The sequence below is a fragment of the Erythrolamprus reginae genome, chromosome 9, assembly GCF_031021105.1.
Source record: "Erythrolamprus reginae isolate rEryReg1 chromosome 9, rEryReg1.hap1, whole genome shotgun sequence".
In the NCBI taxonomy this organism is placed as follows: Eukaryota; Metazoa; Chordata; class Lepidosauria; order Squamata; family Dipsadidae; genus Erythrolamprus; species Erythrolamprus reginae.
Genome location: NC_091958.1, coordinates 55,638,991 through 55,777,433, shown reverse-complemented (window position 1 = coordinate 55,777,433; position 138,443 = coordinate 55,638,991). Strand labels below are relative to the sequence as shown.

General features: G+C 44.9%; 5 protein-coding genes across 22 annotated transcripts in view; 1 reads left to right on the top strand and 4 right to left on the bottom strand.

The window, feature by feature from the left end:
- Window positions 1-13,027, bottom strand: part of INTS1 (integrator complex subunit 1) — a 55,139-nt gene extending 42,112 nt beyond the window's left edge. For 2 of the 3 annotated variants that reach the window (XM_070761366.1, XM_070761367.1), the window contains exons 1-13: window positions 12,845-12,984; window positions 11,493-11,777; window positions 10,497-10,693; window positions 9,812-9,949; window positions 9,560-9,719; window positions 8,398-8,503; window positions 6,692-6,878; window positions 5,564-5,709; window positions 3,847-3,988; window positions 2,816-2,992; window positions 2,598-2,706; window positions 909-1,029; window positions 712-789 (exon numbers count right to left, since the gene is read on the bottom strand). In XM_070761366.1, coding sequence (XP_070617467.1) covers window positions 712-789; window positions 909-1,029; window positions 2,598-2,706; window positions 2,816-2,992; window positions 3,847-3,988; window positions 5,564-5,709; window positions 6,692-6,878; window positions 8,398-8,503; window positions 9,560-9,719; window positions 9,812-9,949; window positions 10,497-10,693; window positions 11,493-11,777; window positions 12,845-12,902 — 1,904 coding nt within the window. In that variant the 5' untranslated portion in view covers window positions 12,903-12,984. Of the gene's footprint in view, window positions 1-711; window positions 790-908; window positions 1,030-2,597; window positions 2,707-2,815; window positions 2,993-3,846; window positions 3,989-5,563; window positions 5,710-6,691; window positions 6,879-8,397; window positions 8,504-9,559; window positions 9,720-9,811; window positions 9,950-10,496; window positions 10,694-11,492; window positions 11,778-12,844 lie in introns of all 3 variants that reach the window. The other variant, XM_070761370.1, reaches the window with a different exon arrangement.
- A 4,156-nt stretch (window positions 13,028-17,183) lies between these two features.
- Window positions 17,184-51,472, bottom strand: LOC139172350 (lysosomal alpha-glucosidase-like). Of its 4 annotated transcripts, none has more exons than XM_070761375.1 (20): window positions 51,361-51,472; window positions 41,378-41,910; window positions 39,886-40,031; window positions 39,188-39,353; window positions 37,322-37,418; window positions 36,287-36,406; window positions 35,976-36,094; window positions 33,733-33,864; window positions 32,955-33,065; window positions 31,622-31,735; window positions 30,557-30,641; window positions 29,965-30,082; window positions 29,207-29,340; window positions 28,644-28,795; window positions 26,401-26,549; window positions 24,780-24,921; window positions 23,969-24,067; window positions 22,125-22,289; window positions 20,905-21,051; window positions 17,184-17,937 (listed from the first exon to the last, which is right to left on the bottom strand). In XM_070761375.1, the coding sequence occupies exons 2-20, from the start codon at window positions 41,897-41,899 to the stop codon at window positions 17,875-17,877; spliced, it is 2,781 nt and encodes a 926-aa protein (XP_070617476.1). In that variant the 5' UTR covers window positions 41,900-41,910; window positions 51,361-51,472; the 3' UTR covers window positions 17,184-17,874. The 4 variants fall into 4 exon arrangements, with proteins under 4 accessions (XP_070617476.1, XP_070617474.1, XP_070617477.1 ...); XM_070761373.1 differs by lacking the exon at window positions 51,361-51,472 and adding an exon at window positions 43,605-43,944; XM_070761376.1 differs by lacking the exon at window positions 51,361-51,472 and adding an exon at window positions 43,857-43,934.
- On the top strand, window positions 43,655-71,157 carry MAFK (MAF bZIP transcription factor K). Of its 2 annotated transcripts, XM_070761394.1 has the most exons (3): window positions 43,655-43,963; window positions 62,385-62,464; window positions 66,862-71,157. In XM_070761394.1, exons 2-3 carry the CDS (start codon window positions 62,429-62,431, stop codon window positions 67,294-67,296), a joined length of 471 nt encoding a protein of 156 aa, XP_070617495.1. In that variant the 5' UTR covers window positions 43,655-43,963; window positions 62,385-62,428; the 3' UTR covers window positions 67,297-71,157. The 2 variants fall into 2 exon arrangements, with proteins under 2 accessions (XP_070617495.1, XP_070617496.1); XM_070761395.1 differs by lacking the exon at window positions 43,655-43,963 and having other exon boundaries at window positions 62,383-62,464.
- A 4,889-nt stretch (window positions 71,158-76,046) lies between these two features.
- TMEM184A (transmembrane protein 184A) lies at window positions 76,047-102,729 on the bottom strand. Of its 11 annotated transcripts, none has more exons than XM_070761387.1 (9): window positions 101,969-102,729; window positions 88,076-88,336; window positions 84,903-85,068; window positions 81,821-81,911; window positions 81,451-81,526; window positions 79,700-79,791; window positions 79,420-79,589; window positions 78,282-78,479; window positions 76,047-77,116 (listed from the first exon to the last, which is right to left on the bottom strand). In XM_070761387.1, the coding sequence occupies exons 2-9, from the start codon at window positions 88,322-88,324 to the stop codon at window positions 76,863-76,865; spliced, it is 1,296 nt and encodes a 431-aa protein (XP_070617488.1). In that variant the 5' UTR covers window positions 88,325-88,336; window positions 101,969-102,729; the 3' UTR covers window positions 76,047-76,862. The 11 variants fall into 11 exon arrangements, with proteins under 11 accessions (XP_070617488.1, XP_070617485.1, XP_070617486.1 ...); XM_070761384.1 differs by having other exon boundaries at window positions 76,047-77,119; window positions 102,194-102,474; XM_070761385.1 differs by having other exon boundaries at window positions 76,047-77,119; window positions 88,076-88,333; window positions 102,194-102,428.
- A 216-nt stretch (window positions 102,730-102,945) lies between these two features.
- PSMG3 (proteasome assembly chaperone 3) lies at window positions 102,946-107,304 on the bottom strand. Of its 2 annotated transcripts, none has more exons than XM_070761364.1 (3): window positions 107,168-107,304; window positions 106,118-106,353; window positions 102,946-104,407 (listed from the first exon to the last, which is right to left on the bottom strand). In XM_070761364.1, the coding sequence occupies exons 2-3, from the start codon at window positions 106,331-106,333 to the stop codon at window positions 104,255-104,257; spliced, it is 369 nt and encodes a 122-aa protein (XP_070617465.1). In that variant the 5' UTR covers window positions 106,334-106,353; window positions 107,168-107,304; the 3' UTR covers window positions 102,946-104,254. The 2 variants fall into 2 exon arrangements, with proteins under 2 accessions (XP_070617465.1, XP_070617466.1); XM_070761365.1 differs by having other exon boundaries at window positions 106,692-107,197.
- Window positions 107,305-138,443: the final 31,139 nt, after the last annotated feature.

The following is a 138,443-nucleotide window of genomic DNA, read 5'->3' as shown; positions in this document are numbered from 1 at the left end:
GTCTGCTGGAAGTTTGTTCCAAGCATCTACTCCTCTTTCAGTAAATTAATATTTTAGAAACATAGAAGATTGACAGCAGAAAAAGACCTCATGGTCCATCTAATCTGCCCTTATACTATTTCCTGTATTTTTATCTTAGGATGGATCTATGTTTATCCCAGGCATGTTTAAATTCAGTTCCCGTGGATTAACCACGTCTGCTGGAAGTTTGTTCCAAGCACCTACTACTCTTTCAGTCAAATAATATTTTCTCACGTAGCTTCTGGTCTTTCCCCCAACTAACTTCAGATTGTGCCCCCTTGTTCTCATGTTCACTTTCCTATTGAAAACACTTCCCTCCTGGACCTTATTTAACCCTTTCACATATTTAAGTGTTTCGATCGTGTCCCCCCTTTCCCTCCTGTCCTCCAGACTATACAGATTGAGTCCATGAAATCTTTCCTGCTAAGTTTTATGCTTGAGACCTCCCACCATTTTCGTAGCCCGTCTTTGGACCCGTTCAATTTTATCAATATCATAGAAATAGCATAGAAATCAAATCAAATCAACCAATCAATAGTGTACCCACATAAAGGTAAAAGTTCCCTGCACACATGCGTGCCAGATTGTTCCCGACTCTAGGGGGCGGTGCTTATCTCTGTTTCTAAGCCGAAACAGAGCGCCCCTCCCACCATTTCAGTGTTCTGGGTTCAAGTCAGGCTCCAGACTTACTTGCGGTCGCTCTCCGGGGGCCAATTGTCCCATTTGTAGTAGGTCTCGGGTTGCTCCGTGAACAGGACTTTGTGGAGGCTGTTTTAAAGACAGAGAAAGGGGGCCAATGTGGATGAGGTACGTTCTCTGGGATGCCCTTTGCGAAGAGGGTTTTCCTGACACCCCCCCCCCCCATCCCCATCGGTCTCTTCTCTTACCAGTGTATGTATTCCTTGGGAGCCAGCTTGGTGATGGAGGGCACCACCGTATGTAGCCACCAGACGGCGTCGCGCTGGATGGCGGCGATCTGGTTCTGGAAAGCCCGCAGCCCTTCCAGGTCTGGGGAGAAGCAAGAGGGTCCAGCTTCTCTTAGGACTGGATCTGGGTTGGGTTAAACCCCCGAGACCCTTCGATTCCCAAGATCCGGGAGGGATTGAGAAAACCCCAGTGATGGTGGAGTGCTTAGAACGCGACATGGCAGGAAGGCTCTGCCCTCCCACAGCCATCAGTTCGATCCTGACAATGGGGCTCCAGGTTGAGTCAGCCTTCCGCCCTTCCGAGGTGGGTCAAATGAGGACCCAGACTGTTGGGGGCAACAGGCTGACTCTGTAAACCACTTAGAGGGCTGGAAAATACTGTGAAGCGGTGTATAAATTTAAGTACTATTGCTTCCTTCCTTCCCCCTTCCTTCCTTTTTAATGCATTATGAAGCAGTATATGTCTAAGTGATATTGCTATTCTCCTTCTTCCTTCCTTCCTTCCCTCCTTGCTCCCTTCCTTCCTTCCTTCCTTTTTAATGCATTATGCAGCAGTATATGTCTAAGTGATATTGCTATTCTCCTTCTTCCTTCCTTCCTTCCCTCCTTGCTCCCTTCCTTCCTTCCTTCCTTTTTAATGCATTATGAAGCAGTATATGTCTAAGTGATATTGCTATTCTCCTTCTTCCTTCCTTCCTTCCCTCCTTGCTCCCTTCCTTCCTTCCTTTTTAATGCATTATGAAGCAGTATATGTCTAAGTGATATTGCTATTCTCCTTCTTCCTTCCTTCCTTCCCTCCTTGCTCCCTTCCTTCCTTCCTTCCTTTTTAATGCACTATGAAGCGGGATATAAGTCTAAATGCTATTGCTCTTCCTTCCTTCCTCCCTTCCTTCTTCCTTCCTTGCTCCCTTCCTTCCTTCCTTTTTAATACACTATGAAGCAGTATATGTCTAAGTGATATTGCTATTCTCCTCCTTCCTTCCTTGCTCCCATCCTTTTTAACACACTATGAAGCGGGATATAAGTCTAAATGCTATTGCTCTTCCTTCCTTCCTTCCCTCCTTGCTCCCTTCCTTCCTTCCTTCCTTCTTTCTTCCTTGCTCCCTTCCTTCCTTCCTTCCTTTTTAATACACTATGAAGCGGGATATAAGTCTAAATGCTATTGCTCTTCCTTCCTTCCTTCCCTCCTTGCTCCCTTCCTTCCCTCTTTCTTCCTTGCTCCCTTCCTTCCTTCCTTTTTAACACACTATGAAGCAGGATATAAGTCTAAATGCTATTGCTCTTCCTTCCTTCCTTCCCTCCTTGCTCCCTTCCTTCCTTCCTTCTTCCTTCCTTCCTTTTTAATACACTATGAAGCAGGATATGTCTAAATGCTATTGCTCTTCCTTCCTTCCTTCCTTCCCTCCTTGCTCCCTTCCTTGCTCCCTTCCTTCTTCCTTGCTCCCTTCCTTCCTTCCTTCCTTTTTAATACACTATGAAGCAGGATATGTCTAAACGCTATTGCTCTTCCTTCCTTTCTTCTTTTCTTCCCTCCTTCCTTCCTCCCTCTTTCCTTGCTCCCTTCCAAGTGCCGTTGCTGTCCCCCCATTGGTGAGGGGTGGGGACTCCCAACCTCCCCCCCCCCCCCCGAGCCATAAAGCCAAGCCTCACTTTTCTTCTCGCCCTTGTCCCAGGCCACGCCGGCTTCCTTCACCTGGGCGGTGATGCTGAGCATCATGGAGACGGCCAGCAGGTCTGTGATGTGGATGACGAAACGGTCCTGAGAGAGGGGGGGGGGAGGGTGAAGACCCCGGCGGAGAGCCCTGGCGGAAGGGCAAGGGGGAGGAGCGAGGCGGGGCCTCCTTTGGGGACCCCCTCGCGGCCCTCACCTTGAACTCCATGTCAGCGTACTGAGGCTCCTTCCGCTCCTGCATGAGTCCCAGGCAGAAGGCCTGGAAGTTGATCTCGTGCTTGGTCTGCTTGATGATCTCCCGCAGGAGAGCCCGGGATGCCCTCAGGTAGTCGTCTTTGTTGGTCAGCAAGTCTTGGAAGACCATGGCCAGGAGCTGAGGGGAGGGGAGAAGGAAGGGAGGGGAATGAGAGAGGAGAGGAGGAGAGGAGAAGAGAGGAGGGGAGAAGAGAGGGAGGGGGAATGAGAGGTGGGGAGGAGAGAGGGAGGGGGAAGAAAGAAGAGAGGAGGAATAAGAGGAGAGAGGAGGAGAGGAGAAAAGGAGGAGGGGAGAAGACAGGGAGGAGAGGAGAATGACAGGTGGGGAGGAGAGAGGGAGGAGGAAAGGAGGAGAGAAAGGGAATAAGAGAGGAGAGGAGAAAAGGAGGAAGGGAGAAGAGAGGGAGGGGAGGGGAATGAGAGGTGGGGAGGAGAATGATGGGTGGGGACGAGAGAGGGAGGAGAAAGAAAAAAGAAAAGAGGAATAAGAGGAGAGAGGAGGAGAGGAGAGAAGGAGGGGAGAAGAGAGGGAGGGGAGAATGATGGGAGGAGGAGGAAAGGAGGAGAGAAGGGGAATAAGAGAGGAGGGGAGGAGAAAAGGAGGAGGGGAGAAGAGAGGGAGGGAGGGGAATGAGAGAGGGAGGGGAGGAGAAAGGGAAGAGATGGGAGAGGGAGGAAAGAGAAATGAGAGGGGAGGAGAGTGGAGAAGGAGAAGAGAAAGCACAGGAAGGAAGAAGGGAGAGAGAGGAAGAAAGAAGAGGAAGAGGAAAGGGATGAAGGTGAGAGGACAGAAGAGGAGAGGGCAAAAATGCCAGACCACAATGAGGACTCGTGCAACGGAAATCACCCAGAAGGGCTTTCAAAAAACCCCATTTTCTTGCAAAAAACCGACAGCTCTCTTTTGACGACAAAGGTTGACCAGCCCTCCAGAGGGGCTGCTGGGACCCCGTGGGATAAATCTTCCCCGCCTACCTTTGGCGCCAGTTCCGGGCTGTGTTGGAGGACCGTATACAGGATCTGCATATTGTTGGGGTTTCTGGCGTTGGACAGTTCGTTGAAAACCACCGACTTGACCACAGTGCCCAAGTTGTCCCGGTGAACGTTCAGCAGCTCCCTGGAAGATGCTCGGGCTCAGAAGCAGCACCTGCACCTAAGAGGTGGGACTTCTCCCCAACCCCTGTCAGATGGGCCCCCCAAAGATTGTCCAGCCTTGGCAACATTTAAGACGGTAGAACAGAGGTCTTCAAACTGGGCCACTTTAAGACAGGTGGACTTCAATTCCCAGCATATCTGGCTGGAGAATTCTGGGAGTTGAAGTCCACAGGTCTTAAAGTTTATTATTTATTCATTCATTCATTCATTCATTCATTCATTCATTTATTAGATTTGTATGCCGCCCCTCTCCACAGACTCGGGGTGGCTAACAGCAGTAAAAAAACACAATATAACAAATCTAATATTAAAAGTAATTTTAAAAACCCCAATTTAAGAAACCAATCATACATACAGACACACCATGCATACATTTTATAAGCCTAGGGGGGAAGGGAATATCTCAATTCCCCCATACCTGACGACAAAGTTGCCAAGTTTGGGGACCCCAGCTATATAATATAGAACAGCAGAGTTGGAAGGGACCTTGGAGGTCCTCTAGTCCAACCCCCTGCTTAGGCAGGAAACCCTACACTACCTCAGACAGATGGTTGTCCAACATCTCCTTAAAAACTTCCAGTGTTGGAGCATTTTACACTTTCTGGAGGCAAATCATTCCACAGATTAATTGTTCTAACTGTCAGGAAATTTCTCCTTAGTGCTAAGTTACTTTCCTTGTTTGTTTGTTTGTTTGTTTGTTTGTTTGTTTGTTTGTTTGTTTATTAGATTTGTATGCCGCCCCTCTCCGTAGACTCGGGGTGGCTAACAACAATAATGAAAAAAATATGTAACAAATCTAATATTTAAATTAATTAAAAAGACCCTTATTTAAGAAACCAAACATACACACAGACATACAATGCATAAATTTTATAGGCCTAGGGGGAAGGGAATATCTCAATTTAGTTTAGTTTCCACCCATTGCTTCTCGTTCTACCCTCAGGTGCTTTGGAGAATAGCTTGACTCCCTCTTCTTTGTGGCAACCCCTGAGATACTGGAAGGCTGCTCTCATGTCTCCCCTGGTCCTTCTTCTCATTCAACCAGCCATGTCCAGTTCCTGCAACCGTTCTTCCTATGTTTTAGCCTCCAGTCTCTTCATCATCTTTGTCGCTCTTCTCTGCACTGTTTCTAGAGTCCTAACATTTTTGTTGTTGTGGACTTCAACTCCCAGAATCCTCCAACCAGCATGGTTGACTGGGGAATTCTACAGACTGAAATCCACAGGCCTTCAAAAATCTCAAGACTGGACAGTCCTGGAGTAGAGAACCCCGATGTGATTCTCCTCCACCACCCGTTCGGCTTTCTCCACCACGTAGGCAAAGTTGGCTCTTCTATGACATGTGGACTTCAACTCCCAGAATCCCTGAGCTAGCAGGACTGGCTCAGGAATTCTGGGAGTTGAAGTCCACAAGTCATAGAAGAGGCAACGTTGCCTACCCTTGACATGGGGGGTTCCCTGCTTTAGTCTTGCCTGGAGCATTCGTTCCATGATCCCCCTGCACCCCCACCCACCCCGCCCCACTTCCGTCGGCCTACCTGACACAGAGCATGTAGTGATTGAGGAGGACTTTGGGTTTCAGGCGGATCTTGATGAGGTTGGAGACCACCTCCACGTCCTCGGAGCTATGGGTGCCGCAGTTCATGCAGACAGACATGAGCAAATCCTGAGCGGGTCGAGTGAGCTGCAACAGAAGAAGAAGGAGAAGGAGAAGAAGAAACGGAGGAGAAGGACAAGAAGGAGAAGGAGAAGAAGGAGGAGGAGGAGGAGAAGGAGAAGAAGAAGAAGAAATGGAGGAGGACAAGAAGGAGAAGGAGAAGAAGAAGAAATGGAGGAGGACAAGAAGGAAAAGGAGAAGGAGAAGAAGAAATGGAGGAGGACAAGAAGGAGAAGGAGAAGAAGAAGAAAAAGAAGAAATGGCGGAGGACAAGAAGGAGAAGGAGAAGAAGAAGAAGAAATGGAGGAGGACAAGAAGAAGGAGGAGGAGGAGGAGGAGAAGGACAAGAAGAAGAAGAAATGGAGGAGAAGGACAAGAAGAAGAAGAAATGGAGAAGGACAAGAAGGAGAAGGAGGAGAAGGAGAAGAAGAAGAAGAAATGGAGGAGGACAAGAAGGAGAAGGAGAAGGAGAAGAAATGGAGGAGGACAAGAAGGAGAAGGAGGAGAAGAAGAAAAAGAAGAAATGGAGGAGGACAAGAAGGAGAAGAAGAAGAAATGGAGGAGGACAAGAAGGAGAAGGAGGAGGAGGAGGAGGAGGAGGAGAAGGAGAAGAAGGAGAAGAAGAAGAAGAAGAAAAAGAAGAAATGGAGGAGGACAAGAAGGAGAAGGAGAAGAAGAAATGGAGGAGGACAAGGAGGAGGAGGAGGAGGAGGAGAAGAAGAAGAAGAAGAAGAAGAAGAAGAAGAAGAAGAAGAAGAAGAAGAAGAAGAAGAAGAAGAAGAAGAAGAAGAAGAAGAAGAATTATTTGAGCGGGATGCACAGGCCCTGCGACAAATCCCACCCAGGTAGGATGGGGAAAGCCACATGAGATCCTTCATGAGAAACACTTCAATGATTGAGTCATTCAGCCCAGCATCAGGGCTCTTCTTAGGTTCTTACTGCCAATCTGGTCAGGAACCACTCTCATCCCACCTGGGCCAGATCCTCCCGCAGAGAAGGCCCGTCCTACCTTGGGGTTCTGCAGCCACATTTCCAGTCTCTGCACGGCCATCTGCCGGATCTCTTTGTAGCCACAGGTAGCGGTCAGAAGGCGCAACAGATTCCGGGAGACGTTGTCCATCGGCTGGCGCCTGTTGAGCTGGTCCCGCAACATGTCCAGGACGTATTCCTCCACGCTATCGGCGAGGTCGTCATACCTGGGCCGAAAGACGGGCGCTTTTACAAATTTACCTGGTGCTTCTAGGAGACACCGCCCCCCCACCTTAGTCCGGGATTCAGAGGGGGCAAAAAAAGGCGTCCAAATGAAGAGAAATAAGTCTTGAAGGACAGCTCAGAGGCATATTCAACTATGTTTCACTAAAGGAAAAAGGGACTTGGTTTTCACGAGAATTATCCTAAAAATATTGACATACTATATTTTTCGGAGTATAAGACGCCCCTTTCTCCTCCCCACAATAGCTCAAAATTTGGGTGTGAATAATCTGAATATAGCTTTTCCCCCCCTGCCCCGAAGCTTATTTTTTCAGCCCCAACTATGTGCTAACGATCTTCCCAGCTCTTCCCTTGCAGGCTCTTTCATTGTTTCTCCCTGCAAAGAATGTTTTCCAAGCCCTAAGTCTTTGCAGGGTTTTTTCATTGCTCTACTTGCTCCGAATAAGTTTCTTTCCAGCCCTAACCAGGTGCTAACAATGTTCTCAGTTCTTATTGGCTTGCAAGCTCTTTCATTGTTACTCTCTCTAAATAAGGGTTTTTTGAAAGCCCTTAACCAGGGGATAAAATAATATGCTGAAGGCGACCAGACTAAGGACCCTAGCCAGATGGATACCTGGTAGGCAGATTTTTTCATCCTATTTTCCTTCCCCAAAACTAAATAACAACAACAACAACAATAATAATATATTAGATTTGTATGCCGCCCCTCTCCGAAGACTCTTAGACTCCGAAAAATACAATAATTGGTTTATTTTACTTCTTCCAAAACCCATAGCACCCTCTCCACCAATTCTTCTCTACAACAATCTAGACTGAGCTGAGATGAAGGGACTGGACCTTGGTCTTCCATGGCTGAGGACAGATTAGAATCTAGGACTCTTTTCTGCTTCAATGACAGCAGGGGAAGAGCCTTCTCTGTAGCGGCCCCTGACCCTCTGGAACCAGCTCCCCCCGGAGATCCTTGCCTTTCGTAAGCGCCTTAAAACCCACCTCTGTCTCAGGCATGGGGGAACCGAGATATTCCTTTCCCCCCAGGCCTATACAAGTTATGCATGGTATGTTTGTGTGTATGTTTTGCTTTTTAATAAGGGTTTTTTAGTGACTTTAATTATTAGATTTGTTATACATTGTTTTTATTATTGCTGTGAGCCGCCCCGAGTCTGTGGAGAGGGGTGGCTTACAAATCTAATTAATAATAATAATAATAATAATAATAATAATAATAATCTCTGATCTGACTGCGTTGAGACTATGGTGAAAAAAGCAGAATTCCCCCATGGTCTTCCTGGGTGAAGGATGCAGCACAGGGGGGGGAGTTGGGGGGGCGGGAATCCATTTCAATAACAAAGTTCTCTAAAAGTTTGCAGAAAGATAAGACTGAAATGTCCCGGGAATGCCGCATAGGAAGGGCTCAAGGTTGGAACGTTGCAACCTAGAAACGTTTCTTAACACCTGTACGGAACTTTCCCGGGAAAACCTGAACGCAAGCAGCAGAGAGGCTACCTGGGCATCAGGTGGGCCTCTTGCTCTGGGCTCATTTTGTCCTCGGCTATCAACAACTCGCTCTGGCTGTCTTCTTCCTCTGGAACGGACGGGTGAGGGCTGTTTCCTAGAACGTTACAAACGAGATGGACAGTCAGCACAGAGAACCACAGCCTGCCCTCGAAGGCCACAAGGACCGGTAGCTTACAGGGAAAACAACGATCTTTGAATGTGGCTTTGAACCCCTGCCCACCCACTCTCTGCGGGGGTAGCCGTGGGCTCCTGGAGGGTTTGGTCCCCGCTTCGGATTAATCAGAGTTTAATTTTGCATCTATTGATCAGACATAGCAAAGGGTTAAGCACCATGGTTTCACCCTACTAAAGCAGGTGAATCCTCTAATCCACTTTCCTTCCTTCCCTCCCTCCTTCCTTCCTCCATTCTCCCTCCTTCCTTCCCTCTCCCCAATTTTTCTCCCTTTGTACCTACCTGCTTTCCTCCTTCCTTCCTCCCTTGAATTCCTTCTGCTTTCACACTCCTTATTTCTTTTTTACTTTCTCCTTCCTCCCTTCTTCCCTCCCTCTCCTCTTTCCCTCCTTCTCTCCCTTCATTCCTCTTTCACTCTCCTTCATCTCTCTCATTTTTACTTTGTCCTTCCTTCCTCCCTCCCTCCCATTCCTTCTCCTTTCACACTCCTTATTTCTTTTTTACTTTCTCCTTCCTCCCTTCTTCCCTCCCTCTCCTCTTTCCCTCCTTCTCTCCCTTCATTCATCTTTCACTCTCCTTCATCTCTCTCATTTTTACTTTTTCCTTCCTTCCTCCCTCTCTCCCTTCCATTTCTTCTCCTTTCACACTCCTTATTTCTTTTTTACTTTCTCCTTCCTCCCTTCTTCCCTCCCTCTCCTCTTTCCCTCCTTCTCTCCCTTCATTCATCTTTCACTCTCCTTCATCTCTCTCATTTTTACTTTGTCCTTCCTTCCTCCCTCTCTCCCTTCCATTTCTTCTCCTTTCACACTCCTTATTTCTTTTTTACTTTCTCCTTCCTCCCTCCCTCTCCTCTTTCCCACCTTCTCTCCATTCCTCTTTCACTCTCCTTCCCTTATCTCTCATTTTTGCTTTTTCCTTCCTTCCTTCCTTCCTTCCTTCCTAAAACCTGCTTCATCTGCTCCCAAGAAGTCCTCTTACCAGCACTGAGGTCTCCTCCACCGCGTCCGACCTCTCCATGTGACAAAATACTTTTAGGGGGCATCTTTGTGCCAAAGGCCGTCTGAATGTTTTCGACAAAGGTCTTGCAGTGGGGGCTGTCCACCCAGATCCGTTCCCCCAGCGAATCCTCCATGTAAACCTAGAGAAGAAGGAGGCACCATCCATGTTTTCCCCCTGAAGTGTCCAGCCTTCCTGTCCATTCTACGAAAGCACCACCGCCAGGTCACCCACCTTGACAAATATCTCGGGCCAGTTTTCGTCCTCCTCATAAGCCGCCATGAGGAGGTTGCAGGCCAAGACCGACACCAGGCTGTTCCCTTTGGCCTTGAAATTGATGGAGGCATCTCGACGGAGGAGGCTGCACAGCGCCTGCAGAAGCAACAGGTGAGAGAAAGGAGTCAGGATGGAGAGACTTTAAAACAGACCTGGGCAGTGAAGCAGAGTTGGGCCACATTTAACAGGAATGGGTAGATTGCATTTCCATTTCCAAAAAAAGTTTGGACAAAAAAATTCTCTCTCTCTTTCTTCCTCCCCTTCGCTCTATTTCTTTCTCCCTCCCTCTTTCTCTCCCTCCCTCCCTTCCTCTTTCTTTCTCTCCATCCCTTTCTTTCTCTTCCTTCCTTCCTCTCTTTTTTGCCCTCTTTCTCTCTCCCTCCCTACCTCCCTCTGTCTTTCTCTCTCTCTCCTTCCTTCCCTCCCTCTCTTTCTCTCTCTCTCTCTTGCTTTCTTTCTCTCTCTTGCTCTCTCTCTTTCTTTCTCTTGTTCTCTTTCTCTCTGAGCTTCGCGGCACACCTGACCATGTCTCCTGGCACACTAGTGTGCCACGGCACACTGGTTGAAAAACACTGGTCTAGAAGACCTCCAAGATCCCTTCCAATGAGCTCATTCTGTTAGTCTGATTCTGTCTGCCGCTCACCTCAATCACCCCTTCCGTGGCGAAGATATTTGGCTTGATTTTCGCCAGGTACATCAAGGTCAGGTAGAGGGTGATGTCAGGCTTGGCCCGGTTCATTTTCAGCTGCTTCACGGCTCCGCACAACACCCCTTCAATGCGGTCATCATTGCCTTCCACTTCGGCCGCCTCGACCTCATCCAGCAAAGCATTGGGGGACACTGTTAGGAAAAGGGGAATCACAGCAGCTGTTTGGCAGTTCAATCTCCCACTAAAACAATCACTAATGCACAGTTGGGTATTTTAAATAACTACAACATATATTGAGCCCAGAGAAATAAACATCTGTCTCTACCTAAGACTTAACTCCCATCCTCCTGATTTTGAGGGGAAAAAAATCATTCAATACCTACTTGGTAAAATACATTAATAAATACAGTGGTACCTCTACTTACGAACTTAATTTGTTCCGTGACCAGGCTCTTAAGTAGAAAAGTTTGTAAGAAGAAGCAATTTTTCCCATAGGAATCAATGTAAAAGCAAATAAGGCGTGCGATTGGGGAAACCACAGGGAGGGTGGAGGCCCTGTTTCCTCCCAGGAGGTTCCTAGAGAGGCCCCACGGAGGCTTCCCCCTGCCTTTTCCAGCCCTGTTTCCTCCCAGATTCCTAGAGAGACCCCATGGAGGCTTCTCCCCGCCTTTTCCGGCCTTGTTTCCTCCCAGGAGATTCCTAGAGGCCCCACAGAGGCTTCTCCCCGCCTTTTCAGACCCTGTTTCCTCCCAGGAGATTCCTAGAGAGGCCCCACGGAGGCTTCTCCCTGCCTTTTCCGGTTGCAGTTTCGGACGCTTGGGTTTGTAAGTGGAAAGTGGTTCTTGAGAAGAGGCAAAAAAATCTTGAACACCCGGTTTTATCTAGAAAAGTTCATCAGTAGAGGCGTTTATAGGTAGAGGTACCACTGTACCCTCCCCACAATTTGGGAAGCGGAAATGCTCCCCCCCCTCCCCATTTAACAGACTTTACCTTCAATAGGGATGACCGAGGGTTCTTTGATGGAAGGCGATATGGCTCGCTTCTCAGCCACGGCAGCCTCGGCCAAACGTCCCAGAGCGCTGAGAGGGGGTGTGGAGGAAAGTTTGGGGCGCTTGGTCAGCCCAGACGTGCCGGACAAAGCGGATGTTGACGCCTCTCGCTTCCGTTCGGAGGGCAACCCGGACGATGAGGGCTTGAGCAAGGTGGCCGCTGTCTTGGACTCTCCCACCTGCCCTTTGGAGCCCAAAGCGATGAAGTCCCCCGGAGGAGGGTGCCCTAAGACAGGAGAATAAAAGGAGGAGAGTGAGATCACAATGTGATGGATTTTCGAATGATGCACGCAGATCCAAGTACAGTGGCCTTGAATAATACATAGCAAACAAGATTGATATGCTGGATTTTGTATCACAATATCACAAGTCAAACACTTCCCAAGCGCCTAGGACTGTGTGATGTATTTTCGTATGATATGCGTAGATCCAGAGTCGTCAGAGTTCGATTTTAAGATCCTGATATCGGCTACGTTTTTCTTGTTGTTTCTCATCAATTTGATTCTCACGTGGTATGTAGGTATTATTATTATTATTATTTCAATAATAATACAACACAGCAAATGAGATCACTCTGCTGGATTTCGTACTTCATCACGTCGGGAGTTTCATTATTATTATTATTACTATCATTATTATTATTATTCACTAAAAACAGTAATTACAGCAAACAAGATTGATATGCTGGATTTCATATCATAATATCACAAGATGAACACTTTCCAAGTGTCTAATTATTATTATTGTTATTCATGTTGTTGTTGTTGTTGTAATAATAATAATGATAATAATAATAATAATAATGATAGTAATAGTAATAGTAATGTGTAGTGCTGGTGATGGTATAGGGTCTCCTGCAGGTGCAGGAGGTTGGACTAGATGACCTGCATGGTCCCTTCCACTCCTAATAATAAATAATCAATAAATAAATAAATTATCACCATCATCATCATTAATTTAATTTATATGCCACCCAAGTCCCGAAGGCCACTGGCTGGCTGGGCGGATACTGTAGGACCAGGTTTATTATTTTTTCTTGAAAGGGAAACGTTCAAGGGCTCCCTTTTTATCTGAGGGGAAATGGGGGGGTGTCTTGGTGGAAGAAACCCCCCCATTTATGCCCTCCCACCATCCACACGTGCCCCTGCCTGACACGCGTCTTCGGGGGAGAGGGCGGGCAAAACCCCTCCTTTCCAGGACCTTCCTGGCGAGGAGACCCCCCACACACACACATGTAGACCGGGGGGGTCGTGGGGGAGACCCCTCCCCACTTTCGCTCCCCAGCCCCCTTACCGGAGGGCTTGGCGGCGGAGCTGGGGCGGCGCGTGGCCGCGGGCTTCGGCCTGTTCATCTTGCGGCGGGGGAGAGGGCGGCAGTACTCCCCCCAAGAGGGGGGTTTGTGGGGGGGGGTCCCTGGGAGGGAGGGGGCGCGGAGGCGCCGGTTCCTCCGCTTCAAACAGCGGAGATAGGGGAAAGAAACCGGAAGTATCTCATGTTGACCCGGAAGCGACTCTTTCTAGGAAAGAAGGGTGTTGTTGGGGTTTTTTCGGCTGCCGCTGGCGGCCAGGAGGTGGTACTGCAGCCTCTTCTCTTGAAACCGAGCCGAGTCAGACAAATAATCCGGTGCCTGGCAAGGGAACGATCAACAGCGACCCCGCGCGGTCGAAAGGGATAGTCGCACCTCTGACGATAGCGACAGCCTTTAGATTTGCCTTGCAGACCTCTCGAAGCGGTTGATAGAGTTGGCATCTTACACACACACACACACACACACGCACCCGACAATCTAGATTCTCATTTGACGGAAGGATGCAAGGTCTCAGTCAACCTTGAGCCGATCAGGATTGAATTCCTGGCAGTGGGCAGAGTCAGCCTGCAACATTGCATTCTAACAATTGTGCCACCAAAGAAGGAAGGGAGGGAGGGAGGGAGATAGGAGGGAAGGGAGGGAGGGATGGAATAGGAAGAAGGAAATAAAAGGGGGAAAGGAAGGAAGGAAAGGAGGGAGGGAGAGAAGGAAAGGAGAGATAGGAGGGAAGGGAGGGAGGGATGGAATAAGAAGAAGGAAATAAAAGGGGGAAAGGAAGGAAGGAAACGAGAGGGGGAAGGAAGGAAGGAATAGAGAGAGGAGGGAAGGGAGGGATGGAATAGGAAGAAGGAAATAAAAGGGGGAAAGGAAGGAAGGGAACGAGAGGGGGAAGGAAGGGAGGACAAACCTATACAAGTAGTCCTTGAATTGCAACCACAATTGAGCCCAAAATGTGTGTTGCTAAGTGAGAAATGTGCTAAGGATCAAACTCCAAGCATTAGGCAGAATTAGCTTGCAATCTTGCATTCTAACCACTGTACCACCATAGGGGTTAAAGATCCTGCAAACGTCAGGATGCGCATTCGGTTGATGGCATTTCGCAGCCCTACGAGTGGAGGGAAGGCAGTGCTGGGAACCCCCTGCCCCTAGAGAGAAGCCCATCTCCACCTTCCCTGAGTAGAGGGCTTGGTTTGGGGTGGAGGGAGGTAAAACAGCCAGTCCACTGACCATCACACTGTATTTTGTTTCTTTTTTGGTACAGAAACTCGGGGGAAAGAATCAAGCAGAGTTTAAAAATATATAGATGTATATTCCAAAAATAATAATAATAGTAATAAACAGCAACCAGCCCAAAGGGATAAAGCTCATTTTTCCTTCTCCTCAGTCTTTCCAAAGCATCACAAAATTGCACAGCAGATGTTGATGTATAGCAGCGGGGATGAAACGTGACAACTTGGAGATGTGCGGACTTCGACTTCCAGAATTCCCCAGCAAGCCAAGTTGGCGGCAGAATTCTGACAGTTGAAGTCCATGTCAGGATTAGGTCTAGGCTGATGTAATATTCCAATTGCAGAAAGAAAGAGAGAAAAAGGAAGGAAGGCAGGAAGGAAAGGGAGGGAAGAAAGGAAGGAAGGAAGGAAAGGGAGGGAGGGAGGGAAGAAAGAAAGAAAGAAGGCAGGAAGGAAGGAAAGGGAGGGAAGAAAGAAAGAAGGCAGGAAGGAAGGAAGGCAGGAAGGAAGGAAGGAAAGGGAGGGAAGAAAGAAAGAAGAAAGAAAGAAAAGAAAAAAAGAAAACAGAAAGAAGGAAGGAAGGAAAGGGAGGGAAGAAAGAAAGAAAAGAAAAAAAGAAAAAAGAAAGAAGGAAGGAAGGAAAGGGAGGGAAGGATGGAAGGAAAGGGAGGGAAGAAAGAAGGAAGGAAAGATAGAAATTAAGAAAGAAAGAAGGCAGGAAGGAAGGAAGGAAAGGGAGGGAAGAAAGAAAGAAAGAAGAAAGAAAAGAAAGGAAGGAAGGAAAGGGAGGGAAGAAAGAAAAGAAAGAAAGAAAGAAATTACCATAATGAATGTAACACGGAAAGAATGCTTGGTGGTCACAGTGATTCTACAGAATGAGCTGTGACCTGATTGGTTGACTAATGTATATAACATGATACACCTTTGCATAGGTGTGGCATGGAGATATTGTGGCTTGAAGGTTAGTTTGGCTTGAAGTAGTTATTGTGTGGCTTGTGACTGTAGTTGTATAGTAGAGTCCTCTAGTGAGATAGTGATCGTGTAGTGATATAGTTACAGAGTGTGTGTGTGTGTGTGTGTGTGTGTGTGTGTGTGTGTGTGTGTATAGTACTGCTCAAAAAAATAAAGGGAACACTTCAACAACACAATATAACTCCCAAGAAAATCAAAACTTCTGTGAAATCAAACTGTCTTCTTAGGAAGCAACACTGATGGACAATCAATTTCATTTTGTTGTCAACACATCCAACTTTGTACAGAACAAATGATTCAATTAGTATATTTCATTCATTCAGATCTAGGGTGGGTTCTTTGAGGGTTCCCTTTATTTTTTTTTTAGCAGTATACATAGAATAGTTTTGCTAAGAAGAAGTAAATATTTTCTTAAAGAACTTTCTGCTGGGCTTGTCTTCACTTATCTGCAAAGACTTTAGTTCTCGGTATCCTTGGTCAGTGGCTGGGTTGTTTGGGTTGGGCAGCAACTCTGACAATGCAACTCTAAGAGTCCACACGTCTTCAAGTTGTCACATTTAATCCGCGCTGCTATACATTATATTTGTTGATTTTTCTGGCAAAAAAACACCCCAAAGAAAGTCAAAGGCCGCTAAATGAGAAATTGTCCTGGACATCTTGATGGTGATGACCCATCAACCCTTTGCTCATGCCTGGGTTAATTTCGCAGAAGGTGGTTTACTGGCAGTAGTACTTGCAAAGCTGCTCTGGCTCTTGAAGAGCGCGAGGAATTTTGGGCAGGTTAAGCAAAAAGGAAAAGCTCCCTACTAGAGGGGAAACAACAGTCCCCCCAAACCCCCCAGAATTTGGGGAAACTGTGGGTGGGAAACCAGTGCAAATGGGATTTTTCTGAAGTAGAAACCTGTGCCTTTGAGCACAGGGTAGACATTCATCCTGAGGGTGAGTACAGGGCGAAGCAAAGGGCCCTCCCTATTTCGGGGGTGGGTGGGTTTAATGCAGAGAAAGACCCCCCCCCAAGTCCTCACACTAGTGTGCAAAAGAATTAAATCTGCCCCATTGGCAAAGATTCTGCGGCAAACTCTCCCTTCCTCCTTCTTCTCTTCCCCTTTGTCTTTCTTTCTTTTTCTTTCTTTCCTTCCTTCCTTCCTTTTTTCTTGCTCTTTCTTTCCTCTTTCCCCCCTTTCCTCCTTCTCTCTCCTTCCTCTTTCTTTCTTTCTCGCTCTCTTTCCTCTTTCCCTCCCTTCCTGCTTCCCCTTCCTCTTTCTTTCTTTCGTTCGTTCTTTCTTTCTTTCTCACTCTTTCTTTAGCCTTTCCCTCCCTCCCTCCTTCTCGTCCCCTTCCTCTTTCTTTCTTTCTTTCTATCTATCTCGCTCTTTCTTTCCTCTTTCCCTTCCTCTTTCTTTCTTTTTGTTTTCTTTCTTTCTTTTTTTCTTTCTCGCTCTTTCTTTAGCCTTTCCCTCCCTTCCTCCTTCTCATCCCCTTCCTCTTTCTTTCTTTCTTTCTATCTCGCTCTTTCTTTCCTCTTTCCCTTCCTCTTTCTTTCTTTCTGTTTTCTTCCTTTCTTTTTTCTTTCTCGCTCTTTCTTTAGCCTTTCCCTCCCTCCCTCCTTCTCGTCCCCTTCCTCTTTCTTTCTTTCTTTCTTTCTTTCTTTCTTTCTATCTATCTCGCTCTTTCTTTCCTCTTTCCCTTCCTCTTTCTTTTTCTCTCTCTCTCTCGTTCATTCTTCCTTTCTTTTGCTTTCCCTTCTTTCCTTTAGTTCTTTCCCCAAAGTGTTTTGTTCCAAGAGGCAAAATAGACTTTCTACTTTTTCTTCGAAGTCCTTTCGTTTCTCATCCAAGAATCTTCTTCTTGGATAAGAAGGTGGTGGAGGGTGGAGGGATGGACCCAGGCAGAGTCGAAGATGCCTTCTGGGATGAGAAGTGAAAAGTCTTCAAAGGAAAAACCAGAAAGTCTAGTTTGCCTCTTGGAAAAAAAGCACCTTTGGGGCAACCGTGACCTGGGGGACTGAGAATCCCCCTACACATCCCCTCTAGGATACAACTGGGAGAGAGAGAGATGAGTGACGCTTCTCACTCAGAACCATCTGGCAGTAGTAACAGTAGTAGTAGCAGCAGTACAGTGGTACCTCGACATACGAGTTTAATTCGTGCCACAGCCGACCTCGTATCTCGATCAATTTGTATCTCGAACCAATGCATTTAAATTTGGCTTTTTGCCCGGAGATAACTGGAAAAAATGGAATTCTTGCGCCACCTAGTGGACGCTCTGCTCATATCCTGAATTTAAGCTTGTATGTAGAACAGAAATTTTGCTTGCCTCTCTGCTCGTAACTTGGAATACTCGCATGTGGAGCAGCTCGTATCTAGAGGTACTACTGTAGTAGTAAATCCCAGGCTGCCCAGCCAAATTCCAGTGACTCATCGGGAACTCCACTCCAGTGTTCTTTGACTCAAAATTCTCCTTCCCCAGGAAAGCTGCAAAGCGCCACTCGCGGCGTGGGAGACGTTTGGCCACATGCAGCGGATGGGAGAAAAACACGGAAGACGGCGAGAGGTTCTGTGCCGGAAAGCCTGGAGCGGGAGCTGCGGGAGAGGAGGCCTTCTCCAAGAAGCGGGAGGCGGCCGTTGGCCAAGCAGGAGGAGGGCCTTTTCCCCCGAGGAGACGCAAGAAGACCACGGCACGGCTCAGCAGGGGAGGCACAGCCACGGAGGTACGTGGGGGATCCCATGCCGAGGGTCCCCACAGGCAGCAGCTCGTTCCCCTCGCGGCGGCGGGCTCGTCATGCAACTGGTGCAGAGGAAATCCTCCTGCTCTCACATCCACCGGACGGAGAAACCCTGGTTGAGGGGCAGCTGCAGGCCGCTCACGTGGAGGACCTGTGGGGGGGAAGGCAAAAGGTGGACCAGTGAGTGGGTGGCACCATTGCTTTAGGGCTGTTCTGTCCGGACGGGTCAACGATCAGGAATAAAAAAACAACACACGCTTGCAAAAGTTAATCGTAGCAAAAGTTGGTCATAGGAAAAGTTGATCATTGTTGTTGTTCACTATTTATTGATTGATTGATTGATTGATTGATTGATTGATTGGTTTGGTTTGGTTTGGTTTGGTTTGGTTTGGTTTGGTTTGGTTTGATTTGGTTTGATTTGATTTGATTTGATTTGTATGCCGCCCCTCTCCGTAGACTCGGGGCGGCTAACAACAATAATAAAAACAGCATATAACTAATCTAATATTTAAAATAACTAAAAAACCCTTATTAAAAACCAAACAAGCACACACACAAACATACCATGTATAAATTGTATAGGCCTAGAGGGAAGAGAATATAGTGATCCCTCGATTAGCGCGGGGGTTACGTTCCAAGACCTCCCGCGCTAATCGATTTTCCGTGTTATAGTGGTGCGGAAGTAAAAACACCATCTGCGCATGCGCGCCCTTTTTTTCCCATGGCCGCACATGCGCAGATGGTGGAGTTTGCGTGTGGGCAGCGGGGAAGACCCAGGGAAGGTTCCTTTGGCCGCCCAACAGCTGATCTGCTCCGCAGCGCGGAAGCAGCGAGGAGCCGAAGATGGAGTTTCCCCGTTGCCCAGGCAAAGGGGAAACCCCAAGAGAGCCAAAAGAGCACCGGGCCGGTTGGTTCCCAACCAAAAGTTTACCCCGATTGTCCTCGGTGGGGGAAAACAGCGCGTCGCCAGGCTCCCCATCTTCAAGAGAGGCGCGACGGCTAGCCAGGATCCACGCAGAAAAGGCGCGCGCTCCCAGCCGCTGCGCCCCGCTTGGAGAGCAGCGGCGAGCAGAGCACAGAAGACGACGAGGCTTTCGAGGGCTCCAAGGCGAGCGGCGGCGCATCCTTCGAGCACGCCGGCGGCGACCCCAAGCTGAAGGCGGCCACCACACACACACACGACGACGACGCCATCCACCCCGCCGGGTTCCCCGCTTGCTACCTCTTTGCCTTCTCCCGCCTCCGAGACCGACCAGCCCAAGCCGCAACAGACACACCCACACATACATGCACTCCCTCTCTCGCGCTCACACAGACGCACTCAGACAGAAAAGAAAAAAAAATCCCCAAAAGAGAGGGACAAGAGGCAGGCACAAAGCGGGGGCACAAGGGGAGCTGCCCGGCAGAGGTTGATTTTTTTCTTCTCGTGGGCAAGTGGAGGGGGGGAGAGAGAAGGAAAGAGAGAGAAGGAAAGAAAGAGATGAGAGAGGGAGGAAGAGAGTGTGAGAGAGGAAGAAAGAGAGAGAGAAATGATAGAAAAAAGGGGAGAAAAAAAGAGAAACGAGAAAATGATTGAAGCAGAGAATGACAGGAAAGAAAGAGAAAGAGACAGAGAAGTGACTCTTGGTGATGACGTATGACGTCATCGGGTGGGAAAAACCGTGGTATAGCAAAAAAACCGTGGAGTATTTTTTAATTAATATTTTTTTGAAAAACCATGTTGTAGCGTTTCGCACTAATCGAGACCGTGCTAATCGAGGGATCACTGTATCTCAATTCCCCCATGTCTGACGACAGAGGTGGGTTTTAAGGAGCTTACGAAAGGCAAGGAGGGTGGGGACAATTCTGATCTCTGGGGGGAGCTGGTTCCAGAGGGCCGGGGCCACCATAGAGAAGGCTCTCCCCTGGGTCCTGCCAATCGACATTGTTTGGTCGATGGGACCCGGAGAAGGCCCACTCTGTGGGACCTAACTGGTCGCTGGGATTCGTGCAGCAGAAGGCGGTCCCATAGATATTCTGGTCCGGTGCCATGAAGGGCTTTATAGGTCATAACCAACACTTTGAATTGTGAGCGGAAATTGATCGGCAACCAATGCAGACTGCGGAGTGTTGGTGTAACATGGGCATATTTGGGAAAGCCCATAATTGCTCCCGCAGCTGCATTCTGCACGATCTGAAGTTTCCGAACACTTTTCAAAGGTAGCCCCATGTAGAGAGCGTTACAGTAGTCGAGCCTCGAGGTGATGAGGGCATGAGTGACTGTGAGCAGTGAGTCCCGGTCCAGATAGGGCCGCAACTGGTGCACCAGGCAAACCTGGGCAAACGTCCCCCTAGCCACAGCTGAAAGATGTTTCTCTAATGTGAGCTGTGGATCGAGGAGGACGCCCAAGTTGCGGACCCTCTCTGAGGGGGGGTCAGTGATTTCCCCCCCCAGGGTAATGGATGGACAGATGGAATTGTCCTTGGGAGGCAAGACCCACAGCCACTCCGTCTTATCAGGGTTTGAGTTGGAGTCTGTTGACACCCATCCAGGCCCCAACAGCCTCCAGGCACCGGCACATCACTTCCACCGCTTCGTTGACTGCCCACTTATCCTCAGACTGTCCCTTATATACTGACAAGGCATGGCCAATTGACCCATTGAGCTACTAAAGCCAAGAACCCCTTCTTTTCAGATATTCATGTCTAGACACTGTCCTCCTAACTCTGGCATCTGACATATCAATACCATAACTGGAGGTGCTACAGTCTCTGGTGGGTCCCCAGTCCCTAACTCCCCCTCACTCTCACTCTCAGACTGCCAAGAACACAGGCTTAGAATACCAATATGCATCCATTTCCTGGTCCTCAAAATCCGTGACCAGCTGAGCCGGACGTGGACCAATCACAACAGTGTCGTTGTTCTCATTCCTGGCATTCATACTCTACTTTTTCTACTGACAAGAGCAAAGAGCGATTCTGGGAGTTGAAGCAGTTCAGTCCAACAGTTCTGGAGAACCGGTAGTGGACGTTTTGAGTAGTTCAGAGGACCACTTGGGATCTCACCAACTGAGTTGAAGCCCACAAAAGTCGCTCAATTTGTAGAGTCCCTGGTCTGAACAAGCAATGGGTTAATTACCTGGTTGGCCAAATAAGTGAAAGGCCAGTTTTTTCCACCGACAGTGACCGCTTTTGGCTCTTCTTGGACTCCGTAGACAGTGAGTTTGTCCACTGTGATGTAGGTGGCTTCAGTGCTGGAATGCAGGACGGTGGAGACGAAGGTGTTCTGGAAGACGAAGGAGAATTACACTGGGGAGCAGCAATTTCGTTGTCTTGAATCTGTGACTTGTTTTCAACTAACTTTTGAACATAGAACACAAAATTCTTTAATGGCCAAGTGTGATTTCACTATTTATAGAAACATAGAAGACTGACGGCAGAAAAAGACCTCCTGGTCCATCTAGTCTGCCCTTACACTATTTTTTGTATTTTATCTTAGGATGGATCTATGTTTATCCCAGGCGTGTTTAAATTCAATTACTGTGGATTTATCTACCACGTCTGCTGGAAGTTTGTTCCAAGGATCTACTACTCTTTCAGTCAAATAATATTTTCTCATGTTGCTTTTGATCTTTCCCCCAACTAACTTCAGATTGTGTCCCCTTGTTCTTGTGTTCACTTTCCTATTAAAAACACTTCCCTCCTGAACCTTATTTAACCCTTTAACATATTTAAATGTTTCGATCATGTCCCCCCTTTTCCTTCTGTCCTCCAGACTCTACAGATTGAGTTCATGAAGTCTTTCCTGATACGTTTTATGCTTCAGACCTTCCACCATTCTTGTAGCCTGTCTTTGGACCCCTTCAATTTTGTCAATATCTTTTTGTAGGTGAGGTCTCCAGAACTGAACACAGTATTATTCCAAATGTGGTCTCACCAGCGCTCTATATAAGAGGATCACAATCTCCCTCTTCCTGCTTGTTATACCTCTAGCTATGCAGCCAAGCATCCTACTTGCTTTTCCTACTGCCGGACCACACTGCTCACCCATTTTGAGACTGTCAGAAATCACAACCCCTAAATCCTTCTCTTCTGAAGTTTTTGCTAACACAGAACTGCCAATGCTCAGATTGAGGATTCCTTTTCCCCGATCTATTCCTATAACTTCTCTTCTTTCTTAGATATATATTTTCTATGAGTATCTCCTCTGTAACCTTCATCATGTATTTGACTATGTGTATACCCACTAAAAACCCCATTGTGTATTGGACAAAATCAATCAATCAATAAAATCAGTAAATAAACCAAGTAGAAGAACCTGAGCTTTCTCCTCACGGCTCCCAGGTGAGACCTCCTTACCTGCGTGGCGTTGAACACCAGGTAGGAATAGTCCCCCTTTTCAAAGGTGTCCAGGCTGTCACCGTCGTCCCAAAACAGGTCTCCCCAGGCGTTGGAGGTCGGGGATAAAGCTGCAATCAGGGTCAGAGGGTTCCGGCGTCTCAGCCCAGTGCTGCCTCCGGGTTTCTAACACAGCGTTAGCAAAGAGAAGGAAGGAGGGAGAGAATGTCACTTCAGACAGGCTGAATTTAAAAGATTTTCATCTATGCGACCCTGTCTTTCCCTCTTGCGGAAGGCAAGGAGGGTACGGCCGGATTCCAGAAGGCTGGGGCCCCCACCGAGAAGGCTCTTCCCCTTGGCCCCACCATGCGACATTGTCTAATTGATGTGGGACCTGACCGGTCGCTGGGATTCATGCGGCAGAAGGCGGTCCCGCAAGTAATCTGGTCCGATGCCATGTAGGGCTTTGTAGGTCATCACCAACGCTTTGAATTGTGTCTGGAAACCAATCGGCAGCCAGTGTTGGGGAGACATGGGCCTGCCATTGTGTCATTTCTACACAGATCTACATCCAAATCTCCTACATTGTTATTTACGTATCTATTTACAATACTTTGTATGTTGTGAGTGTCCTGTTTTTTGGTCTTTTTTTCCACATTGTCTCACAGTTGGTTTTTTTTAAAAATTCAATTATAATCCAAACCTTATAATAATCATTTTTATCCTTTTTATTCTATTGTCGATTTGTCCATTTCTGCACACCTGTACAATTTTATCAATCAATACATTTTCCAACGGGGTTTAGTCATGGGCAGACCTGTTACTCCTATCTCCCGACTATCTAGTAAATATCTGCTAGAATCCCACAATCCCACGTTTTCCTTCACCCAATGTGCATCCTTGATAACTCAGGGGTCACTCTGCAAACTGCTAAACACCCACCATCTTAATGTGGCCAAAGTTGAGAAACACTGTTTGTAAGCTGTTGTGGGACATATCTCTGGGCTGAAAAGTCATTGTCATTAACAAATGGCATTAAAAACCTGAAATAAGACAGAAGTCAGACCTCTTCTAGATCCAAGTTTTGGGAATCCCACGGAGGGAGAGAGGATCAGCGTTACTCGCGTACAGCCTTGCCCTGGGAACTCTGGGCTCTCCGAGCCTGACCCAAAAATCATTGGCATTGGACGAGTATATCTCCGTGATCGCCTTCTGCCACACGAATCCCAGTGACCAGTTAGGTCCCACAGAGTTGGCCTTCTCTGGGTTCCGTCGACTAAACAATGCCGCTTGGCGGGACCCAGGGGAAGAGCCTTCTCTGTGGCGGCCCCGACCCTCTGGAACCCACTCCCCCCAAAGATCAGAGTTGCCCCCACCCTCCTCACCTTTCGTAAGCTCCTTAAAACCCACCTCTGTCGTCAGGCATGGGGGAACTGAGATTATTATTATTATTATTAGTTATTAGATTTGTATGCCGCCCCTCTCCGTAGACTCTCCTCCCCCTAGGCTTACACAAAAATTATGCATGGTATGTCTGTATGTATGATTGGTTTATTAAATTGGGGTTTTTTAATTAACTTAAATATTAGATTTGTTTATATTGTCTTATTATTGTTGTTAGCCGCCCCGAGTCTACGGAGAGGGGCAGCATACAAATCTAATAAATAGATAGATAGATAGATAGATAGATAGATAGATAGATAGATAGATAGATAGATAGATAGAAGAAAGGTAGATAGGAGAGAGAGAAAAAAGATAGATAGATAGATAGATAGATAGATAGATAGATAGATAGATAGATAGATAGATAGATAGATAAAATTGGGAGCAGCGGAGGGAGCAGCGAGAGCACCTTCTTGTCTCACCTGAGTTGGCAGGATGGTCCCCTCTCGCAGGTGGACGTTGATGTGATCCAGGGGGGCCACCATTTCCAAGCTCTCCCCGCTGCTGTTCACCGAAGACCCCTGAAGAGGACGAGGAGAAGACCTCAGGTGGGTGGGAAGCTTTTGGAGGAGGCTCAGAAATGGGCTTCTCCTGGGCTCCAGAGAGGTGGGGAGAGGGGTGGGTTGCTATCGGTACGGCAGAGGATGGCGCACCGGTAGTGAACGGTGTGCTGTGCGCGAAGGTTGTTCCGTACACCCAAGCGGGTCAAAGCATATTTTGGCTTCGTGTGGATGCACAGAGCAAAATTCCAGGAGCAAATTTCCTTCCGTTGCAGGAGCAACGGATGGAAATAAGGAGGAACTTCCTGACGGTGAGAGCGATCAGCCAGTGGAACGGCCTGCCAGCAGAGGTTGACTCAGCCTGCCTTCCTTCCTTCTTTCCCTTCTTTCTTTCTTTCCTTCCTCCCTACTGCTTGTCTTTCTTTCTTTCTTTCTTTTTTCTTTCTTTCCTTCTTTCTTTCTTTCCACCCTCCCTCCCTCCCTTCCTCAGTGATGCAGTGGTTAGAGTGCAGTACTGCAGGCTACTTCTGCTGATCACCAGCTGCCACCAGTTTGGCAGATCGAATCTCACCAGGCTCAAGGTTGACTCAGCCTTCCATCCTTCCGAGGTGGGTAAAATGAGGACCCAGATTGTTGGGGGAAAGAGGCTGACTTTGTAAACCACTTAGGGCTGGAAAGCATAAATGCTAAATCTAAATGCTAAATGTCAGGAGCTCAAGGGCCGGGATCTTACCGTGTAGTAATCGTACCAAACACCTTTGGGGAAGTAACCGATCACCGAATCTGTGCCAGGTTCCAAAACAGGCGTCACCAGCAGGACTCTGCCCCAAAGGAACTGCTTCTCCACTGCGTAGGTGGCCTCATCCTTTGGGAACCTGCCAGAAGGGAAAATCTTTTTTTCTTTCTTTCTTTCTTTCTTTCTTTCTTTCTTTCTTTCATTCATTCATTCATTCATTCATTCATTCATTCATTCATTCATTCATTCATTCATTTATTGGATTTGTATGCCACCCCTCTCCGTAGACTCGTGTGGTCATGTTAAGAAGACTGCAAAACGTCCCAGACAATACACTGTTTACTAAATACTCATGTACGTTAAGAAAAATGTATACCGTATTTTTCGGAGTATAAGACGCACCTTAGTTTTTGGGGAGGACAATAGGGAAAAGAATCTGCTTACCAGGTATTCATCTGGTCAGTGTCCTTAGTCTGGTCAGTTTCAGCACATTATTTTATCCCCTGGTTAAGGGCTTTAAAAAAACTTTACTCAGAGAGAGTAACAATGAAAGAGCTTGCAAGCCAGTAAGAGCTGGGAACATTGTTAGCACCTGGTTAGGGCTGGGAAGAAACATTGAGAGCAAGTTAGACCAATGGGGGGAAAACCCTGCAAAGACTTAGGGCTGGAAAAACATTTTTGGCAGAGAGAGACATTGGGAACATTGTTAGTGCCTGGTTAGAGCTGGAAAGAAACATTAGGAGCAAGCACAGCAATGAAAGAAACCCTACAAAGATAGGGTTGGGAAAACATTCTTGGCAGAGAGTAACAATGAAAGAGCTTGCAAGCTGGAAAGAAACTTATTTGGAGCAAGTTAGAGCAATGAAAAACCCCCGCAAAGACTTAGGGCTTGGAAAACATTCTTTGCAGAGAGTAACAATGAAAGAGCCTGCAAGGTAAGACCTAGGACAATCATTAGCACCTAGTTAGGGCTGAAAAAAGGCTACATTCGGAGTATAAGATGCACCCAAATTATCAGCCTCTTTTAGGGTGGAAAAGGGTGCGTCTTATACTCAGAAAAATATGGTAAACAAGGCTATTTTTTAAAAAAGAAAAAAAAAGATGGACCGGGTTCCTTACAAGGGGAAGAGCCTTCTCTGTGGTGGCCCCGGCCCTCTGGAACCAACTCCCCCCAGAGATTAGAATTGCCCCCACTCTCCTTGCCTTTCGTAAGCTACTTAAAACCCACCTCTGCCATCAGGCATGGGGGAATTGAGATCCTCTTTTCTCCTAGGCTTCTACAATTTATGCATGGTATGTTTGTATGTACGTATGTTTGGTTTTTTTATATTAATGGGTTTTTAATCATTTTTAGTATTAGATTACTATTGTACACTGTTTTATCGTTGCTGTTAGCCGCTCTGAATCTCCAGAGAGGGGCGGCATACCAATCAATCAACCAACCAACCAACCAACCAACCAACAAACAAACAAACAAACAAACAAACAAACAAACAAATAAATTCTTCCTTAAAGCCCTTCCCAAATTCCCTCCGAAGTCCCGTTTCTCAAAGGTTTTACAGCAACGCCGTGCGGAGCTAACCCAAGAATCCTCTCTTGGACGTAGTCAAGGACTTACTCAAAAAACAGCGGGCGGGCGACCGTCTCCCCTTGCAGGTGAGCCCGGTGGAAGAGAGAATAGAGCAGGGGCAGCAGGGTGTAACGGAGTTCTAGCGCTGCCTTCATGGCCGTCCGGGCTGCCGGGCTAAAGGCCGTGGGATCTTGAGCCTGTGGAGAGGGGAAGGGAGAGAGGGAGAGAAGGTTTCAAGTGATGTCTGGGTAGGGTGGAAGGACCAACAGTCCAGAAAGACAGCAAATCGCTATTCTTTTTTTTAATTTTAATTTTTTTTAATTAAAACATACACACATAACCACCACCACCCCCAAAAAAAATGGATATTTGGGATACTTACATCCCCATTACTATCAGAAGTTCAATCGGAAATATATAAATTTTTACTTTATTTTGTTAACACTTATGCTTGCACATTTTTATTTAAACTTCAAATAATTTTTTTTAGATTTATCTTTTTAGGCTATGCTTCCATTTAATTTCACTTCCTTTGTCAATTAAATCACTTTTCAACGCTCTCAAAAATACTATTATATTTTTTGGAGTATAAGGTGCACTGAATGTTGCTTTTTTTCGAAGTTTTTCCCCCAGCCCTAACTAGATGCTAACGATTTTCCCAGCTCTTACCTTGCAAGCTCTTTCATTGTTACTCTCTGCCAAGAATGTTTTCCAAGGCCTACATCTGCAGGGTTTTTCTTCATTGCTTTAATTACTTAGAATGTTTCTTTCCAACCCTAACCAGGTGCTAGTGATGTTCCCAACTCTTACTGGCTTGCAAGCTTTTTCATTGTTACTCTCTGCAAAGAATGTTTTCCAAGCCCTAAGTCTTTGCAGGGTTTTTCTTTCCATTGGTCTAACTTGCTCCAAATGTTTCTTTCCAGGTGCCAACAATGTTCCCAGCTCTTACTGGCTTGCAAGCTCTTTCATTGTTACTTTCAACGAAGAATGTTTTCCAAGCCCTAAGTTTTTGCAGGGTTTTTTCCATTTATTTATTTATTTATTTATTTATTTATTTATTTATTTTATTTATTAGATTTGTATGCCGCCCCTCTCCGCACTGCTCTACTTGCTCCGAATGTTTCTTTCTAGTGGCTAACAATGTTCCCAGCTCTTACTGGCTTGCAAGCTCTTTCATTGTTACTCTCTCAGAATAAAGTTTTTTTAAAGCCCAAAACCAGGGGATAAAATAATGGGCTGAAGCTGACCAGACTGAGGACGCTGGCCAGATGAATACCTGGTGTTGTGATTCTGTCTGAGGCCCCTCAGGGAACGGCTGATCCTCTGCCGGCTTCCTGCTCAGAGGGGGAGGATGAGGAACAGGAGGTTCAGGCAGACGGGGAGGAGGAATCTCAGGCTGAGGGAGAGGGAGGACAGCCAGAGTCCCCCGAGAGGGAGCTCTCCCCAGCAAGCAGCCTGGATTCCTTAGATGAAAAGGCACAAGCAATAATCGATCTCCGGCAGAGAAGAGCAACACAACGAAGGGGACAATTAGCCAGGTACTTTCAGCACTAAAGAGGCAACAGCTGGGTTTGGGTGTGGTGCTCTCTGGAAAGGCTGAAAAGGCAGACCCACCCTTCCTGGCTTGTGGAGTATTATCTTTGGGAGTCCTGGGACCTGGCTGTGATCTTTGGCGTCTTGGAATTCTGGTTTGTGACTTTGAATACTGAAACCTTGGGGGGAAAAGGTGTGGGTCTTATTCTCTACAGTGGTGGGTGTGCAGCAAGAAGTCTGCTGTATTGTCTGGCCATCAGGACTCTGCTGTGAAGTCTCATAGCCTGCCTGTTGGGAAGAACAGGTTTTTCTCTGTGTTTATTTTTCAAACTATAAAGTGCTTTTGCTTTTACCAGCGTGTCTGGCTGCTTTTTCCAGTTGGTGTAGAAGTCTGGGGGCACCCAGACAGAACACCTGGTAAACAGATTCTTTTCCCTATTTTCCTCCCAAAAACTAAGGTGTGTCTTATACTCTGGTGTGTCTTATAATCCAAAAAATTAGGTACTTACAGACAGGGGTACATTCTAACTTACCTCGCCACTGGTTCGCTTCTTCCTGCACTGAGTGGCTGCGCATGCTTTGTGCGCCATGCAGCCACGTCACATGTGTGTACAGTGCCAAAAATTTGCAAAAATATTTTTTAAAGCCAAAACAAGATGGTGGCTGAAAAATTTGCACATGCACATGTGGAAAACAACAGCAACCCCCCAATAAAAAATTAAAAATGAGCCCCCCCGTCCAGCCCTCCCCTCACTCACCTTCTCAGACTTAGTGTTGTGATTGCGCGAGAAGGGGTAGAAGGCTCCCAGCTGCATCCAGCGAACGCAGAGCTCCTCCGAGGTGGAGCTGGAGAAGCCACAGATGTCGGCCCCCACCAGCGGGACTCCGAAGAGGCTGAAGCTCAGCAGGCCTGGGGAAATTGGACAGAGGCCAAAGGAGGTCAACCTCTGGCCACAGAGGTCAGAACATAAGAACCTAAGAAGAGCCAAATCCCATCGAGTCCAGCATTCTGTGTCCCACAGTGGCCCACCAATTGTCCATGGGGACCTTGAGCAGAAAGAGAAGGGAAGACCCTCCCTTTCCTTTGACCCCCAACCAATGGGACCCAAGGGACTCCTGCCTGCCTCAAGCAACATAGAGGTGGCACATGGACATCTGTTTTAATAACCACCGATACAGTTGGCATCCATGAATCTGTCTAATCCTGCCTTGAAGCATCCATCCAAACACACACCAGATAAGAGAGGGGTGTCTAACAGTCTGTGTGTGAGACAGGAGCAGCAGATATTCAAAATTACACCTGGGAGCAGGTGAGGGGTACCTGGAATGGACCAAAACATATCCTTCCATTCGCTCCGGTTGTCCCCCAGCCAGTGGCCAGAATACCTGCCCTGGCTGGGGAAAGTGGAACGTGAAATAACGAAGGGCCTCTTCCCTCGGAGTTCAACCAGAGCCCTGCAAGGAAAACAAACACACAAACCTAGTCAGGAGGAGAAGAAGAGGAGGAGGAGGAGAGGAAAAGGAGGAGGAAGAGAAGAGGAAGAGTATAAAAAGAGGAGGTGATGGAGAGGAAGAGGAGGAGAGGAGGAAGAGGAGGAGGAGGAGAGGAAAAGGAAGAGGAGGAGGAGAGGAAAGGGAGGAGGAAGAGAAGAAGAACAAGAGTATAAAAAGAGGAGGAGGAGGTGGAGAGGAAAAGGAGGAGAGGAGGAGGAGGAGAGGGGGAAGAGGAGGAGGAGGAGAGAAAAAGGAAGAGGAGGAGGAGGAGGAGGAGGAGGAGAGGAGGAAGAGGAGGAGGAGAAGAAGAGTATAAAAAGAGGAGGAGGAGGTGGAGAGGAAAAGGAAGAGGAAGAGAAGAAGAAGAGGAAGAGAAGGAGAAGAAGAGGAAGAGGAAGAAGAGCAGGAACAGGAGGGGAGGAGAAGGTGGAGGGAGGAGGACAAAGAGAAGGAGAAAAAGGAGAAGGATAGCAAGGGGAGGAGGAAGAGGAAGAAGAGGAAGATGATGTTGTTGCACCTGCAAACATCCTATTGCTGTCACCTCCCAAAAAACGCAATTCCCGAAGGCCGAGGAGCATGGTCTACCTTGCGGTGGCCTTGGCTTCCATCAGCCCATAGAGGTTGTGGAGATTGTAATGGACGGAGCCGCTCTGCTGGGCCGAAGCGCAAATGGTCTTGGCCGACAGAGACCCTCCCAGGATCCCTGGCGGAGGCAGAGAAGGGGAGGTGAGACAGGCACGGGTGTCAATAGAGTCAATACAGAGGGAAATTGTCTCTCTTGGAGGCGAGGGGAGGCCGGGCACCCAAACCCTTGGCATGAGTGACATCAAGTTGGCCACCTTTAAGCCAATCACATGACCTTTAAGCCACCCCCAGTCAAATGATCGTCAAGCCACTCCCACCTGCTCACATGGCGGGCAAGCCCCACCCACAAAATAAGCCCCACCCACAGTGCGGTAATTAAAAAAATTGTGCCCTTCACTGACCACAATGATTTTGCCAGGAACGTCTGCACTATATTTGTCACAACGGCTGGTTAACTTCGGACTCCCACCTGGGCAGACCTAAAACTCAGAAAACGATCCCCTTAACCAGCAGAAGCTTACGTAGTGCGGAAGTTCATGAGAGGATCATTGGTGCCAGCTTTGCTGTTGCGGATTTGACAGTGTTTTCTTACCAGGCATGTAAGGTGGGTTGTCTAGATCTCCTTTGGAGCACCCTTCTGTGGAGCCATCGATAAAGTTGGATGGTTCGTTCATGTCCTAAAGCAAAGAGATCTGGATGGAGTTAGGTAGACCTGTTCAACGTCTGAATGATGAACTCAAATCTACACTTCTACACTCAGGAGCAATCTGTCAGGGATATTCTGTAGAGAATATCTTCCAGGTCACCGTTGTCCCAGTTAACTTAACAGTTATCCAGCCTACCGAAAACTTACTTCAAGGTCAAACCTGGGTGGAATTAAAATGCAATTCAATGTCTCACTAGAGCCATGTTAGTCTATGCTGGCAAAAGCAAAAGCGAAAACAAAAGCACAAGCAAAAGCAACCCAACCCAACTCAACCCAACCCAACCCAACCCACCCTAACCCAACTCAACTCAACCCAACCCAACTCAACACAAGTCAACTCAACCCAACTCAACACAAGTCAACCTAACCCAACTCAACCCAACTCAACCCCACCCAACTCAACCCAATTCAACCCAACTCAACTCAACCCAACTCAACTCAACTCAACCCACCCTAACCCAACCCAACCCAACCCAACTCAACCCACCCTAACCCAACTCAACCCAACTCAACCCAACTCAACCCAACCCAACTCAACCCACCCTAACCCAACCCAACCCAACTCAACCCAACCCAAGAGTTTGGCAACACCTTTACTAACATATATTTTACAATATATCAGTTTTTCCAAGCTCCATGGAGCTGTGAATACACAATAGTATCAGATGAAGTGAGCTGTAACTCACAAAAGCAGATGCTGATAATAAAATATGTGTTCATCAGCTCAAGAAGATTTATCTCTTTTAATAAAATGTGTTAATCGGAAAATGTGCTGCTAGACACACACACAGACACAAACGCAAACCCGGTTTCCCTTTCAAAAGGAGTTCCTGACTTGGCACTCGGAAGCCGTCAGCGTTATATCCATTTCCTATTTTTACTGACTGTCTAGTTCGGGGCCTTCCATCTCTCGCCACCCAGAGCCCAAGAGGAGATAAGAAGGAGACGTACGATCCAAAGTCCATCGAAAGGAACTTGAGCGTGAAGGTGTCTCAGGTTTTCTAGCCACCATTCATGAGTGGTTGGGTTGGAAAAGTCAGGATAAGCAGTGAAGCCGGGCCAGACCTGGGGGGTGGGTGGGAAATATTTAATTATTTGTTGTCTGTTTGTTTGTTTAGTGGACATCTAGGCCACCCTTCTCCAAGGACACAGGGCAGCTCACAACATATAAAGACAATACAACATCATAATCCAATTAATTAAAAAATAATAATCTAAAACCCCAATAATATTAAAATCAGTCACTACCAGGCATAAGTGAGACTCTTGCGGAAGGGGCAGTGTGGATCTCCGGGGGCAGTTGATTTTAGAGGGCCGGGGCCCCCACAGAGAAGGCTCTTCCCCTTGGCCCTGCCGAGCGACATTGACTAGTCAACGGGACCTGGAGAAGGCCGACTCTGGGGGACCTGACCAGACACATGCGGCAGAAAGTGGTTCCTGCCTTGATGTTCCTTATTCAATGATAACCCTGCTTGTTGACTGACAGGTGGGCGATGGGCTTTAAAGAGACCCCCTTTGAGCAGAGTATCCATTCCAACAGGAGGAGAATATATTTTACCAAAGATAATTGGAGAAGATCAATATGGATTCGTTAGAGAAAGAAAGATTCATGAACCAATTAGAAATGTTGTCAATGTGTTACACCATGCTACCACTACCAAAAGGAAATTAGGTGCAGTGATACCTCGTCTTACAAACTTTTCGAGATACAAATCCAGGGTTTAAGATGATTTGGCCTCTTCTTACAAACTATTTTCACCTTACAAACCCACCGCCACCACTGGGATGCCCCACCTCCGGACTTCCGTTGCCAGTGAAGCACCCGTTTTTGCACTGCTGGGATTCCCCTGAGGCTCCCCTCAATGGGAAACCCCACTTCCAGACTTCCGTGTTTTTGTGATGCTGCAGGGGAATCCCAGCAGTGCAAAAACGGGCGCTTCGGCTGGCAAAAGGGGTGAATTTTGGGCTTGCACGCATTAATCGCTTTTCCATTGATTCCTATGGGAAACTGTTTCATCTTACAAACTTTTCACCTTAAGAACCTCGTCCCGGAACCAATTAAGTTTCTAAGACAAGGTATCACTGTATTTTAAAATTAGATGTGTATAAAGCTTTTGACAAAGTTAACCATAATTATTTATTTCAGTTGTGTAAGGATCTAAATATGCGGTTCCTGCATTGATGCTCCTTATTCAATGATAACCCTGCTTGTTGACTGACAGGGTGGTCAATGGGCTTTAAAGAGACCCCCTTTGAGCAGAGGAGGAGATAGAGAGATACTCACCTTTCCGATTAGAGGTTTCCCTTCGGTGTTGTTGATGAAGACGCCGCGCTTCAGGCCTTCGTCGTATGGCCAGTAAGAGCCCGGAGGCTGGACGCTACTGATTCCGGGATCCTGAGAGAAAAATAACATGAGAACCAGCTGTTTTAGACAGCGGTTTCCCCAAGCTGGCCAACTTCCAGATGTTGCGGCTAGAATTCTCAGAACCGGCCCCGGCAGCTGCCAAAGCCTTCTAGTGAAAGTCTACACATCTGGTGAAGTGCAGTCAGACGGTAGGGAAAGCAAGTAGGATGCTTGGCTGCATAGCTAGAGGTATAACAAGCAGGAACAGGGAGATTGTGATCCCGCTGTATAGAGCGCTGGTGACACCCCAAATAAGGTCTGTTTTGTGGAGTTTGATGTGCTGATTCCAAAAACATGCTTCGTTTTGCTCTATCACATAAAGTGAGTGATATAGAAGCATTTTTGTTATTGCGTTATTTCTGCTATGTAGCTTACTGTTTTCTTAATGTCGCCAGTATATTTCTTATACAGTACTTTATATTAATGATGATGCTCCTTGGAAACTATGCCTGCTATAGAAAAACTATATACATTTTTGAAATCAGAACAAAAAAAGTGATTCAAAAAAATACAAGGCCAACTGTGATGATTACAAAAAATAATAATATTTATTATTAATAACAACACCTTGGCAGGAAAGAGAAATCTATCTCATATACAAATATAAACACACATACGCGCACACCACAAAAAGCATTAAGAGAAGAAAGGGTCCTACCAGAATGAGCAAGTAGTATTGTCCGTGCTTGTGAAGATCCTCCACCATCTGGGGCAGACTGGCAAACCTCTCAGGGTCCACAGCGAAGTCTCGAGAGCTGTCCATGTAATCGATGTCGTTCCATTGGGCGTCCTGCAAGCGGAACCAAAGAGAGAAGTAAAGAGAATCCAGCTGGGACAACGGGACCCAAATCTGGTACAGGACCAATCAATAATGTTCCAATATCTCAGGGGTTGCCACAAAGAAGAGGGAGTCAACCTATTCTCCAAAGCACCTGAGGGCAGAACAAGAAGCAATGGGTGGAAACTAAACAAGGAGAGAAGCAACTTAGAACTAAGGAGAAATTTCCTGACAGTCAGAACAATTAATCCATGGAACAGCTTGCCTCCAGAGGTTGTGAATGCCCCAACACTAGAGGTTTGTAAGCAGATGTTGGATAACCATCTGTCTGAAGTAGTGTAGGGTGTCCTGCCCAAGCAGGGGGCTGGACTAGAAGACCCCCAAGGTCCCTTCCAACACTGTTGTTGTTATTACTACTATTAATTTGGAGATGGCTCCTCTGAAGGACCGTTCTGTGGGCCTTGTTTGTTACGTGGTAAGTTTGAGGTCCCATCACGAGACAGAGTAGACGCAGTCACCCAGTTTTATGGGTCTACAATTGCCGTCATTGTTAAGGAATGTGTAGAGTGATCTCTGAGTTGTAAGAGATACACATATACAGAGGAAACATGGAGTTCTAGCAGATATCCACCTGGTAGCCCAGAGATAATGGTTCAAGTAATACAATCCAGATATATTAAGTGTATAAAACATTATTTAAATTGGCAAATATCATAGTCAAGAACAATCCTATTCATACACAGTTAAATCAGTCAATACATATAAAAAACTATAAGTCTTACTTGTTCAGTTTACAAATACATAAACCAGCATTTAACACATAGTTCTTACTAACAGAGTAGAAATAGAGAGTCAGAGAGATAGAGAATCACGCTTCTGGCTCCCTCTTATGGCCATATGCAGCATTACTCTTAAAGCTATAGTGTTTCAATACATTTAAGAATGCATTGTTAGTTTGTTTTATATATTGCCAAACCCAACCAGTTGTCTTGCACACCAAGACAACTAGACACAAGAACAGTTTTTTTCCGAACGCCATCACTCTGCTAAACAATTCCCTCAACACTGTCAGACTTTCTACTAAATCTGCACTTCTATTCTACTAGTTTTTCTCATCATTCCTATCACCCATTTCCTCCCAGGTTGACTGTATGACTGTAACTTGTGGCTTATATCCTAAGATTTTTATTAATATTGCTTCTTCATTGTTTATTTGACCCCTGTGACAATCATTAAGTGTCGTACCACATGATTCTTGACAAAGAATCTCTTTTTCTTTTATGTACGCTGAGAGCATCTGCACCAAGACAAATTCCTTGGGTGTCCAATCACACTTGGCCAATAAAAATTCTATTCTATTCTATTCTATTCTATTCTTATGTACATAGTACCAACAGTCACCCTAAGCAGCATCAAGGCAAGCCAAGGAGAGGGTGTTCCTCTTCCCTTCCTTTTTTTAGTAGGCTCCTGTTGATTATTATTATTGTTGTTGTTGTTATTGTTGTTTTGTTGTTATTGATGTTGTTATTGTTGTTTTGTTGTTATTGTTATTATTATATGAACGGGTCCAAAGACGGGCTACAAGAATGGTGGAAGGTCTTAAGCATAAAACGTATCAGGAAAGACTTAATGAACTCAACCTGTATAGTCTGGAGGACAGAAGGAAAAGGGGGGACATGATTGAAACATTTAAATATGTTAAAGGGTTAAATAAGGTCCAGGAGGGAAGTGTTTTTAATAGGAAAGTGAACCCAAGAACAAGGGGACACCATCTGAAGTTAGTTGGGGGAAAGATCAAAAGCAACATGAGAAAATATTATTTTACTGAAAGAGGAGTAGATGCTTGGAAGAAACTTCCAGCAGACGTGGTTGATAAATCCACAGTAACTGAATTTAAACATGCCTGGGATAAACATATATCCATCCTAAGATAAAATACAGAAAATAGTATAAGGGCAGACTAGATGGACCATGAGGTCTTTTTCTGCCGTCAGACTTCTATGTTTCTATGTTTCTATGTTTCTATGTTTCTATTATCATCATCATCATCATCATTATTATTATCGTTATTATTTGTATTTGTATGCTGCTCACAAATCTGAGGGCTCTGGAAATCCTTTTACCTGGGGCATCTGGAAATTCCGCATCGCTTTGACTGTCTCCCAAGTCTTGTTGCTTGTCTCATACCCCCAACGGCAGAGGTGGAACCCCAGTCCCCAAAAGGGGGGCATGGCTGGGAAACCTGAAATAAAAGGGGTGGATATTCAATACATCAGCGCAAGTGATTCTTGCCACTGTTCCGATAGGTAACATTAAATACACAAGACTTGTTAAGCTATTGTTTCTTAGAGATTCCTAGCAGGAAAAAATTCAAGGCGTGTATTCTATTATTGTACCTATTATCTCCTGTGTTTCTGGTTCTTGAGATACTCACCGATCACTTGCTGGTATTGCTGGACCACCAAGTTGGGATCCGGTCCTAAAAAGATGTAGAAATCTAAAATTCCCCCGGTGGTCCTCCAGGTGAGAGCAGGAGCCGGCTGAAGGGCCACCTCTGGACCACGAAGGAAGACAGAAGAAAAGAAGGGAAGGTCACATTAAACCAGCCCTTAGACTTATATACCACTTCATAGTTTATTTATTTATTTATTGGATTTGTATGCCGCCCCTCTCCACAGACTCTACAGACCTCTCTGCACAGTTTACAGAGTCAGAGGTGGATTCAGACCTGCGCCACCATGGCCCTCCCTCCCTCCCTCCCCTTCCTTCCTTCCTTCCTCCCTCCCTCCTCCCTCCCTCCCCCTCCCTCCTTCCTTCCTCCCTCCCTCCTTCCTTCCTTCCTTCCTCCCTCCCCCCTCCCTCCTTCCTTCCTTCCTTCCTTCCTTCCTCCCCCCTCCCTCCCTCCCTCCTTCCTCCCTCCCTCCCTCCCCCCTCCCTCCCTCCCTCCCTCCTTCCTTCCTTCGTTGACTCTGTAAACCGCTGAGAGAGGGCTGCAAAAGCGCTAGGATGCTGTATATAAGTCTAAATGCTATCACTATTCCTTCCCTCTCCCCTTCCTTCCTTCCTTCCTTCCTTCCATCCATCCTTCCGGGGCAAGTAAAATGAGGACCCAGATTGTTGAGGGCAAGAGTCTGATTTTGTAAACCACTTAGAGAAGGCTGTAAAAGCACTATGAAGTGGTATATAAGTCTAAACGCTATTGCTATTATATACCGCTTCCTACTGCTTTTGCAGCCCTCTCTAAGCAGTTTACAGAATCAGCCTCTTGCCCCCAACAATCTGGACCCTCATTTGACCCACCTCGGAAGGACGGAAGGCTGAGCCAACCTAGAGCTTGTGGGACTTGAACTGTACATGAAAATAAAGGAATGGCCCAACCTAGGCTCACAACAGTAGCTACATTTGTCCACCCCAAGGTATTCGGGCTCCGTATTAAACACCTCCCAAAAGGATTAAAGGAAAGACACACCCATCAAGTTGCTGTTCAGGAGAAAGACCCCGTGGGCATCTCCGCCTTTCTCCATGAGAAGATAGAACGGGTGAACGCCGTAGAGATTGTAGGACTCCTGAAAACGAGAATAGACAGGTAGAGATGTCATCTTCAATTCCACGTATTTCTTTCCACAACCGATCATCAGGGAGATTTGAAACCGAGACAGACCCGCAAAAGAACCCAGGCGAACTTTCTTGAATCGTGACGAAGTTGCACCCAGCCAAGCCCCTTGTGTTTTACAGCTGGGGATCAGAGGCCTCCAGGAAAGCTATTGACCAAGCGTGGAAGAACTCCAATTTCTTACTGCGGTTTCCTTATTTCGTTTGTTTGTTTGTTCAATTTGTACGCTGCCCAACTCCCTAAGGCAGTGATGGCAAACCTTTTTCTTCCTCGGGTGCCGAAAGAGCACGTGAGCAAGTGCCCACACCTTGGCGGGACCCAGGGGAAGAGCCTTCTATGTGGTGGCCCCGGCCCTCTGGAACCAACTCCCCCCAGAGATTAGAATAGCCCCCTATCCTCCTTGCCTTTCGTAAGCTACTTAAAACCCACCTCTGCCGTCAGGCATGGGGGGACTGAGATCCTCTTTCCCTCTAGGCCTTTACAATTCTATGCATGGGATGTCTGTATGTATGTTTGGTTTTTATATTAATGGGTTTTTAATCGTTTTTAGTATTGGATTATTATTATATGCTGTCTTATTATTGCTGTTAGCTGCCCTGAGTCTCTGGAGAGGGGCGGCATACAAATCAAATCAAATCAAATCAAATAAAAAAATAAAAAAGTAAATTCTGTCGTCAGACATGGGGGAACTGAAACATCTCCCCCTGCCTATGTAGTTCTTTGTGTATGATATGACTGTATGTATGTTTATATATATATATATATATATATATATATATATATATATATATATATATATACATATATATATATATATATATATATATGTCACATGTTTAAGCTGAATTTGAAAATATATATATTGGGGATTCTTGTTTTTTAGACTTTTTAAATGTATTATTGTTATTTTAGATTCTAAATATTAGATTTGTCTTTACATATTGTTTTTATCATTGCTGTAAGCCGCCCCGAGTCTACGGAGAGGGGTGGCATACAAATCTAATTAATAATAATAATAATAATAATAATAATAATAATAATAATAATAATAATAATACAATGCCCAGGGAGGGCGAAAACAGCTTCCTTCGCCCCACCAAGGCCCTTGGGAAGCCGGAAACGGCCTGTTTTGCAACTTCTGGTGGGCCCAGTAGGCTTGTGTTTCCCCTTCCCCAGGCTCCAAAGGCTTCCCTGGAGCCAGGGGAGGGTAAAAATGCCCTCCCCCATCCCCCTGGAGGCTCTCTGGAAGCCCAAAACGCCCTCCCAGAGCCTCTGTGCCAGCCAAAAATCAGCTGGCTGGCACACACATGCACCTTGGAGCTAAGCTAAGGCAACGGCTCATGTGCCAACAGATATGGCGCCATGTGCCACCTGTGGCACCCATGCCATAGGTTCACCATCACTGCCCTAAGGACTCTGGGCAGCTGACCACCAAAAAGAACAAACATATTATTTTTAGATACTTTTAGATACTATTAAAATATCTAAAAGAAAGAGGAACAATTTGGTTTCTTGATTGTAATGTATGTATAGCGAGTCTGCGGAGAGGGGCGGCATACAAATCCAATAAATAATAATAATAGCTGTAAGTCAATTTATTTTCTAGTAAAAAGTAAATAAATAAAAATATGAAAAGAAAAAAAATCAAGCTTTTACACTAAAAATATAAAATAAAATAAACTCAACTCAAAACTGGCTCATAAAGCCAGCCTGAACACCTACCGTCGGAGGGACGTCTCGGGCCCAGAGAGGCAGCGTGTTCCATTCCAGGTGGTGGAGGAAGTTGCTCCGATGTTCTCCCAACCCGTAAAGAAATGTAGAAGGCAGGACAGTGGAGATCTGGAGAAACTGGTCCGCGAAAAACAAGGGAGCCACTGTGGTGTTCAACCTACGAGAGGGAAATGTCCCGGTTAAGGGAAAGAGAATGTATTTTCTTTTCCTTTTTAAATTTATTTTTGTGACTTAAGAAGGGCTTTTCAGAGCAACATCAAAGGTCCTGTCAACTAAATAATGTCGTTTGACGGGACCCAGAGGAAGAGCCTTCTCTGTGGCAGCCCCGACCCTCTGGAATCAGCTCCCTCCAGAGATCAGAACTGCCCCCACCCTTCTTGCCTTTCGTAAGCTCCTTAAAACCCACCTCTGTCATCAGGCATGGAGGAACTGAGACATCTCCCCCTGCCTATGTAGTTTTCTGTGTATGATATGACTGTATGTATGTTTTTTATATATTGGGGTTTCTTGTTTTTTAGACTTTTTAAATTTATTATTGTTATTTTAGAATCTAACTATTAGATTTGGAATTATATATTGTTTTTATCATTGCTGTAAGCCGCCCCGAGTCTACGGAGAGGGGCGGCATACAAATCAAATAAATAAATAAAGGAATGAATGAATGAATGAATAAATAAATAAATTCTTACAGAACTGTCCCCGAGAGCCTTCGCTTCACGATCAGACCAAAAGGCTCCTTGCAGAACTCAACAGAGTAGAGAGGATTCTCCGCCTTCTTCATGACTTTGGGAACGTCAATTGGCACCTCGTACCGGGGATTGGTGGCATCGGTGATCTACCAAGAGCAACAGAAGTACAAATTACGCATCGCATGGAAAGGTAGCATTCCTTGTGTAGGTCAAAGATCATCATTATTATTATTATTATTATTATTATTATTATTATTATTATTATTATTATTATTTATTAGATTTGTATGCTGCCCCTCTCCGCAGAAGCGGGGCGGCTCACAACAGTGATAACAACAATACATAATGTCAAATCTAATAATTAGAATCTAAAATAACAATAATACATTTAAAAAATCTAAAAACAAGGAACCCCAATATAAAAAACATACATACAGTCATATCATGCATAAAAACTACATAGGCAGGGGGAGATGTCTCAGTTCCCCCATGCTTGACGACAGAGGTGGGTTTTAAGGAGTTGACGAAAGGCCAGGAGGGTGGGGGAAGTCCTAATCTCTGGAGGGAGTTGATTCCAGAGGGTCGGAGTCACCACAGAGAAGGCTCTTCCCCTGGGTCCCGCCAGACGACATTGTTTAGTCGACGGCACCCGGAGAAGACCAACTCTGTGGGACCTAAGCAGCCACTGGGATTTGTGCGGCAGAAGGCGGTCTCGCAGATATCCTGGTATCATCTGGTTGGGCAAGCCCAGATGTGACACAAAGCCACAAATGGATGCTCAGTTCACATCTTCTATGTTTCTATACTGTTCATTGTAACTGTACATGTAAAACTGTGCATGTACATAGCTGAAGTAGTGTAAGAGATAACATTCATTGTAAGAGAGCTGGGTGAAAAATAAAGTTGATTTCATTCGCTCCTACGTGGACTTAATTTCATGATTTACCTAGAAACATAGAAGATTGACAGCAGGAAAAGACCTCCTGGTCCACCTACTCTGCCCTTATACTATTTCAAGCATTTTATCTTAGGGAGGATCTATGTTTATCCCAGGCATGTTTAAATTCAGTTCCTGTGGATTCACCAACCACGTCTGCTGGAAGTTTGTTCCAAGCATCTACTGCTCTTTCAGTAAAATAATATTTTCTCACGTTGCTTCTGATCTTTCCCCCAACTAACTTCAGATTGTGTCCCCTTGTTCTTGGGTTCACTTTCCTATTAAAAACACTTCCCCCCTGGACTTTATTGAACCCTTTAACATATTTAAATGTTTCAATCATGTCCCCCCTTTCCCTTCTGTCCTCCAGACTCTACAGATTGAGTCCATGAAGTCTTTCCTGGTAAGTTTTATGCAGAAGACCTTCCACCATTTTTGTAGCCCGTCTTTGGACCTGTTCAATTTGATCCATATCTTTTTGTAGGAAGATGCTCTTTGTGGAAACAAAAACAACATCGCCAAAGGGGCAGCGAGAACGTTTAACAAATATCTCACCTTGATGTGCAGCCGAGAATCTGTTTCAAACTCCACCCTGAGCTGCAGCTTCTCGATGTCTTTTGGGTAATAAGTCTTTGTTTCTCTGGTTAGAAAACCCACCAGGCCCAGGTCGGTCTCATTCGTGCTCCCCAAGGTGTAGCTGGGGAAACCAGGGGGATAAAAGCACCAGGGGACCCCGTTTGTTCGGTCGAGGGGCCCCTCGCTCTCCACAAAACAGCACCCCCGACTCTCGCAGAGTTCTTGCGTCACCACCACACTTTTCTCCGGGTAGCAGTCAAAGCGACGAGTCTGTGGCACGGAGGTGCATTTGGACCAGGAGGGAACCCCGTGCTGGTCCCACCAAATCTGGCCAAGGACCCAAACGGTCACTCCGCTAAGGAAGGCAGCCATCATCAAGAGGCCCCCACCTAGCCACCAAGCCGACAACTTCTGGTGGCACAAGGGTTTCCCGTCGGCGTCTTCCTCCTCCGCCTCGCTGAGCCAAGAGACGTCCGTGCTCAGCTTCTGGTAGGACTTCATGGCGGCTTCGGCTGAGGAAGGGAAAGAAAGACAATTCAGTTTTTATCCACGGTCCCCTGGGGATCGTAATGAGAGAGAGTGAGAAGGAGTGGAGGTATTTGCACTGCGATCGTACGCGTGCTTCCTCCGATACCGGGGGCTCCAACTGAGTGAACTCCACTGATTGTAGCCATGCAATTCAGTTCAGCCATTCAGTTACTGTGGTTGGTAAATCCAGAGAGGAGAGCAAAGGAAAAGAAAGGAGAGGAGAGGAGAAGAGAGGAGGGCAGGGCCAAGCAGAGCCAAGCAAACCTCTTTCCGTCTCTCTCTCAATCAACTTGGTAGAGCAACAGCTGGGAAGGGAACGAGAGCTGCCCAGTGCAGCACTTGTAAAACACAACAGTCAACCTTCTTTAAGCCCGCTTCAAAGGAATCCTTCCTGCCCTCCAAAACAGGGCATTGCGTTCTACTCCAAACCCTTGTCAATCTTCCCTTCTGTACCTGGCCTTATCCAGCATGGACCGATTAATCTTTTTTTTCATTAAAAAAGTTTTTTATTTATGAAACATTTATTTATTTATTTATTTGTTTGTTTATTTGTTTAGATTTGTATGCTGCCCCTCTCCGTAGACTCGGGGCGGCTCACAACAGCAATAGAACAATTCATAACAAATCTAATAGATTTAAAAACATTTTTAAAAAACCATTATTAATCAAACATACTGTACATACAAACATACCATACATAAATTGTATAGGCCGGGGGGAGATATCTCAATTCCCCCATGCCTGGCGGCAAAGGTTGATTTTAAGGAGTTTATGAAAGGGAAGGAAGGTGGGGGCAGTTCTAATCTCCGGGGGGAGCTGGTTCCAGAGGGTCGGGGCTGCCACAGAGAAGGCTCTTCCCCTGGGACCCGCCAAACAACATTGTTTAGTCCACGGACCCGGAGGTTAATCTTAAATTATTGTTTTTTTCTTCTCAAAATTAGCAGAGGGTCTCCTCCCTTTCTCATGCAGGAAAACAGCATAGAGATCCCACATGAAAAAAAAAAGTATAGTATATGTAAAGGTCATTTTTAAGCTGGCCCCTGAAGATTTCAGGGTCTGCATTTAGAATGTCAGAAATATAAGGGAAGCTTGCGGTTCAAAATATTTTGCCACTGGTTTTTGTTTTCCCTTTGTATGTGCTGTATTTGTTTCCCAAAATTTTAATACTGTAACAGTTCAGCCATATGGTAAGAGTTTAAAATAAAGCAAAGAGGAAATGATACATGGAAGTAATAACACACCACTACTATGTAGCAACCAGAAATACTAGGCTGCTTGTTATTTGTATTGAATTGGAAACTGGTACAATCTTATTTATTTATTTGATTTATTCGATTTTTCAAAAATATATTATTTTATATATCATTCGATATATAATTATTTTTTAAAACAACGGCAAAAGACACTTGCCACTCATCAAAATTTATTTATTTTTGTCAGTCAGTCAAATACGTATGGGTAGTATCCACAGATTTTATAACTCTGTTTATATTACACGAGAAGGGCACTAATGGCGTTCCCGCGCTTTCTCTTTCCCCAAGAATGAAATGTTATGGGCGTGGCCAGATCGTGGGCGGGGCTAACAGAAAAGGACTCTGGCGATGAAGGGGGCGTGGCGTCCTCTCTCCCTCTCTCTTCCCCCTCCCACCTCCGACGTGAGGAAGCTTCATAGTCATACCATCCCGGAAACCCAGACGGAGAACTCCGATTGGCTGGAAGCGTTCAAAAATCAAAGGCTGGGCGGGAAAAAAAAAGAGGGGAGGAAGAGCTGGGCGCACGCGAATGGTTCTTTTGCCCCCTCCCTTTTCTTCCCTGTTGTGGTCTCCTCCTCTGCTCATTCGCCGCATGCGCACCAGAGAGGAGGCAGGTGCCCGAAAGGGAGGGGGGAAAGAGGAGGAGGCGCGCGCAGCTCCCCCCTCATCCTCCTCACCCCTCCCCCGCTGACTCGTCAGCTGGCGGGGCTTTCCCGCCTCCGTCGCTTCAGAAGCCCCGCCGGGCAACGGCTGGTCGCCGGCTGAGCGAGCCCGAGCGCTCCAGGTGAGGCGACGGCGGGAACGGGGTGGAGGGGGAAAGAGAAAGCCACAGTGGCGGAAAGAGGAGAGGAAACGGGGGCGGCGGGAAAGGAAGGAAAACTGACGCTCTCCGCTCTGAGGGGAAGCGAAGCGGCCTGGGCGGTGCCGTCGCCGCCTCTTTGGACGCGCGCTTGCGCAGCCATGCGAAGGCGGGGCCTAAGGGTGGGCGGGATGGAGAGGGCGGAGTTTGCTCGTCCCGCACGTGGCGGAAGTAAAGTGTTCGCAAGTAATTTTTCGAATTAAGCTTCCCGCTTCGGAAGCGGGAGGCGGCCGGCTTCCCCCCTCCTTTTTTATTTTATTTTATTTTATTTTATTGTTTTTTTATTTTATTTTATTTTATTATACTTTTATTTTATTTCTATGCCGCTCATTCCAAACGGATTCCCAGATTTCATCTGAGCGCCTGGTCAGCCTCCCCGTCCCCTGGAAAGCTCCCCCCCCCCGGCCTTTAAACGGGCTTGGCGTCTCCGACCTGTTGGAGGAAGAAGGGTGGGGTGAATGCGGCTCTCGCGTGTCAAAAGCAGGCGCCGGGGGGCAGCTGCGATGGGTGGGTGTGTTGTGTTAGTATAGGACTCGTTAGCAAGTGTGTAGAGCCGAGATCACCAACTGGTGGCCCGTGAGAAAATGTTGGTGGATATTGCCACTAAATGCTATTGATCTTTTAAAATAAATTCATATTAGGGGTCAGCGGGATTTAAAATTATGAATTTCGCCTACAGGATTCTCAACCTTTCTAATGCCAGTTCCTCCTATCTATCTATCTATCTATCTATCTATCTATCTATCTATCTATCTATCTATCTATCTAATTTATGTATTTATCGAACAAGTATAGGATAGTAGTTTGTATAAGCATAACTTAAGTAGAAAGTAATGATGGACAGGGACAGTAGGCACAATGGTTCTTCACTTAAAATTTAGTGACATTCGAAGTTACAGCGGCCCTGATCAAAGTGACTTATAACTGTTTTCACACTTGAAATGCAGCTGGCTTGCAAACTTGATTGGGTTCAGAGAAGGATTTCCCCTCTAGTAAAAAGCACGGCTGACTTGAGTTTTTGTTGTAACAGTCTGTGTTTATCTACAATGATATACACTAATCTACTTTGTGTCAGGATACTACATGCATCCATAAACAAACAAACACTTCATTGTTACTCCCTTTGTAGCACATGAATCTAGAGCAGGGGTCTCCGACCTTGGCAAAACTGGCTGAGGAATTCTGGGAGTTGAAGTCCACAAGTTGCGAAGGTTGGAGAACTCGGGTCTAGACAGCGGGGGGGGGGGGGTATTATTTTCCAGAGCAAGCCTAGACCTGAATTTGAGAGCCATCAACTTAATTTATGCTTCTTTCTTTTTTTGCCCTTATCTGTGGTTGTTGGAATTTCCCCCTCCTTGGGACAAAATCAGTTAAAACCTGGAAAGCCCCTGGCTTCAAACCTCACCTCCAAAAACCCAGCACTCAATGAAACCACCTTAAGGAACTGTTGTTATATGAGTCTTATTTTTTAACTTTCCCAAAAGTGGGGGAATAACTACCTCCCCACAAAGAAGGGGTCCATGTGGCTGGGGTTGTAATGGGATTTTTCAACTTTTCCAGTTGTGTGTACAGATAGTCCTTATAACATAGAGACTTATGACCATAATTGAGGCTAACATTTCTGTTGATAAAGGGCTTTTTCCTCCATTTTTTATTTTATTTATATATTGATTAGATTTGTATGCCGCCCCTCTCCACGGACTCTTTCTTGCCACCTTTGTTAAGGGATCCCTGCAGTTCTTAAATTAAGGAAGCCATTGTTTAATGAAGTTGGCTTCCCTATTGACTTCTTGCCAGGAGAATAATAATAGTAATAATAATAATAATAATAATAATAATAATTTATTAGATTTGTATGCCGCCCCTCTCCGAAGACTCAGGGCGGCTCACAACAATGATAAAAAACAATATTATAATGGCACAAATCTAATATTAAAAAAACTAAAACCCCTATCATAATTAAAAACCAAACAGCACATACATACCAAACATAAATTATAATAAGCCTGGGGGAAAGATGTCTCAAATCCCCCATGCCTGGCGGTATAGGTGGGTCTTAAGTAGTTTACGGAAGACAAAGAGGGTGGGAGCAGTTCTAATCTCCCAGGGGAGTTGATTCCAGAGGGCCAGGGCCACCACAGAGAAGGCTCTTCCCCTGGGGCCCGCCAAACGACATTGTTTAGTCGACGGGACCCGGAGAAGGCCAACTCTATGGGACCTTATTGGCCGCTGGGATTCGTGCGGTAGCAGGTGGTTCCGGAGGTACTCTGGTCCAATGCCATGTAGGGCTTTAAAGGTCATGACCAACACTTTGAATTATGACCGGAAACTGATCGGTAGCCAATGCAGGCCACGGAGTGTTGCAGAAACGTAGGCGAATCTGGGAAGCCCCACGATGGCTCTCGCGGCTGCGTTCTGCACGATCTGGAGTTTCCGAACACTTTTCAAAGGTAGAGAGCGTTGCAGTAATCGAACCTCGAGGTGATAAGGGCATGAGTGACTGTGAGCAATGGCGATCATGTGACCCTGGGACGCTGCAAGCTTCATAAATACGAACCACTTGCCAAGCATCTGGATTTTGATTATGTGGCCATAGAGAGGCTGCAAAGCATAAGTCACTTTTTTTTTTAATGCTGTTGTAACTTTGAACGGCCATTAAACGGACTGTGGTAAAGCCAGGGCTAACTATACTAGTTCCCAGAATCCCACCATTCCTGAGACTTCTGGGAAGTTGATCTCCCCCCCTCCCAGATTGTAGGGGGAGTCCAGATTGCATAAGACTCTGATGGTTGCAACCCTGCAAAGGCTGTATGACCAATGGCCTGCTGAGCTAAGAAAGGTCTACCTCCAGACAGACCCGTGGTTCTCATCCTGGGGGTCAGGACCCCTTTGGGGGTCGAACGGCCATTTCACAAGAGTCGCCTAAGATCACGGGAAAAGACAAAATTCCCACAGTGTTGGGAACTAAGGATTCTATTCTGGCACCTTGGAACTTATTTTTACAATCTGACCAATCAGGTGTTTACAGTGGGAGTGTCCTTCTGACCTTCCTGCCAATCGGCTTCGAGCTCTGTTGGGAGAATTGGTGCTAGACTTATGGTTGGGTGCCACCACAACATGAGGAACTGTATTAAGGGGTTTCAGCATTAGAAAGCTTGAGAACTGACAATATTTAGTAGATGACTTATATATACTAAGTTGACCTAGATGAGGTTGGGGCATGGGTTTTTTGGTGGGGAGAAAAATAACTTTCTGCTGCACGAATCCCAGCGACCAGTTAGGTCCCACAGAGTGGGTCTTCTCCGGGTCCCGTCAACTAAACAATGTCGCTTGGCGGGACCCAGGGGAAGAGCCTTCTCTGTTGTGGCCCCGGCCCTCTGGAACCAACTCCCCCCAGAGATTAGAATTGCCCCCACCCTCCTTGCCTTTCGTAAGCTGCTTAAAACCCACCTCTGCCGCCAGGCATGGGGGAATTGAGATACTCTTTCCCCCTAGGTCTTTACAATTCTATGCATGGTATGTCTGTTCATATGTTTGGTTTTATAATAAGGGTTTTTAACTGTTTTAGTATTGGATTATTATTATTATATGCTGTTTTATTGCTGTTGTTAGCTGCCCCGAGTCTGCGGAAAGGGGCGGCATACAAATCCAATAAATAAATAAATAAACTAAGAAAAAAAATTGTAATTAAACTATCCACTCAGGGAAGGATTTAGAGAGTGTAAGAGGAAGTAGGCAAGAAAGAGTGAGAGGAGAGGGAGTAGAAGGGGAGATAGAGAAGTAGAAGGAAAAAAGAAGGAGGGGGAGATGGTAGGAGGAATGGGGAGAGAAGGTGTAAAGGTAGGTACTGGAGGTGGAATAGCCATCTGAGATAGAAAGAGGGGAGTGGAGAGAGGGACGATTGAGATGGATTAAATAATATTTAAATTAAAATTGGAGTGCAACTTGGGTAATTGCACTATTGTTTCTTTTAAGTGATAAATATTTGTATATTGATTCTTATTGAAGGTATATGTACCCACCTCTGCCGTCAGGCATGGGGGAACTGAGATATTCCCTTCCCCCTAGGCCTTTACAATTTATGCATGTTATGTTTGTTTGTAGGGATGTTTGGTTTTACAATAAGGCTTTTTTAGTTGTTTAGTATTGGATTTATATGATGTTTTTTATTACTGTTGTTAGCCGCCCCGAGTCTACAGAGAGGGGCGGCATACAAATCCAATAAATAAATAATGTGATGTATTCTTTTTTATGTTATAGATAGATAGATAGATAGATAGATAGATAGATAGATAGATAGATAGATAGATAGATAGATAGATAGATTTTTATTGGCCAAGTGTGATTGGACACACAAGGAATTTGTCTTGGTGCATATGCTCTCAGCGTACATAAAATAAAATATACATTTGTCAAGAATCATGTGGTACGACACTTAATGATTGTCATAGGGGTCAAATAAGCAATGAAGAAGCAATATTAATAAAAATCTTAGGATATTAGCAACAAGTTACAGTCATACAGTCAACATGGGAGGAAATGGGTGATAGGAATGATGAGGAAAAAAAGTAGAATAGAAGTGCAGATTTAGTAGAAAGTCTGACAGTGTTGAAGGAATTATTTATTTAGTAGAGTGATGGCGTTCGGGAAAAAACTGTTGTGTCTAGTTGTCTTGGTGTGCAGTGCTCTGTAGCGACGTTTTGAGGGTAGGAGTTGAAACAATTTGTGTCCAGGATGTGAGGGGTCAGTAAATATTTTCCCCGCGGAGGAGAAAAATAGCAAAAACTTTTTTCAAAAAAAAAGAAGAAGAAAGGTTGAGAACCACGGAGATAGACGTAGACTAATCTAGTCTAGAAGTTCTTAAATCTGTTGTTTTCTAGTGCGTAATTGGCTGGCTAGGAATTGATTTGGAAAGTTTGAGGGGTTGACCTCAGGAGGGAACTTCGCACATGTTGAATGAATCAACCGAGCATCGGTATTCGAGGCAGGAGACGCTTCTGAGTCATTGTGTATTTCTACTTTTCGTTTGGGCCATGCATGCATGCGTCTGTCTATCCCATCCAACTGCTTCAAGAAACCCTTCAGTGCAATTCTGCCTCCATGCTCCCTACCAACATGCATCAGCAGGCGTCGGACACTCGAAGAAGACATGCAGCAGGTATGGGGTTGGGCAGGGGGGCAGTTGTTTGAACTGGGTGCTGCAGTGGAGTGACCCATTGCAAAAAGAGCATGGACTTTCCTGTCCTTCAAATCAGTTAGACTTTCTGCCGCCTACTCTCAATGCTAGCAACTGGAGGGGCTTTCACAAAACAGCTCAGTTCTAAAGGAGGAACCTTCGCTTGACCCTCTCCTTTCATGTGACCATCCATATAGTCTGGAGGACAGAAGGAAAAGGAGAGACATGATCGAAACATTTAAATATGTTAAAGGGTTAAATAAGGTCCAGGAGGGAAGTGTTTTTAATAGGAAAGCGAACCCAAGAACAAGGGGCCACAATCTGAAGTTAGTTGGGGAAAAGATCAGAAGCAACGTGAGAAAACATCATTTGACTGAAAGAGTCGTAGATGCTTGGAACAAACTTCCAGCAGACGTGGTTGGTAAATCCACAGGGACTGAATTTAAACATGCCTGGGATAAACATAGATCCATTGTAAGATAAAATACAGGAAATAGTATAAGGGCAGACTAGATGGACCAGGAGGTCTTTTTCTGCCGTCAGTCTTCTATGTTTCTATGCTGCTAGCCAAGTTCTCACAAGGCCTCGATTTCATGATGAAGATTGAAAGATCTGGGAGATCGGCTCACTGGTTAGACTGGACTAGAAGTGGACATCTTAGTGGACCCCATAAGACAGTGAGGGCGATCCTTTTTTCCCTCGGGTGCCAAAGAGCGAGTGTGGAGGCTATCGTGCAAGCACAAGTGCCCACGCCCATAATTCAATGCCTGGGGAGGGCGAAAACAGTTTCCCCCACCCCCTCTGGAGGCTGGAAACGGCCTGTTTCCCAACTTCTGGTGGCCCCAGTAGGCTCGTGTTTCTTCCTCCCCAGGCTTCCCTGGAGCCGGGGAAGGGTAAAAACGCCCTCCCCCATCCCCCTGGAGGCTCCCTGGAAGCCAAAAACGACCTCCCAGAGCTCCTGCAAGCCAAAAATCAGCTGGCCAGCACACCCATGCGTGTTGGAGCTGAGCTTGGGTGCCAGCAGATATGGCTCGTGTGCTACCTGTGGCAGCCATGCCATAGGTTCTCCATCACTGCCATAAGAGACCTGTCATTGTCTAGTTTGCTCAAAGAGAACCTTGCCTGCTTCTCTGGTGTTTATGCCCAAACCAAGTTACTTCTGGTAACCTCTTTATAGGCCAATTAAGGCTTCTCCTTGTTTTTGAGGTGCTTAATTTATTTTCGCCAGATTGAATGTAAATAAAGTGAGTCCTCAACGTATGGTCACAGTTGAGGCCCAAATTGATGTTGCTGCATGAGATATCTGTTAAGTCAGCTTTGCCTCATATTACGACTTTTCTCGCCACATTTATAAATCATTGCAGTTAAGTTAGTATCCCGGTCGTGAAAGTGAATGTGGCTTCTTCCCATTGAAGACCCTCGGCAATTGGGAGGGGGCTGCTCTCCATAGGGAACCGAGACATTGTGTCTGCAGCATAATTTACGGGAGGGGAAGCTACACCACAGGGTGCAAAAAAAAAATAATGCCATGAATTCTGAGTAAGGCGCCATGAGAGGGAGGAATTCCCCAGCTTGCGAGATGAATCGGTTCCAAAGATGAAATGATTTCAGTTATCATGTCAAGTGCTGTGTATGTTCCTTCTCCCTCCTCCTCCTCTTCCTCCTCCTCATCTTCCTCCTCCTCTTCCTCCTCCTCCTCCTCCTCTTCCTCCTCCTCCTCTTCCTCCTCCTCTTCCTCCTCCTCCTCTTCCTCCTCCTCCTCCTCTTCCTCCTCCTCTTCCTCCTCCTCCTCTTCCTCCTCCTCTTCCTCCTCCTCCTCCTCTTCCTCTTCCTCCTCCTCCGTCTCTCCTTTCAAAGCTGACTGTTTGAATATGCAATTAGCCCACCAAGCAAACTTCTCTGTGGCGAGGAGAAGCCGTAGATTCCAGAGAGGAATGCTGTGTTCCTGCTGCCCTATCATAATAAATGGGGGCTCAGAAGACAGAAACTGAACTATCGAACATTTCACAACCTCTCAGGATGGGAAGTTTGGAGCAGTTTCCTTTTTCTTTTACGTGGGGATTTTTTTTTTTAAAGCCCCTCTGCAGTCCCGTTCAAATGACTTCCCCCAGCCAACCTGCCGGGGATGTAATATCGTATTATTTACCTTTCTGCCTGGGCACTGATGAAAAGCCACAGCTCGCTGTGTGGTTTTTTTCCCCCCTCTCGCGTCTCCAACGCCCGAGAAATCTTCCTGCTTGCAGTCACTTCCTAAACACGGTGGACCGGATGTTACCCAGCGGCAGCTGGCTGTATCAGCAGGGCTTTGCGCAAATTATAATTAACCCTGTTTTGTACTTGGGAGAGAGCCTGAGCTGAGCTCTGCTTGAAACAACAACACACTGGCAGCAAACCGTATCTGCTATCAGAGCCAATTCAGAGGAATTCTGGTATCAGTCTTGTATTGGCAGTTCTGTGTTAGCAAAAACTTCAGAAGAGAAGGATTTAGGGGTAGTGATTTCTGACAGTCTCAAAATGGGTGAGCAGTGCAGTCAGGTGGGAGGGAAAGCAAGTAGGATGCTTGGCTGCATAGCTAGAAGTATAGCAAGCAGGAAGAGGGAGATTGTGATCTCGCCATATAGAGCGCTGGTGAGACCCCATTTGGAATAATAGTGTCCAGTTCGGGAGACCTCACCCCCAAAAAGATATGAATCAAATTGAACGGGTCCAAAAACAGGCTGCAAGAATGGTGGAAGGTCTTAAGCATAAAACGTATCAGGAAAGACTTCATGAACTCAGTCTGTATAGTCTGGACTCTGGAGGACAGAAGGGAAAGGGGGGACATGATTGAAACATTTAAATATGTTAAAGGGTTCAATAAGGTTCAGGAGGGAAGTGTTTTTAAGAGGAAAGTGAACCCAAGGACAAGGGGGCACCATCTGAGATTAGTTGGGGGAAAGATCAGAAGCAACATGAGAAAATATTATTTTACTGAAAGAGTAGTAGATGCTTGGAACAAACTTCCAGCAGACGTGGTTGGTAAATCCACAGTAACTGAATTTAAACATGCCTGGGATAAACTGTATATCCATCCTAAGATAAAATACAAAAAATTGTATAAGGGCAGACTAGATGGATCATGAGGTCTTTTTCTGCCGTCAGTCTTCTATATGTTTCTATGTTTCTATTCAGTTGACTGAGTTTCATGTTTAATGAAAATAATAATAATAATAACAACAACAACAATAATAATAATAACAACAACAATAATAATAATAGCAATAACAATAATCAGAGCACTTGGTGCCATGTCCAAGAATTTCACAAAACACATCAAGAAATTGCAGCTTTCTACAATAACACCAGTGGAACTGCAAAAAAACTGTTACTCAGAACATCATATATTTTAAGAAGATACTTGGCTGATACCTAGGATGCTAGCAGCAATCTGTATCAACCATTAGCACCAGTCAGTGCTATTTGTGACACTTTTTAAAATGTTCAGTTGATTGAGTTTCATGTTTAATGAATAAAAGAGATAATAAATTAGATAATATTAGATTTGTGCCTGTAGAATATTGTTTTATCGCTTGTTGTGAGCCGCCCCGAGTCTTCGGAGAGGGGCGGCATACAAATCTAATAAATTATTATTATAATTATTATTATTAATAAAACACTTGCCTTTTTCATAGATGGAAGCTTTTCATAGATGGAAGCTTTGGTGTTTTGGCAAGGCTACTTGGGGCAGGGTGAAGTGGACTTTGGTATAGGTTCCTGCTCATCCTTTCCCAGCTCAATGCGTCTCATTCTCATTTAAGGCTACAATTTCCATTGGCCCCAACTGGGAGCGAGGATTGGGTCAAGTTAGCTTTTATGTGTGAAAGATCCAGAAAAGCACATTTAAGGTGGGAATGCCGGAAAGGTCTCGAATGCATAAAATGTTCTTTAGGTTTTCATCACTTTGCAATCCCGATCGAGGATTGAAAGAGAAGAAATAGTTCCTCACTCTTGAAAGAGGTTATAAGAGATGGAGTTAATAGGAGCCTGTGTTACTTATGCTGGCAGGATTTCATTTGGGTATTTGTAGAATCTGCAGTTTGTTTGTGGTGCCAACAACCAACCTTGCATGATTATTAATAGGTCACTTGTGAATCCAGGTACTTGGGTTAATTGCATAAACAATAGTTGTGGCATCTCAGGAATATAACCAGGGTCTTCCCTGATCTCTGTTTGCCTGAAGCACAGCCATTCCTCCATTATTATTATTATTATTATTATTATTATTATTATTATTATTATTATTATTAATTGGACTTGTATGTTGGACTCGAGGCGGCTCATAACGTATCAAAAAACCAATATGCAATAAAACATCTGAAATCCAATTAATATAAATGACTGATCTAAAACCAGTCCAAGAAAGCTAAAACAGATTCAGATCACAAACATACTACATACTCATTGGCCAGGGACTAGTCTAGTGAGAGGCCCTAGTCCTTTACTGCATCGAATGCTACAAAAACATACCATACTTTTTGGAGCATAAGACACACTCTTTTCCGCCCTAAAAGAGGCTGGTAATTTGGTTGCGTCTTATACTCTGTAGCTTTTTTCCCCTCAGCCCTAACAGCTCTTACCTTGCAGGTTCTTTCATTGTTACTCTCTGCAAAGAATGTTTTCCAACCCCTGTGTTTGTAGGGTTTTTTTTTCATTCTCTACTTTGTATGCTTCTTTCCAGCTCTAACCAGGTGCTAACAATGTTCCCAGTTCTTACCCGCTTGCAGGTTCTTTCATTGTTACTCTCTGCAAAGAATGTTTTCCAACCCCTGTGTTTGTAGGGGTTTTTTTTCATTCTCTACTTTGTATGCTTCTTTCCAGCCCTAACCAGGTGCTAACAATGTTCCCAGTTCTTACCCGCTTGCAGGTTCTTTCATTGTTACTCCCTGCAAAGAATGTTTTCCAAGCCCTAAGTCTCTGCAGGGTTTTTTCCATTGCTCTACTTGCTCCGAATGTTTCTTTCCAGGTGCTAACGATGTTCCCAGCTCTTACTGGCTTGCAAGCTCTTTCATTGCTACTCTCTCCAAATAAGGTTTTTTTAAAGCCCTCACCAGGGGATAAAATAATGTGCTGTCTAAGGACGCTAGCCAGATGAATGCCTGGTAAGCAGACTATTTCCCCTGTTTTCCTCCCCAAAAACTAAGGTGCGTCTTATACTCCAAAAATACGGTACTTGTTCAGTGGAGTAGAAATAAATAATACAAAGAGAAGCTAATGCTTTGTTGCGCCTGAAGCCGATCGCATCCTTTCAGACTGGCCTTATGGAATGGTTCCTCTAGATATTTCTACTGTGGGTCAAAATTTGAGTACATTTTGCTAGCAAGTAGGACAGCAAAAACGGGAGACCCCGTTGTCAGAAGACCCTAGAAATGTGAACAAGTGCTTGGGGGGGGGGTGCACAGGAACTGTCTCTCCATTGGTGGCACCTGTCTCCCAAACGGCACCGAGTGTGTTTGCACGTATCTTTTTTTCCCATTGGTTGATTGGTAGGTTGCGGGAAGAGCCAAGCCTTGGAAGCTTTTTCCTGGTCAACAATTAAGAGGCTTTTTCTGTTTCAATGTTTGGGGATGGGATGGGATGCCCGAATTTTGCTTCCTTTCCCTCCCTGCTCCCCCTTTTGAGTTGTTTTGTTATATTGTGAAAATTTATTTATTTTATTTTATTTATTTATTGTATTTGTCATACAAATATAGTATTGTATTGTAGTATGTTGTTTGTTTATTTATTTATTTATTTATTTACTTGCTTACTTACTTACTTACCGTACTTATTTATTTATTGGATTTGTATGCCGCCCTTCTCCGTAGACTCGAGGAGGCTAACAACAATGATAAAAACAGCATGTAACAATCCAATAATAATACAACTAAAAAACCCATATTATAAAACCAAACTTACACACAAACATACCATGCATAACTTATAATGGCCTAGGGGGAAGGAATATCTCAACTCCCCCATGCCTGGCGGTATAAGCCGCCCCGAGTCTTCGGAGAGGGGCGGCATACAAGTCCAACTAATAAATAAATAAATAAATAAATAAATAAATAAGTGAGTCTTGAGTAGTTTGCGAAAGACAGGGAGGGTGGGGGCAGATCTAATCTCCGGGGGGAGTTGGTTCCAGAGGGCCAGGGCCACCACAGAGAAGGCTCTTCCCCTGGGTCCCGCCAAACGACATTGTTTAGTCGACGGGACCCGGAGAAGGCCAGCTCTGTGGGACCTTATCGGTCGCTGGGATTCGTGCGGTAGCAGGCAGTTCTGGAGGTAATCTGGTGCAATGCCATGTAGAGCTTTAAAGGTCATGACCAACACTTTGAATTGTGACCGGAAACCGATCGGCAGCCAATGTAATAACATAAGTATAAAGTAGAGATAGAAAAGGTAAAAAAGACATTAAGACAGGAACGGTAGGCACAAAGGTGCACTTATGCACGCCCCTTACAGACCTCTTCGGAACGGGGAGAGGTCTATTGTAGATAATGTAAGGTTGAAGATTTTGGGATTGGGGGGAGAAACAACAGAGTCCAGTAGTGAATTCCAGGCGTTGAGCCCTCTATTGCTGAAATCGCAGTCTAGTTTGGAACGATTTACATTTAGTTTGCATCTATTGCATGCTCCTGTGTTGTTGTTGTTGTTAAAGGTGAAGTAGTCGCCAACAGGGAGTACATTGTGATGATTTTATGAACAACAGTTAAATCAGTTCAGAGGCGCGTAGCTGTAAATTTTCTAAACATAGTACAGTAGTAATAATAATAATTTAATAATAATACTTTATTAGATTTGCATACTGCCCCTCTCCGCAGACTTGTAATTGAAGTCTGGAGGAGTAATAAAAACAACGAAAACAAAGGCAGAATATAAGGAAAAGCAGCTGGATGACAGATTAAATAGATGGAAAACCAAAGCTTTGCACGGACAAAGTGTTGGTCATCACCTATAAAGCCCTTCATGGCACCGGACCAGGGTATCTACGAGACCGCCTTCTGCCGCATGAATCCCAGCGACCGGTTAGGTCTCACAGAGTGGGCCTTCTCTGGGTCCCATCAACAAAACAATGTCATTTGGCGGGGCCCAGAGGAAAAGCCTTCTCTGTGGCGGCCCCGGCCCTCTGGAACCAACTCCCCCCCAGAGATTAGAATTTCCCCCACCCTCCCTGCCTTTTGTAAGCTCCTTAAAACCCACCTCTGCCGTCAGGCATGGGGGAACTGAGATATTACACATGCTATGTTTGTTTGTAGGGATGTTTGTTTTTTACAATAAGGGTTTTTAGTTGTTTTAGTATTGGATTTATATGATGTTTTTTATTACTGTTGTTAGCCGCCCCGAGTCTACGGAGAGGGGCGGCATACAAATCCAATAAATAAATAAACACTTGAAAAACACAGAAGGAAAATGCAATGACAACTTTACACAGTCCTGGCTTAAAATGGGATCCGTCCAGAAAGAAACGGGAAGTTTAATACTCACTGCTGGAGAACCAGCACTACAAACTAATGCCCTCAAAGCAAAGATACCAAAATCCACCGACAACCTGTCCTATTGCTCTCCTATATCTCCTATACCTTTCTTCTATTCCTATATCTCTTTTTCTATTCTTTCATTGATATGTTCTATTCCTATATCATCTCTTCTATTCTTTCTTAGATATATTTTACTATGAGTATATGAGTACTATATGTATGCCCACTAAAACCCTCATTGTGTATTGGACAAAATTAATCAATCAATCAATCAATCAATAAACCCAACCTGCCGACTTTGCAACGAGAAGGCTGCAACTATTTCACACTTAATATGTGAGTGCAGCAAAATCCGAACGGCACCAAGTGTGTTTGCACGCATCTTTTTTCCCATTGGTTGATTGTGAGGTGGCGGGGAGAGCCAACCCTTTGAAGATGTCCCCTGGTCAAAGATCAAGAGGCTTTTTCTGTTCCAACGCTCGCTCGGGGATGGGGTGCTTCCTTCCCCTCCCCGCTCTCCCCCTTTGGACTTATTTATTTCTTCAGTGTGTTTTTTGAAGTTCCCTTTCCTGGCTTGCAACGGCCAAGTTTGGTGGAGGAGCGCCTTGCCTTTCGCCTTCTAGGGGTTGGGGAGGGGAGAGGGCCGGGCCAGCCAGGGGGAGGAGAAGGAAGTCTCTCTCGCTCTCTGGGAATGCGATGAGCTTGTTCCCCCACTCTGTAAACAGCCTGGTGACTCATTGCATAGCTATGGCACTGGAGCGATGCGTATGCTAAGCCATGCTGCGCGTTTGCGCCTACCCCAGGATAGGGAGGAACGGCGGCGGCTGGCCCCCGGCCTTGCTCTCGGAAAGGATTCCCGGAGAGACCCCTGGCCTCGGCATCCTGCAGGTGCCCCCTTCCTCCTCCCCCGAGGAGAGGTGCCAACGTTGAGCAGGCTCCTGGGACACCCGGCAACCGCTTCCAAGCATGAGGGCAGGAGAGGACGGCTGTAAAGGAATGACCACGGGCCTGGGGAGAGCGTTGCAAGTCCAAGGTAATCCTCCTCTCACCCCCTGAAGCCCCCACCCCTCTTCTTCCTCCTCCTCCTCCGCCGTCTTTCCCTGTTGTGCAGCTACCTTGGAAGTTTTGCACCCAGTGCCCCTGGTCCCAAGGCCTGTAGTCCCTTTGGAGGAAGCCGAAAGTGGTGTGGCCACCTTTGCTGTGTTCTTCTCCCCCCCTCCATTGCTCCCAGCTGTGATTGCCCTGAATGACACCTGTCACTCGAGCCGTGGTCCTTCCACGTGTGAAGTTCAGGCGGTTTGTATTCTAGGGAGAAGCGCTGGGCGGCTGCAAAGGATCCGTTGGGCATCATGACCCATGGTTTTTATTTTTCCAGCAAACAAAAAAAACACATGTTTCTCTTGTCCTGCATTTGCCTCCCTTCTCTCTCTCTCTCTCTCTCTCTCTCTTCGCACAGGTTTCCTGCTCCGTTCCCAACTCTTCCTGCTTGGTTTAAGAATCTAGGGTGAAAACAGCTTCTGTTGGTTCTGTTTCTGTACAGTTAAAGCTTTGGAAGTTAAACAAGCTGCGATCTTAGAAGGCTGCACTGAGATGCTTTGGCTTGGCTGAGTCGAGGGCGGTGGGGACGAGGTTCCCCCCTGCGCCTTCCCTCCTCGGAGGCTCCGACTGCTGCTCTGTTTTTAAACATAGAAGTCTGATGGCAGAAAAAGACCTCATGGTCCATCTAGTCTGCCCTTATACTATTTCCTGTATTTTATCTTAGGATGGATCTATGTTTATCCCAGGCAAGTTTTAAATTCAGTTACTGTGGATTTATCTACCACGTCTGCTGGAAGTTTGTTCCAAGGATCTACTACTCTTTCAGTAAAATAATATTTTCTCATGTTGCTTTTGATCTTTCCCCCAACTAACCTCAGATTGTGTCCCCTTGTTCTTGTGTTCACTTTCCTATTAAAAACACTTCCCTCCTGGACCTTATTTAACCCTTTAACATATTTAAATGTTTCGATCGTGTCCCCCCTTTTCCTTCTGTCCTCCAGACTATACAGATTGAGTTCATGAAGTCTTTCCTGATACGTTTTATACTTAAGACCTTCCACCATTCTTGTAGCCCGTCTTTGGACCCATTCAATTTTGTCAATATCTTTTTGTAGGTGAGGTCTCCAGAACTGAACACAGTATTCCAAATGGGGGTCTCACCAGCATTCTATATAGCGGGATCATAATCTCCCTCTTCCTGCTTGCTATACCTCTAGCTATGCAGCCAAGCATCCTACTCGCTTTTCCTACCACCTGATCGCACTGTTCACCCATTTGGAGACTGTCAGAGATCACTGCCCCTAAATCTTTCTCTTCTGAAGTTTTTGCTAACACAGAACTGCCAATGCAACACTCAGATTGAGGATTCCTTTTCCCCAAGTGCATAAAAGGGGGACCCCGGGCATTGCAGGGGGTTGGTCTTCAGTGGGGCAGCTCTTTGGGGCCGAGGAGGAAGGGCTGGGCCAGGGGATGTCTGGTGACCGGTGGGAAATGGGGTTTTGCCCCTCTGCCTCCCTCCCCAGGCAAGAGCCACCGACCTCTGGGCTCCAGTTTTGCCTTCACCACTTGAGGATGGGGGCAGCGAATGGGGCTTGGCTGCAGGTCAAGCCAGCCAGCAATAATCCCCCTCCCAATGCCCTCCCAGCCCCCTCACCCCCCTCTTCTCTCCCTCCCCCAGGCGTCCAGAAATGCATGGATTTGTTGACTCCCTCTATCTCTCTCCCCCCACCCTCCAATGCCTTTGCACAGAGTTGACCCCAAGTCATGATTTGCTTTTGGGCTTCTCTTGTTTCCATGGTTACCGTCTCAGGGCTGGCTACTTTCCCAAGGTCACCATAGCAACTATCGGAAGGAAATCATGCTTGGGATGCTTTGGCGAGATGTCGTCTTTTCTCCTCTTTTTTTCCTAAATTTTTTTAATTTTCTTGATAACGATTAGAGCCTGTGACATTTGGTGGACGTGCATGGAGAGCCAGGGTTTCCGTTGCCGCTGGCCCAGCCTTCTTTGCTTCTTGGACGGGTGGTGGGTGGCGGTCCAGGGAGGGAAGACCCTCCGCTCCGGCGACGGTCTCCTATGTCTGGCGCCGCAGCCGAGCCTGTGCATCCTGGGCACGTCAGCTTTCCATGTTCGAGCCCGGCTGGTGTGGCCTAATCTGGCGGGGAGAAAGAAGCCACTGTGATGTCACAGCTGCATTGCCCTCTCCACCGGTGGTAGGTACACACACGGTTCTCTGAAGCTGCTCCAGGGGTCTCATCCTCCTCCTCTTCCTCCTCCTCCTCCGTGTGGTGTGATGCAGGTCGAAGGCTCTGCGCTGAAGTCTAGACAGTCGGTCTCGGAGGTAGTTGAGAGTCCCCGAGGTGAGAGTGAAGGGCAGCCGGCGTGCGCGGAAGGGGCATCGCTGCGGGGTCACTTCCCCCCACGCTGGGGGACCGGAGGGGCTCCTTCCCTTCAGCCCAGTAAGGCAAGCGGTGCCTCGTTTTCTCTGCTGGCGAGACCACTCGTCCTGCGCATCTGTCGATTTGTGCTGCCTTGCAAAGGGAGCAGTGGAACAGGTGGGGCTGGGGAGAGGTCGGGGACTTTGCTGTCTTCCAGGAGCCGGAGAGAGAGCGATGAGCCCTTGGTGGGTTGTTTGTTTTTCTCCTTTTTTTCAAGCGACGGGGCGGCGGAGAGAGGCCGCGCAAAGTTGGATTTTGGAGGTGGCATTCTCCTGCTTTGGAGAGAGGGAGAGCGCAGAGAGGGCGAACTTGGGGCTAGCGGGAGAGGTTTGGAAAAAGGGGGGGGATTGGCTCTGGGGAGGCTGTCGCGAGCTGACTTTGAATCCCTGGACGCACCGAATTCTTCTGGATCCAGGAATTCCATCTCTGGAAACTCGGGGTCTGGCGAGGGACCAAGATTCAAACGGCCATCTGTTTTTCAAAGCCAGGATGAGGAAACAGCCTTTCTGGGTGGCTGGTGGTTAAAATGTGCCGTTAACGCTGGGAAGTCATCTGAGGACTCTGGGTTCAACAGTGTGGAAAGTCTAGCCTCGCTTGCAGCGTGGAAGTCAGGAGCGACTTCCTGGCCGGATCTTCCCGGAGAGAAAGCTTGGGAAATTCCTGCTGCCATCATTTCTCTTTTCGTTACGGCACCCCGGATTGGAGATAATAAGGGAAACCGGGAAGAAACGTTGGTTCTCATAGAAGCTGCTTTTAAAAAAGGAAGAAACATAGAAACATAGAAGATTGACGGCAGAAAAAGACCTCATGGTCCAGTCTGCCCTTATACTATTTTCTGTATTTTATCTTAGGATGGATCTATGTTTATCCCAGGCATGTTTAAGGAAGGAAGGAAGGAAGGTTAAGGAAGGAAAGGAAAGGAAGAAGCTAGGAAGGAAGGAAGGAAGGTTAAGAGAAGCAAGGAAGGAAGGGAAGAAGAAAGGAAGGAAGGTTAAGAAGGAAGGAAGGGAAGAAAGGAAGGAAGATTAAGAGGAAAGAAAGGAAGGAGAGAAGGAAGGTTAAGGAAGGAAGGTTAAGAAGGAAGGAAGGGAAGAAGAAAGGAAGGAAGGTTAAGAGGAAAGGAAGGAGAGAAGGAAGGAAGGGAAGAAGAAAGAAAGGAAGGAAGGTTAAGAGAAGAAAGGAAGGAAGGTTAAAAAGGAAGGAAGGGAAGAAGCAAGGAAGGAAGGTTAAGGGAGGAAGGAAGGAATGTTAAGAGAAGAAAGGAAGGAAAGTTAAGAAGGAAGGAAGGGAAGAAGCAAGGAAGGAACGTTGCTGAAAAAAGTGACTTATGACTTATGTTTTTCACACATTCGACTATTGCAGCCTCCCCATGGTGACGTGACCACAATTCAGACCCTTGGCAAACGACTCACATTTATGACGGTCGCAACATCCCGGGAGTCACGTATTTTTCTTTTGTGACCTTCTGACAAAGTCAGTGGGGAAGCCAGGCTCACTTAACTGGGTTATTCACAACCGCAGTGTTTCGCTTAACAACGGGCGGCAGGAAAAGTCATAAAATTGGGCACAACTCACTTAGCAACCTAAATTTTGGGCTCCATTGTGGTCGCAAGCGGATGGGTGAGAACATTCCTAGGGAAATCTAGGGATCCTGAGACGTGGGTGGATTGAGTGGCGTAGGAGGAAAAGCTTAGAAGGCAGATTTTTTGCAAAACAACAAAACAACCTCTAAGAAACATTGTATTTGTATTTGTATTTATTAGATTTGTATGCCACCCCTCTCCGAAGACTCGGGGCGGCTAACAACAATGAAAAGACAATGAAAACAAATCTAATATTTAAAATAATCGTAAAAACCCCAATTTAAAGAACCACTCATACATATAAGCATACCATGTATAAATTCTATAAGCCTAGGGGAAGGGAAAATTTCAGTTCCCCCATACCTGACGACAGAGGTGGGTTTTAAGGAGCTTGCGAAAGGCAAGGAGGGTGGGGGCAACTCTGATATCTGGGGGGAGCTGGTTCCAGAGGGTCGGGGCCGCCACAGAGAAGACTCTTCTCCTGGGTCCCGCCAAACGACATTGTGTGAATTAGCGCTGCCAGGACAGGTGCCTGTCTTACGTTTGAAAATGCATCCTTCTTTTCTCTGGAGCTGATCCTTCGCCTGTTTTTTCTCCCCTTCTCTCGTTTGCTCCAGTTGCAATTTCTGAGCAATTCTGTCCAGGTGACTGTGTCCAGGTTATGACGACTAATCCAAAGCCAAACAAAACATTTAAGGTAAGGCTCAGTTGGATTTTGTTTTTCAAAGTGGCATCTTCAGTGAACTCAAAATGCCAATCCTTGAGTCCCCACTGTCCTTTGTCCCTTTTCCAAGTCTGTGCCCCAAAGGTAAAAAACGAGGGTGTCTGTCTTGAACATCTTGACCGCTTTATTTAGCCACTAGAAACCTCCTTCACATTGGACATTGGAAATACAAGAAAGAGACAATACTGAATTCTACCAAACCTGGAGCAGGTGGTATGATTGGGTTAATCAAAAAAAAAATATTTAAAAGCTTAAATATCTATAATACAGTCAAATTTCCCACCATTTGAAAGTACACAAGAAAAAAAAAGTAAGCAATCTTAAGCTGTAGCAAAAATGTCAACAGGTAGGTTGGCAAACGTGTAAATTGTTGAGTGTTTAAGACTTGATATATAACTAATTATGAATGGTGATGTCTATATGTCTGTATAAGTTGTGTTTTGTTTTTGTCTTTGTTTTATGGTATCTGTGTATTTTTCTTAATGTCAATAATTAATAAAGATTACTTTTTTTAAAAAAAGGAAACCTTCGCTTTTAACAAAATCAAGATGTCTGACTTGGTTATACAAATATTCTAAAGGCAAATTCCTCATCAGAGAGTTGGGGTACTGTAATGTTATGTGGGGATTATCTTGGGGACCCAGGAGAGGAGAGAGATGCTATCTACGACAAGGATTGGATAAGACAGCGCAAAGCCCAGAGCTGCATAACGGGCAAAGGTTGACTCAGCCTTCCATCCTTCCGAGGTGGGTCAAATGAGGACCCGGATTGTGGGGGCAATAGGCTGGCTTTGTTAAAAAGGGCTATTGCTAACCTGTTGTAAGCCGCCCTGAGTCTAAGGAGAAGGGCGGCATAAAAATTGAATGAAGAAAGAAAGAAAGAAAGAAAGAAAGAAAGAAAGAAAGAAAGAAACCCAGAAAAGCACGTCCCTAACTTTTCAGGCTGAAAAAGGAGATGGCGGGAGATTTATACTTTCAAGATTCTGCTAACGTAGCCTTCCAACAAAGTGAAATTAGCTCATGTGGTCATGTTTCCTGTCTGGTCTGTCAGAGGGTTGACAGTTTGGCCACTTGTGCTAATTACAGAAGCAAGTCAGTTACAGAATAACATGAACTTCTTCAAAATCGTAATAACTGTAACGTTGTGCAATATCTTTATAAGTGAGGAGGACACTCCGGACCGAGGCTAAAAGGGAAATTGCAGGCACAAAATAGCAGATTGGGTCAAAGACAGTTATACCAGCGACTGGTTAGGTCCCACAGAGTCGGCCTTCTTCGGGTCCCGTCGACTAAACAATGTCGTCTGGCGGGACCCAGGGGAAGAGCCTTCTCTGTGGTGGCTCCGACCCTCTGGAACCAGCTCCCCCCTGAGATTAGGATTGCCCCCACCCTCCTTGCCTTTCGTAAACTCCTTTAAACCCACCTCTGCCGTCAGGCATGGGGGAACTGAAACATCTCCCCCTTGCCCATGTTGTTTTGCTGTTTGATTGATTGTGTGCTTGTTTTTTATATATATTGGGATTGTTTTATGAATTTCTTAACTTAAAATTGTAATTGGATTGGTGGGCATTGGATTTGTCACTATGTACTGTTTTTTGCTATTGTTGTGAGCCGCCCCGAGTCTGCGGAGAGGGGCGGCATATAAATCCAGTAAATCTAATCTAAATCTAATCTATACTACATCTCATGGACATTAAAAATGGTGGTTTTTTCCCTTTGGATTCTCACTCAGAATTCTAAAAATAGCTGAATTCATTCCTACTGGTTGGTCTTGACAGCGAGCTGGATGTTGAACTCCGGGAAATTTTTGGGGCTGCCCACCCAGAATACTTCCAAGTAGATGGTCTGGTGGTCACGAAAGGGCAACCATGACCGGTAATGCGTGGGCTTCTAACCTTGGCCACTTTTAAGACTTACGGATTACGACTCCCATGTTCGAAAACACTCTGTCTCTTCCTTTCTTTTATCTTTAATGTCGATCTGTCAGTTACTGTACAATCTAATTATTTTTTTTTTAAATTACATCTTCTATAGCAGAGGTCCCCAACCTTTTTTGCACCAGGGACCGGCTTTAAGCTAGACCAGTTTTCCATGGCCCGGTGGGGGGGGGGGGGAGCTAGCTGTCAGCGGCGCCGTAAAAGGGGCGATCAAGAGAGGAATGGGTGAATGAATGGACGGAGGGTGGGAAGGAAGGAAGGAAAGAGGGAAGGGACAGGAACAAAAGAAGGGTGCAAAGGAAGCAAGGAAAGGTGTGAAAGGGGAGAGTAAGAGAGGAAGGAGTGAAAGAAGGGAATGAGGGAGGAAAGAAGGGAGGAAGGAAAAGGAAAGCAAGAAATGGAGGGAGGAAAGGAAGGAAAGAAAGAAAGAAAGAAAGAAAGGGGGAAGGGACAGGAACAGAGGAAGGAAGCAAGGAAACTTATGAAAGGGGAGAGTAAGGGAAGAAGGTAGGAAGGAGAAAGAAAAGAAGAAATAGAGGAAGGGAAGGTAAAAGAGAGAAAGAAAAAGAGCAAGAAAGAAAGCAAGAAAGAGAAAGAAAGAAAGGCAACTTCAAAGAAAGGCTCACTGAGCATCTCTCACTCTCTCTCTCTTTCTATCCCTCTTTCTTTCTTTCTCTTCCTTTCTCTCTCTCCTCTTCCTTTATCTCCTCTCTCTCTCCCTCTCTCTTTCTCTCCCCCCTCTCTCCCCCTTTCCCTCTCTCCCTCTCTTGCTATCTCTCCCCCCTCTCCCTCTCTCTTTCTCCCTCTCCCTCTCTTTCTCTCTCTCCCCCCTCTCTCTTTCTCTCTCTCTCCCCCTCTTTCTCTCTCTTCTTCTCACTTTCTCTCTCTTGTTTTCTTTCTGTCTCTTTTGCTTTCTCTCTCTCTCACTCTTTCTTGTTTTCTTTCTCACGCTCTTTCTCTCTCTTGTTCTCTCTCTTGCTATCTCTTTCTCTCCCCCCCTTTCTCACTGTCTCTTTCTCACTTTCTCTCTATCTTGCTGTCTGTTGCTCTCACTCACTCTCGTTCTCTCTCCGTTCTTCTCAGCAATGACGCGCGCACGCCCTGCCCGCCTCACCTTTGCGAGAGCACTTTCGCCCCGGGCTCTCAGCAAGGGGGTTTGCAGGAGAGGCGGGGCCGGCGAAGGTGATATTGAATGTCGGGGGAGAACGGGCGGTTGCGCGCGCTCCCTATCCCCCTGCTAGCCCACTCGGAATATTCAAAATAAGAAAAGCCTTCGCCGGCATTTCCTCTCGACATCAAGGAGGCGCAGCGGCGGGCGGAGAGAGGGAAGGGGGGGCAGCGGCGTCCCTCCTGGCCTTGGCGGGCCGCCCGACCCTCCCCACCTCCTGCAAACGCGGTGGGCGGCGGGGGGAGAGCGAGGAGCCGGTTCTGGCGGGCGCGGGGCTTGGCTGGCTGGCGGGGGGAGCGCCGCTGGTGGTGCGGAAAGGCCGAGGGGGCCCTGGCGCTGCGGACCGGCTGAAAAGCCCCAACGGCCCGGTCCCGGTCCACGGACCGGCGGTTGGGGACCTCTGTTCTATAGATATAGTCTCATTTTTCCAATAGTACTGTGCAAATACCATACTTTTTCAGAATATAAGACACACCTTTTTTCCTCCCTAAAAGAGGAATGTTGCTTTTTTCAAAGCCCTAATTATGTGCTAACGATCTTCCAAGCTCTTGCCTTGCAGGTTCTTTCATTGTTACTCTTTGCAAATAATGTTTTCCAAGCCCTTGGTCTTTGTAGGTTTTTTCAGTGCTCTACTTGCTCCTAACGTTTCTTTCCAGCCCTAACCAGGTGCTAACAATGTTCCCAGCTCTTAACCAACTTGCGAGCTCCTTCATTGTTACTCTCTGCGAAGAATGTTTTCCAAGCGCTAAGTCTTTGCAGGGTTTGTTTCCATTGCTCTACTTGCTCCGAATGTTTCTTTACAGGTGCTAGCAATGTTTCCAGCTCTTACTGGCTTGCAAGCTCTTTCTTTGTTACTCTCTCTGAATAAGGTTTTTTTTTTAAGCCCTAACCAGGGGATAAAATAATGTGCTGGCTAAGGAAGCTACTCATATGAATGAATACTTGATAAGCAGATTCTTTCCCCTATTTGTTGTTAGCCGCCCCGAGTCTACGGAGAGGGGCGGCATACAAATCCAATAAATTATTATTATTATTATTATTATTATTATTATTATTATTATTATTATTATTATTTTTCTTCCTCCAAAACTAAGGTGCGTCTTATGCTCCTGTGCATCTCATACTCCAAAAAATACGGTATATGTTCCCTTTATCCTACTTCTCTGGTACTATACCTAACAAAAATATTTCTGGCTTGAACCAAGATTGGAGAGCCCTGACCAAGTGTGACATAATCACGAGTTTTGTCCTGTTGGTGTCCTTTAGGTCAAGGAGGAGTCGGGAGAAAACGCCCCGGTGCTGAGCGACGATGAACTCGTCTCGATGTCTGTGCGAGAGTTGAACCAGCACCTGCGAGGTCTCACCAAAGAGGAGGTGATTCGCTTGAAGCAACGGCGGCGGACGCTCAAGAACCGGGGCTACGCGGCCAGCTGCCGGATCAAGCGCGTGACCCAGAAGGAGGAGCTGGAGAGGCAGCGGGTGGAGCTGCAGCAGGAGGTGGAGAAGCTGGCTCAGGAGAACAGCAGCATGAAGCTGGAGCTGGACGCCTTGCGCTCCAAGTACGAGGCCCTGCAGACCTTCGCCCGCACCGTGGCCCGCGGCCCCATCGCCCCCACCAAAGTGGCCGCCACCAGCGTCATCACCATCGTGAAGTCCGCCGGAATCTCCTCCAGCTCCGTGCCGTTCTCGGCAGCGTCCTAATGTCCAAGGCGGAGAGAGAACTCGCTGCCCGGCTGGAAGGGAGGACTTCTCGGCGCCTGCTCTCTCTCTCGAATCCGACGCCCGTCTTTTTCCCCCCCTCGAAAAGGAGCCTGCCAACCAGGTAGCGGCAGAGCCTTCGGAGGGGAGTTGGAACCAGCTGCTGTTGCCTCTTCTTCAGTAAGCCCTTCGCGGCTGAAGTAGAAATTCCGTATCCTAGGAATCCTCGTGGCCCTGACCGACACGAGGTATTGAAGGAATGTGTGGTCAATGAGAATTTCAAACGGATAACATGGTAGAATCGTCAGGCCATGGGGAGGGGGGCGGGAATAATCTCTCTTCTTCTAGTTAGCAAAAAGAAGAAGAAGAAATAGCAGCCCCACATCGTAGCTACCTTGACAGGTTGTGGGCGATCAAGGCTTTCGGACAGTGTACATTTATGTCTGTGCCATTATCCAGGTTCTAGGGCAGTGGTCCTCAAATTTTCATAGCCCAAGGTATTTTTCTCTCCAAACTCAGAAAAGCCTTGGTGGGTTTGAATGTCCACCTCGTCGTCTGGTTCCCTGGTGCTGCTCCGTCCCCCGCTGGGAGTCCTTTTGGTCAGGGGTCCGGCGAAATGAAAGAGCGTCTACAATGCAAAAAAAAAGATAATGTCACTGAAGCTGCTTCCCATAATGTGCCTGTGATTTGGGTCTCCTTTTTTTTTTTTATTGTGATGGTGCGGCTTCCAAACTGTACATTTATGTCTCTGCCATTATCCAGGTTCTAGGGCAGTGGTCCTCAACCTTTCTAATGCCGCGACCCCTTAATGCAGTTCCTCATCTTGTGGTGGCCCCCAGCTATAGGTTTAGCGCCAATTCTTCCAACAGGTCTTTCAGCTGATGGGCAAGAGGTCAGAGGGAAAAACCCCCCTTAAACGCCTGATTGGTTGGATTGCAAAAACACGTTCCGAGATGCCAGAATAGAAGCTTTAGTTGCTAACACCGTTGGAGATTTGTCTTTTCCCGTGGTCTTAGGCGACCCCTGTGAAATGGTCATTCGACCCCCAACAGGGGTCCCGACTCCAAGGTTGAGAACCACTGTTCTAGAGTATTGTAGGTGGGGCGGGGCAGGAAACATACAGAGCGCAGGCAGTGTGGGGCTGGACTTGGTAGCCAGGGTGTGAGAGGGGAGAAAAAGGTAATTTACCAGAATAGGAACTTATGGGAAAGGATAGCGCTATAAAACGATGCCTTTGAATCAGCATGGCTTAGAACGGTGTTTCCCAAGCTTGGCCACTTGAAGATATTTGGACTTCAACTCCCAGAATTCCCCAGCCAGCGTGCATCTATGAAAGAAGAGCTGCCGACGTTGTGAAGGGGGTGGGGGGTCAGATGGCTGAGCCCCATCCCGACAAGGATAAAAATGGATTTGGCCCCATAGAAAAATTGAAATTGAAAAGACCACAAATTAAATTTAAGCTTAGGAACGTTCATACACACACACACACACCCAAAACCAAGCTAGCAACTCCGTCACAGTTGATTTAATTTTTGTTTCTTGAAATCCTCCAGAATTTTGTTTTGGAATCTATCTACCTACCTACCTACCTACCTACCTACCTATCTATCTATCTATCATCTATCATATCTATCCCTATCTATCTATCTATCTATCTATCTATCTATCTATCTATCACGAGAAGCTGGGGAATTCTGGGAGTTGAAGTCCAAATATCTTCAAGTTGCCAAGGTTGGGAAACACTGACTTAGAAACATGAAAGGTTTGTGAATCAAAGACAAAAAATGGCGATGGTGTGTTTGGGTGAGGAAGATTCAGAAAGAAATATAAATCCAACCCACAGCCTTATCCATAATATTTCCACTGCCGCCGCTGCCCCCTCGTTCTGGTGCTCTTTAACATCAAGAGATGTCAAAAGTGAACGCAGAGCGAAAAGCAGAAAGAATTGGGTCTAAAGGTCTGCAGGGAATTGGGCTCCTCACCATAACGCTCAGCAAGCTCAAAGATGAGAGGAACATGGGGAGGTTTAAAAGTGAGTCCTCTGTGGAGGGGTGGGGGGAGTTCGAAGGCAAGTTAAATCGGTGGTCTTGTGGTTCTGAGAACCGGGGAGAAAACCGGAGCTCGTCACCAGGGCGAGAAAGGAGGGGTGTCGGCTGCTGCTTGTATGTGTGCGAAGGAGAAGGAGAAATGAGCTGGGTTTGCTCTGGGGGTTTGAGAAGGTTGTCCGTATGGAGAGCAGAGAAGAGAGGAAGGAAGCGCAGAAGGCGGAGGGAGGGAGGGAGGAAGGAGGGTTAGAGTTGGGATGTGGGTGAGGGCTGATCAAGAGAAGGGAAAGAAGGAACTTGGAGCTGCGAGGCGGGTCAGTTGCCCTTTCAGAGTCCTCTTGTGCCATTTTGTAAGGTTTCTTGGGTAGAGAGGTCACACACTTCCAAGGTCTCTTCAGATGGGTCGGTAATATAATTGCTCCCCCCCTTCTGCTTGTCTAAAGCCAACCCACCCGAGATAAATTTCCAATCTTCTGTTGGAAGCTGGGAGGCAACATTTACCTGGTGGCACCATCCAGATGTTCCACCTCACCGGCTTCAGGAGTATGATTCCTATTGCCCAGGTGTGTCTTCACCTGTTTGGTCATCTCCTGTCTGGTCAAAGGCGTCCCCTCCATTGAGGTTGGATTCGAACTGAAGACCTTGCTTCCTCAAACGCTAGTTCCTGAGGTGTTTTCTTCAAAACCCCCACTTACGTTCCCTTGCAACTAGTACTGGTAGATGGTGACCTCTCTTCTTGTGGGGGCATTCATAATTGAAAGCAAATACGGAAGAGTAGCTGGCCCTTAACCTTGGTGTAGGTGTTGGGGGTGGGGTGAGGGAAGTGCACCCTGAGTAAAGTTACTAACACTGTGAATATAGCACTAGGGGTGGTCGGGCGCTTGGTCTTGTCTCACTCCTTCAGCCTATGCTAACTTCTTGGCACTTCATGTTCTTCTGTGCCATTCAGTAGTTTTAGTGGTGAGGAGGGGGGCTAATTTTGACTACCAGATTAGGAAGAAGGAGCAAAGCTAATGGCTATGTGTCCACCTCGCTGGCTTCAGATTAACTCACAAGGGAGGGTCTCCCTCCGGCCTCCCCCAACCCTCTTGAAGACCAGTGAACGTCTGGTGTTTATCCGTGCTGCTTTGGACGCCCTTAGAAAATGTTTGAGGAAGAAAAAGCAAATTGAGTCGCTTTATGTTGTTTTCCCTCTGAAAACGTCCTCTGGAACGTCCAGGGTTCTCTGCAGGCTTCCCGAATCCTTAAAAAGCAGAGGAAGAGGTTAGATTGCACTGTCTGAGTTTCAGAAAATAAAGGCCAAGTGGCCCGATGGGACAAAAGAATATGGGAAAGGTCAGCTCCTTGCCTGCCTCCTCCAGGGCCACCTGGAAGCTGAGCTCTGGAAAACGAGGGCCGAGTTAACTGGGCTCCACAAAGATGGAATAGATGTTTAGAGGTGACTTCCCCAACCTGATGTCCCCCAGAGATGCCTCACTACGTTTCTCCTCGACCCTTAGTCAGCGAGGGCCATGATGTTGAAAGCTGCTACCTCTGAGGAAGACATGGAAAACTGCCCCGTCGTCCACCCTAAATTATAATGGGGCTCTTTCTGGATTGGCTGAATGCTCCCTGCAGCTCTTTGGCTCTTAGCTTTGTTCGCCCCCTTGCCATGCCAAATTGAGGTCCACCCTTCTCTCTGGTGTTGGGTGGGCAACCTTTGGCCAACTCCAGAAGAGGTCCTCCATAGTTGTGCGATGCTTCCTTGTGACTTCAGAAGTCTTCCCCTAGCCCAGGGGTAGGCAACGTTGGCTCTTCCATGACGTGTGGACTTCAACTCCCAGAATTCCTGCTTGCTCAGGAATTCTGGGAGTTGAAGTCCACACGTCATAGAAGAGCCAACGCTTGCCTACCCCTGCCCTAGGCCCATAGGTTTAAGGAGATGGACAAGCAATAATGGACCTAGAAATAATTTGATGGGAGGTGCTCTGGCAGCTGTAGGCCCACTGGAATTCTTGAGTTGTATCCAAGGGACCTCCAACCAGAGTGTCAATTGTGGTGGCCTTGAGTTGGTCAAAGCTAAAGGTGGGATGATCCCTAGAAAGTTGCATCAGTTTGTTTGCTTTTCTGTCGTGGTTACGCCCGCTCACACCTCCCATTGACCAACTTCTGTGCAACTTTCTTCCTAGCAGCTGCGAGCCCCTCACCCCCCCCCCCTTTCACATGGGGGTGGCATGTTGAAGGGGAAGCCAATGGCTGACCAGACGATAAGCCCATTGGCACAGTACGAGACTAGGCCTCTGGTAGGGGAAGCCACCTCTAAAGGAAAGGAGTCCTCTTGACCCCCAAATGTTGCCATCTTTGCTGATTTTGGGGGCGACGGAGATTCGCTTCTATGGGGCACAAGGATCTCTTCCCCCTGGCCCCTTGGGTTGCTGTCCACTTCCCTTGCAATCGGGCGTCCAAAGGCTTAAATCAGAATTAAAAGCTGTTGACACCATAGTCACGGTAGGTAATCCATATTGGATATCAATTTTAAGGGCCTCTTGGAAATATTTGAGAGACATATGCATATAGATACAGATATATGTGTGTGTGAGCTTGCGTGTATATATATATATGACTATATATATACATATAAATATATATATATATATATATATATAAAATAATTATATACATTTTACCATACAGGTTCTTTTTGTAAGAGATACGTGTAATATTGTTGGTTATCTTATTTAAATCTATCTATATATATATATATATACCAGGTTTCAAAATAAAAAAAAAATACAGAGGACAGGAGGGACCTAAGAATTGGTGCTTGCTTTTTCTGCAGGGGCCACTTTAAAACCTGTGGACCTCTGGGACTTAAAGTCCACAAATCATAAACTGTCCGAGGTTGGAGATCCATGTGTTGATGGACGCTCCGAGCCTGAAAGTCTTTTTCTCTCCATAATTCTCCTTCCAGAGAGCTGATCCCTTTTTCTTTCACCCGCCTCCTTTTTTTCTAGGAACTCTTCTCACAAACACAAGTTTTGGGAAGAGACACAGACCCGCGTTGGGTGCAAAACCACTGCCACCTGTTATAAATGCACATTTTTAATTTTTTTTTTTAAATGCCATTTTCGTTCAGCAGCCATTTCTTCTTTTCCTGCTTCTTAAATCCCTGGGAAGATTTATTTGGCGGGGGGGGCTTGCATCCCGCTATCTACCAGGAAGACCAGTGTACTGTGGCTTCAAATTAGCATTTTTCAAAGTTGGCGGCTTTAAGATGGGGCTGGGGGGGGGGCTTCCACTCCCAGAATCCCCCAGTTCAGCCATTCTGTGCTGGGGAATTCTGGGAGTTTTTATTATTATTATTTTATTATTATTTATTGGATTTGTATGCCGCCCCTCTCCGCAGACTCGGGGCGGCTAACAACAACAGTAAATTAACAATACAACAAAATCCAATACTAAAAAACAGTTAAAAACCCATTACAGTATATATAAAAAAAGTTGGATTCCACCCACCTTAAAGCGGCTGAATTTGAAAAGAAACACTGATTTAAACGAGGCTAATGTGCTGAGGATAAAGGAAAGCTTCCTGGTGTGATATAATAATTAATAATAATAATAATAATAATTTATTAGATTTGTATGCCGCCCCTCTCTGAGGACTAGCCTATTAGATGCAAACAATACTTGGCACTTCTCGTGGGTTGGTTCAGCCTCCTGCCTTGCAAGGCACGTGATCATCCTTGGATAATTGAAAGCTGATTAACTCGGCTTACAGATTAGCCTGGAAGGATGTGTTTGGATACCAAAAATGCACAGCAGACAAGCGATTGACTTTCCCTGACAGGAGAGAATTCCTTCCTGTTTTTATTCTGATTGTATTTTTGTTTTAAGTTGCAAGCTGTCCAGAGTTGGTTTGGAATTGGGCAGCCAGCACCTCTGTCAATCAAATAAGGGATTGCATCTTAATGATGTACGTAAAAACCAAAGCATTCACCTATATAAAAATCAGAAGAATTTAATTTTTTAAATGAAAAGGGTTTTTTGTAAGATGATTTTCTTTCCTCTATCTCCCCCCTCCTTTTTTTTTTTGCGTTCCTACATGCTTTGGAAATTTGGCATGTTTTTGTTGGTGTTGACTGATCCTAGTATTTGTCTCTTTGCATCATAAAATTATACTTTAAAAAAAAAAATCACATAGATGGCTGCGGATCTGGGCTGCAAAAAAACCCCTCAGATGGCAGAAAAGAGTTTTATTTATCTTTTTCTTTTCCCTCTTCTGAATTTTTGCAGCCCGGATCCAAAAGCTTTAATCACGAGACCGTTCTACTCTGTGGTTTCTGCAAACTTAATTTTGTTTTGGTATTTATTTTTGTGTTGCTTTTTTATTATGAAATAAATTATTGACCTATCAAGTAATGTGGGTTCCTGTCCCATGAGGCCTATGATGTCCGTCCGTCCGTCCGTGTGTGTGTCCAATCTATTTTCATTTGAACACCCTCTTTCTCCCCCATGTTAATTTATTGCTGTAAATTTGAAGCTGCAACCATGGTGACTTTTTGGTAACCTTTCCAATAAAGCATCTTCTGGTTTCAGGTTGGATCTTTGTCTGTGATCAAAGTCTTTGGGGGTATATACGTTCAATTTATTATTAGTAGTAGAACTTGAAAAGCTTTATCTAGTATGGGGGCTTCCAAACTTGACAACTTATAAGACTTGTAGACTTCGGTTCCCAGAATCCCTCAGCCAGTATACTCCATAAAGTTGCCAGGTTGGAGACCCCTGATCTAGTACAGTGGTTCTTTTTTTCTAACTTGGCAGATTTTAAAAGGACTCCAATTCCCAGCAATCCCCAGCCAGCATACTTTATGATGAGTGGACTTCACAGTAGCAAGGGAATTCTGGGAGATAAAAACCCACACCTTCTTAAGGTTGCCTGGATCCATAGTTCCCTCTAAGCTGAGCAGTGAGCAATCGCTCACTTAAAAATCATCATCAACTCAGAGTTTTTCAAACCTGCCCAGAAGCCGAGAGGGAAAGAGTGAGAGGGAAGGAGAGAGAGAGGAAGAGAGAGAAACAGATAGAAAAAAGAGAGGAAGGAAAAGAGGAAGGAAAAGAGAAAGAAAAAGAATGGGAGTAAGGAAGAGAGAAAGAAAATCAAAATCTAGTTTGAAACTAGCTCAACTATTTAAGTGGCATTTTGATATTGATAGAGTTGCCCTATTATGAGCTCACTGTTATAGACACACAGTACAGTATTTTATTTTGAAATTCTCTGAGGCAAAACAGGGTGGGTTTATTTATTTATTTATTTATTATTTCTGTGCCGCCCAGTCCCGAAGGGACTGCCGCTCAGACACTATACTTTTCCGCCCACCCCCCAAAAAAATTAGAGGGAACACTGCCTGGATCTAGCAGTAGTTTGCACCTTCTCTGGAGGGGGACATAGAGGGAGCATTTTAATATAATTTTGCAGGCAGCAATAAGTGTCGCATTACTGTATCTGCCAATAAAAAATTTATCAAAGGGTTATCAAACTCTGGTCAACATCCAGGCAACCATTTACAGAGGGGAAGTAAAAGTTTTGCCATCTGCCTAAAGATGAAAGGCAGCCACAAATTCTGAGTTGTGCAAAACAAACGTCAAGATAGAGAAACATGGCATTCCTTACATCAGGAAGGCTGAATTACACATAGGAGCTGCAACTGCGGCTTAGTGCAAAGTTTTTTGCACTTGACAAGCCATAAAAATGCTCTAGCTTATATCAACGATGTCCTACTTTCTTCGTTTTCACTGATGAACGATAGCACCAATGATTAACTCCAGGCCATCCCAGATTCCACCCAAATAACCACCGAATGCGTGTGTTCCCCGACTCTTGGAATACAGTGTTCCCTCGATTTTCACGGGTTCAAACATCGCGAAAAGTCTATACCACGGTTTTTCAAAAATATTAATTTAAAAATACTGCGCGGGTTTTTTCCCTATACCACGGTTTTTCCCACCCGATGACGTCATATGTCATCGGCAAAGTTTCGTCTGCCTTTAATAAATATTTTTTTTAGTAAACTTTTAATAAATAAACATGGTGAGTAATGATCTAAATGGTTGCTAAGGGAATGGAAAATTGCAATTTAGGGGTTTAAAGTGTGAAGGGAAGGCTTGTACTGTTCATAGCTAGAAATAGTGTATTTACTTCTGCATCTCTACTTCGCGGAAATTCGACTTAGAAACATAGAAACATAGAAGACTGACGGCAGAAAAAGACCTCCTGGTCCATCTAGTCTGCCCTTATACTATTTCCTGTATTTTATCTTAGGATGGATCTATGTTTATCCCAGGCATGTTTAAATTCAGTTACTGTGGATTTACCAACCACGTCTGCTGGAAGTTTGTTCCAAGAATCTACTAGTCTTTCAGTGAAATAATATTTTCTCAGGTTGCCTTTGATCTTTCCCCCAACCAACTTCAGATTGTGTCCCCTTGTTCTTGTGTTCACTTTCCTATTAAAAACACTTCCCTCCTGAACCTTATTTAACCCTTGAACATATTTAAATGTTTCGATCATGTTCCCCCTTTCCCTTCTGTCCTCCAGACTAGACAGATTGAGTTCATGAAGTCTTTCCTGATACGTTTTATGCTTAAGACTTTTGCGGGCGGTCTCGGAACACATCCCCCGAGAAAAGCGAGGGAACACTGTACTCTCGAAGTAAATGCATTAGGCAGCACTGGGAAAAAGTATTACAAATGTTTTTATAATTTAAATTTTTTGAAATGTACAGATTGACACGCGATTCAGAGCCATCCCTCGGGACCCTGGACCCCCCCCCCCGCTCCCCCGAGATAGGAAGAAGCACATTATATCGACGCATTCACACTTTCAACATAATGCAATACGTCTTCTTCCAAGATGAAGTCACAATTCCTTTGACATCCAAGGTGCGTTCTAGGGTCAGAAGCGTTGGCAGCCTCAGTGCAACTTTGTAAAGGAACCTGGCGCTATAATTCCTCTCCCTGCTGCAGCCCCTTAGGTTGGAAACAAGTGCTTTTATTTCTATGAGGCTCCGAGCTATTGATTCCCATCCCGGTGGATTGGATCCACAAACAATTTTTTTTAAAAAGGAGAATCATGGGAATCCGGTTCCAATGGGACTGAGCTGAATGAAAATGTCAATTTCATCCAAATGTCAATTCCACCCAGTTCCGTCCATTGCTACATTGCCTTGTTCCTCCCCTGCCAATAATCAATATTATCTCCATGCATTGGAGCTGCGTCCATTCAGAAATTGTTGTTTTTCTCTGGCTGCCAACAATAAGTGCGTCAGAAACTCGTGGAAGTCTTTGCCACCCACCACAACAAATAAGAAGGGCAGATCTGGCTGCGTGTAGGAAGTCAACCCTACGTCTGGGCAGGGGGGTCTTCTTCCCTCCGTAACCCACCGGCAACAAGAATGGGACGCTTCTGTTGCCGTCCGATTCGGTTGGCAGCTGCCGGGCTTGGGAAGAGGTGTTGAAGACCCCTCGAAACCTCAAACTCTCCTTCCTTCAAGGCGCCTCTTCATCGTCAGAGATGATGAGCATCCGTTTCTCGAGGCTCTTCTTTGTCTTTTTGCTCTGCGAGGCCTCCACCGGGGGGCTGGCGTGGCCGTTCTGCCCGGGGCCCCCTCCCCTCTCCTGCATGGATTGCTGCGTGTATTGTTGGTAGGTCGGGGAGAAATTGTGGATGGCGTCTTGGACGATGTCTTGAGGACTCATGGTTTCCTTCAGCCCACTGGAGATGCTTTGCAATGGGGCCAGGCCTACTGGAAGAGGCAAGGAAGGGGACAGAAGGGAATGGACAAACAAGACCTTTTTCCCCCCTTCAAGCCACTAAGATCCCGCTGTATAGAGAGCTGGTGAGACCCCGTTTGGAATACAGTGTCCAGTTCTGGAGACCTCACAAAAAAGAGATGGATAAAACTGAATGGGTAATTTATACATGGTATGTTTGTATGTATGAGTGGTTTTTTAAATTGGGGCTTTTTAGATTGTTTTTAATATTAGATTTGTTTACATTGTCTTTTTATATTGTTGTTAGCCGCCCCGAGTCTTCAGAGAGGGGCGGCATACAAATGTAATAAATAAAAATAAATAAATAAAAATAAAAGACGGGCTACAAGAATGGTGGAAGGTCTTAAGCGTAAAACGTATCAGGAAAGAATCAATGAACTCTATTTGTAGAGTCTGGAGGACAGAAGGAAAAGTGGGGGACATGATCGAAACATTTAAATATGTTCAAAGGTTAAATAAGGTTCAGGAGGGAAGTGTTTTTAATAGGAAAGTGAACACAAGAACAAGGGGGCACAATCTGAGGTGAGTTGAGGGAAAGGTCAGAAGCAACGTGAGAAAATATTATTTTACTGAAAGAGTCGTAGATGCTTGGAACAAACTTCCAGCAGAAGCGAAAACAAACTTCCCTTCTGTCTTCCAGACTAGACAGATTTGAGTTCATGAAGTCTTTCCTGATAAGTTTTATGCTTAAGACCTTCCACCATTCTTGTAGCCCGTCTTTGGACTTGTTACAAACATAGAAACATAGAAGACTGACGGCAGAAAAAGACCTCCTGATCCATCTAGTCTGCCCTTATACTATTTCCTGTATTTTATCTTACAATGGATATACAGTATGTTTATCCCAGGCATGTTTAAATTCAGTGACTGTGGATTTACCAACCACGTCTGCTGGAAGTTTGTTCCAAGGATCTACTACTCTTCCAGTGAAATTGTTCAATTGATCCATCTCTTTTTGTAGGTGAGGTCTCCATAACTGGACACAGTATTATTCCAAACGGGGCTCACAATCTCCCTCTTCCTGCCTGTTATACCTCTAGCTCTGCAGCCAAGCATTCTACTTGCCTTCCCTACCGCCTGTATCGCCGAATATTATTCAGTTCTGTATGACTGAAATCCTTAAATCCAGGTTACCTGTGGTGCTTTCCTTTTTATCTTGGTACACCTGGCAGGTGAAAGCGTATCGCAGGGCAACGGAAGCAAACAGCATTTCGATACAGATGATGAAGTTCTGGTACCCGGCTGCCACGGTGCCCGCTCCCACCGCCTTTCCATCAATGATCTGAACTTCTGGGATGACCCCACATTTCTCCAAGATGGCCAGGAGCATCCCTGCAAAATAGGAACGGTTGCAAAACATGAGCGAGGGTTCACAAGTGGATTTTCCAGGAAATGTCCAAAGGAACCTACATAATTGTCTGAAACATAGAAACATAGAAAGTCTGCCCTTATACTATTTCCTGTATTTTATCTTACAATGGATATATGTTCATCCCAGGCATGTTTAAATTCAGTGACTGTGGATTTACCAACCATGTCTGCTGGAAGTTTGTTCCAAGCATCTACTACTCATAGAAACATAGAAGACTGATGGCAGAAAAAGACCTCCTGGTCCATCTAGTCTGCCCTTATACTATTTCCTGTGTTTTATCTTAGGATGGATCTATGTTTATCCCAGGCATGTTTAAATTCAGTCACTCTGGATTTACCAACCACGTCTGCTGGAAGTTTGTTCCAAGCATCTACTACTCTTTCAGTAAAATAATATTTTCTCATGTTGCTTTTGATCTTTTCCCCCAACTAACTTCAGATTGTGTCCCCTTGTTCTTGTGTTCACTTTCCTATTAAAAATCCTCCCCTCCTGAACCTTATTTAACCCTTTAATGTATTGAAATGTTTCGATCATGTCCCCCCTTTTCCTTCTGTCCTCCAGACTATACAGATTGAGTTCATTAAGTCTTTCCTGATACGTTTTATGCTTAAGACCTTCCACCATTCTTGTAGCCCATCTTTGGGCCCGTTCAATTTTGTCAATATCTTTTTGTAGGTGAGGTCTCCAGAACTGGACACAGTATTATTCCAAATGGGGTCTCACCAGCGCTCTATATAAGGGGATCGCAATCTCCCTCTTTCTGCTTGTTATACCTCTAGCTATGCAGCCAAGCATCCTACTTGCTTTTCCTACTGCCCGACCACAAGTCTTAAAATTGCCAAGTTTGAAGACCTCTGCCTTCAGCCCTGCCCACCCATGACAGGAAGTAGAGCGACTCGCCTTGCCAAAAGGAGAGGAAGATGACCGCCTTGATGGTGAGGAACTTCAGGACCGGCTCGAAAGGTCTCAGGAGGTCCATGGTGGCGAAGTAGAAGAGGAAGAGGGCGTAGAGGGCCAGGCTGACGGAGAAGTTGTAGATGATGGTGATGTAGAGATACCCGCTGTGGATGCTGGGGAGCAAAAGCATTAAAAAGAGGCGGGATTCCTCATTAGGAAGCATTCCCTTTCCAAAATGGTCACAGATCCCCCCCTTTTCCACCCCGTCCCCTCCAATTCTCACTTGAAGTCGCCATCGTGGTACTTCCCAAACGCTTGGAGAACGATGGTGAGGATGGCCATGACGGGTTTGACGATGCAGAACTGCAGGGTGGCCTGGAAAGAAAGCCAAGAAACGGATCTGTTGAAGCCACTCAGCTTCTGTGCCTCGGTTGTCCCCTAAACCAGGGGTCCCCAAACCTTTTACACAGGGGGCCAGTTCACTGTCCCCTCGGACTGTTGGAGGGCCGGACTATAAAAAAAAACTATGAACAAATCCCTATGCACACTGCACATACCTTATTTTAAAGTAAAAAGCAAAATGGGAATGTACTATTTAGAGGGGGGGGGAAGAAGTCTGAAATTCATATATGTTTATGTTTTGTTTTTAATTTTCTTTTGTTAACATCTGATTGGCTATACAAGGTTTTCTAGTTTCCTGTCACTCATCCGTGGGCCGGATAAATGGCCTCAGCGGGCCACATGCAGCCCGTGGGCCGTAGTTTGGGGACCGCTGCCCTAAACCCTTAATCCAGGTTTTGGGTCTAATCTAGGATCCCCCACAAACACTCCAATCCCCGAGGGTCGCCCAAAAAGCAATGCACCAATTATTTTTTCTCAGCCTACAGTCATGGTACAAATGTGAATACGACAAAGCGGCAGGGAAGATAAATAGATTTAACTGCTGCTAAAATGGCATTTTCATAGTCTGAGCATCTTTGGGCAACGACTGTCCGCAATTTCCCTCTATGCCTATAAAGTTTGAGTTTAGTTTAAGTTTTATTGGATTTATATGCCGCCCCCCTCCAAGGATTCGGGGCGGCTTACAACATATAAAAAGACAACATATGTCGAAATCCAATTAATTAAAAATTAATTTTAATTAACTTAATTAAAAGTTACATCTAAATACTAAAGAAGCAATTAAAATACACACATATCCATTCAATCAACAAACCCACTATACATATTTGGCTTTCCCAAATAATACCCATGTTACACCAACACTCCGCAGTCTGCATTGGTTGCCGATCAGTTTCCGGTCACAATTCAAGGTATTGGTTATGACCTATAAAGCCCTTCATGGCACCGGACCAGATTATCTCAGGGACCGCCTTCTGCCGCACGAATCCCAGCGACCAGTTAGGTCCCACAGAGTGGGCCTTCTCCGGGTCCCGTCAACTAAACAATGTCGCTTGGCGGGACCCAGGGGAAGAGCCTTCTCTGTGGCGGCCCCGGCCCTCTGGAACAAACTCCCCCCAGAGATTAGAATTGCCCCCACCCTCCTTGCCTTTTGTAAGCTTCTTAAAACCCACCTCTGCCGTCAGGCATGGGGGAACCGAGATACACTTTCCCCCTAGGCCTTTACAATTTTATGCATGGTATGTCTGTATATATGTTTGGTTTTACAATCAGGGTTTTTAACTGTTTTAATATTGGATTGTCATATGCTGTTTTTATTACTGTTGTTAGCCGCCCCGAGTCTACGAAGAGGGGTGGCATACAAATCCAATAAATAAATAAGTAAGTAAATAAATAAACAAACAAACAAACAATTAAACAAACAAATAAATAAACAAATAAATAAATTCAAAGGCAGGAGAAATGCAAATATTTCACACAACAGAAAACGGGAACCTTCAACGTTTTGCCTGGGGAGAATGAACCGAAACAAGTTTAAAGAATAAATAAAGTAAATGGCCTCCCTGGAACCCCCATGGATGGCAGAGAACCAATCAGTTGTAGCTCTATTCCATCAGGCGCTCTATTCCTCACCTGCTTGCAGAACCGAAGAAAGCCAATGGAGTAAGACATCCCGCGGAGACAGCAAGTCCCATAGAGACAACTAGAACTAAGAAAAAGCCGAGACATCAATCAGCCCAAGCCCTGGGGCCTTAAGGGCGATAATTGTGGGTGTGAAGTGCTCCCAGTGAAGGGCTACCAAAAGTGTTACTACCACGCTATGGGTGTATCTTATGCCCTGCATTTTCTTTCAACATCTTTCGGTGCAAATTGGGTGCTCTGGGGTGGAGCTCCAATTTCACTACCCCACTGTGTCCCATCCCCGGTCTGGGGGAGTAGCCCACCCCTAAATATTCCCAACTATAATCAAGAGCTAGATATACGCTAGCGATGGTCAACGTACACAATGGGCTTCCCTCGGATTTCCGCCATGATGGTACTTTCTCCTCCAAGATATTCAAAGCAGAGGCTCAGGAAGCTGTAAATCACAAATGCTGCAAAAAAAAAAAAAGATTATTTGTTAGGTTTAATTAATTTTATTTCATTTATTCGACTTCTGTCCTGTAGGACTCAGTCAGGGCAGCTTGCAACAATAAAAGACAATACAATGATACAATAATGAAAAAAGAGGTCGAATAACAACAATAAATAAAACCCGAAGACCCTAACAAACCCAAATTATAACACACACACACCAAAAAAACCCCAATCTAACAAACTTGACTGTAAAAAATATGACTTTAGCAATCGAGTTGTCGAAGCATGGAACTCATTACCGGACTCAATAGTGTCAACTCCCAACCCCCAACATTTCTCCCTTAGACTCTCCACGATTGACCTCTCCAGGTTCCTAAGAGGCCAGTAGGGGGCGTACATAAGTGCACTAGTGTGCCTTTTGTCCCCTGTCCAATCGTCTTTCCTTTATCTCATATATCATATATATTTTCTTCCTTTCATATATCTTCTTCTCTATTTTTACATATTATCTTTATACATATTACTTCATGTCTATTCTCTTCCATGTGTACTGTGTATTGGACAAATGAATAAATAAATGAATAAATAAATAAATAAACTAAACATTCATACCAACAAACATAATTCAGGTGTTAAAATTCAGGGCCCCCAGGCCTGTCGACAAAGATGTTCATCCTACCTTTATTACTTGATAGGTACCGTATTTCACCCCCCAAAAAAGAGGGTGAAAATTTGGGTGCGTCTTATACACTGAATGTAACCCCACCCAGCTTCTCCAATGGAGGTTCCAGAGGATTTTTTTCAACCTGCGTTTCAGAGGCTGGGTGGGACTACAATGGAGATTTCACAGGCTGAAAAAAAGACTCGGAAATGGAGAAAAAAACAAGGCACAGAGCTCACAACCTGTTGCTAAAGTTCACCTAATTGGGGAGGTTCAGGGAAGCCTGATTCCATCTCCCAATCAAGTTACTGTTGGTCTTGACATTTTAAATAATCTCAATATCACAGTATCACAAGTTGTACAATCAATTAATCAGTTTTACAATCAATTAATCAATCACTCAGTCAATTGAACAGTCAGTTAATCAGTTAATAACTCAATTAATCAATTAATTTAAATAGTTTAAATAATTTAAATAGTTAAATAGTTCGAATAAAATTCAAGTAGAATATATTATTTTTTATCTAAAAATCACACAGCTACAATTTATGAAAATAAGTTATAATCACTCTAATCAGTTCAAACGACCCAATTATTAAGATATTAAGGATATTAAGTGAAAGGATCTTGTGTATTTAGTTATTAATTTAATTATTCAACTAATTAATTGGTAATTGTATAACTAAGGTGTGTCTTATAGTCCCAAAAATACAACAACTCAAGACAGCAATATAGATAATCCTCATTCCTTCTCTTTGCCCCACAACTCTCTAAGGCAGTGATGGCAAAACAGCATGGGTTTGATCTATTGCACCTGCTCAAGTGCCCACACCCATAATTCAATGCCTGCGGAGGGCAAAAACAGTTTCTCCCGCCCTTTGGAGGCCCTCTGGAGGCTTGAAGCAGCCCATTTCCCAACTACTGGTGGGCCCAGTAGGCTCGTCTTTCACCCTCCCCAGGCTCCAAAGGCTTCCTTGGAGCTGAAGGAAGGTAAAAATGCCCTCACCCATCCCCCTGGAGGCTCTCTGGAAGCCAAAAACGCCCTCCCGGAGCCTCTGTGCAAGCCAAAAATCAGCTGGCTGGCATACACATTCACGTTGGAGCTGAGCTAGGGCAATGGCTCTTGTGCCAGCAGATATGGCTTCATGTGCCATTACTGGCATATAATATAACAATACAGTACAACGGCAAATCTAATTGAATTTAAAATTACAATCCAAAACCCCCCAATATTTTAAAACAATCATACCAGTTCAATCATACAACATATATCTCGTTTCGTTGGCCAAGGGGCTGAGAGCTAATGGCCCCAAGCCTGGCAGCATTGCATTATTGTAATTATCTTGGTGAAGAGTTTGGGAGGGGGGGTCAAAATGTATACTTCTTCCTGGGGGAGGGCGTAAGAGAAAATAATTGAGAAACACTGGTCTACGACATGTCTTTCCTGCCTTTCCACGCCCTGGAAGGATTGCGTAAAAGTTTTGCCTCTGAACTTGGACCCTTCCTTATCAGGAAAGACTCCATGGACTCCATCTGTAGAGTCTGGAGGACAGAAGGGAAAGGGGGGACAGGATCGAAACATTTAGTATGTTAAAAGGTTCAATAAGGTCCAGGAGGGAAGTGTTTTTAAGAGGAAAGTGAACCCAAGAACAAGGGGTCACAATCTGAGGTGAGTTGGGGGAAAGATCAGAAGCAATGTGATAAAATATTATCTGATTGAAAGAGTCATAGATGCTTGGAACAAACTTCCAGCAGACATGACTGGTAAATCCACAGTAACTGAATGTAAACATGCCTAGGATAAACAGATCCATCCTAAGATAAAATACAGGAAATAGTATAAGGGCAGACTAGATGGACCATGAGGTCTTTTTCTGCTGTCCATCTTCTATGTTTCTATGAATGAAGAAGGAAGGAAAGAAAGGGAAGGGAGGGAAGGAAGGAAGGAAGGAAGGAAGAATCCACAGGCACTGAATTGAAACATGCCTGGGATAAACAGATCCATCCTAAGATAAAATACAGGAAATAGTATAAGGGCAGACTAGATGGACCAGGAGGTCTTTTTCTGCTGTCCATCTTCTATGTTTCTATGAATGAAGAAGGAAGGAAAGAAAGAGAAGGAAGGAAGGAAGGAAGGAAGAATCCACAGGCACTGAATTGAAACATGCCTGGGATAAACATAGATCCATCCTAAGATAAAATACAGGGCAGACGAGATGGACCAGGAGGTCTTTTTCTGCCATCAATCTTCTAGGTTTCTTAAGTTTATGCCAACCGAGTGCCAGCCTCCACACCCACATATCCAGGGTACGTAGTTCTCCAGAGACAGCCGTGAATCCCAACTCACCTTCGTAGCAGTCCCGCACCGAGTCAAAGTAAACGTAGTACTGATGGCTGCCGATGAGCAGGAGGCTGAGCCAGGAATCGAAGGCGTAAATGGGGACGATGAAGAGAATCCGGATGATGTAACGCTGCTCGTTGGGGATGGTGTAATTTTTCAGGTGCAAGAAGATCTGAGAGGAGAGAAAAAGAAGGGAAGACACACAACGCAGGATTAGATGCCGTGTTTCAGGGAGAAAAAACACACAGAGGCAGTAGATAGATTTGTGGGAATGTGGTTGCCTGTACAGTGGTACCTTTATCTACAAACGTCTCTACTTACAAACTTTTCTAGCTAAAAACTGGGTGTTCAAGATTTTTTTGCCTTTTTTCAAGAACCCGAGCCTCCAAAACTGTAACCAGAAAAGGCGGGGAGAAGCCTCCGTGGGGCCTCTCGAGGAATCTCCTAGGAGGCAACAGGGCCGGAAAAGCAGGGAGAAGCCTCTGTGGGGCCTCTCTAGGAATCTCCTGGGAGGATACAGGGTCGGAAAAGGCGAGGAGAAGCCTCCGTGGGGCCTCTAGGAATCTCCTGGGAAGAAACAGGGCCGGAAAAGCAGGGAGAAGCCTCCGTTGGGCCTCTAGGAATCTCCTGGGAAGAAACAGGGCCGGAAAAGGCGGGGAGAAGCCTTCGTGGGGCCTCTCTAAGAATCTCCTGGGAGGAAACAGGGCCAGAAAAGGCAGGGAGAAGCCTCCGTTGGGCCTCTCTAGGAATCTCCTGGGAAGAAACAGGGCTGGAAAAGGCGGGGAGAAGCCTCCGTTGGGCCTCTCTAGGAATCTCCTGGGAAGAAACAGGGCTGGAAAAGGCAGGGAGAAGCCTCCGTGGGGCCTCTCTAGGAATCTCCTGGGAAGAAACAGGGCTGGAAAAGGCGGGGAGAAGCCTCCGTTGGGCCTCTCTAGGAATCTCCTGGGAAGAAACAGGGCTGGAAAAGGCAGGGAGAAGCCTCCGTGGGGCCTCTCTAGGAATCTCCTGGGAAGAAACAGGGCCGGAAAAGACAGGGAGAAGCCTCCGTGGGGCCTCTCTAGGAATCTCCTGGGAAGAAACAGGGCTGGAAAAGGCAGGGAGAAGCCTCCGTGGGGCCTCTCTAAGAATCTTCTGGGAGGAAACAGGGCCAGAAAAGGCAGAGAGGGATCTCCTGGGAGGAAACAGGGCCTCCACCCTCCCTGTGGTTTCCCCAATCGCATGCCTTATTTGCTTTTACATTGATTCCTATGGGAAAAATTGCTTCTTCTTATAAACCTTTCTACTTAAGAACCTGGTCACGGAACGAATTAAGTTGGTAAGGAGAGGGACCTCTGTATGTGTCTCCCCTGAAGACCTTCTTAAAGACCAACCAAAATGAGTTTTGTGGAGCTGGAGGACACAAATACTACACATATCTGCTTGGGTGGCCTTCAACCTGGTATTCGTCTCAAAGGTGCTTTTTCAAGAGGCAACTGGCATTTCTGGTTTTGCTTCGGAGATGTTTGCTTTCATCCAAGAAACCTTTGGCTCTTAATAATAATAATAACAACTGAGTTGGAAGGGACCTTGGAGGTCTTCTAGTCCAACCCCCTGCTTAGACAGGAAACCCTACACCACTTCAGAAAGATGGTTATCCAACATCTGCTTTAAAACTTGGAGGCAAATAGTTCCACGGATTAATTGGTCTAAGACAGGGGTCTCCAAGCATGGCAACATTAAGACTTCTGGGAGTGTAGAAGAAGCATCATTCTTTCTTGTGTGTAAGTTTCATTGTGTTCAATAAATAAGTGCATTACTTTCTGGGCGACCCACGTAAATGAAAAGCCACAAAACCCATCAAAACATGGGTCTCTTTTTTCCAAATTGAAAACACTTTCCCCTTCTCTTTCCAAGCAAAACTAAAGTAAGCATCTTAATGTAGAAACAAGACCACAAGTCCTGTGTGGCCACTACAGATAGGCTTTACACCTATTGCCTTGTGTGATGGCATCGAAAGCAAGACTCCACAAAACCTGACCAAACAGGTGATAATACACTGCTCAAAATAAATAAATAAAGGGAACACTCATAGAACACATCCTAGATCTGAATGAATGAAATATTCTCACTGAATCCTTTGTTCTGTACAAAGTTGAATGTGCACAACAGCAGGTGAAATTGATTGTCCATCAGTGTTGCTTCCTAAGTGGACAGTTTGATTTGATGGAGACCTCACCTACAAAAAGAGATGGATCAAATTGAACGGGTCCAAAGACGGACTACAAAAATGGTGGAAGGTCTTAAACATAAAAAGTATCAGGAAAGACTTCATGAACTCCATCTGTATCATCTGGAGGACAGAAGGAAAAGAGGGGACAGGATCGAAATATTGAAATATATTCAAGGGTTCAATAAGGTTCAGGAGAGAAGTGTTTTTAAGAGGAAAGTGAACCCAAGAACAAGGGGGCACAATCTGAGGTGAGTTGGGGGAAAGATCAGAAGCAATGTGATAAAATATTATCTGATTGAAAGAGTCGTAGATGCTTGGAACAAACTTCCAGCAGACATGACTGGTAAATCCACAGTAACTGAATTGAAACCTGCCTGGGATAAACATAGATCCATCCTAAGATAAAATACAGGAAATAGTATCAGGGCAGACTAGATGGACCGTGAGGTCTTTTTCTTCCTTCAATCTCTATGATTTCACAGAAGTTTGATTTACTTGGAGTTATATTGCGTTGCTTAATAAGTGTCCCCTTTATTTTTTTGGGCAGTATATTTCTCCAAACTGATTATTATTATTATTATTATTATTATTATTATTATTATTATTATTTATTAGATTTGTATGCCGCCCCCCGCCGTAGACTCATAGACATGCCTGGGATAAACATAGATCCATCCTAAGATAAAATACAGGAAATAGTATAAGGGCAGACTAGATGGATCATGAGGTCTTTTTCTGCCATCAATCATCTATGTTTCTAAGGCTAATAATAATAATAACAACAACAATAATAATAATAATAATAATAATAATTTATTAGATTTGTATGCCGCCCCTCTCCGAAGACTTGTGGCAGCTCACAACAGTAATAAATGATGCCTTGCAAATGTGGTCTACCCCCTCTCCCATCTTACACAGCCACCTGGAAAGATGGCCGTCCCCAACAGACCCATGCAGCACGGCCACCCACCTGGTGGAAAGTAAGGATCAGCGCCGTCCAGACGAAGAGTCCTGAGATGGCCTTTGCGGTGGAGGTGGTCAAAAAGAGAGGTTGGGTCTCCTGGGAATGATTCTGATCGGCCCTTAGCTGGGAACCGTCCTCCACGATCGAATGGCTGGAGAGCATTGGCGGAGAGAAGAAATGGAACGAAGTAGCCACCATGCTGGAGGTCAGGAGCTTATCCGGGGCAGGAGAAGACTGGTTGAAGGCACGCGTCATGGTATTCACCTGCTGGAGGTGTGGGAGCAAAGGTGAATGTGTTAGGGAGGAGCATCGCACGAGGAAAATTGCCCTGATTGGGAGGAAAGGTCAAGGTGAATTGGATTGAAAAAGACGCAGATTCACTGGTCAGCAGCAATTTCGTTGCCTTAAATCTACGACTTGTTTTCCATTAACTTTTGCGCCTCTGGATCCAAAAATAACCACCGTTTTTGTCTATCACGTCAACTTTTAAAGCTACAGGATACCCTCAAAAGTCATACAAATTGTGCATATAAACTTACCAAATATACTGTTTACGAAGAATAATTTTATTCATACAAGGGCTATAATATACTGCTCAAAAATAAAAATAAAGGGAACACTTAAGCAATTGTATTGGCAGTTCTGTGTTAGCAAATACTTCAGAAGAAAAGGATTTAAGGGTCGTGATTTCTGACAGTCTCAAAATGGGTGAACAGTGCAGTCAGGCGGTAGGGAAAGCAAGTAGGATGCTTGGCTGCATAGCTAGAAGTATAACAAGCAGGAAGAGGGAGATTATGATCCCGCTATATAGAATGCTGGTGAGACCACATTTGGAATATTGTGTTCACTTCTGGAGACCTCACCTCCAGAAAGATATTGACAAAATTGAAGGGGTCCAAAGACGGGCTACAAGAATGGTGGAAGGTCTTAAGCATAAAACGTATCAGGAAAGACTTCATGAACTCAACCTGTATAGTCTGGAGGACAGAAGGGAAAGGGGGGACATGATCGAAACATTTAAATATGTCAAAGGGTTAAATAAGGTCCAGGAGGGAAGTGTTTTTAATAGGAAAGTGAACACAAGAACAAGGGGACACAATCTGAAGTTAGTTGGGGGAAAGATCAAAAGCAACATGAGAAAATATCATTTTACTGAAAGAGTAGTAGATCCTTGGAACAAACTTCCAGTAGACGTGGTAGATAAATCCACAGTAACTGAATTTAAACATGCCTGGGATAAACATATATCCATTGTAAGATAAAATGCAGGAAATAGTATAAGGGCAGACTAGATGGACCACGAGGTCTTTTTCTGCCGTCAGACTTCTATGTTTCTATGTTTCTAAGCAACACAACAACACTGTGGGCCACAGAATGCTGGAGTCGATGGGCTTTGGCCCGATTCAACATGGCTTATGTTCTTAAGTATTGCAAAATCTCCCTTCCCTCCACACTCTGGGGCAGCGGGAAGTGGTATTTCCACTACTGGTTCTTCAGAACCTGCTGGATTTCAGTCCTGCAAAGGCTCCAAATGTTGCAGAGCCTTGACCGTTACATTAACCCTACACCCTGTGTATCTAAATTAGAAAGTCACGTGTTGCTCAAAAGTTTAGCAATTGCTGTTAGATTTCCCAACTGTTGGAGTTAGAAGGGGGGCTGTGAAACCTCCTCTTCCTCTGAGTTTCAACAGAATAGAAAGTACAATTTCTTTTTTTTTTTTCTATTGGAGAGAACCCCCAGGGACAATCCAGTGGCTATTAGAGGCACAAGGGTCTTTTCAATTTGCACCTCTCGTTTCTCTTCTTTGATGATGCCGGAAGCCTTTTGTTTGCAAATTCCAAGCAAAGCAAAATAATAAATTGTCCAAGCTTCCAGGACTAAATGGACAGGGTCAAATCCAGCAGGTTTATTTATTTATTTTATTTATTTATTGGATTTGTATGCCGCCCCTCTCCGCAGACTCGGGGCGGCTAACAACAACAATAAAACAGTATATAACAAAATCCAATACTAAAAACAGTTAAAAGCCCATTATATAAAACCCAATCCTATATACAGACATACCATGCATAAAATTGTAAAGGCCTAGGGGGAAGTGTATCTCAGTTCCCCCATGCCTGGTGGCAGAGGTGGGTTTTAAGCAACTTTCGAAAGGAAGGAGGGTGGGGGCAATTCTAATCTCCGGGGGGAGTTGGTTCTGAAAAGCTTCTGGAGAACCGGTAGCAGAAGTTTTGAGTAGTTCGGAGAACCGGCAAATACCACCTCTGGCTGGACCCAGAATAGGGTGGGAATGGGGATTTTGCAATATTTATTTATTTATTGGATTTCAATGCTGCCCCTCTCCAAAGATTCGGGGTGTCTTACAACATATTAACCCCCCCCCCAGTAAATTACAATAAAATCAATCCAATTACATTAAAATTACAATGTAATCTAAAATCCCTAATTAAATTAGAAATCAACCACAGCCATTCATACAGAAATCAAATGATTATTCATTGGCCAGGGGTGAGATCTCCGGGGGGGGGAGCTGATTTCAGAGGGCCGGGGCCACCACAGAGAAGGCTCTACTCCTAGGCCACGCCAAGCAACATTGTCTAGTTGACGGGGCCTGGAGAAGGCCGACTCTGTGGGACCTAACCGATCGCTGGGATTCATGTGGTGGGAGGCAGTCCCACAATTAATCTGGTCCGATGCCATGTAGAGCTTTATGGGTCATAACCAACACTTCGTATAACCTTGTATAACCAATAACCTTCGCCTGCCACGCCCATAGAACCCGGTAGTTTAAAAAAATTGGATTTTACACTGCTAATTCCCTCAACTCTGTCAGACTTTCTACTAAATCTGCACTTCTATTCTACTAGTTTTTCTCATCATTCCTATCACCCATTTCCTCCCATGTTGACTGTATGACTGTAACTTGTTGCGTATATCCTAAGATTTTTATTAATATTGCTTCTTCATTGCTTATTTGACCCCTATGACAATCATTAAGTGTTGTATCACATGATTCTTGACAAATGTATATTTTATTTTATGTACGTTGAGAGCATATGCACTAAGACAAATTCCTTGTGTGTCCAATCACACTTGGCCAATAAAAATTCTATTCTATTCTATTCTATTCTATTCTAGACAAATGTATATTTTCTTTTATGTACGCTGAGAGCATCTGCACCAAGACAAATTCCTTGTGTGTCCAATCACACTTGGCCAATAAAAATTCTATTCTATTCTATTCTATTCTATTCTATTCTATTCTATTCTATTCTAGACAAATGTATATTTTCTTTTATGTACGCTGAGAGCATCTGCACCAAGACAAATTCCTTGTGTGTCCAGTCACACTTGGCCAATAAAAATTCTATTCTATTCTATTCTATTCTATTCTAGACAAATGTATTTTTTCTTTTATGTACGCTGAGAGCATCTGCACCAAGACAAATTCCTTTTGTGTCCAATCACACTTGGCCAATAAAGAATTCTATTCTGTTCTATTCTATTCTATTCTATTCTATTCTAGACAAATGTATATTTTATTTTATGTACGCTGAGAGCATATGCACCAAGACAAATTCCTTGTGTGTCCAATCACACTTGGCCAATAAAAATTCTATTCTATTCTAAACAAGGGTGGAGTTTATACATCTATTCTGGTCGTCTCTTTCCTAGCATCAAACTAATAATATACAGTACTTGTATTTTTAGGGAACGTGTTCGTGGAGCCGTCTGGGTTTTCACATTTCCCTCTTTTAGCTTATCCATGCCTTACATTTCTCCCACCTTCTATTCTAGGCATTAAGACATACATATACACACACACAACTTTTTTTTTTCCTTACAAGAAAGGCATTGATTACAAAAATAACTTTATGATAGACTGGCAACTAAGGATGTAGACCAGCTGCTCCATTTAATTAATCTTTGCGTAGTTGAGCTATTGTCAATTCTGCCCCTATCTTAGCTGTCCAATTTAGCCATCAGCCCCTCTATAGTTCTGTAAATCTGAATAAATCACAAGAGCACACAACAGATTCAAGCTCAATATTAACCTCTCCAAACTTGACTGTAAAAAATACGACTTAACCTCCACCTAATTTTCATCTTAGAAATATAGAAACATGGAAGATTGACAGCAGAAAAAGACCTCCTGGTCCATCTAGTCTGCCCTTATACTATTTCCAGTATTTTATCCGAGGATGGATCTATGTTTATCCCAGGCATGTTTAAATTCAGTTACTGTGGATTTAACAATCACGTCTGCTGGAAGTTTGTTACAAGCATCTACGACTCTTTCAGTCAAATCACATTTTCTTACATGGTTTCTGATCTTTCCCCCAACTAACCTCACATGGTGCCCCCTTGTTCTTGTGTTCACTTTCCTATGAAAACACTTCCCTCCTGAACCTGTCCCCCCTTTCCCTTCTGTCCTCCAGACTAGACAGATGGAGTTCATGAAGTCTTTCCTGATACGTTCTATGCTTAAGACCTTCCACCATTCTTGTAGCCCGTCTTTGGACCCGTTCAATTTTGTCAATCTCTTTTTGTACGTGAGGTCTCCAGAACTGAATACAGGTCTTCTCATTGCAAAGATGCAGTGGTGGGTTTCTACCAGTTTGGCCCAGTTCAAATGAACTGGTAGTGGTAGCAGGAAGCTCCACCCACCCACCCAGATGTCACCATGGACATTCTGTACATGCGCAGAAGCAGCATCGCATATGCGCTCCCATTCCTGAACTGGTATCAAAGGGAAGTGGAACCCATCATTGCAAGGATGGCAAAAAAACAAACTTTTTTTGAAAAGACGCACCTGTACTACTACTATTTTAAGTCACCTGCCCCATTTTAAGGGCTTCTATTAAAAATAATTACATTTTTAATAAAGAGGCAAAGGCATCTTCGTTAATTAAAAAGTTGCCCGTTTCCCTAAAGCGTAAGAGCAATGAACAGATCAAGCTTTCAGGAGCCAATTACAGCATATCTCTAATTAAGAAATGCTTTGGTTAAGATTCATTTATTCACCCTAGAATTTAAGACAAAAGGAGCCTCATTTATTCAACTCAAGGCAGGAAACAATTAAAACATCCCAGTCCAGCTTCTGTTTGAATGTATACTATAAAGATGGACCAGCCCTTGACTGAGTAAGGGGCTATTTATTTAACCGGTGAGATCACAATTGCTCAAATTTCTTTTTAGTTTCTTCCTTATTATCATAATCAACAAATAAAGAGAAAGAAAAAAAGAAAGAAGAAGAGAAAGAAAGAAAAAGAAAGAAAGATAGAAAGAAAAAAGAGAAAGAAGGAAGGAAAGAGAAAGAAAGAAAGAGAAAGAAAGAAGGAAGGAAAGAGAAAGAAAGAAGGAAGGAAATAGAAAGAAAGAAGGAAGGAAAGAGAAAGAAAGAAGGAAGGAAATAGAAAGAAAGAAAGAAGGAGAAAGAAAGAGAGAGAAAGAAAGAAAGAAGGAAAGAGAAAGAAAGAGAAAGAAAGAAAGAAGGGAAAGAAAGAAGGAAGGAAAGAGAAAGAAAGAGAAAGAAAGAAAGAAAGAAGGAAGGAAAGAGAAAGAAAGAAAGAAGGAAGGGAAAGAAAGAAGGAAGGAAAGAGAAAGAAAGAGAGAGAGAAGGAAGGAAAGAGAAAGAAGGAAGGAAGGGAAAGAAAGAAGAAAGAAAGAAAGAAGTATAGGATAAAGGGGGAAAGAAAAAAGCATTGACTTCCAACTTATTTTTCAGTGCAGCAAAGTATAAAAATAAAATTACACCTTTAACTTTTAACTTAGTATTTTTACACCAACATATTAATCCTTCCTTCAAGATTTTTTTAATGTCTCGAGCACAAATTTCCAAGCGATTTCCAGGCAGAAACAAAAGTAGACAGATTTTCTTCTGTTAAAACAGTTCCCTTTGCTAACTCTGCTAACCATCCTTTTTATTCTTTCCATATATTTTTCATTGATTTATTTAATTCCCAGCATTTAATTTGGCTTTAATGTAAGCGACATTATGAGTCTGGAAAACGTAAACCATCTCAACCGATGAGAGCAATCACTTGTCTTTAAAAAAGAGAAAGACCTTTTTGGGGCCCAGTTGAAATTTCCATCACCTCCCTTTCTTACAACCTTATCCTTTTTTTTTTTTTGCTTTGCCAATTAACCCAAGTTTTTAGTTGTTCCGTTACCTATTCGATGGATCCAGGCTTCTGGAATTCTTTCCAAACCGAAGGAGAAATTGCCCGAGTGAGCTTTCCAGACACACAAATCCTCGTTATGAATCCACCAGATTTATTTATGCCCTTTCCAATTGCAAGGGTTAAGACTTTCCAGGGCGAGATAACATGCTTACTCACTCCCCGTGTGGTAGACGATGCGAGTAGTCTTACGCTTACAAATACACACGGGAGCCTAAAAATAAACCTCTCCCTACTCCTCGGAGGAGGGAAAGAGAACCAGAGGGTGGAGGGATCGCCAAAAAAGCTTCTAGAGTTGTTAACCTGATCCTTCGCAGCTTCTGCTCAGGCAATCTCACACTACTCACAAGAGCCTACAAAACTTTTGCCAGAACCATCCTAGACTACTGCTCATCTATCTGGAACCCACACCACATCTCAGACATCAACACCCTTGAAAATGTCCAAAGATATTTCACCAGAAGAGCCCTTCGCTCCTCCACTCGAAACAGAATATCCTACGAAAATAGACTAACAATCCTGGACCTAGATAGCCTAGAACTACGGCGCCTAAAACACGATTTGAGTATTGCCCACAAGATCATGTGCTGCAACGTCCTACCGGTCAATGACTACTTCAGCTTCAACCGCAACAACACAAGAGCACGCAACAGATTCAAACTTAATACGAACCACTCCAAACTTGACTGTAAAAAATATTATTTCAACAATCGAGTTATCGAAGCGTGGAACTCATTACCGGACTCAATTGCGTCAACCCCGAACCCCCAACATTTCTCCCTTAGACTCTCCACGATTGACCTCTCCAGGTTCCTAAGAGGCCAGTAAGGGGCGTCCATAAGTGCACTGGTGTGCCTTTTGTCCCCTGTCCAATTGTCTTTCCTTCCTCTCACTTATCATATATATTTTCTTTCTTTCATATATCCTCTCCTCTAAGTTCACTTTTACCCTTATATATATTACCACATGTCTTTTTTTTCTTCCTATGTATTTGTGTATTGGACAAATGAATGAATAAATAAAATAAATAAATAAATATGAGGAGCAAATCCAGCTGATGGTTGGGTGAGTGAGTGGTTGATTGGTTGGTTGAGCAGTTCCTCGACCAGAAGCTTTGAGCTCAAGCCCGGTCACCACAACATTGGACGATGCAATGAGGTTACACAGATTATTCCAGCCCTCAGCTGACCACCAGAGTCCTCCCCAGCTTCAGGTGTTCTGTTCAGTCAACCACTTGGCTCTTTGGCCATCGGAGGGCTGGCCAAGGAAGGGAGCTTTGGAGCAAGGTACACTTGGCTGCTCCTATCGCAACATCAAACATTAACCAAGCCCGTGAAGGGAAGAGACGTCGCAAGAGGCCGAGATAGCAGCATTCCCTCCTTTCTTGTTTGCTTTCAAAGAATACAGAGCAGTCCTACCAGCTGGGAAAAACCCAAAAACCACTTTAAAAAGAATAAATAACCCACGGTAGAAGAAGTGGACAGAGAATGTCAGAAGCATTGGTTGCCGATCAGTTCCGGTCACAATTCAAAGTGTTGGTTATGACCTATAAAGCCCTTCATGGCACCGGACCAGAATATCTCCGGGACCGCCTTCTGCCGCACGAATCCCAGCGACCGGTTAGGTCCCACAGAGTGGGCCTTCTCCGGGTCCTGTCAACTAAACAGTGTCGTTTGGCGGGACCCAGGGGAAGAGCCTTCTCTGTGGCGGCCCCGACCCTTTGGAACCAACTCCTCCCAGATATCAGAGTTGCCCACACCCTCCTTGCCTTTCGTAAGCTCCTGAAAACCCACCTCTGTCATCAGGCATGGGGGAATTGAGACTTTCCCTCCCCCTAGGCTTATAAAATTTATGCATGGTATGCTTGTATGTATGATTGGTTCTTTAAATTGGGGTTTTTAAAATTAATTTAAATATTAGATTTGTTTATATTGTATTATTATTGCTGTTAGCCGCCCCGAGTCTGCGGAGAGGGGCAGCGTACAAATCTGATTAATAAATAAATAAATAAATAAATAAATAAATAAATAAATAAATAAATAAATAAGCGTCTAATCGAAAAATATATACATATAAACTACACTGCTCAAAAAAAATAATAATAAAGGGAACACTCAAATATCACATCCTGGATCTGAATGAATGAAATATTCTCATTGAATACTTTCTTCTGTACAAAGTTGAATGTGCACAACAGCAGGTGAAATTGATGGTCAACCAATGTTGCTTCCTAAGTGGACAGTTTGATTTCACCGAAGTTTGACTGACTTGGAGTTATATTGTGTTGTTTAAGTGTTCCCTTCATTTTTTTGAACGGTGTAATTTTGAAAGCCCCAGAGGAGTCCCTGCCTTTTCTGCTATTAAAAAGGATTGTTATCTGTTCCCCTGAAACTAGTTTTAGGTCGGGCAGGTGGTTCTAAGGAATCCCAGACCAACTGGATAAAGAGAACTTATCCAATTTGCCTGGGGAAAACAAGAGCAATTTTTTAACATGTCATCTGTATAATAATAACAACAACAGAGTTGGAAGGGACCTTGGAGGTCTTCTAGTCCAACCCGCTGCTTAGGCAGGAAACCCTACACTACTTCAGACCATTGGTTATTCAACATCTGCTTAGAAACTTCCAATGTTGGGCCATTCACAACTTCTGGAGGCAACCTCTGTTCCATGGATCAACCGTTCTGTCAGGAAATTTCTCCTTAGTTCTAAGTTGCTTCTCTCCTTGTTTAGTTTCCATCCATTGCTTCCTGTTCTACCCTCAGGTGCTTTGGAGAATAGGTTGAGTCCTGAGATATTGGAAGACTGCTATCATGTCTCCCCTGGTCCTTCTTTTCATTAAATCAGCCATGCCCAGTTCCTGCAACCGTTCTTTGTATGTTTTAGCCCCCAGTCCCCTAATCCTCTTTGTGGCTGTTCTCTGCACTTTTTCTACACTCTCAACATCCCTTTTGCATCCTGGCGACCAAAACTGAATGCAGGATTCCAGGTGTGGCCTTACCAAGGCCTTATAAAGTGGCATTAACCCTTCGCGTGATCTTGATTCTCTCCCTCTGTTGATGCAGCCTAGAACTCGGTTGGCTTTTTTGGCAGCTGCTGCACACGGCTGGCTCCTATTTAAATGGTTGCCATGCCAATGTATTTCAGGCGGTACCTTTGGAAGAACCAAAAATGGTCCAGCAAGCTCCAGATGAGCTCAAAAGAGCCTCTTACAAACTTCCCTGTCACATTGTCATAGAAACATAGAAGATTGACGGCAGAAAAAGACCTCATGGTCCATCTAGTCTGCCCTTCTACTATTTCCCGTAGGATGGATCTATGTTTATCTCAAGTATATTTAAATCCAGTTCCTGTGGATTTACCCACCACGTCTGCTGGAAGTTTGTTCCAAGCACCTACTACTCTTTCAGTCCAATAATATTTTCTCATGTTGCTTCTGATCTTTCCCCCAACTAACTTCAGATTGTGTCCCCTTGTTCTTGTGTTCACTTTCCTATTAAAAACACTTCCCTCCTGAACCTTATTTAACCCTTTAACCTATTTAAATGCTTCGATCATGTCCCCCCTTTCCCTTCTGTCCTCCAGACTATACAGGTTGAGTTCATGAAGTCTTTCCTGATACTTTTATGCTTAAGACCTTCCACCATTCTTGCAGCCCGTCTTTGGACCCGTTCAATTTTATAATTTTATCAATATATGTTTAAATTCAGTTCCTGTGGATTGACCAACCTAGTCTGCTGGAAGTTTGTTCCAAGCATCTACTACTCTTTCAGTCCCATAATATTTTCTCGCGTTGCTTCTGATCTTTCCCCCCAAACTAATTGTATCTTAACCACAACCGGGCACCCGCTCCTTCATTCTCAACCGTCTTATTTACCCACGGTCTCAGTGATGGCTATAACTCAAGGACTTCCTGTATTTAGGATGTTAATTCTCGCCGCCGAGGTAACCGTGGGGAGACGGGGAAGAATTTCAGAGAAGCGCGCATCGCTCACCTCGGCTTTCATGAGCCCAGCAAACCTGTCGCGTGGCCCAGACACCAGAGGTGCCCGCTCAGAACTCGGCAGCCTCTTCTCACCTACTATCAGCCGGATTCTTGCACCGTGAGCAAAGCAGGTGGGGCTGAGCTCCACCCTGGGGCCTCTGTTTATTCTGAGCGATGGGGCTGGGCTTTGTCGCTTCCTGGGCAAACAAGCCAGCCCAACTTGCTTTAGCCTGGAGTGGGACGGGCCTTTTAGCACCGCCTTGCTTAATCAGCAGCAAAGCGACTTTTCCAGAGTTTGATGTGGGGCAGGCACAGGAGCTGGGCCTTTTCGAGCCCTTAACCCAGGTTCCTGTAGGCTGGCATAAAAACCCTCCTTGCCTTCTATTATTATTTATTTATTTATTGGATTTGTATGCCGCCCCTCTCCGTAGACTCGGGGCGGCTAACAACAGTGATAAAAACAGCATGTAACAATCCAATACTAAAACAACTAAGAAACCCTTATTGTAAAACCAAACATACATACAAACATACCATGTGTAAATTGTAAAGGCCTAGGGGGAAGAATATCTCAGTTCCCCCATGCCTGATGGCAGAGGTGGGTTTTAAGGAGTTTACAAAAGGCGAGGAGGGTGGGGGCAATTCTAATCTCCCGGGGGAGTTGGTTCCAGAGGGCCAGGGCCACCACAGAGAAGGCTCTTCCCCTAGGCCCCGCCAAACGACATTGTTTAGTTGACGGGACCCGGAGAAGGCCCACTTCTGGTCGCTGGGATTCGTGCGGCAGAAGGCGGTCCCGGAGATAATCTGGTCCGGTGCCATGAAGGGCTTTATAGGTCATAACCAACACTTTGAATTGTGACCGGAAACTGATCGGCAACCAATGCAGACTGCGGAGTGTTGGAGTAACATGGGCATATTTAGGAAAACCCATGATAGCTCTCGCAGCTGCATTCTGCACGGTCTGAAGTTTCCAAACACTCTTCAAAGGTAGCCCCATGTAGAGAGCATTGCAGTAGTCGAGTTTCGAGGTGATGAGGGCATGAGTGACTGTGAGCAGTGACTCCCGGTCCAGATAGGGCCACAGCTGGTGCACCAGGCGAACCTGGGCGAACGCTCCCCTCGCTACAGCTGAAAGATGTTTCGGCTGAAGTGGGTCCTGTGCTTTTCTTGGATCAACAGCTGCACAATATAATTTGCAGGGACTGTTGCTAGGAATCTTTACTTCCCATCCTAGATACCAGGAGAGAGTGAGTTCCATTTCCTGCCACAGGCAATGAAGCCAGCTGGATAACCTCAGACCAGTGTTTCTCAACCTTGGCAACTTGTAGATATTTGGACTTCAACTCCCAGAATTCCCCAGCCAGCGAATGCTGGCTGGGGACTTCTGGGAGTTGAAGTCCAGATATCTTCAAGGTTGGGAAACACTGCCTTAGACCAATCACCAGGAGACAGCAAATTCTAATTTTGTCTTAGTCAATGAAGCCGGCTAGATACTTAGACCAATTACCAGGAGAGAGTGAGTTCTAGTTTTGTCTTTACACAGAAGTAACCACTATCATCTCCCATTGGGTTTACCCTCTGGTAAAGACTTCAGAGGAGAATCAGAACTGCAGAAAAACAATGTCTGCCAACCCACCTTCCATTGCGTATACTGGACGAGTCAAAAAGAGGCCGGTGAAAATATTGACTGACCTCTCGCATCCTGGACATAAACTATTTCAACTCCTACCCTCAAAACGTCGCTACAGAGCCCTGCACACCAACACAACTAGACACAAGAACAGTTCTTTCCCAAATGCCATCACTCTGCTAAACAAATAATTCCCTCAACACTGTCAAACTATTTACTAAGTCTTCACTACTTTTACTACTAGTTTTTTCTCATCATTCCTACCACCCATCTCCTTCCACTTATGATTGTGTGACTGTAACTTGTTGCTTGTATCCTTATGATTTTTATTCATATTGATTGTTTCTTCATTGCTTATTTGACCCCTATGACAATCATTAAGTGCTGGACCTCATGATTCTTGACAAATGTCTCTTTTTCTTTTATGTACACTGAGAGCATCTGCACCAAAGACAAATTCCCTGTGTGTCCAATCACACTTGGCCAATAAAGAATTCTATTCTATTCTATTCTATTCTATTCTAGACAAATGTCTCTTTTTCTTTTATGTCCATTGAGAGCATCTGCTCCAAAGACAAATTCCTTGTGTGTCCAATCACACTTGGCCAATAAAGAATTCTATTCTATTCTATTCTATTCTATTCTATTCTAGACAAATGTCTCTTTTTCTTTTATGTCCATTGAGAGCATCTGCACCAAAGACAAATTCCTTGTGTGTCCAATCACACTTGGCCAATAAAGAATTCTATTCTATTCTATTCTATTCTATTCTATTCTATTCTAGACAAATGTCTCTTTTTCTTTTATGTCCATTGAGAGCATCTGCTCCAAAGACAAATTCCTTGTGTGTCCAATCACACTTGGCCAATAAAGAGTTCTATTCTATTCTATTCCATTCCATTCCAAAGGCAGGCGAAGGTACTTGAGATTTTCTCTTTGACTGAATTTTCCATAGCCTTCTGCAGAACTTCAAAGCATTTTTTTTTTCATTTGACCGAATCAGAATTAAATTAAATCGACAGGAATGCAGAGGTGGACAGACATCACTTAATGTAAATACTTGTGTCCAGGGGGTGGCACAGAACCAGCACTCTGCATTCAGAGTATTGGGATTCAGTCTTAATGCCATAATCCTCAGGAGTTGTTTGGGGCAGACCTTGTCAATCTCGGAGGAATTTACTTTACTCAAGTCTATTGTGTGGAGGCAGACAGTGGGATTATTTTATCTTTCAGTCTGATCTACTGCTAGGTTGATTCTGTATGCCAGTCTTTAATTGTAAAAACACGGCCAAGGTCCTTAATGCCACATTCTTATACATGTCTATATGGTACAGTATCTATCTATCTATCTATCTATCTATCTATCTATCTATCTATCTATCTATCTATCTATCTATCTATCTAATCTATCATATCAATTATCTCTTTCATCTATCTATGTGTCTGTCTGTCTGTCTGTCTGTCTATCTATCTATCTATCTATCTATCTATCTATCTATCTATCTGTCTATCTGTCTATCTGTCTAACTGTCTATCCGTCTATCCGTCTATCCGTCTATCTACCTGCCTATCTACCTGCCTATCTACCTGCCTATCTACCTGCCTATCTATCTATCTATCTATCTATCTATCTATCTATCTATCTATCTATCTATCTATCATCTATCTATCTATCTATCTTTCTTTCTTTCTTTCTTTCTCCTGTATCTATCTTCCATCTTCTCCCTCCTTCCCTCCTTCCTTCCCTTAAACAGCATGCAGTACTTTTTCAAACGCCCACCCTCTTGTAGTAAATCAGAGAAACTAAAAATAAAAAGGTCCATTAAAACTTCCGACCCTTGCAAAATCGGGACCACAGACCAGCTTTATCTCGGTACCGGAGCTCTGTTTACCTTCGTGGTTCTGAAAAGCAGAATTTTTTTTCTGGGTGGGCGAATTTACTTAGCAACTTACTAAGCCTTTGCTCTCAGACCAATAAACTATCCGATTGAAGGCTCCGACCCAACCCGCCTCCAGCCTCGCCCCGTTTCCCGGGGTTCGCGCTTTCCACCCGACCCCGGACGGCCAGAGTTCGCCCCGGTGCCAAGCCCAGCCTGGAACTCACTTGCCCGGCATCCCGAAGCCAGAAGGCGAGGGGTGCGAAGGTTACGGCCGCCGAGTCCTCTTCTTCCCCTGGGGACGAATTTTGCGCTTGGAAAGATTTTGCGCCTAGAAAGAATTGGCGCTTGGGAGGAGAGCCGGGAAGTTTGCGCCAGTTCCTGCGCTTTTCCTCGGTCCGGAGAGCTTCGCAACGCGGACTTCTCCCTTCCTGCCTCTCCCTTTGCCTTACCTGCGCTACCTGCCCGATCTCCGGCCCAGGAAGCGGCCGGCCGTCCCACCTGGCGCTCCGCCCGGCCGCTCTTTGCTTTCCCGGCCGGCTGCCGGCCAGCACCTTCCCCGGAGGCTCCTCCTCTTCCCTCTCCCGGCCCGGCTGGGTCGGGCGGGGAGGCGGCCAGGCTTCCCTTGCCGCTCCGGGACTCGTGCCAGGCGGTTTTTCCCCTGGCGGAGAGGATTTGCGCCGCGCGCCTCCCGACTCTGCGCTCCGGGGCGCGGCCTTAAGCTCCGGGGACTTCCCCCTGGCGGGAACCCCCAACCCATTTATTTTGCAAGCTGGGTTGTGTTCAGACTAACAAGGGTTAGGAGGGGACCCTGGAGGTCTTCTAGTAGTCCAACCCCCTGCTCAAGTAGGGAGGTGGTAGAGTGGTTCTCAACCTAATGCCGCGACCCCCTCCCTTCCTCCTTTCTTTCCACCCTCACTCCTTCTCCTTTCCCTTCCCCCTTCCTTCCTCACTGCCTCCATTCCTTCCTTCCACCCTCCCTTCCCCCTTCCTTCCTTCCCTCCCCCCCTCCCTCCTTCCCTCCCTCCCTTGCTCCCTACCTCCTTTTCCCTTTCCTTCCTTCCTTCCTCCCTTAATTGTTTTAGTGTTTGTAATTCTATATTGTTTTATTTTATGTTGGAGGAAAAAAACCTATGCCTTCAAAAAGTTGCCATGTCTGAAGACCTCTGTTTTAAGGAACCAATTAGACAGACAGACATCACCGTAAACATATTGCAATTCCTTTATTGTGTTACTCCAACAAAATAACTGTAGCTTCAGAAGAGGGCAGCAAAGTTATTCTGAGTTGATTCTGGTTGCTTTTGGATTGAGAAAGGATGGAGAGGAAACCCTCCATAGGAGGATAGTCGGATACAATTTGTGATATGAGCTACTTCCGATGTGCTATAAAACTGAAATGCAAGAGGGGGAAATGAAGTTTGTATATGTGTGTGTGAAACATTGCAGCTGGGAAAAACCTGCCTTCACTCCATGGGTTTCCACAGAAAAATTCCAATTAACTAGGAAAACCTGCTGTAAAAATTAGTTGGGGCTAATTTCTAGGTAGGCGCAGCACCAAACATCAGCAGGTTGTGGTATTTGTGGATGTTTATGTAAATGAATTAAGACCTGTTGTGTCAGCTTACCCACAAATGCTCATTATCAAGGTTCAAAATAAGAAGAAGAAAAAACCAGCATGTACACCAAGGGGATCCAACCTTTGCAACTTTAAGATTGCTGCTAACATGGCTTTCCACTTACATTTGTGTTTTCAGAATCATGTTGCACACTTATAAGTGTAATCTTTAGTGAAGCATGTATGTACAATTGAAAGGAGTCATAATCTGTCAGCAAATAAGGGCCGAATTTGTAAATCACATCAGCACAAGGTTAGCTTGAATAAATGGTATTCTCTCTAACCTTTGAGAACTTATTTTAAGACCACAAGTCTGAAGGTAACCAATGTACACAATGTACACAACCAAGTTTGCAACCAAACCAATGTACACAATCAAGTTTGCATCCAAACCAATGTACACAATCAAGTTTGCATCCAAAGCAATGTACACAATCAAGTTTACATCCAAAGCAATGTACGCAACCAAGTTTGCAACCAAACCAATGTACACAATCAAGTTTGCATCCAAAGCAATGTACACAATCAAGTTTGCATCCAAAGCAATGTACACAATCAAGTTTGCATCCAAAGCAATGTACGCAACCAAGTTTGCATCCAAACCAATGTACGCAATCAAGTTTGCATCCAAACCAATGTACACAAGAAGTTTGCATCCAAACCAATGTACACAACCAAGTTTGCAACCAAAGCAATGTACACAATCAAGTTTGCATCCAAACCAATGTACGCAACCAAGTTTGCAACCAAACCAACGTACACAACCAATTTTGCATCCAAAGCAATGTACACAACCAAGTTTGCATCCAAACCAAGGTACTAAATCAAGGTTGCATCCAAACCAAAATTAAACGCAGTCACATCTCTTGGGCATCCAAATAATTCTTCTGGACCTTCATCACCACACTCGGCACTGGTGGATGAGTTCCTTCAACGTTCGGATGCCTTCCATGCTTTTGTCCTTCAGAGCCATGGCCAGTAGAACGGTCTTGTTGCCAGCTTCCTGAGACACCGAGGTGACCAGATGCTTGGCGGAGATGTGGACGAGAGGCTGAAAGGAAGCCAAGAGGTTAGAGAACATTTCTCCCCAACTTCACTTTCTCCACCTCCTCCTCCAGTGTGGTGGCCATCTGGATAAGCCATCAAGAAAGCTAATAATAATAATAACAACAAAGTTGGAAGGGGCCTTGGAGGTCCTCTAGTCCAACCCGCTGCTTAGGCAGGAAACCCTACACCCCTTCAGATAAATGGTTATCCAACATCTGCTTAAAACTTCCAGTGTTGGAGCACTCACAACTTCTGGTGGCAAGCTGTTCCACTGATTAATTGTTCTAACTGTCAGGAAATGTCTCCTTAGTTCTAAATTGCTTATCTCTTTGTTCAGTTTCCATCCATTGCTTCTTGTTCTACCCTCAGGTGCTTTGGAGAATAGGTGGACTCCTTCTTTGTGGCAACCCCTGAGATATTGGAAGGCTGCTATCCTGTCTCCCCTGGTCCTTCTTTTCATTAAACTAGACATCTACCCAGTTCCTGCAACCGTTCTTCATATGTTTTAGCCTCCAGTCCCCTAATCATCTTTGTGGCTCTTCTCTGCACTCTTTCTAGAGTCTCCACATCCTTTTTGCATCGTGGCGACCAAAACTGCCGTATTCCACGTGTGGCCTTATAAAGTGGTATTAACCCTTCACGTGATCTTGATTCTCTCCCTCTGTTGATGCAGCCTAGAACTGTGTTGGCTTTTTTGGCAGCTGCTGCACACGGCTGTCTCGTTTTCGTAGATTTTCACAGGTATATGTATGTAGATTGTTCTGAGTTCAGGTTTTACCCTGTGCAATATTTTGAGTGTCTTTGTGACGTTGAAATTATTGGCTTTGTGCTGCTTTGAATATTCATATTTATATTCAAAGCAGCACAAAGCCAATAACTTCAGCCTGATGATGGTGAATGTGATTTCGTTGAAACATTGCAAAGACAGTCAAAATAGCGACATGATCGTAACACTTAAATATGTTAAACGGTTAAATAAGGTTCAGGAGGGAAGTGTTTTCAATAGGAAAGTGAACCCAAGAATAAAAGGGCACACAATCTGAGGTCAGTTGGGGGAAAGATCAGAAGCAACATGAGAAAATATTATTTGACTGAAAGAGGAGTAGATGCTTGGAACAAACTTCCAGCAGACGTGGTTGGTCAATCCACAGTAACTGAATTTAAACATGCCTGGGATAAACATAGATCCGTCCTAAGATAAAATACAGGAAATAGTATAAGGGCAGACGAGATGGACCAGGAAGTCTTTCTCTGCCGTCAATCTTCTATGTTTCTACCCCTGGATTATTGATCTTTAAAAGATGTTGTTGATGATGATGATGATTGTGACTTGTGTCACCTCTTCTTGGCCTTCTCAAAAGAAGATCGAGGAGAAAAAAGGTCTACCAGTACAGCTAGTCCTCAACGTCAGACCATCCTAAGATAAAATACAGGAAATAGTATAAGGGCAGACTAGATGGACCAGGAGGTCTTTTTCTGCTGTCAATCTTCCATGTTTCTATGTTTATAAAATATTACATGGAGAAAAACCCAAACTCGGAACAATCCACATACATATACCCGTGAAAATCTACAAAAACAAATATATAAATATAAATATACCCTGTACCTCTGCATTGTGAGTGCACAGGGAGCTAGTGGACTCCCAAGAAAATAAAGGAAGTAAAGTAAGTACTTGGAGGTGAAACTAAGGTAAGGATGGGAGGAAGAATACCTCATCTTTGCCCAGGAGAACTTTGGTGGTCCACAAAGCTCTGCTGATCCCATCCGGGACGGTTTCAGGCTCCACTGAGACCAAAGTCCCCATTTTCCCATACTGGGTCACGACCACCAGGATTGTGGGTCCAAACGCCGAGCACACCACCTCCGTCGGGATGCCACACACAACTTCCCTGGTCTGCTTTGAGAGCGGGATGGGATGGGTCGCCATAGCACGGATCGGTCCTCGCCCTAAAGGAAACCATCAGTTAATAATAATAATAATAATAATAATAATAATAATAATAATAATAATAAACCAACTTAGAAACATAGAAACATAAAGATTGATGGCTGAAAAAGACCTCATGGTCCATCTCATCTGCTCTTATACTATTTCCTGTATTTTATCTTGGGGTGGATCTATGTTTATCCCAGGCATGTTTAAATTCAGTTACTGTGGATTTATCTACCACGTCTGCTGGAAGTTTGTTCCTCCATCTCCTTCCTTCTCCATCTCCTTCCTTCCTCTCATTTCCATCTCCCTCCCTTCCCAACAAAGCCAAAAACCAACGAATAGGTCAAATCACTTTTTCACTGTCGCTTAAACCTCCCGTTCCCCGCGTCTCCTGCAAGGCTTGTCCAACGGACTCGGCTCGGCTCGCGACCCCGAATCCTGAAACACGACCGCGCCACCCCGGAACCCGGGCCCGGCCCAAGCCTGGAGGGGGAGCTCGCCGGGCTGCCCTCTCCGGTGGAAGCGGCGGAGGCGCTTCCAAAAGGCCCGGGAAGGCAAGCCCACCCAAGCCGCGCCGTCCAAGGGGATGGGAGGGCGGGTGGTCAAGCGTTAGGACCCTCGGGAAGAGAAGGAGGGAAGGCGCAGCGCCCGCCCGGCCTCCGCCTCTCCAGCCGGCCGCCTTTGCGCGCACGAGGCGCGCGGGTGCAATTGCGCCTCTCCAAAAGCTCCTGGCTCGGCTGGGTTCGGTTCTCCGGACCTGGAACCCAACCTCCCCTCGCAGCCCGGCTCCTGCGACCGAGCCCCGCGCTTGCTTGCTTTGCTGCTCGCCTGCTTTCTTTCCAAGCGCCGCTTCTCTCCGCCTCCGCCGGCCTGCGCCGCTTCTGCGCGCCTCCCTCCTCCTCCCGGGCGGAGCGTCGAGCTGGGCGGAGCGCTTGCCCGGAGTCTCTGGGCTCGTGCAGAGCGCCTCCCCTGCTGGGCTCCGTGCGCGCGGCCCGATGGAAGCGGTGGCTGGGTGGAAGGCAAGCGGGACGCTTTCGGCCGCCTGGCTGCCCCGGCCGGGGGGGCCTTCTTGCAAGACTGAGTTCCAAAGAAGGGTCCAGTTTTAGCTGCCCGGAGTCCCTAGTTGGGCGACATAAAACTCAACGAAAGAAAAGGAAGTAAGGAAGGAAGACAAGAGGGAGGGAGGGAAGAAAGAAAAGGGAAAAGGGAAGGAAGGGAAGGAAAGAAAGAAAGAAAGAAAAAGAAATAATGAGGGAGGGAGGGAAGAAAGAAAAGGGAAAAAGAAAGGAAGGGAAAGGGAGGGAGGGAGGAAAGAAAGAAAAGAAAGAAAGAAAAGTCAGTAAGGAAGGAAGGAAGGAAAACGAGGGAGGGAGGAAAGAAAAAAGGGAAAAAGGAAGGGAAAGAAAGAAAGAAAGAAAGAGAAAGAAATAGTGAGGGAGGGAGGAAAGAAAGAAGGGAAAAAGGAAGGAAGGGAAAGGGAGGGAGGAAAGGAAAGAAAGAAAGAAAAGTAAGGAAGGAAGGAAGACAAGAGGGAGGGAGGAAAGAAAGAAAAGGGAAAAAGGAAGGAAAGAAAGAAAGAGGAAGAAATAGTGAGGGAGGGAGGAAAGAAAGAAGGGAAAAAGAAAGGAAGGAAGGGAAAGGGAGGGAAGAAAGAAAGAAAGAGTGAGGGGAGGGAGGGAGAAAAGAATGAAAAGAGAAACGAAGGAAGGGAGGAAAGAAAGAAATAGTGAGGGAGGAAAGAAAGAAGAAAGACAAGAGGTAGGAAAGAAGGAAGGAAGGAAGGATGGAAGTCTGAGTCAACCTGGAGCCTTCTGAGATTCGATCTGCCAAACTGCTGGCAGCCGGTGACCAGCAGAAACAGCCTGCAGTGCTGCCCTCTAACCACTGCGCCACCCAGGCTCAAAACAGAACCATTCAATCCAACCCTGTTCTAACACCCCAGCCCCCAAATCATGCATTAAAGGGGGGGCCACTTTTAATACATGGACCCCGTGATTAATTGGCAACATCTTTTTTTATAGTTGATCAAAATGTTCCTAATTAATGCGGCCGATTCGCCCAATATAGCAAATGTTAATTTAAACCGCATTGATTTAAGGGGCCCTGATTCATACTCGGAGGCATGTCGGGTAGATTAATGGCCTTTATTTTCTTTCCTGAAAACCGCAAGACCTTTAATTTTCATATGATTTATTTGCAGGGTGATGGATTGGAGGGGGGGAGGGAGGGAGCCACGGTGCTTTCAAGAAAGACATCAATGAATGCAAAACCTAGAGGGAGTCGTTTCGAACAGAAATAAGTCCTACCAAAAGATAACCAAAAAGCACAAATAATGCCCAACTCAAGAAGTGATCACACAGAAAATTCCCGAGAAGCATTTGCCTCCAGCTGGGAAAATGCTTGCAAAATATTCCATTGTTGCCTTGAATTTAAAAATAATAAAAATAAAAATCTTAGCCAACTTGCACAAGATGAAAATGAGGAAAAAAAACACCCATGTTCAGGCGGCCTTCCTTCTTTGCTGCCTTCTAGGGCTGTTTTGGAACTACGTCTCCCAGAGTTCCGTGCGAGGCTGACTAGGAATTCTGGGAGTTGAAGTCCCTCAACATCTGGACGGGTGTTGCCATTGAGGAAACTAGGCTGGAAGAACATTGGCACGGCCATTCCTCTAGAGGGCAGCAGAGGTCTATAGAAAAGGTTGCCATTGCTGAACGCATCTACCTTTATTTATGTTTGTTTTGTCAATAGAATAGAATAGAATTTTTTATTGGCCAAGTGTGATTGGACACACAAGGAATTTGTCTTGGTGCATGTGCTCTCAGCGTACATAAAATAAAATATACATTTGTCAAGAATCATGTGGTACAACACTTAATGATTGTCATAGGGGTCAAATAAGCAATGAAGAAGCAATATTAATAAAAATCTTAGGATATAAGCAACAAGTTACAGTCATACAGTCAACATGGGAGGAAATGGGTGATAGGAATGATGAGAAAAACTAGTAGAATAGAAGTGCAGATTTAGTAGAAAGTCTGACAGTGTTGAGGGAATTATTTGTTTAGCAGAGTGATGGCGTTCGGAAAAAAACTGTTCTTATGTCAAGTAGGTATTGTTAGTATACAAAGATATAATATTTATATACATGATACTAGTAAGAGAGAAACATTAGGACAGGGGACAGAAGGCACGCTGGGGCACTTATGCACACCCCTTACTGACCTCTTAGCACAGCAGAAACTTTTTAAAAGTTTTAAAGCTTAGCCACATCCCTTTCTTTTTTTAAAAAGTAATTTTTATTGAATTTTATACATTAAAACATATAAACAAACATCAACACAAATCCAAATATTTTTCAAGTAATTTAACTTTTTCCTTCTAATCCGTATAAGATTATAACTGATTTACAATGAAAATGTGTATGAATATTAGAATATATAGATATAGATATATAATCTTAGCCACATCCCTTTCTGAGCTCCAGCTAAAACGGAGGGTTCCATTCAGGAAGGCCAGATATGGGGAGGGGTCTTCCTCCCCCCTGAATCGGGGAGTCCTGCTTCTTTTAATCCAAACCCTTCTCTTCTTTCCCCCTCCTTTTCTTTAGCCCTGGTTTGGCTGAGATGATGCTTGAGGAGGGGGGAAAATAGGTGCTAATGGGAAATTGATCTTTCAGAGGCAGGAAGATTGAGTCACCCTGTGGGAGGGGGAACGGGGTTGGGGGGGGAGAGATACAGATTGATTTTGCAGTATTTCCAAGGGTGGCCTTAGCAAGACATTATAAAGTGTATGAACAGTTCACATGGTCTTGATTCTATCCCTCTGTTAATTGGAAGGGACCTTGGAGGTCTTCTAGTCCAACCCCCCTGGTTAGGCAGGAAACCCTACACTACTTCAGACAGATGGTTATCCAACATCTGCTTTAAAACTTCCAGTGTTGGGGCATTCACAACTTCTGGTGGCACCCTGTTCCACTGATTAATTGTTCCTACCATTCGGAAATTTCTCCTTAGTTCCAAGTTGCTTCTCTCCTTGTTTAGTTTCCACCCATTGCTTCTTGTTCTACCTTCAGGTGCTTTGGAGAATATTTGAGATATTGGAAGACTGTTCTCATGTCTCCCCTGGTCCTTCTTTTCATTAAACTAGCCATGCCCAGTTCCTGCAACTGTTCTTCATATGTTTTAGTCTCCTGCCCCCTTAATCCTCTTTGTTGCTCTTCTCTGCACTTATTTTATTTTGCAAAAGCTTAGCTAGCTATGGACTATCATTTGGGGGTCCCCCTTGGAGGTATTCTAATCCAGCGGTCACCAACTAGGGGTCCATGGACTGCTGCTGGTCTGCTTTGGTTGTCCGCAGAAAAATTATTTGCATTTTAAAAATATTGCGCTAAATACTATTGAGGTCCAAAAGGTGGGTAAATTTAATCCCCCATGTAGGTGTGGCTTATTGTGTGGGTGTGGCTTGCTGGCCATGTGACCAGGTGGGAATGGCGTGACAATCATGTGACCAAGGGGGTGGCTTAAAAGGCATGTGACTGGGTGGGAGTGGCTTACCGACCAAGATAGGTTTCCAAATAGGTGCTTGGACTCTTTTTCAGTTGATGAAGTCACATTATTTGAATAGCCATCAAAAGGACAAATGATAGACAGCATTGTTTGTTGAGGAGCACAGTAACATTTTAATATTTTGTACTGAACAAGGTTCAGTTTGATAACAGATTAGGCAAGTAGCTCGATTTTCTTGAATTGCTATAAAAGTTCAGTTCTAGATAATGATTAACTGATTAATAGAAACGCAGAAGATTGACGGCAGAAAAAGACCTCCTGGTCCACCTAGTCTGCCCTTATACTATTTCCTGTACTTTATCTTAGGATGGCTATATGTTTATCCCAGGCATGTTTACATTCAGTTCCTGTGGATTGACCAACCACGTCTGCTGGAAGTTTGTTCCAAGCATCTACTCCTCTAATAATTAATCTCCTGGCCTCAAAGAGATACAATTTCCCTCTCTGTTGACTATTACTGAACATCCAAAATATACACTTTAATTCTATGTCTATATGCCATATGTGTACATACATATAACACACAGGCAAACAAATATATATATATAATCTACTATATAAACTGTAAGTGCATGTACACACAAACAGTTCTTCTAAAATCATATATATTCAACCTCATTGACTGCAATAGGGGCGTGCATAAGTGCACCAGTGTGCCTTCCGTCCCCTGTCCAACTGTCTCTCCTTATCTCATTTATCTTTCCTTCCTTTCAAATATGTTCACCTATACTTTTATATCTTATCTTCCATTCTTTTCTTTACTTACATTATTACATATCTTTCTCTTCAATTGTATTATGTATTGAACAAACAAACTAACTAACTAACTAACTAAACAGACAGACAGACAAACAAACAAACAAACAAACAAACAAATAAATAAATAAATAAATAAAAACATACTCAGAGCCCAGAAGGGAAAAAAAGAAAAAAAAATTCAATTTTTTTCTACCAGTTCTGCATACCTGTCCAACATTTTCTACCGGTTCTGTGTACCTGACTGTGCCCCTAGGAGCCCATCCCTGCTGCTCCTTCTCCCCTCTGCCTTCCCCCCCCCCAAATTGCAGGGGTCCAGCAGGGTCTGTTGGTTAGCCTGGCTGGACTTCTGCTCAGCCATTATTTTAGACCCGGTGTGGGGTTGCTGCTGAGCTACTGACGGGGTGATTAATGACGGCATTAATCACCCTACCGTTTTTTGCCTGCCATATTTCAATTAAATTGTAAACGTGTGCTGCAGATCAGTCATTAACTTCCCGGGTGTGAGAAATGGTTCTTTGGGCTCCGCTCGGAACATCACATCACAGCTGCATATTGGAAATAGTTCTTTCTCCTCCCCCCCCCTCTCTGAACAAAATATTGCAAAGGGGCTGTTTTTTCCCCCTTGGAAATAGCTCTTCGCTGTTCAAGATAAGAATTAAAGTGGTAATTGTTCGAGATCACTGTTTTCCAAACTTTAAGATGGGTGGATGTGGGGCGGGAGAAGCTCTTGAAAGATAATAGAATAGGGCATAGAGGATAGGATAGGAATTAGGAAAAGAATATGAATTAAAAATCCAATAGAATAGAATGGAGTGGAATGGAATGGAATGCAATAAAACAGAACATAATAGAATAGAAGAAAATAGAATAAAATACAGAATATAGAATAGAATAGAGGAAAGAATAGAATATGGAATATGGAATAGAATAGAAGAATATAATAGAGGAAAGAATACAATAGAATGGAATGGAATGGAATATAGAACAGAACAGAACAGAATAAAATTCTTTCTTGGCCAAGTGTGATTGGACACACAAGGAATTTGTCTTTGGTGCAGATGCTCTCAGCGTACATAAAAGAAAAAGAAAAAAGAGAGAGAAAGAAAGAAAGAAAGAATGAGAGAGAGAGTGAGAGAAAGAGAGTGAGAGAAATAGAGAAATAGAATAGAATAGAATACAGAATATGAAATAGAATAGAGGAAAAATAGAATAGAGGAAAGAAAATAATATAGTAGAATGGAATGGAATAGAATATAGAATAGAATAGAATAGAACAGAACAGAACAGAGGAAATAACAGATTTTTTTGCAGGGGCTCCTAATAAAGGAACCATTGATTGAATCAACGCTTCAACTACATTGGGCTTGTCGTGTTTGGGGAACTGGATCAGAACATCAGTACTGGGAATAGCTTGGCACAGAATCTTGAATTAAACCACGGTTGGCTACTTTAAGACCCCCGAACTGTGGCTGCAGAAGGAGCAGCAGACCATGTTCAACTGTGCTAAAAGCATTGCCCTGGACAGCCAATTTGGTTTGGGGGAGAGATATCAAGTACCACTTCTTTCTACATGGCTGGTTATTCGAGAAAAATGCCGCCTTAGTCCCCAGCCACCGCCCACGAACTGAGGTTAGGATTCGCCTACTGATGTCTCAGCGTCTCTAGCAGTGATTTGGGGTCAATTCTTTGGATGGCTGCAGAATTGACTTTAGACATGGCTTAAAATGCCCCTTCGAGTGGCCTTAAATGGGGGATTGTTTGGATTTGAGTCCCATGGAATTGGGCTGCATATGCCATATTTTTCAGAGTATAAGAGGCACCTTAGTTTTTGGGGAGGACAGTAGGGAAAAGAATCTGCTTACCAGGTATTTATCTGGTTACCGTCCTTAGTCTGGTCAACTTCAGCACATTATTTTATCCCCTGGTTAAGGGCTTTAAAAAAACTTTATTCTGAGAGAGTAACAATGAAAGAGCTTGCAAGCCAGTAAGAGCTGGGAACATCATCAGCACCTGGAAAGAAACATTCATAGCAAATAGAACAATGGGGAAAAAACCCTGCAAAGACTTAAGGCTTGGAAAACATTCTTCGCAGAGAGTAACAATGAAAGAGCTTGCAAGCCAGTAAGAGCTGGGAACATCATCAGCACCTGGAAAGAAACATTCATAGCAAATAGAGCAATGGAAAAAACCCTGCAAAGACTTAGGGCTTGGAAAACCTTCTTTGCTGAGAGTAACAATGAAAGAGCTTAAACAAGGAGAAAGGTAAATTAGAACTAAGGAGATATTTCCTGACAGTCAGAACAATTAATCCGTGGAATCAAGATCACATGGTTAATACCATTTTATAAGGCCTTGCTGAGGCCACACTTGCAATACGGCATTCAGTTTTGGTTGCCACGATGCAAAAAGGATGTTGAGACTCTAGAAAGAGTTCAGAGAAGAGCCACAAAGAGGATTAGGGGACCAGAGGCTAAAACATATGAAGAAGGGTTGCAGGAACTGGACATGGCTAGTTTGATGAAAAGAAGGACCAGGGGAGACATGAGAGCAGCCTTCCAATATCTCAGGGGTTGCCACAAAGAAGAAGGAGTCCAGCTATTCTCCAAAGCACCTGAGTGCAGAACAAGAAGCAATGGGTGGAAACTAAACAAGGAGAGAAGCAACTTAGAACTAAGGAGAAATTTCCTGACAATCAGAACGGTTGATCGGTGGAACAGACGTTGCCTCCAGAAGTTGTGAATGCTCCAACACTGGAGGTTTTTAAGTAGATGCTGGATAACCATCTGCCTGAAGTCATGTAGGGTCTCCTGCCTAAGCAGGGGGTTGGACTAGAAGACTTCCAAGGTCCCTTCCAACTCTGTTATTCTATTATATATATATATTATTATTATATTTCCAGAAATCCCTTGTCCTTCTTTCCCCTGGCTTGCTTCTATATTAAAAATCAGTTTATGTCATTTTTATTTAATCAAAGGGTTCATTAAAAGAGAATCAAAGTGTGGAAGAACAAAAATAAAATAAAATAAAATAAAAACCTCCAGAGGAAGAAAAGTATGAAATTGTGGGTAGATGCATCAGTCAAAGGCCTGCAGGAGAGCGAGCGAAGGGGAAACATCACTTCCCCCCCCCCCTGTTTTTGTCTGCAGTCCCTCTGGAGCTCCACAACATCGCACACACATTGGGGACCCGACGAACTTGTTTAATGTGTTTTCGCCTCCCCCCCCTGCCCGCAACAGTTGTGTAAATTGCCATAATTTCATTTCTCATGCACACAGGCTCACTCGTGGCATCGCCCCACAACGCCCGCCAAAAAACCAAGGAAGATAAAGAACGTTAATATTCTTCGCCGTGGTTCTTAACTCCTCCAAATCCCAAATTGGTTTCCCCAAGTGTCGGGGCCGTTTGCAAGTTTGCAGAGTCTTGAGGCTCTGAAGAAAACTTCTCTAACGATTCCTTGGGAGGGCGGACGTGAAGGAAAGCATTCGGCTAGTCCTCAGTGACTCTGGGCGAGGGAAGAAACCAATGGAAATGTTAACTGGGTTAAATGAAGTTAGTTGTGGGAAAGATCAAAAGCAACATGAGAAAATATTATTTGACTGAAAGGGTTGTAGATGCTTGGAACAAACTTCCAGCAGACGTGGTTGGTAAATGCACAGTAACTGAATTGAAACATACCTGGGGTAAACATAGATCTATCCTAAGATAAAATACAGGAAATAGTATAAGTCCATGGAGAGGGGCGGCATACAAATCCAATAAATAAATAAGGGCAAACTAGATGGACCATGAGGTCTTTTTCTGCCGTCAATCTTCTATGTTTCTATTTTTCTGTGTTAACTTAGGCAGAAAAGGTGCCCTGATGTTTCAGTGTGATCTATGTAGGAACAAGATCCTTCTTTGGGGATGGGGTGGTTGTTTTTGTATTATCTTGGGGTGATTAAAAGGAATTGAGCCAAACTCAGAGGTTTCCATACGTTTTTCGGTAGGAGAGCTGTGAGGGTAGGGAAGGGGTAGAGGAGGACGAATAAGCTTCAATAGGGCATTCTTGGAGAAAGAGTGAAGATGGAGGGATGATAGATAGATAGGTGGATGGATGGATCGATGGATGGATGATAGGTAGATAGATGGATGATGAATGGATGGATGACAGATAGGTGGATGGATGGATGGATGGATGATAGATTGGGTGGACGGATGGATGATAGATAGGTAGATAAATAGATGGATAATAAGTCCAAGTCATTGATGAAGATGTTGAAGAGTACTGGGCCTAAAACAGACCCTTGGGGTACTCCCTAAACAACTCTTCCCAAATTGAATCTTGAACACAGAGTGGAATCAAGAATGCCCCCCCCCTTCCCATTTTGTTCCCCGCTCACCCATAAGGTCTAGAAACTTGATCCTTCAAAATCAACTCAGATCCTCCAGCTTTCTGCTCCTGTGGCACATTCCAAAGCGGAAGAGGGTTTGCAACTAAGGATAAACCCGTGCATGGACTCGCTGGGCATTTTCCATCACCCAGCGGGGCAGCAATTATCCATCGACGTGACTGGCAAGGTACAAAAAGTTGCGAAGTGCTTGCTAAGGACGCCGCTCGCTCTTCTCCACCGCGGTTCCTTCTAAATTGCTGACAACTTCTTGCTTATCGTCGCCGGAGCCAGATGCTCTCCAATGTACCTTATCCGTTTTTTGCATGCTGGCTTAGCCGGGCCCAGGAAGGGATTTCTCATTTGCAAACCTAATTAATAGTAATAAGCCGTGCTTGGCGCATGATGATAATAATATCCAGGATGGCATGAAACGAGGAAGCGGTGAGAGGTTTGCACCTGTTCTGCTTTCTCCCCGGTGTGGAGTTTAAAAGACTTTTGCGGCCCAATTTACAGAGACAAGGAGAGGGGAAGCCAAATAAATATGGTTTAAAAATGGCCTGAAAGGGTAATATATATTTATATGCATGTATATTATATATATATTATATATGTCACATGTTTTTTTGCTGAATTTGAAAATTAAGGGAGACTAGGATAACTCTATTTCGGCCTTATTTTGGCCTCATCAGCTAGTCATACCCACTGGGACTTGAACCTGCAACCTTTGCCTTGTAAGGCAGAGAATTATCCTCTAGGCTACAGTATCCAATCCCTTGAGCTCTGCTCCAGGAAAGGGTTACATATTTTTGTGTCAAATCACACACATATATACGGTATATATGCAGCCGTCAGTTTTGCTAAGGAAGGGCTGTCTACCCTCGGCTGGAATGAACATTTCTTTTTTTAAATACTCTTTATTAAATATACTCTTTATTAAATATACATTAAAAAGACAAAAAACAAGTTGTGGATGCCCCAACACTGGAAGTTTTAAAGCAGATGTTAAAATAGAAACATAGAAGATTGACGGCAGGAAAAGACCTCCTGGTCCATCTAGTCTGTTCCAAGCATCAGTCAAATAATATTTTCTCACGTTGCTTTTGATCTTTCCCCCAACTAACCTCAGATTGTGTCCCCTTGTTCTTGGGTTCACTTTCCTATTAAAAACACTTCCCTCCTGAACCTTATTTAACCCTTTAACATATTTAAATGCTTCGATCATGTCCCCCCTTTTCCTTCTGTCCTCCAGACTCTGCAGATGGAGTTCATGAAGTCTTTCCTGATCAGTTTTATGCTTAAGACCTTCTTATGTTGGATAACTATTTGTCCTTCCAACTCTGTTGTTGTTGTTGTTGTTGTTGTTGTTGTTGTTGTTCTTCTTCTTCTTCTTCTTATTATTATTATTATTATTATTATCATCAAACAACAGCAACAACAACAAAAAACCCCAAATATATCTTCAGTATCTTCTATAAATCCCATATTCATCATTATTTATTATATACATTAAATAGAAGAAATTCCTCTCACTCCAACATTTAAGCTGATTGCCTAGTGAAAATAGTTTCCCCATATAAAATAATATCAACTATCAACTATCTTAGATATGTGTTACATTAGCATCGAGGGCTGCCACCGTTTCTTTCTTTTTTTCCATCATCTGGGTGCCTACCCTCTATTTTCTCATTCTTTTACTTCACTTCCAAAAATAATATATTCATATGCTTTAATTATTTTTAACTTCCATCCATTCATAAAAATTTCCCCCCAGATTTTGTAATATTCCAAATCTTCTTTATCTTTAAAAGCTTTAAAGTAAGTCTATTCATTTCATAACACGGCTTGGAGAAATGTTGAAGTACAAATTAAAAAAATGTTTGTTTTGTTGTGGGGTGGATTTATTCATCTTCGGCTCGTGGTTTGCTGGAGACCCTTGACTGCCCTCGCTGCAGGGACCCCGGGACAGGAGTGGGTCTCCTGTTGGCCATCTTTCCTTCTCCCCCTGCAACGAGGAAATGGAGGCTCTGCTTCTTTCCTTCTTGTTAGATTGCAGGGAGCACATATTAGACCCCCTGCCCAATAAATAATGATAAATAAAGATAATGCCAGCAGCACAGAGCAATTAGCCGAGTGTGTTTGGTGAAGCAACGTGAGTCAGCCCGGGAAATGGTCTTTGGGATGCAATTATTTTGACTCACATCAGAGGCCTGGAAGGGAGATTGTTTTCCCCTTGCATTTCTTGATAGGCCCTAATTGCTCAGATTGGTGGTGGGCTGGGCATCAGGAGAGGGAAGGAAGGAAGGAAAAAGACCCAAAGGGTATCTGTAGGAATGAAGGCTGGTATGAAAATATTTGGAGGAGGGAAGGCAGGAAGGAAAAAGAGAAAGGAAGGAAGGAAGGAAAGAGAAGGGAGGGGGGAGAAAGAAAAGAAGGAAGGAAGGAGGAGAGGGAGGGGGAGAGGGAGGAAGGAAGGAAGGAAAAGAGGGAGGGAAGGAGAAAGGAAGGAAGGAAAGAAGGAAGGAAGGAAAAAGAGAAAGGAAGGAAGGAAAGAGAAGGGAGGGAGAAAGAAAAGAAGAAAGGAAGAGAGGGAGGGAGAGAGGGAGAAAGGAAGGAAGGAAGGAAAAGAGGGAGGGAGAAAGAAAGGAAGGAAGGGAAGAAGGAAGGAAAAGAGGGAGGGATGGAGAAAGGAAGGGAGAAAGAAAGAAAGAAAGAAAGAAAGGAAGGAAGGAAGGAAGAACAAAAGAAAGGTTGATTTGTAGGAGGTGGCAGCTAGAAAGCCAGAATATTCTGTTCTGTTCTCTTCTATTCTCTTCTATTCTAATATATATACAGTATTATTTTATGTACCCCGAGAGCATCTGCACCAAAGACAAATTCCTTGTGTGTCCAATCACACTCGGCCAACGAAGAATTCTCTAAAAGGACCAGGTTCAAAACACCTGGAAAGGAAGAACACACACCTGTCTCTCTCCAGGTAGCTGCAGGTATAGCCCCTATTTGCAAGAGATCCCCTCCTGGCCTGCCGGGCTGAAGGCACCGAGCCAAGAAAACAGAACAACACAGCAACCACAACGCGACAAAACCAGAGGAGACGGACTCCCCGCTTAGCCCCTTGCGAGAGAAGTCTTCCACCGAGAGCAGTTGACCTGAGCATCGGGCTAAGTGCCCGCTCGGCGTGGGAGCTGTTTGCCGGTCAGGGCTCGATTCAATAGCCACCCCCTTAAATTAACTTTACAGGCGTCCTGGGCAGTCAGGGTGCTGGGGACGATGTAGATGTTCCCTGCAATAATAGAGCTTCCCCGAACGAGGATGTCCCACCGGCTCCCAGGCCATAATTTATTTATCCGGAATTATGTCTCCCAAGCTCTTCGTTCTTGCTTGTTTGCTTCCCTTTCAGCCTCTGGAGAGAGAGCGGCAAAGGTCTTCGCTCGAAAAAGGATGGATAACACCGATGGATGCTTGCTAAATTGACTGGCCACCCAGAGACCTCGGGAGACCCTATTTAATCATGTCTGAGCACGGCGAAGCGGTTGGCAGGCGGTCAAAAAATCTGTTGGTACCTTTCAAGGCTGACCCATTTACACCAGCGTGGCTTCGGTTCAGGGTTTGCCTCTTTGGTAGTGGGGTAGTGAAATAAATTTATTTATTTATTTATTTATTTATTTAGTTAGTTAGTTAGTTAGTTAGTTAGTTAGTTAGTTAGTTAGTTACTGAGTTAGTTAGTTACTGAGTTAGTTAGTTAGTTACTGAGTTAGTTATTGAGTTAGTTAGTTAGTTACTGAGTTAGTTAGTTAGTTACTGAGTTAGTTAGTTAGTTACTGAGTTAGTTAGTTACTGAGTTAGTTAGTTAGTGATGTGGTCCTTGTTTTTGCTTTGATATGGTCGATTGACTAATCAAATAAAGTTGATTGTTGTTGTTAGTTAGTTAGTTAGTTGGTTGGTTGGTTGATTAGTCAGTTAGTTAGTTAGTCCAATACACAATGAAGGTTATAGAGGATATACTCGTAGCAAAATACTGTATATCAAAGAAAGTATATAAGAGAAGATATACAGGAATAAAAAATCCTGTAGGAATAAAATATACCAGTGAAAGAATAGAAGAAAAGATATCTGAGATATAGGAGAGACAATAGGACAGGGGACGGAAGGCACTCTAGTGCACTTATGCATGCCCCTTACTGACCTCTTAGGAATCTGGAGAGGTCAACTGCGGACAGTCTAAGGGTAAAATGTTGGGGGTTAGGGGATGATATTACGGAGTCCGGTAATGAGTTCCACGCTTCGACAACTCGATTACTAAAGTCGTATTTTTTTACAGTCGAGTTTGGAGCGGTTAATATTAAGCTGGAATCTGTTGTGTGCTCTTGTGTTGTTGTGGTTGAAGCTGAAGTAGTCGTTGACAGGCAGGACATTGCAGCATATGAATTTACTTCAGGGCACCCAATTTGCACCAAAAGATCTGGAGACCTCACCTACAAAAAGATATTGACAAAATTGAAGGGGTCCAAAGACGGGCTACAAGAATGGTGGAAGGTCTTAAGCATAAAACGTATCAGGAAAGACTTCATGAACTCCATCTGTATAGTCTGGAGGACAGAAGGGAAAAGGGGGACCATGATCAAAACATTTAAATATGTGAAAGGGTTAAATAAGGTTCTGGAGGGAAGTGTTTTTAATAGGAAGGTGAACCCAAGAACAAGGGGGCACCATCTGAGGTTAGTTGGGGGAAAGATCAAAAGCAACATGAGAAAATATTATTTTACTGAAAGAGTAGTAGATGCTTGGAACAAACTTCCAGCAGACATGGTTGGTCAATCCACAGGAATTGAATTGAAACATGCCTGGGATAAACATAGATCCATCCTAAGATAAAATCCAGGAAATAGAAGAAGGGCAGACTAGATGGACCAGGAGGTCTTTTCCTGCCGCCAATCTTCTAGGTTTCTACGTTCTCTTCTTCAGAAGAAAAAACCAAATCCACGGAGCAGGAGAAGAACATTTGTAAGAAGACATTTGTGACTATCGTGGGACTTTCCGTTCGACGGGGAAGGTCTCTGTGGCTCAACAAGCCCGAAGCAAAAAGCCGGCTTGGTTCAACCGTTCCAGGATCTCTGCGGCGGAGCAAGGCCTCTTCTCGCCTTTGAAAGGATGCTGCACGAAGGCTCATTAGTTTTAAGACAAGCTCTTTTCTACGGCGATCGTTTTTAATTAGGGAATCCGTTGAGCCGGCAAAGTTTTCATCTTCCACTGGAGGCCAAAGCCCGAAACAGAGGCTGTTTCTTCGCTGGGCATCGCCTGCCCGCGTCCCGCAGTGGATGGGCCTCTACAGTGATGGGCTCCTAGGGGTAGGGTCTTTTTTCTTTTTTCCCCTTCTGGGCTCTGGGTATCTTTTTCCTATCGCAGTAAATGAGGTTGAATGTGTATAATTTTAGAAGAGCTGTGCATTCGTGTGTGTGTACACACAGTTTATTTAGCAGATAATGTATATTTTTGTGTGCCTGTGTGTAATATGTATTTACACATATGGCATATATACAGCTAACATTAGAGAACCATCTTTCGGCTGTGGTGAGGGGGCGTTTGCCCAGGTTCGCCTGGTGCGCCAGTTGCGGCCCTACCTGGACCGGGACTCACTGCTCACAGTCACTCATGCCCTCATCACCTCGAGGTTCAACTACTGTAATGCTCTCTACATGGGGCTACCTTTGAAGAGTGTTTGGAAACTTCAGATCGTGCAGAATGCAGCTGCGAGAGCAATCATGGGCTTCCCCAGGTATGCCCATGTTACACCAACACTCCGCAGTCTGCATTGGTTGCCGATCAGTTTCCAGTCACTATTCAAAGTGTTCGTTATGACCTACAAAGCCCTTCATCGCATCGGACCAGAATATCTCCGGGACCATCTTCTACCGCACGAATCCCAGCGACCGATTAGATCCCACAGAGTTGGCCTTCTCCGGGTCCCGTCAACTAAACAATGTCGTTTGGCAGGTCCCAGGGGAAGAGCCTTCTCTGTGGCGGCCCCGACTCTCTGGAACCAGCCCCCCCCAGATATTAGAACTGCCCCTACCCTCCTTGCCTTCCGTAAACTCCTTAAAACTCACCTCTGCCGCCAGGCATGGGGGAATTGAGGCATTCCCCTCTCCTCCCCCGAGCCAATACAATTTATGTATGGTATGTCTGTGTGTATGTCTGGTTTAATAATGGGGTTTTAAAAAATGTTTTTTAAATTTATTAGATTTGTTGTGAATTGTTCTACTGTATGTTGTGAGCTGCCCCGAGTCTACGGAGAGGGGTGGCATATAAATCTAATAAAATAAATAAATAATAAATAAAATAAAATAAAATAAAAAATAAAATAAAATAAAATAAAATAAAATAAATAAAATAAAATAAAATAAAATAAAATAAAATAAAATAAAATAAAATAAATAAAATAAAATAAAATAAAATAAAATAAATAAATAAATAATAAATAAATAAATAAATAAATAAATAAATAAATAAATAAATAAAATAAAATAAAATAAAATAAAATAAAATAAAATATAATAAAATAATAAAATAAAATAAAATAAAATAAAATAAAAATAAAATAATAAAATATAAAATAAAATAAATAAATAAAATAAATAAAATAAAATAAATAAAATAAATAAAATAAATAAAATAAATAAAATAAATGAAATAAATAAAATAAATAAAATAAATAAAATAAATAAAATAAATAAAATACAGTAAATGCCTTCTTGAGGTCCTGGCCGGACTGGAGTGAAAACTTCAGGACATAACCCCAAGTAGATATTTAGAAGGCCTGACATCAATATTAACTTAATGCAGTGTATTCTCCCAATAGCCACCTCGATCCATAAAAAAACCTGGCCTTGCTCCCAAATTTGAGAAGCGTCTGGCTGCTGGGACCCGTTAGAAACCCACCCGTTCACCACTGGATGTCATCCTTGCTCTAAACAAATGGCTTTCTCTAGTCCCAGCATCCAACTCCAGCAACTTTTAAAACCCTCCCTGACAAGAGGCTTTAAACCTGTTGGATTATCGCCTCCATCCTCTTTTCCCCTTCGTCCTTGGGAAGTTTGCATCAGAGCCAAGGGGCTTCCAGGAAAATTTATTGGTTTAATTTTATGATTTACCTACAAACATAGAAGATTGACGGCAGAAAAAGACCTCTTGGTGCATCTAGTCTGCCCTTATACTATTTCCTGTATTTTATCTTAGGATGGATATATGTTTATCCCAGGCATGTTTAAATTCAGTTCCTGTGGATTGACCAACCACATCTGCTGGAAGTTTGTTCCAAGGATCTACTACTCTTTCAGTAAAATAATATTTTCTCATGTTGCCTTTGATCTTTCCTCCAACTAACTTCAGGATTGTGTCCCCTTGTTCTTGTGTTCACTTTCCTATTGAAAACACTTCTCTCCAGAAACTTATTTAACCCTTTCACATATTTAAATGTTTCGATCGTGTCCCCCCTTTCCCTTCTGTCCTCCAGACTAGACAGATTGAGTCCATGAAGTCTTTCCTGATACGTTTTATGCTTAAGACCTTCCACCATTTTTGTAGCCCATCTTTGGACCCGTTCAATTTGATCAATCTCATTTTGTAGGTATTCATTTGTATTTATTCAGTCCTTCCCTAAGGACTTTGGGTGGCTCATAACAAAGAGAACAACTTGTAAAAAGAACAATTGTAAAAAGTCATGTGTGTCTTTTGTGGCTGGATCTAGATGATGCATTAACGACGCCACGCTTGCTGCCAAAATTGGGTCTTTACAGTTTTCCAGAAGGCCAGTAGGTTGGGGCCAGTCCGGATCTCTGCAGGGAGCTGGTTCCAGAGAGCCGGGGCTGCCACAGAGAAGGCCCTGCCACAGGACCACGCCAGCTCACACCGCTTAGCCGACGGGACCCAGAGGAGACCAACCGTGTGGGCCCATATTGCTCATTGGGAGCTATGCAGTAGAAAGCAATCTTGAAGATAGTCTGGCCCTAAGCCACGTAGGGCATTATAGGTGATCAACACATTGAATTGTTTCTGGAGACTGATTAGGAGCCAGGGCAGCTCTTCTTCCTCTTCCTCCTCCTCCCTCCCCTTCTTTCTCTTCTTCCTTCTTCCTCCTCCCTCCCTTCCTCCTCCTCCTCTTCTTGCTCTTCCACTTCCTCTTCCTCCCCTTCTTCTTCCTTCCTCCTCCTCCTCTTCTTCTTCTTCTTCTTCTTCTTTCTTCCTCCTCCTCCTCTTCCTCTTCTTCTTCTTCCTCCTCCCGTCCTCCTCTTCCCAACATTTTCAGCTTCAGGATTAAAGCACTGGCATTTCTCCCCTCCCTTCTTCAAACATGCTTGGATTTTTGACCGTTTCATACCATCGTCCACCCGCCCATTCATCCACCCTTAACTCACTCAGAAAATTTGCTGGGCCTTAAACGCTGACCCCCAACCCTTTCGCAAAGAGCTCCTCTTTCTCCCCCTCCTCCTGGACGCTCCGTCCATCTTCTCCGCCTTTCATAAACTTCAAAGAGGACCCGAAATGCCTAAGGCTGGTTGAAGGGGGTCACAAGTAATTTAATATCAGAGGACGCAGGGGGGGGGGGCTTGGAGATGACAAAAGGAAAAAAACTGGCCTGAACTTTGGTCGGAGAGAAAAAAAATATCTCCTACCTTTCCCTTTCATCTTTATGTGCTCACTACCAAATTACTCTCCCTTTGTTATGTCTCCTGGTTGTTTCTCATTGTTCCAAAAGGGCCATAAAAAATAAAATCCAGGAGATGTTGGCTGTTCCTGCAATCGGGATGTAAAACAAAATAAAATAAAGAGAGAGAGAGGGAGAAAGAGAGAAGGAAAATAAATAATCTTTGAATGGCAGGGCTGGGTTTTGCTGAGCCACAACTCATATGCCGGGCTGCCTGGGGGTCCCACAAATATTGGAGGCCGGTGTTGTTTCGAGGTTCCCTCTGCGTCCATTGCAAACACACACACACACACACACACACACACGGAAAACGAAATTGCTCCTGCCCAAATTGCCCTCACTTACGACTCTGTGGCCTGGATTTCACGGAGGGGCTTAGAGGCAGGGAGACAGGGCGGAAGTCCAGGGGTGGTTCTCCAGCCAGGTTCTCTGACTGCACCTCAGGCCTTTTGGCATTGGGGGCCACGTCCCCCCCACCACACCTCCTTTCCGCAAACTTCACGCTCTCCTAGCACTGGTGGTGTTAGCTGGACAGCACTAATGAGCCCACAGTTGTTCTTCTTCCTCCTCCTTTTCCTTTTTCTCCTCCTCCTCCTCCTCTTCTTCCACCTCTTCCTCCTCCTCCTTCTCCTCTTCTTCCTCCTTCTTCCTCCTCCTTTTCCTTTGCCTCCTACTTGTCTTCTTCCTCCTCCTCCTCTTCTTCCACCTCTTCCTCCTCCTCCTCATCTTCTTCTTCCTCCTCCTCCTCTTCCTCCTCCTCTTCCTCTTCCTCCTCCTCCTCTTCCTCCTCCTCCTCCTCTTCTTCCTCCTTCTTCTTCTTCCTCCTCCTCTTCTTCCTCCTCCTCCTCCTCTTCCTCCTTCTCTTTCTCCTCCTCTTCTTCTTCCTATTCCTCCTCCTCCTCATCTTCTTCTTCCTCCTCCTCTTCCTCCTCCCTGCACACTTATTCCTTTCTAGCACTGATGATGTTACGTAGCTGGGTAACAAAACATCTGCAAGAAAATAACCAAGCTCAGAGCACTAAGGACCCACAGTTGTTCCTCCTCCTCTTCCTCCTCCTCCTCCTCCTCCTCTTCCTCCTCCTCCTTTACCTCCTCATCTTCCTCCTCCTCCTCCTTCTTCCTCCTCCTCTTTCTCCTCCTCTTCTTCTTCCTCTTCCTCCTCTTCCACCTCTTCCTCCTCCCTCCTCCTCCTCTTCTTTCTCCTCCTCCTCTTCCTCCTCCTTGCACACTCGTTCCTTTCTAGCACTGATGATGTTACATAGCTGAGTCATGAAACATCTGCAAGAAAATAACCAAGCTCAGAGCACTAAGGACCCACAGTTCCTCCTCCTCCTCCTCTTCCTCCTCCAGCTGGTTTGGGTCAGGAAACATCTGCAAAAAAGCAACCAAGCTCAGAGACCCCCAAGAATCTCTCCTTACAACCCTCAAGCTGAAAATATTTTTCTCCATCGCTTTTTTTCCCCCCATCCCAACTTGGCTTACATTTCCGCTTGGTGACCTAAAGATTTCTGAATGAAACCTGCACCAGTTGTCATGGTTTCGTTTTGGCTTGGCTGATAGGGAAGAAAGGATCACCTGGGAGACCCTGGGTTGCCAACCTTCAGCGATGATATTTCTGCCTGGTTATAAACTCCCGTGGCCTGGAACTTCAGAGCTAAGAATGTAACCTGGCCAACAAGAGTGTTCTGTCGGGCTCTCTGGTAGAATCCTCCCCAAAATGCACAGGTACAAATTTCAGACACACACACGTTTGAAAATTCAAAACAATGTTCTTTATAATGAAAATTCACTTAAACCAAGCCCTCTTTTGGTATAGCCAAGAGCACTGGTCTCCAAACAAACTGGTAATTTGTACACGTCCCTTATCAGTTCTGAGATACTTAGCTTGCAGCTGTGAGGTAATTCACAGTCCTTCTTCTTTCACAAAGTGAAACACACTTTGCCCTGGTTTAGTTTCAAAGCGGGGAAAAATCAGCACACAAAAGGTCAAAGTCAGCAAAGCAGTCACGAAACACAAGGATCAGATAATCCTCCACAATGGCCAAACCCACAGGCTGCTCTTTATAGCAGCCCCACTAATGACCACAGCCCCACCCAACCCCAGGTGGCCTCATTTTCTTTCATAATAATCTCTCAGTTGTTGCTGCCTATACATCGCTCTCCGCATGCGTGGCTGTATCATTAACTCTTGTTCTGAATCCAAGGAGGAGAGAGATAATTGATCTCCTTCTGAGCTGTCTGCCACACTCTCCTCCTCCCTGTCACTCATGTCTTCTTGGTCAGAGGAGCCTTCATCAGCAGATTCCACCAGGGGCAAAACAGGCCTGCAGCATGTGGATGTCTCCCCTACATCCACAGTCCTTGGGGCAGGAGCTGGGCCAAAGCTAACCACAACACCAGGGTTTATAGATTCTTCAAGTTCCTGCATCCTTCAACAGCCAGAGACAAAAGGGAGGCCTCTCAGCTCACCTGCCGTTGAATATCCAAGACTTAATCACAATACTGTTCTCAGAGTAGGTGGTAGAGGAGGTGGCATTGGTGACAACTCCCTGGCCTTGGATAATAAAAGTCCATAATTGGTGTCAGAGTTGCTTTCACCTTCTGGGTTGAATTGCTTTCAAGTATTTCAGCCAGTTTTTTTTTTCCAGTGGACCATCTGCAAACTCAGCTTGGAAATTCAATCCCATAGAATCTCTGAACTGGCTCTCTTTCTCTGGGTCTAGATATTTGCTTCTCCCCCCCCCCCCGCCTTTTTCAAACCGCTTGGTTTAATCCCAACCAACCCAACCCAACTGGACTCTTCTAGTCTCCAAGGCTGAGGGGACATCATCTCCGCGACTGCCTTCTGCCGCACGAATCCCAGCGACCAGTTAGGACCCACAGAGTGGGCCTTCTCCGGGTCCCGTCAACTAAACAATGTCGTCTGGCGGGACCCAGGGGAAGAGCCTTCTCTGTGGTGGCCCCGGCCCTCTGGAACCAACTCCCCCCAGAGATTAGAATAGCCCCCACCCTCCTTACCTTTCATAAGCTCCTTCTTGTGTGCTGGACTTTGTTGCTTTTTCACGCCTTTGAAACCAAAGCAGAGCAACGTGTGTGTGTGTGTGTGTGTGTGTGTGTGTGTCTCACTTCGTTGGAAGAAGAAGGGGTGTGAAGTTTCTTCACAGCTGCTAGCTAAGTACTTAATGACTGCTTAAGGGAAATTGTACAGACTACCCGGTTGTTTTGGGAAGAGTGCTCTTTGCAATACAAAAAGAGTGCTTTGTTTATTTTGACTTTTGTGATAAAGAACATTGTTTTGAATTTTCAAATGTGTGTTTGTTTCTGAAATTTGTACCCTTGAATTTTCGGGAGGCTCCTATCAGAGAGCCCGGCAGAACAACTGGGCCCACCAGAAGTTGGGAAACAGGCCATTTCCAGCCTCCAGGGGGCCTGCAGGGGGTGGGGGAAGCTGTTTTCGCCCTCCCCAGGCATTGAATTATGGGTGTGAGCACTCGTGCAGGCCCACCCTCTTTCGGCACCCGAGGAAAAAGTGGTTTGCCATCGCTGCACTAGAACAAACCACTCACTATAACAAACCCCTATAACAAAACCGCACCCATGCAAGGGTGTTGCTCTTCATATATAGGTTATGTTCTGTCGGGCTCACTGGTAGACTCCTCCCACAAATTCACAGGTACAAATTTAAGACACACACACGTTTGAAAAGTCAAAATAATGTTCTTTAGAATGAAGATTCCCTTAACCTAAGCCCTCTTTTGGTATAGCAAAGAGCCCTCGTCTCCAAACAAACTGGTAATTTGTACCAGTCCCTTATCAGTTCTGAGATACTTAGCTTGCAGCTGGGAGGCAATTCACAGTCCTTCTTCTTTCACAAAGTGAAACACACTTTGCCCTGGTTTAGTTTCAAAGCGGGGAAAAATCAGCACACGAAAGGTCCAAGTCAGTAAAGCAGTCACGAAACACAACGATCAGATAATCCTCCACAATGGCCAAACTCACTAATGACCACAGCCCCACCCAACCACAGGTGGCCTCCTTTTCTTTGATAATAATCTCTCAGTTGTTGCTGCCTATGCATCGCTCTCCGCATGCGTGGCTGTATCATTAACTCTTGTTCCGAATCCAAGGAGGAGCTAGATAATTGATCTCCTTCTGAGCTGTCTGCCCCACTCTCCTCCTCCCTGTCACTCATGTCTTCTTGGTCAGAGGAACCTTCATCAGCAGATTCCACCGGGGGCAAAACAGGCCTGCAGCATGTGGATGTCTCCCCCACATCCACAGTCTTTGGGGCAGGAGCTGGGCCAGAGCTAACCACAACAGGTTTCAGCCAATCAGGTTGCAGCACAGTTAGCAAACCCGTGATTACACACTGATTATGGCTTACATCGGCCTTTCCCACGGTTACAGACCCTTTTCTCTCATTGTAATATTACCTCTGACAAAACACAGTGTCGTCTGACAATCCTCATGTCAGGCAGGAGACGGGATATTTTTATACTCCTGTTGCAGGTGGGAGTCCATCCAAGGAGGTTGTAGATGGAGTTGCACCAGGGGTTTCGCGGCTGAGACACCCAGCCTTAGCCACGGGGCTGCAGGGAAAGATTTCAGTCTAACGCTGGGCGTTATTTTGACCCCTGAAAGGCTGGTCAAATAAGATGGAGCAAGAGGGATGCAAAACAGAGAGAAGAACCGTCCCCAAAACCTCCAGATTTCAGCCACATCCTTACGTGGGCGTTGAAGCACATCGACAATAACATTTTTTTCAGCATTATGCAGGGTGTGCCCAGTGCAACCTGTGGCTATGATGCCAGCATTCCCACCGATAAGGTAATTATCCACTTATTTCAATCAAAAAGAGGTGGGAATTAAAGGGATGAGATACCGGGCCAAAAGCCGCTCACAATTTGCCTTTGGGGTTTTTGTTTTTCATGATGGATTTGAGTAATTTGCTCTGTTTTTAATCTTTTTGGCCTCTGCTGGTTTTTATCAGCTTTGACTTAGCGGCAGAGAGGTGTGAAATCCAATGTTTTCCTGGGAGATTTTTTTTTGTTTCGAGATAGAGGGTGTGGGGAGGGGGCTGGGTAGTTTCCACTACAAGAAGGAAGTGGGTTGCTCCTGGGCTGACAGAGGAAGGAGGAGGAGGAGGAGGAGGAGGAGGAGGAGGAGGAGGATGAGGAGGAGGAGGAGGAGGAAAAGAAGAAGTAGGTGATGGTAGAGGAGAAGGGGAAGAAGAAGAAGAAGAAGAAGAAGAAGAAGAAGAAGAAGAAGAAGAAGAAGAAGAAGGTGGTGGTGGTGGTGGAGGAGGAGAAGGAGGAGGAGAAGGGGAGGAAGAAGAAGAAGAAGAAGAAGAAGAAGAAGAAGAAGAAGAAGAAGAAGAAACAGAAGAAGTAGGTGATGGTGGAGGAGGAGGAGAAGGGGAAGGGGAACAGGAGGAGATGAGGAGGAGAGAAGGAAGAGGAGGAGGAAGAAGAAGAAGAAGAAGGGGAACAGGAGGAGATGAGGAGGAGAGAAGGAAGAGGAGGAGGAAGAAGAAGAAGAAGAGGAGGAAGAAGAAGAAGAAGAACAAGAATATTATGGTGATTTTGGTTAGCTAGAATCTTCCTTAGCTAGAGCACAAGCTGGTTTCAAATATCCCTGGCTTTTTAAACTAGGATCCAACCCCACCTACAATGTTTAGCCGTCTGAAGGCCCTAAATTTAGATCCTCCCATGGCAAGCCAATGCCAAGACGGGGTCTCCGAGCATAATATAAAGACGGCTTTTATTTTTATGCACACCCACTCAGATTCACGAAAGATTCAATTATCTTCGGCTCTCGGCGTAGCACTTCACTCGTGGGCTCCCAGCCAAGCAAACACATGGCAGAGGAGCATGAGGCTCGCCTTAGAAAGTGTCACAACACGTCTTGCCATTTTTACTGTCACCAACTTGGCTCCGTTTGGCAGTAGAAACACAAACGAGACACAACTTGAGAGGCAAACAGGAAAACTGGGCTGTCGATCGGGTTCGCCAGCGCGATTAAAATGGCAAATTCATTTTAAAAAATCTGCCCTTTCCTTTCTTTGGAAATTAGCCGTGGTTTCTCAGCTTCTGGGAAGTGTGAGGGAATGGGCATTTTTCTCATTTCAAGGCTGTGGGATTTCCCCAAAGATCCGGGAAGAAGATCCAGCCTGGAGGGATGTCCTGACGGTGAGAATTAGGAAGCAGTGGAGCAGGTGGCCTTCTGGAGTTGTGGGTGCGCCATCGTTGGAAGCTTTCAAGAAGACAATTAGACGGCCTTTCGTCTAGTATGGAATAGGTCCTCCTGATTAAGCAGAAGGGTCCAGACCGATGATTCTAAGGAATGGAAAAACGAATAGACATGACCAGCTCTGAAACATGGACTTCTTGAGATCTTGATTCTGTATTGCAAAGCTCAACTACCAAGGAGAACTCAATGCCAGATGGATGAGTGAAGGGAGAATATGGGAGACTGTTTGATCCATTCTCTCCTCTCCTCTCCCCTCCCATCTCTTCCCTTCCCTTCCTTCCATCTCTTCTCCTCTTCTCCTCTCTTCTCCATTCCATCCATCTTCTCCTCTCCCCTCCCCTCCCCTCTCCTCTCTTCTCCTCTCCCCTTCCATCTCTTCCCTTCCCTTCCTTCCATCTCTTCTCTTCTCTTCCCTTCTCCTCTCCTCTCCATTCCATTCATCTTCTCTTCTCTTCTCTTCCCTTCTCCTCTCCTCTCCATTCCATTCATCTTCTCTTCTCTTCTCTTCCCTTCTTCTCTCCTCTCCATTCCATTCATCTTCTCTTCTCCTCTCCTTTCCTCTCTTCTTCTCTTCTTCTCTCGTCTCCTCTCCATTCCATTCATCTTCTCTTCTCTTCCCTTCTCCTCTCCTCTCCTCTCTTCTCCATTCCATTCCATTCATCTTCTCTTCTCCTCTCCTCTCCTCATCTTCTCTCCACTCCTCTCCATTCCATTCCATTCCATTCCATTAATCTTCTCTTCTCTTCTCCAGCGACGTGTGTTTGCAAAAAGTGTGCACATCTATTAAAGGATTTGCTAAAAGACATTACAGGAATTAAAACTGCCTGCCACATTTTAATGCAGATTCTCCATCTCCTATTCTTGGCCCCGATCTTTTTTCCTGAATTTTCTATGCGATAAAAGTCCAAAATAAGCATCTCTGGTGGTGGTGATTGAAATAAAAATAAAAAACCCAGGTGATATATAGCTATGACCTTGTGATTAAAGCTCATCCTGATTTTTACATGCATTTTTTAAAAAATTAATTGTTTCTACTCCACCGTTCCGGTTGCCATTTTGACTTTTTTGACCCTGGGTTGCCCCAGCACAGGAAAAAAAAGAAAAGAAGGACAAATATACCCATTGGCTGTACAAATCCTCTTACTGAAAAACCCATCAATCTTCTTTTATTTATTATCTCTCTCCCCCCCACCCCCACCCCCAATCCTGGAATGAGATCACAAAATCTTTCATGTTTTCCCTCTTCCTTATTACAGCCATCTGTCTGCTTGGGTTGTTGGCACGTTGCTGGAATTTTATTTCATTTCCCTTTTTTTGTTTTTACAGAAAGCAAAACCGCCCTTTATTTGCACACTGTGCTCTATAACAGTGTTTCCCAACACTGGCAACATGATCTGGACTTTAACTCCCAGAATTCCCCAGCCAGCATCCGCTGGCCTGGGAATTCTGGGAGCTGAAGTCCAGATCTCTTCACGTTGCCAAGGTTGGGAAACACTGCTCTATAAAACCAAGGCTGTGCAAATTATTTTAGAGTATTGTGGCCGTCACTCACCAGGGTAATGGTCTTCGAAGTGGGGCGCACACACCATGTTTGTGTGTGTTTGTGTTTATGTATGTGTAAGATTATGCGCAAGGATCCAGGGAGAAAATAGCCCAGCATCTACCACATTATTATTATTTTTCTCAGACTAAAAACACCGGTCAACACGCACAAAAATCCATCAGCAAAAGTAATGTGTCTGTTTTATGGAGTTTGACATGCTGGTTCAAAAAAAAATAGGCTTAGTTTTGCTCCATCACATAAAGCATTTTTGTTACTACGTTATTTCTGATATGTAGACTACTGTTTTCTTAATGTCATCAGTATGATGATGATGATGATGATGATGATGATGATGATGATGATAATAATAATAATAATAATAATAATAATAATAATAATTTGTTACATCCGGAACCACCTTCTACCGCACAAATCCCAATGGTCGATAAGGTCCCACAGAGTTGGCCTTCTCCGGGTCCTGTCAACCAAATAATGTCGTTTGGCGGACCCCAGGGGAAGAGCCTTCTCTGTGGTAGCCCCGGCCCTCTGGAATCAACTCCCCCCAGAGATTAGAACGGCCCCCATCCTCCCTTGTCTTTCGCAAATTACTCAAGACCCACCTTTGTCGCCAGGCATGGGGGAGTTAGGATATTCCTTCCCCTAGGCCATTACAAGTCATGCATGGTATGTTTGTGTGTATGTTTGGTTTTTATAATTAGGGTTTTTAGTTGTTTTATTAATTGGATTGTTACATGTTGTTTTTATCATTGTTGTTAGCCGCCCCGAGTCTGCGGAGAGGGGCGGCATACAAATCCAATAAATAATAATAATAATAATAATAATAATAATAATAATAATAATTTGTATGCTGCCCCTCTCCGAAGACTCGGAGCGGGGTGGAGGTATTTCCTATACCTTACAGAAACATAGAAGATTGACGGCAGAAAAAGACCTCCTGGTCCATCTAGTCTGCCCTTATACTATTTCCTGTATTTTATCTATACAAATCTAATAAATAATAATAATAATAATAATAATAATAATAAGAAGAAGAAGTATGTATGTACACATATAGTCAATAGATGGAGGCTGGTTAATAGTTCTAACTGTCAGGCAATTTCTCCTTAGTTCTAAGTTACTTCACTCCTTGTTTAGTTTCCACCCATTGCTTTTGTTCTACCCCCAGGTGCTTTGGAGAATAGCTTGATTCCTTCTTCTTTGTGGCAGCCCCTGAGATACTGAAAGGCTGCTATCCTGTCTCCCCTGGTCCTTCTTTTCATTAAACCAGCCATGCCCAGTTCCTGCAACCGTTCTTCATATGTTTTAGTCTCCAGTCCCCTAATCATCTTGGTTAAAAACAAAAATGATTGACAGCAGAAAAAGACCTCCTGGTCCATCTCATCTACCTTTATACTATTTCCTGTATTGCATCTTAGAAACATAGAAACATAGAAGACTGACGGCAGAAAAAGACCTCATGGTCCATCTAGTCTGCCCTTATAATATTTTCTGTATTTTATCTTAGGATGTGTTGTGATTCCGTCTGAGGCCCCTCAGGGAACGGCTGATCCTCTGCCGGCTTCCTGCTCAGAGGGGGAGGATGAGGAACAGGAGGTTCAGGCAGACGGGGAGGAGGAATCTCAGGCTGAGGGAGAGGGAGGACAGCCAGAGTCCCCCGAGAGGGAGCTCTCCCCAGCAAGCAGCCTGGATTCCTTAGATGAAAATGCACAAGCAATAATCGATCTCCGGCAGAGAAGAGCAACACAACGAAGGGGACAATTAGCCAGATACTTTCAGCACTAAAGAGGCAACAGCTGGGTTTGGGTGTGGTGCTCTCTGGAAAGGCTGAAAAGGCAGACCCACCCTTCCTGGCTTGTGGAGTATTATCTTTGGGAGTCCTGGGACCTGGCTGTGATCTTTGGCGCCTTGGAATTCTGGTTTGTGACTTTGGGGGGGAAAGGTGTGGGTCTTATTCTCTACAGTGGTGGGTGTGCAGCAAGAAGTCTGCTGTATTGTCTGGCCATCAGGACTCTGCTGTGAAGTCTCATAGCCTGCCTGTTGGGAAGAACAGGTTTTTCTCTGTGTTTATTTTTCAAACTATAAAGTGCTTTTGCTTTTACCAGCGTGTCTGGCTGCTTTTTCCAGTTGGTGTTGAAGTCTGGGGGCACCCAGACAGAACAGGATGGATATATGTTTATCCCAGGCATGTTTCAGTTCAGTTACTGTGGATTTATCTACCATGTCTGCTCGAAGTTACTACTACTCTTTCAGTGAAATAATATTTTCTCATGTTGCTTCTGATCTTTCCCCCAACTAACTTCAGATTGTGTCCCCTTGTTCTTGTGTTCACTTTCCTATTAAAAACACTTCCCTCCTGGACCTTATTTAACTCTTTAACATATTTAAATATTTTGATCGTGTCCCCCCTTTTCCTTCTGTCCTCCAGACTGTACAGATGTAGTTCATGAAGTCTTTCCTGATACGTTTTATGCTTAAGACCTTCCACCATTCTTGTAGCCCGTCTTTGGACCCGCTCAATTTTGTCAATATCTTTTTGTAGGTGAGGTCTCCAGAACAGGACACAGTATTCCAAATGGGGTCTCACCAGCGCTCTATATAAGGATGGATCTATGCTTATCCCAGGCATGTTTAAATTCAGTTGAATTCAGTTTAAATTGGTTGCTCTTCTCTGCACTTTTTCTGGAGTCTCAACATCTTGGATGTAGGATTCTAGGTGTGATCTTCCTAGGTCTCAATCTTGACTTCTCATCCTTGTTTTCCTGGCGCTTTGACCCATTTTCAAGGCTCCCAACCTCAGATAAATATCTCCCAGGGGTTGATTAAAATGTCTTTTCATGATGGGAACTTGTCATTGCCACACACACAAAAAAAACCCCACAACCCACCTAGAGGTAATTAGCAAATTAAAATTAAAAAAAACCTGCCACCCTTTTGATTAGTACTCAGCATAATAATTCCCTCTAATTATTCAAAGTTCAGAACTGCAGGAGGTGAGTGATCTCGGGGAATATTTTATTTATATCCTTCTATTTGTCTTTCTTCCAATCAAGTTTGTGAATCTAGTTAATCATCAAGGCTAAAATTTGTTATCTTGCAGAAGAGCGAACTGTCAAGGGTGCTTGATTATCGCTGGCGGCAATTCCGCGCAATGAAAAAAAATTCTGGGTTCGGAAGAGAAAGAGAAGGAAAAGAAAGGCCGAAGGAAATAGGTCAAAAGTTGCTCCAGGGTGGACATCTTCAGGGGTCAGGAAGACAAATCCGGAGAGTGATTGGAACTCAGGACCAGAAGGTGAAGTTGTGTTAGCAGAAACTTCAGAAGAGAAGGATTGAGGGGTCGTGATTTCTGACAGTCTCCAAATGGGTGAACAGAGCGGTCAGGCGGTAGGAAAAGCAAGTAGAATGCTTGGCTGCATAGCTAGAGGTATCACAAGCAGGAAGAGGGAGATTGTGATCCCGCTGTATAGAGCGCTGGTGAGACCCCATTTGGAATAATACTGTGTCCGGTTCTGGAGACCTCACCTACAAAAAGAGATGGATAAAACTGAACGGGCCCAAAGACGGGCTACAAAAATGGTGGAAGGTCTTAAGCATAAAACCTATCAAGAAAGACTTAATCTGTATAGTCTGGAGGACAGAAGGGAAAGGAGGGACACAATCAAAACATTTAAATATGTTAAAGGGTTCAATAAGGTCCAGGAGGGAAGTGTTTTTAATAGGAAAGTGAACCCAAGGACAAGGGGGCACAATCTGAGGTTATTTGGGGGAAAGGTCAGAAGCCACGTCAGAAAATATTATTTGACTGAAAGAGGAGTAGATGCTTGGAACAAACTTCCAGCAGATGTAGTTGGTCAATCCAGAGGAACAGAATTTAAACATGCCTGGGATAAACATAGATCCACCCTAAGATAAAATACAGGAAATAGTATAAGGGCAGACTAGATGGACCAGGAGGTTTTTTTCTGCCGCCAATCTTCTAGATTTCCAAATAAGATGACCACAAACAAATTAACAAATCTTTACTGCTTAGACTGTAGAGGAAAGGTGGATTTAACACCTAGCAGGCATTACATTCTGGTTGATTGAACCATGGTTTATTGAATGAACTCTACTAGTCAAGTTCATACCTACCTTGTTGAGTCCTCAACCAGGATTTGCGAGTTGCAGCATTTGAGTTTACACAACCCGAAGACACAGGTTGGTTTCAGTCAAGATTGAACTCTATCTGATGTATGGACCTCTGCTCTCAGGACAAGTTGCAAGTTTCCATTTTTGAAGCGTCCCTCAAACTTGGTCCGAGGTCTCCAAAGAGAATCCTGGGTGAGATAAAAGCAACATTTCGTTGGGTTGACTCTTTAGGAATGGGATCACAAAGCTGCTCTTTACAGACGCTGCCAACCACCTCTTGCTCACTGGAATTAATATGTTTCTTTCCCTACCAGATGTACTAAAATCAGATAATGGTCTATAATAGAAGGGCATTTTCTAAAGTCTGCCTCTCTTCCCTCAATGTTTTTTGTCTCCGGCCAAGCCATGAATTGAAGCAGAAAGCAAGCGAGGGTGCAATTTCCCCCCAATAGACAACACACGTAATGCTTCGCAATTACAATAGCCAGATTTTCCCCTTTTCAGAGAAAAAATATAATGTTTTTCTTTCCTCTGCCAAATTTCAGGGCCCCGGCCAATTTTAAAAAACGAAGAAAAGTGGCTTCATTATTTCCCCACCCACCCACAGACGGCGCAGAGTTCCTAATCTTTCAATTCACAAGAGGCAGGGCATTCTTATCTATGGGTTTTCTTGTTGGAGGCCAATCAGGATGAATTAGTTGTTGAGGTGCTCCTGTAAACCACCAAGAGCCCAGTGGGGTTGAAGATTGCAATGGTTGGGTGTGAAAAGAATAACCACCCATTATTCATCCATCCATCCACCCACCCACCCTTCCTTCCTTCCTTCCTTCCTTCCTTCCATCCATCCATCCATCCATCCATCATCTCTCTCTCTCTATCCATCCATCCATCTCTCTCTTTCTCTCCATCCATCCATCCATCCATCCATCTATATATCTATAATCTCTCCCTTTCTCTTTCTCTTTCCATCAATCGATCGATCCATCCATCCATCCATCCATTCATCCATCCATCATCTCTCTCTCTCTCCATCCATCCACCCACCTACCCACTGACCCATCTACCTATCTACCTACCTACCTACCTACCTGCCTACCTACCTACCTACCTATCTATCTATCTATCTATCTATCTATCTATCTATCTATCTATCTATCTATCTAACAATCTAACAGTCTATCTATCATCTCTCCATCCACCCACCCACCCACCCACCCTTCCATCCTTCCATCCATCCATCCAATAAATAAATCTTCAGCATTGCTTTGTCAACCTTGACCAGTTCAAGACTTGTAGACTACAACTCCCAGAATTCCCTAGCCCACATGGCTGCCTGGGGCATTCTGGGAGTTGAAGTCCACAGATCTTAAAGTTGCCAAGGTTGAGATGCACTGTCTTATGAATCATTTCCCGCTCCACAGCATCTCAAGATGGTTGAATGCATATGCCCACATGCTTATGGTCAGCATCCCTATCAACATGCATTATTCTCTATCTACCTCCCTTCCCTCCCCCCTTCTCTTCATTCCCCTCCCTTTCCCGTCCCTCCCTTCCCTTCCCTTCTTTCACCTTCCCTTCCCCGCATCTCTTCCCCTCTGGTCTCTTCTCCCCTGCCAAAAGTTCAACGACTCCATCCACTTTAAATTCCTTTTCTCATTTCATTATCTCTCTCTCTCTCTCTTTCTGTCTCTCTTTCTTTCCCTGGACCTCTTCCCAGTCCATTCACTCAATCTTCTTTCTATTTAATTCAGGGCTATTTATAGACCTGGCT

Coding starts and splice junctions, on each gene's coding strand:
- TMEM184A (XM_070761379.1), bottom strand. Junction 81,912..84,902: donor GGTGCGGGACTGCTACGAAG/GTGAGTTGGGAT, acceptor TTTTTTTTGCAG/CATTTGTGATTTACAGCTTC. Junction 79,590..79,699: donor TACCACGATGGCGACTTCAA/GTGAGAATTGGA, acceptor TTTGCTCCCCAG/CATCCACAGCGGGTATCTCT.
- MAFK (XM_070761394.1), top strand. CDS start 62,429: ATGACGACTAATCCAAAGCCAAACAAAACATTTAAG. Junction 62,465..66,861: donor AGCCAAACAAAACATTTAAG/GTAAGGCTCAGT, acceptor GGTGTCCTTTAG/GTCAAGGAGGAGTCGGGAGA.
- PSMG3 (XM_070761364.1), bottom strand. CDS start 106,333: ATGGCGACCCATCCCATCCCGCTCTCAAAGCAGACCAGGGAAGTTGTG. Junction 104,408..106,117: donor TTCTCCTGGGCAAAGATGAG/GTATTCTTCCTC, acceptor GCTTCCTTTCAG/CCTCTCGTCCACATCTCCGC.
- LOC139172350 (XM_070761373.1), bottom strand. CDS start 43,773: ATGCGGCGAATGAGCAGAGGAGGAGACCACAACAGGGAAGAAAAGGGA. Junction 36,095..36,286: donor GCAATACCAGCAAGTGATCG/GTGAGTATCTCA, acceptor CTTTTATTTCAG/GTTTCCCAGCCATGCCCCCC. Junction 30,083..30,556: donor CAACCCACCTTACATGCCTG/GTAAGAAAACAC, acceptor TGCCTCCGCCAG/GGATCCTGGGAGGGTCTCTG.